This window comes from Onychomys torridus, chromosome 7, assembly GCF_903995425.1.
Source record: "Onychomys torridus chromosome 7, mOncTor1.1, whole genome shotgun sequence".
In the NCBI taxonomy this organism is placed as follows: Eukaryota; Metazoa; Chordata; class Mammalia; order Rodentia; family Cricetidae; genus Onychomys; species Onychomys torridus.
The window spans coordinates 63,629,081-63,773,259 of record NC_050449.1 but is presented as its reverse complement, the minus strand read 5'-3'; the positions used below and the strand labels follow the sequence as shown (position 1 = coordinate 63,773,259).

The following is a 144,179-nucleotide window of genomic DNA, read 5'->3' as shown; positions in this document are numbered from 1 at the left end:
GGTAAAGCGCTTGTCTGGCATGCATGAAAGCCAGGGTTTAATCCCCTGTATCACATAAACAAGGCACGGTGCCCACATCTGTAATCTCGGCACCCAAGAGGTGAAAGCAAGAAGATCAGAAGTTCAAGGGCATCTTCAGTTACAGGACTAGTTTAAGACCAGCCTGGGCTATATAAGACCCTGTCTTTAAAAAAAGAAAGTGGGGGTGCTAGCCCTACAGCTTTTGTAGAGGACCCATGTTTGACTCCCAGCATCCACATGGTGGCTAGCAACTGTCTGTAACTCTAATTCCAGGGGATCTGGGACCCTCTTTTGGCCACCATGGGTACCAGGTACACATGTGGTACACAGATACATACACAGGCAAAAGCACCCACACATATAAGATAAAAATAAATCAAACAAAGAAAAACATAGTCAAGTGACCCTGAAAACAACTGCATAATTTGGATATGGTGGTGCACTCCTGTAATCCCAGCACTTGGGAAGCTGAGGCAGAAGGAGTCCAAGTTCTGGACTAGCCTGGGTTACAAAGTAAAACCCTACAAGTGAATTAAAAGCCTGTGCATGTTCTGTTCTTTCCTTAAAGTCCCTCTCCTAGCAGCTGCCCAATGTCTGTTCTCCCTCACCCAGATTGCTCCATAGCCTTTAGAGCCTTACCTTCTCCCAACCCCATCCAGCACATACAACCCAGCATAAATGTCAAGTCGACACCCAAATTGTAATCTAACTGTCTTAGGTTTCTAATGCTGTGATAAAATGCCACCAAGAACAAGTTAAGAGGGAAAAGGTTTCTTTCAGATCAGAGTTTGTAGTTCATCATCCAGGGAAGTCAGGGCAGGGACTTGTGGGCAGGAGCTGATGCAGAGGCCGTGGAGGAGTGATGTATACTGGCTTGCTCTCCATGCCTTGCTCATCCTGCTTTCTTATACAGTCTAGGACCATTTGCCCAGGGGTGGCATGGTAGTGAGCCAGGTTCTCCCACATCAATCATTAATCAGAAAATCACCCACACACTTGCCTCCTGCAGAGGCTGGAGGACCACCTACAAGTTCAAGGTCAGCCTGGCTACACGGCTACTCTTTCTCTCTTTCTCTCTCTCTGTGTATCTATATCTATATCTATCTATCTATATAAAATCAAGCTTAAAAAAAATCAATGTGAAACATGTTCCATCCTCCTACCTCAACAAAAAATGCCTTAGAACAACCTGGAAACCCAGGTGGGATTTATAATTCTTGATCTCCTTAGAGTTCCTTGCCAGAACATGGGGGTGAGAAATGATGGTAAGAAACAGTCTTGCACAGGAGAAGAAGTAAAAGGGTGGTGAAGAGTTTAGAAGTTCACTGATCATCCTCTCTCTACACCTATGGCTTATGTGTAGCCAGCCAGGCTTATTAGAGGAGAAGCCAGTGGTCAGCAGTTGGTCACGCTCAGCTGGTGTGGTAGACCAGAAGGCCTAATGGTTCAGTAGTAGATCTCAGAGCAGAGAAGGCTGAGATTACAGTGTAATAGAGGCTGGGAGGGAAAGAGTGTCCTGAAATCAGGGAAGGTGTCAAGACTTCTCTCCTGTCCTATCTGGGCTTCCAGGATCTGAAAGCCTTCCATGAGGATGGCACCATGTGGTTTCAGCCAGTGAAAATTGAAGTGGGTGATAAATACAGGTTCACACACATACCAGCAGCCTTATGTCAGGCTTCGTCTTCAAAAAAATGTTTTGTGGTGAGATGGTTGGAACAATGTCACAGGAAATTTGAAGCCTGACCTTTCCCAGGGGTCAGCTCCTCATCTCACTAAACAGAATGATAGGCCAGCCAAGGTTTAAGTTTAAAGTCATTAAGTTGATATTTGCTCTGCTACCTGTGTTTTCATCTCAGAAGACAGTAAGTAGGGATGCGATGGAGTTTGGGACAAGACACAGACATGCAAAGAAAGGTGAAGGGTGGAGGACAGGGAGAAGGAGAAATGAAAGATGATAACCTGGTCTTCTTCTTCTTTTTTTTCTCCTTTTTATTTATTATATTTGTGTTTTACTTTCAAACATTAGCCATGGGATCCCCTGTCCTCCCCACTCCTGCACCCACCCCCACTTCCCGCCAGCCCCTCCACTCCATTCCCATCTCCTCCAGGGCCAAGACTCCCCTGGGGATTCAATTCAACCTGGTGGATTCAGTACAGTCAAGTCTAGTCCCCTCCTTCCAGGCTGAGCAAAGTGTCCCTGTGTAAGCCCAAGGTTCCAAACAGCCAGCTCATGCACTAAGGACAGGTCCTGGTCCCACTGCCTGGATGCCTCCCAAACAGATCAAGCTACTCAATTGTCTCACTTATCCAGAGGGCCTGAACCAGTTGGGGGCTCCACAGCTTTTGGTTCATAATTCATGTGTTTCCATTAGTTTGGCTATTTGTCCCTGTGCTTTTCCAATCTTGGTCTCAACAATTCACACTCTTACATTCTCTCCTGGAGCTCCACCTGGGGCCTGGCCAAGGATCTCTGCATCCACTTCCATCAGTTATTGGATGAGAGTTCCAAGACGACTGTTAGGGTGTTTGGCCATCTGATCATCAGACTAGGTCAGATCAGGCTTTCTCTCGACCATTGCCAGCAGACTACAGAGGATATATCATTGTGGATTTCTGGGGACCTCTCGAGCACTCTTCCTATTCCTGGTCTCATGTGGTCTTCATTTATCATGGTCTGTTATTCCTCATTCTCCCTTTCTGTTCTTGATCCAGCTGGGATCTCCTGACCCACTAAGCTTTCTTTCCCTCAAATCTTGCCCTTCATTACTCCCACTGTCATCCAGGTTGTTCATGTAGATCTCATCCATTTCTCTGTCATTGGGTGATCCTTGGGTCTTTCCTAGGGTCCCATTTTCTAGGTAGCCCCCCTGGAGTTATGTAGCAGTCTAGTCATCTTTGTTTTACATCTAGTATCCTCCTATGAGTGAGTACATACCGTGTTTGTCCTTCTGAGTCTGGGTTACCTCACTCAGGATGATTTTTTCTAGATCCATCCATTTGCCTGCAAACCTCATGATGTCATTGTTTTTCTCTGCTGAGTAGTACTCCATTGTGTATATGTACCATATTTTCTTTATCCATTCTTCAGTTGAAGGGCATCTAGGTTGTTTCCAGGTTCTGGCTATTACAAACAAAGCTGATACGAACATACCTTAACAAATGCCCTTGTGGTATGATTGAGCATACCTTGGGTATATGCCCAAGAGTGCTATAGCTGGGTCTTGGGGGAGATGGATTCCCAATTTTCTAAGGAAGCACCATATTGATTTCCAAAGTGGCTGTACAAACTTGCATTCCCACCAGCAGTGGAGGATAGTTCCCCTTGCTCCACATCCTCTCCAGCATAAGCTATCTTCTGTGTTTATCTTAGTCATTCCGACAGGTGTAAGGTGGTATCTCAGAGTTGTTTTGATTTGCATTTCCCGGATAACTAGGGAAGTTGAGCAATTCCTTAAATGTCTTTCAGCCATTTGAACTTCCTCTGTGGAGAATTCTCTGTTTAGTTTTATAGCCCATTTCTTAATTGCACTGTTGGGCATTTTGATGTCTAATTTCTTAAGTACTTTATATATTCTGGATATCAGCCCTCTGTCAGGTGTGGGGTTGGTGAAGACCTTTTCCCATTCTGTAGGCTGTTGCTTTGTCTTGTTGACCATGTCCTTTGCTCTACAAAAGCTTCTCAGTTTCAACAGGTCCCATTGATTGATTGTTTCTCTCAGTGTCTGTGCTACTGGTGTTATATTTAGAAAGTGATTTCTGGTGCCACTGCATTCAAGAGTACTTCCTACTTTCTCTACTATCAGGTTCAGAGTAGCTGGACTTATGTTGAGGTCTTTGATCCACTTGGATTTAAGTTTTGTGCATGGTGACAGACATGGATCTATTTGCAGCCTTCTACACATTGACATCCAGTTATGCCAGCACCATTTGTTGAAGATGCTTTCTTTTTTCCGTTGAACATTTTTGGCTTCTTTGTCAAAAATTATATGTTCATAGGTGTGCGGGTTAATGTCAGGGTCTTCAATTCGATTCCATTGGTCCACATGTTGGTTTTTATGACAGTACCAAGCTGTTTTTATTACAGTAGCTCTACAGTAGAGCTTGAGGTCGGGGATTGTGATGCCTCCAGAGGTTGTTTTATTGTACAGGATTCTTTTGGCTATCCTGGGTTTTTTGTTTTTCCATATGAAGTTGAGTATTATTCTTTCCAGATCTGTGAAGAATTGTGTTGGTAATTTGATGGGAACTGCGTTGAATCTGTAGATTGCTTTTGGTAAGATCACCATTTTTACTATGTTAATCCTGCCAGATAAACCATTTAAATAGTCCAATAACCCCTAAGGAAATAGAATCAGTCATTAAAAGTCTCCCAACCAAAAAAAGCCCTGGTCCTGATGGTTTCACTGCAGAATTCTACCAGATCTTCAAAGAAGACTTAATACCAATACTCTTTAAATTGTTCCACACAATAGAAGAAGAAGGCATATTACCAAACTCCTTCTATGAGGCTACAATTACCCTGATTCCCAAACCAAACAAAGATGCAACAAAGAAAGAGAACTACAGACCGATCTCCCTCATGAACACTGATGCAAAAATACTCAATAAAATTCTGGCGAACAGACTCCAAGAACACATCAAAACAATTATTCACCATGATCAAGTAGGCTTCATCCCAGGGATGCAAGGGTGGTTCAACATACGAAAGTCCATCAATGTAATACACCATATAAACAAACTCAAGGAAAAAAACCACATGATCATCTCACTAGATGCAGAAAAGGCATTTGATAAAATCCAACACCCCTTCATGATAAAGGTCTTGGAGTGATCAGGAATACAGGGAACATACCTAAACATAATAAAGGCAATCTACAGCAAGCCAACAGCCAACATCAAATTAAATGGAGAGAAACTCAAAGCAATACCACTAAAATCAGGAACAAGGCAAGGCTGTCCCCTTTCCCCCTACTTATTCAATATAGTTCTTGAAGTCCTAGCCAGAGCTATAAGACAACATAAAGAGATTAAAGGGGATACAAATTGGAAAGGAAGAAGTCAAGCTCTCCCTATTTGCAGATGACATGTTAGTATACATGAGTGACCCCAAAAATTCAACCAAGGAACTGATACAGCTAATAAAAACCTTCAGCAACATTGCAGGATACAAGATCAACTCAAAAAAATCAGTAGCCCTTCTATATACAGTAGACAAACAGGCTGAGAAGGAAATCAGAGAAACATCACCCTTTACAATAGCCACAAATGTTATAAAATACCTCGGGGTTACTCTAACTAAGCATGTGAAGGACCTATATGACAAGAACTTTAAGTCCCTGAAAAAAAGAAATTGAAGAAGATGTCAGAAAATGGAAAGATCTCCCATGCTCATGGATAACCTGGTCTTCTTACTGGAGTCTGGCCTCCAAGATTCACTTTGCTTCAGTTCCCTCCAGAAGTGACTCACAGGAGAAGACCAGGCTACTCTTGAATTCTTGAATTCACTATGTATCTGAGGCTAGCCTTGAACTCCCAGTTCTCCCTCATCCACCGCCCAAGTTGTGGGATTGCAGGAGGGCAACAACATGCACAAATTTTTAAGAATATATTTTATTTTTATTCATCTGTGTGTGTGTGTGTGTGTGTGTGTGTGTGTGTGCTTAAAGAGGCCAGAGGAAGGTGTCAGATCCCCTGGAGCTAGAGTTACAGAAAGCTCATAGCTGCCTGATGTGGGTGCTGGGAACTGAACTCAGGTCCTCTGGCAGAACAGTACTCATCCTTAACTACTGAACTCCCTCTCTAGCCCCCAATATGTGCAATTTTTATGTTTCACTTAAACGTAAGAAGAGGAGGAAAAAGAAGAAAGAGGAGGAGGAGGAGGAGGAGGAGGAGGAGGAGAAGGAGGAGAAGGAGGAGAAGGAGGAGAAGGAGGAGAAGGAGAAGAAGGAGGAGAAGGAGGAGAAGGAGGAGAAGCAGCAGCAGCAATCAGGAGCCTCTGTCCCAGTACAATAAACTGTTTCCATTCGTGGGACTTTGGCGATTTCCTTCCAGTCATACGAATGCCATATCAGAATACTTATTTTGACTACCCATCAAGAAGACTAGCTCTCGACAGGAGATAATAACACCCACTTATTCAGCCTTGCCTAGTTGCTAAGCATTGTATTATATGTACGTCATCTCCTTTCTTCCTCACCATATCCCTGATAACTCTTTGTCCTGCTTCAATGAAAAACTGAGGAATAGAAGCCTTATAAATGTTAGGTTGTGTCCCCTAGTCACATACCTGGTACGTTGGAAGAGCTGGCATAATGGGGATGAAGATGGAGATCACGTCAGTGATGATGAAGACCGCTAATACTAGTCAGGAATATATTATGTCTAGTCTCCTGGGGATGCTATGTTCACTATTTTGGCTCAAAACTCTCATTAAAGATGATTTAAAGTGGTGTATCTGGGTAGAAGAACAAGTGTTTAGTGAAAGTGCCTGGTTTCAACCCCCAGCACTAAACAAACAAACAAATAAGGGCTGGGCAGATGGCTCAGTTGGTAAAGCCCTTACCTCACAAACATGAGGACCTGACTTCAGTCCTCAGAACCAATATGAAAAGTCAGGTATGGACCAGGAGTGGTGGCACACATCATCAATGCCAGCACTCAAGAGGCAGAGGCAGGAAGATCTCTGTAACTTCAAGGCCAGCCTGGTTTGCATAGTGAGTTCCAAGACAGGTAGGGCTCTGTAGTGAGACCCTGGTCTCAAAATAAATAAATAAATAAACAAGCAAAAAGTATCTTAAGTAAAATTTTTACAAAGTCATACATGGAGACACACACTTGAAATCTCAGTGGTGGCAAAATGGGGGGTGGAGACAGGGGGGTCCCTGGAGTTCATGGGAATCTGAAAAATGGTACCCAAGATTGTCCTTAGATCTCCACACATCCACACATTTATACATACAAGTGCACCTACCTGAACATAATAATAGATAAATAGATAAATAGATAAATAGATAAATAGATAAATAGATAGATAGATAGATAGATAGATAGATAGATAGATAGATTTATTTGATGGATGGATGGATGGATGGATGGATGGATGGATGGATGGATGGATGGATGGGTGGGTGGGTGGATGGATGGATGGATGGATGGGTGGATGGATGGATGGATGGGTGGATAGGTGGGTGGGTGGATGGGTGGGTGGGTGGATGGGTGGATGGGTGGGTGGGTGGAGAGGAGAAACATTCATTATTGGTTCCCAACTCCAAGTATTGACTCTACCATTAGTCAATATTGTGTCTGGTCCCTTACTCTGTCTTCTGAGTTCCAGAACCCCACTCCCTTCCTCCTATTGTGGGTTATTGAACCATTTATAGTCTCTCCGGTTCCTGAAACATTAACTTTAAAAATAACTTTGCCAGTTCATGGAGTTATGCCTCGCATAGCCTTGAACAGCCCGTTTCAGGTCAACCAGGGTCCCCACTTTGAATCCAGCAGACTTAATATTTCAACTTTGAAAAAAAACATGTTTTCATGGTTTTTTCGGACAGCACCTCCTTATGTCACCTGGGTTGGTCTCAAGATGATCAAGAGTGTGTTAGCATACGCAGCATAGATAAGCAATACATTGCTTAGGGATGCAGTGCTGATATGAAGGCTGGAAAACAGCCTTGTGTGGTGATATTTTGTTTGTGAACTAACAAATAAAGCTTGTCTGAAGATCAGAGTGCGGAGCTAAACCACTACTTAGCCATAGAGCCCAGGCAGTGGTGGCATACACCTTTAATCCCAGCACTCAAGAAGCAGAGGCAGACAGATCTCTGTGAGTTCAAGGCCACCCTAGGCTACACAAGATTGATCAGTCTAAAAGAGAAACAGAGCCAGGCAGTGGTGGCACATACCTTTGATCCCAGCACTAGGAAGGTGGAGACAGGAAGTGATATGGCTGGGCAGTGACAGGAATATAAGGCAGGAGGAAACAGGAGCTCTGTCTCTTTCAGGCTGAGGAGTTGGCGAGGTAGGAGGTGGTGGCTGTGGCTAGCTCTGCTTCCATGATCTTTCAGCATTTATCTTGATATCTGACTCTGGGTTTTTATTAAGACCAATTAGGATTCATGCTACAGCCTCGGAAAAGCTATCTCAATTCTATCTATAGGGAACACTTGGCTGTCACCAATTACAGGAGACTCCTGGCCAGTCAAAGGCAAACCTGACCTCAAATCAATATGGCAGAACTGGCTGTTGTCATGTGGTACAAACACCTCCGATTCTCTTTAGGAGGTGGAGTTCCTCACTTCACTACAATGCAAGTTCAAGATTAGAAAGAGAAATGGTGAATTAAGACAAACCTCCGCCATCACACTTTCTCCTTACAGCTTCTGCAATATAATTTCTCCCAAAGTCCCAAGAAATGGACTAAAACTTTGCACCTCTCTTAAAGCTTGCTATCAACTCTTGATGTCTCCCAGAAAAACAAAAACATTTAGTCAACTGAGTTAGTCAACTTCTCAACACACACACACACACACACACACACACACACACACACACACACACAGCGCCTGGGAAAAGGACTGAGGCTAAAGCTCCATGGCAGAGGGTTTGTATAGAAAGGGGGGGAGGGTAGTGCTGAATCACCAGCCATGAAACAAAATCAAACAAAAAGTAAGAAGTGTTTCTTTTGCTGGTGGGTTCAGAGACTGCAGGCCATGACTGTCAGTCCTGCTTCAGGCCACGCTGCATGGTTCATCATTTTAAGAACATGTCATGCAGGCTGAGAACATAGCTCAATTGTGAGAGTGATTGTCTATCGTATATGAGGGCCTCAGTTTCGTCCCCAGCACTGCATAAATGGGCATTGTAGTACAAACCTGTAATCCCAGCACCTAGGAAGTCGAGGAAGTTCAAGGTCATCCTCAGCAGCATAGGAAGTTTGAGGCTAGCCTGGGCTATGTGAGACCATGTCAAAGACAAAAATAAAACAAGTAGTGATTACCTCATGGTGGCCAGGAATTGAAAGAGAGACACACACAAAGAAGGGGCAGGGGGGTCCCAGTGTTCTCATCCAAGGCATACCTCCAATAGCCCAGCTCCCTTCCCTTAGGCCCTCTTCCAGCACCATAAGCAGACCAGCAAGCCTTCAGCATCTGGGTCTTCAGAGCTATTCCAGACCCACACTGCAACACACCGCATTTTTCTCATTGTCTTCAAAATGTAAGTCTGTTTCCTGGGAGTGTCCCATGGCTTCATGCCCACATGAAGGGTCTCTCTCTACTCCTACAGAAGATATACAGGAGGGGTGGGGCAAGGAGGTAGAGGACGGTCATATTAAAGAGTGCACTCAAGAGTTGTGGGTGTGGCACAGTTGGGAGTGCTTGACACATATATACACATCAAACAAACAAAATGAGCTGTCATAGCTGCAAGATCCACCAATTTAAGAACAAAACTCCAGCATGATTGGGGTTTCAACTCTAAAGACAATCAGATCTTTCCAGACATTTGCTAATGTTTGATTATCAATTATTTCTGATACCTATGACATTGTTTAGGTCCTATGTTTCTGATCCCCTGCCATTGTCACTTTTGTGCATATTGTTTTTGAGGCATTATTAATCACAGATACAACAATTAAAGCAGAAGCTGTCGCAAGGCTGTGAAACACCATCACACGGAATTTGACCCCTGATAGGCTCCAGGGGAAGAAATGAACTAATTAGCTCTGACTCACTGCTGGTTTCTGTGGAAAGGCACATCATTGAAACTCATTAACGCTGCTTCCAGTGAAGCAACCCACTGGATATGCTCACTCCTCTGAGCCCGCAGAAACTCAGGCTGACAATCTGTCCCAGACAGCTAATGATGGAGATACACATGCTGGGATCTTGGGCTTTTCCAGATTGCTTTTGATACCCCAAATGCCAAACCATCAGACTTTTTAAAATTTTATTTTATTTTTATTTTTTTTATCATCCAAATACAGCAACATAAGGCTGGAAGTGTAGATGGGGGATGGCAGTTAAGACATGTATGGTGTGTGCCTCTTTGTCTTGCTGCTTGCTGTGGGCTTGTTGGCATCGTTAACTGACCCTTCAATCAGAGACAAATTGCACTAGAGGGGAAGTGGGTGCAGTCTTAACTACCCATGGCACCAGCAGACACTGTAAACCCAGGCTGGGGAGTGTTACTTGTAGCTAACTGTGGCTTTCTGGTCCCTTCCTGAGCACTTGTAGGAGTCACTGGTGTTGCAGGGACATCTTTGGAACCATCTGCATTGAGAGAAGAGCTCATATTCTGGCAGAGCAGATTTTATGTCACGTGCATAGGTAATTGGCAATGCAGGATGCGTTTTATGAAAATAACACATGGCAGGGATTGGGATGTATTCAGTTGGTAGAGTGCATGTCTAGCATGCACAAGACCTTGGGTTTAGTCCTCAGTACCACAGAAGCCTCAGGTGACAGTAAATACCTGAAATCCCAACACTTGGGAGTTGGAGGCAGGAGGATCAGAAGTCCAGGGTCTGTGATGCAAGATGAAGGCTTTCCCACAAGCCACAAGGCATCCTCCCTGCTGGTGAATCCCAGGTATCTTTTGATCTCAGCCCCAGCTGCCCTCTCAGAGGTTTCCCCTAAACTTCCAGGATTCTGTTAATCCTCCTTGAACCTGGCTTGTGTTTCTTCCCTTTAATGCATATGTTGATTTATGGTTTTCCAGGTTCTTTGGTTAACACCTTTCTTAGTTAGAAAAGTAACTAATTGCTTCCAGTCAAAGGACTGTAAAGTTTTATGTAAGAACAGAAACTTCCTCTTTGCATATTTAGAGGGGACGTCATCTTTTCTGGTGTACACAGATAAGAGGACTATTTTAAATCAGGGTCCTAAAATAATTCATTTTTTTTTCAGGTGTATTAAGTCCCTGGAATCTGCAGGAAGGTGTTCAATTCCCAGTTGTCTTATCTGGCAAGACACGGGAGTGTGGGTCTTCTGAGATTAAAATGAAAGGGACCTGTCTCATGTGTGGGGATGTCAGGTAGGAGCTGACACACAGAGGGGCCTTTGAGGGGCCGGAGAAATGGCTCAGTGGTAGCTGTTCTTCCAGAGGACCATGGTTCAATTCCCAGCACCCACATGGCAGCTCACAACCACTTGTAACTCCAGTTCCAGGGCCTCTGAACCTTCCTCTGGCCTTTTTGGGCACCAGAAACACGTGGTGCATAGGCATGCCTGCAAGCAAGATATCCATACATGAAACAAAAATACGTTTTTTTTTAAAGGCTTGTGAGTCACCTGACTTGTTATCTCACTCATCATTCCTCTCTGACACCGTGAGAAGATGAAGTGTTCCGTGTCCTCTCTGACACCGTGAGAAGATGAAGTGTTCCGTGCTGGGTAGAAATGATGACGCTGGGTTAGTTACTAAATACAGAGGTTTTGAAGAAGAGAATGGAAGTAAACCCTTCCCCACTCCGTTGTCCTCAGCTCCTCTTCTCTCCGTGGGCAGCCTTCCTAAGACCTTGTTGGAGATGCAGGCACAAACATACTGGATTGGAGAAAACAGGAAAAGGATATTAAGATAATACTATCACCCCTTCACCCCCAAATTAGGATACCTTTCCCATATCCACAGTTGTTCATTGACACCTAGGAGAGCAATTCGGATTATTACTTCCTATCAATACAGAACAAAGGTACCATTATAAAAATAAGAATCCTACACCTCACCCCCCCACACACACCCACACACCCTGAGCCACACTATGGCAGTAAACATGACCGTGAGCCTGAGTAGACTTCAAAGACTTCTGCTAAAAAACTACCCTGTTCTCTGAGGCGGTGAATCATGGAGAGGACAGAGTGGAAGTCTGGGGTTTTAGCTGAGGCTTTGAGATAGAACTCAAACATATCACACCCCCTTTGACGGGTGACACCCTCAGGTACTTGCACGCATGCACACAGCCACATACAGATTTTGCTTAGGAAAGTCTTCTACCATTGAAGTCACAAAAACATTCTATTTTCTTCTGTTAGTTTTTACTTTATCTTTTGCATAAGGTCTTTTGGTCATGTATCCATTCAAAGAAAAGATCGGGCTGGGCTGAAACTCACACAGAGATTCATCTGCCTCTGCTTCACAAGTGCTTGGATCAAGAACTGGACCCACCGTGCCTGGCAAGTTGGGTTTTGTTTGGTTGGTTTTTGTTTTGTTTTGTTTTCTTTCCATCTATCTATCTATCTATCTTTCTTTCTTTCTTTCTTTCTTTTTTCTGAGACAGGGTTTCTCTGTGTAGCTTTGCGCCTGTCCTGGAACTCACTTGGTAGCCCAGGCTGGCCTCGAACTCACAGAGATCCACCTGCCTCTGCCTCCCAGTGCTGGGACTAAAGTCGTGCACCACCACCACTGCCCGGCCTGTTTTTTGTTTCAAACCAAATGAGGGTTTCATGCTGGCTTCCTCAAACTTGACATATGACTAAAGATGAACTCCCAATTCTCTTGCTTCCACCTCTCCGTACCATTGTTTCTGTCTTAAATGGTTGAACAGAACCCCAGTGTCTTACTACAGCCCTCAAAGACCAACACGAAGTCCAGATACCAGCTTCTCGGCCTTACCGAGTAGAGGAGCAAAGGGTGCTGATGCTGGGTTGACTCTCCCTGGAGTAAAGAGGTTCCTTCCAGCAGCTTCCTGGGACCATGCAACCTGTCCTCTCCTTCCAGGGTAGACTGCATGAGTCACTAACAACCATAGGGATGACTGGTTCAGGCCTCCCGAACAAGCTAGGCCCTGCTCCACAGCCTCAGTGTGCCAATCAAAAAGACAGTAAGAATCAGGAAGGCAGAATTATTTGTTCAGTGTGGCCACACCAGGAGGAAGAAGAAGAGATCTAGTGATACCCCTCCCCCAACCCCCCTCAGCGGCCTGGATTTCAACAGAGAACAGGAGGTGTCCATAACTAAGCCATGCCCAGTCAAGGAAGGTGTGGTCTCCCCCATGGACAAGCCATCACAGCTTTGGTTTCAGTCTCTCCTAGAAGATAGTCGGAAAACATGGAGGAACTTCCTGTACTCTCTTCATGGGGGACAAGTTCCTCCTCTGGCTGGACAAGCCTTTTCCTCTTCCTGTCATGAGACTCCTGTTGGGGAGGGTGATAATAATTCCTTGGGGACCATTCAATAGTCTGATAGCTAAAGGGAGGGTCCAAGTGTATCCATTTAGAACATCTTCACTCTCGAGGAGGTTGGAGGTGAGCTTCTCCTCAGTCTCCTTTAGAAGTTCTCCTAACTATTCAGAGATTTCTAGCCCTCCTGTTAAATTGTAGAATTAACCTGCACAAACATTTTGCTGGCCCATGCACTGAGGTGCCTACCCATAATTCCAGCCCTTGGAGGTAGAGGCAGCAGGACCAGAAGTTCCAAGATTATCGTGGGCTATGAGTAGTGAGTTCTAGGCCAGCCTGTGTTACAGGGAAGTCACATCTTCAAAAATTAAAATGACTGGGGGGGAGAGGGAGAACTCGCTAAAAATTTGAAATTTCACTTACATATATAATTTTCAGGTATAAAATGTTAGAATTCTGGGACTCAGGCTATGCCCACCTGGTTCTTCTATAAAAGAACACTCCTAACCCTCCTTCTTGGGACTCCTCGGGTGCTGGGATCCTGGAGAAGGGCAGGAGCCATTCCCACTTCCCCAGGGAAGTTACTGTGTCCCCTCTCACTTCCCCACTTCCTCAGAGTCCCACATTCCTTCCTTCCTTCCAGGCAATGCAAGATGCCCCCTCCCCTGCCATTCTCTGGGAGCAAGAGACAGTTCTGAGGACAGGAAACCTCCTCCTCGCTCTGAAACCTATCAAAAGGGACCCTGACTCTGCCTCATGGGCACAGCACAAACTCTCCACTGGGCTCCTGCCATGGAGTTGTCTGTGTGTCTGTCCGTAGCATTGACAAGTCTTACTAAATCTCTATTACCCCTAAGTGCGATGGGCCTGAGGCCCCCTCTTAAGCTCCAAACCATCAGGAACAATTCTGTTGATTAACACCTCTAAGCACCACACTTGGCTGGTATTTCTAAATGTTTTTCATAATATATTCTTTGTTAGGTAAAACTTGAGCTATTGTGGTTCTTGCTTGCATGTGAGTTGAATTTTAATTTTTGCTCATGTACAGGATCACTCCTGATTTATGGTAGTTCTAGCTCATTTAGTTTATGAGTCTATAATTTCTCTGTTAGAGCCACTTAATCTTTGTCTCATGCTCCCTAAGAGAGCTCCGAGAGCTCCTGGGCTTCCAGACAGTTCTATTTGTTTAGACACACATCTTGCTATTATGAATCGTGCTCCTTTTCACAATTCACATATTGAAGCCCTAATGACCTGGGTGTCAGTCTTTAGAGATGGGGCCCTGAAAGCGGGGGTGGGGGTGTCCAGGTTAGGTGAGGGGGCTCAGGATGGGATGTCCATGGTAGAACACTTGCCTAACCTGCACAAAGGCCTGGGTGTCAGGCTAGGTCAGAAACAAGACTGGCTTGTGTCTTTCCAGCATGTCAGAATCACTAAATAACGATAAACTCACAAGGTATGTCGTTTCTGCGGGCAGCAGTTTGTCAAGAAGCCCTGATGCCATAAATAGCTGGCCGAGGCAGCAGGCTCTTCTATTCCAATCTTAACTAGCGATATTAACTGTCAGAGGACACTTTGTACTTCACACAGTAAAACAGAATGGCCACAGTGGGCAAAAGGGGGCCACAGTGGAGTTCAAGGAGTCTCAAAGAGACCCACTGAGAGCCAGAGAGGGAAGAGAACAGGATGTCAACCGAGTCTCTGCAGGGGTACAGAAAAATGAATCTAAGGCTTCTGCTTCAGCGGCTGCTGCATCAGGTGGCTGGATGAGAGCTGAGCGGAGCCTCAGAAGTGTGAGGTGTGGGGCCACAGAGGGCACGATCTGGATAATGTGCAGATGGAGGTAGTTCAGGGAAGTGGAGTCAACAGTGAGGGGCTAAACTGAAAACCTTGAGAGAGTTCCTTGTCCCTTGATACATACACTGGGTGGCCAGGACAGGTCAGTGAGGGGTTGATCCCAGGGTTCTGTGTCCTCTTTATGGGGTCCAGGTGAGGGAATTAGGCCCTTTTCTTTCCTCAATCTGGTGTTTGGTAAGTTCTTGGGCCTATTTTTCCTACTATGATTGTTATACTTTTTTTTTTTTTTTTGGTTTTTTGAGACATGGTTTCTCTTGGTAACAGTCCTGGCTGTCCCAGAACTTGCTTTGTAGGCCAGGTTGGCTTTGAACTCACAGAGATCAGCTGCCTCTGCCTCCCAAGTGCTGGAATTAAAGGAGTGAGCCACCATCACCCGGCCGATTTTAATAATCTTATTCAGTTCCAATTTATTGTGTGTATACATATATATTTTTTCATCTCTGCCTGTCATAACTACCAATATTAACTGTCAGAGCACATAGTATACTTCATACAGTAAAATATGTCTGTGGCTACAAAGGATGAAAGAGGCTATATCAGAGTTCAAGGAGTTTCAAAGAGGTTACTTGGGGAGAAATTTATATATGCATTTGTTCTTTAGACAGGGTTTTGTGTATCCCAGGCTGGGCTCTGTAGATGAATTTCTAAATGGTCTTATTAAATAAAAAACACAGAGCCAATAAATATAGGTGTGAAAGCCTTAGAGAGATCAGGGAAATAGGGAGAGCCACCCACCTTACCTCACCAACTCTGCAGCTTCCAAATGCGAGCTACTTCCTGTCTACCCATGTCTATATGCCTTGCTGTTCTGCCCTCTCATTGGCTCTTAGCCCAGCTACCTCACTTCCTTGTCACTGCCTATCTGTACAGACCTCCAAGTCTCCATGGTTGGTACTGGGATTAAAAGCATGTATCATCACACTTATCTCTGTTCCCTAGTGTGGCCTTGAACACACACACACACACACACACACACACACACAGGCCCAGCCTGGTAAGTGATCGGATTAAGGGTGTGTGCTGCCTGACTTTGTTTACTTAAAATGGCTGGCCTGTTCCCCCTGATCTCCAGGCAAGCTTTGTTTATCAAAGCAGAAATAAAATATTACTACAGGGCTCAAATTGGCTATGTAGTTTAGGATGATCTTGAACTTGTACTTCTCCTGTCCCTGCCTCTTGAGTGCAGGAATAACCAGCCTAAGTCACTACTCCAGTATTTGCCATGCTGGGTATCGAACCCAGGGTTTGGGGCATGCTAGGCAGGCACTCTACCTACTGAGCCACATCCTCAGCCCTCAGCCCTTCCCTCCAAATCTCCCTTTTTCTCTTTGACTCTTACCATTTTCTTCTGTGTTTTCAAATGTTACCTATGAGAGTTGATGGGGATTGCAATGTCTCTGAAGGGCTTCCATAGGCAGGCAGACCCCTAACTGTCAGGGTCGGGTATAGGAGAAGTCTCTGAGAGCAGGGCCTAAACAGAAAAAAAACTATCTGAAGGAAAGGTCTCCTCAGACCAGCAGTACCACGGGAAGACCTGGCCCTGACTTCCTGCTTCTCAGACAAGGTCCAAGAGCATCTCAGGTAAGATGTTCACGCCTGTGTTCCCAGTAACAGTCAAATGAGAGAGTTCCTGCATCCAAAAGTGTCTTCTCCACAATGGCTGGAATAATTTACACATCGGGTCACTGGCTTCTCTGCTCATCACTCTACTAATGGCTCTCAGTAGTGGTACCCAGGATGAAGTCAGTGTGTTTCCTAAGGCCAATACCAAAGTCTGGTTCCGACTACTGAAGCATCCATCACCTGCCTCCTTTGCACTCTGCTCCGGAGATGCTGGTTTCTTCTGCTCTTTGAACACAGAGCAACACCTGGCCCAGGCTCTTTGGACATCCATTCCCTTTCTACCAAGAACTCCCCCTTCCAAATCTTTGCTCATTTTCAATTTTTCTGTTTTTATTATATTAAATACATATAATATATGTAAATATATACTAATAGTTATATATACCTATATATAAATAGATACCAATGAGTTTTATATGCATATATAAATATAAACATATACTAATCGGTTATATAATATATAAATACATACTAATGTGTTATATATAATATATAATATGTACTAATGGGTAACATTTGTACATATAAATATATATTGATGAGTTGAGATATATATGTAAACATAGACTAGTGAGTTATATATAAAATATAACTAAATATTTATACTAATAGGTCATATACAAATATATACTAATGGGTCATGTAATATATATATAAATATATACTAATGGGTTTCATTATGACATTTCATCCATATATATGATGTATTTTGATCATCATCAGCCCTATGACCTCTTCTTTTGCCCCTCTGTGGTGGTCTGAATAAGAAATGCCCCTTATAGGCTCACCTGCATGAACACTTTGTTCTGCATTGGTGGCACTATTTGTTGAGACTCTGGAACTTGATTGCTACCCTACCTCTCCTGCCATTATGGATGCTCCCTCTGGAACTGTGAGCTCAAGTAACTCTTCCTTTTATGAGTTGCTCCTGGTCATGACATTTTATCACAGTAGCGGAAAAATAGCTAATACAGCCTCTCACTCCTGGATCCCGTTCCTCTTCCCAACCAGTCCCTCTTCTCCTTCCATGCTGGGGTTCTTTAGTGTCTGTGACCCAGTGAATTGTCTGTATCTTCCTCTAGACTATGGAGTCTGTGAGGGTCAGGACCTCTTTCAGGATAGCCTGGTCACACAGCAGGAGCTGGGTGAATATAAATGGGATAAATTGAATGTTCAGTCTGACCACCCAAAGACAAAGCGGGAACAAGGCCCTGGGACGGCTCTAGGCTTCTTCTCTCCAGAATCCTGCTACTTCTCTTGTCCATCCTTGCTTGCTAATAACTTCAGAAAACAGCGTCCTTTGCACATAGCAGTTAGCAAATCTTCCCACAGGCCTTGGGACCAGGCCCCTTCCTCTGTCATGGCTTCTACCTGTGATGAGTAATTTTGGTCATCAACTTGACTACATTTGGAATCAACTAAAACCGAAGCTCAACTGTGAGGGATTTTCTTGACTGGATCATTTGAGATGGGGAGACCCACCCTAAATCTGGGCCACCCCTTCTAGAAAAGGACATGGAAACAGGAAGCTTTTGGTGGTTTTTTTTTTTTTTTTTTTTTTTTTTTGCCTGCTTCACTCTTGATGGCAACTTTACCTCTCTTGCTGCTGAGACATTCCTTTGATGGTATTAGAACCTGCTTCTTTAGGACTCCAACAGAGACTGAAGACCAGCAGCTCTCTAGGAATCCTCTGGGACTCCAAGATAAGATTAGGATGACTGAGACATACATGGACTGAACAAGTATGGGATCCTTGCCCTTTCCATCAGGAGACAGCCATTGTTGGACTAGCTGGACCACAGCCTGTAAGCCACGCTAATAAACTCCATTCCATATGTATATGCACACATACGTACATACACACACGTATGAATACACACACACACACACACACACACACACACACACACACACACATATATATATATATATATATATATATATATATATATATATATATTTATTCTGTCAGTTCTGTTCCATTAGAGAACTCTAACACAATACAGTTTCCTTCTCAGAGGCAGCCTTGACTTTCCTCTGGGCATCATGGACCCAGGCATACATTCAGTTGTCTAGATCATGTCTACCCTGGTGATTAATATAGATTGTTAATTTGGCACATCTAGGATCACCTAGGAGACAAACCTGTCTTTGAAGGCGTTACTGAAGAGGGCTGACTCACCTTAATCTAAATGTGGGGGGCACCATCTCATGGGTTCTAAACTGAATATAGAGGCCAAAGCACTCTGATCCCCAGCGTTCATTTCTCTGCTTTCTACGGCAGATACAAAGTGACTGTGTCACACTGGCTACCACGCCTTCGCTGTCATGATGGACTGGACAGTGTGAGCAGAAACCCTTCCTTCCTCAGGGTGCTTTTGACAAGCATTTGTCACCGCAGTGGTAAGAGTAACTAATCCATCTAGCTATCCTTTTTTAAAAACTGGTTTGCATGTACAAATGTATGTGTACCACATGTGTGTCTGGTGCCTGAAGAAGAGATCAGAAGAGGACATCAGATCCCCTTGAACTGGAGTCACATGATTGAGAGCCACCATGTGGGTGCTGGAACCCAAACCCGGGTCCTCTGCAAAAGCGGCAAGCAATCTTGAGTCATCTCTCCAGCCCTCTGATTCATCTACCTCTGGCTGTCCTCTAGGGGCAGGCATACTGGGACAGTTCCTTAGTGGCCACAAGCTCCTGCCACTCCACAAACTGCTCCTAGCAGATGACTCAGAAGGAGAGGCTATAGTCAAGGACCTTTGGAGATAGGAACTGTGAAACCACCAAGCATGAAGGCATTGGAGAGCCAGAACGTTCCTCCCAAGTCAAGAAATAGTTGGCTCCCCATCTCTTAGATTCTTATGTCAAGGATAAAATAAAGATAATTTAAGAAGTACTGGGGGGCTGGAGAGGTGGCTCAGCAGTTAAGAGCAGTTGTGTCTCCTGCAGAGGACTGGTATGCACACAGTGGTTCACAACACTCTGTAATTCCAGTCCCAGGGGATCTGGTGCCCCCTTCTGGCCTCCACAGGCACTTCATGCACATGGTGCACAAACACGCTTGCTGGGAAAACACTCATACACATACAATTGAAAATTTAAAAAAAAAAAAGGAAAAATAAAGAAACAGCAATAGCTTTATCAGTCATGATGGTGTGCTAAGTGGTGCTTTCTTGAAGGTGCTTCATTTTAGCTGCTTGTTAGCATCACCTGCTGAAGAGGTGAGGAAACTGAGTTTTTTGGCTTTTTTTTTTTCTTTATAATTCATTGTGCCAGTGGTGCCGTCAGATTTATACCATAGATAGTAATCTCTATTTGGCATACTGATTTAATTCACTTACCCACACTAACTTAAAAAGAAAAAAAGCAGCCTTTATATAGAAAGTCACCCATTGTACACGCACAATTGAATGGTTTCAGAAAACTTAACGGAGTGGTAAAGCTATCCCCAGCAATCCAGTTTTAGAGCGTTTCCACTACCTCAAAATGTTCCCTCACACCCATTTTTGGTTAGTCCCTACTCCTACCCCGGCCCCAGGCAAGCACTGATCTATTTTCTGTCACTGTAAATTAGCTTTTCCAGACACTTTACAGAAAAGAAGCCAGGCTGTATCATCTTTCACTTTACTACAGAAATTCCATTTGTTTTCTGAGGCCTGTGTGGTTCAGTTCTCAACCTGCCGCTCAGAGGCGTGCCATTGGAAGCTCGGAACGTGGTCCCCTCTCCTTCTGCAGAAGGCTTCTGAGGACACCATCCTAGGCACTGTGTAGTAGTGGAGAATCTCGAATCATCACACATACCGATTTTTCTGTTCATTTAGTTCACAAACCATATGGAACAGTCTATCTTAATCCACTGGCTTCTCCTCCAAATGGCTCCCTTTCTGCCTTGGTGGAGCAGGCTTGCAATCCCAGCACTCAGAGGTTGGAAGCAGGAGGGTCTAGAATTTGAGGTCAGCCTGGACTGCATAGCAAGACCACACCTCCCCCAACACCAACATAAAATCAAATTTGAACTGCAAAGGGAAGTCCTAAAAATCTATTTTCAAAACGTAATACTAAGGTCCAAAGTGAAATGAGTCAGCCTGCTCCAGGCCAGTGAGAAAGCGCCTCCCTGAAGGAGAAAGCAAGGACAAGAAAATATGGGGTCAAGTCTGTTCCATTTCTGCTGCAGCACTACTCATGTGTGGCCTCCCAAAGCTTGAAAAACCATACTCTGGTCCCGGGTCCGGCTAATACTCACAATTTTTAAGAACTTCCTGTGTACCTCGGTTTCTCTGATTTACCACTCTCCTGCTGCCTTTTAATGCTTCTAGAACAGCTCTCTCAGATAGCAGGCTTGCTAGCTTCATTTTCCAGGGCATTAGTGGATTATAGATGAGGAACCACAGCACAAAGTTACACAGAGTACCATTTTGGGGTTATTGTTACTATAGACCTCTAAGTATATCTCTATTGCAGGTATTGAAAGTATTATTATTATTTGGTTTTTTGACAGGGTTTCTCTGTAGCTTTGGAGCCTGTTCTGAACTAGCTCTGTAGACTAGGCTGGCCTTGAACTCACAGAGATCCACCTGCCTCTGCCTCCCGAATGCTGGGATTACAGTCTCTGTAGCTTTGGAGCCTGTTCTGAACTAGCTCTGTAGACCAGGCTGGCCTTGAACTCACAGAGATCCACCTGCCTTTGCCTCCCGAGTGCTGGGATTACAGGCGTGTGCCACCACCGCCCAGCTCTAAAGTATTATTAAGGTGCAGAAATCACTAGTACACTCAGAAGTATATGGGCTGGAGTGTAGCTTAGTGGTGGAATGCTTGGTTAGTGTAATCCAACAGCGGGAAGGAAAAAGAGAGGGAGAGGAAGAGGGAGAGAGGACATTGTCAGAACTGGTACAGACAGACAGTACGGAAATCGGCATATATGCCATTATTATAGTGTATAAATTATTGGTCCACTGGTGATATCAATACTAATTTAGTATAAAAAATAGTACAGAAAAATTGTACCAGGGCTGGAAAGATGGCCCAGCAGGTAAAGGCGCTTGTTGCCAAGTCTGAAAATCTGAGTTATAATTCCAGGAACTAAGATGGTGTGAAAAAAAGAACTGACTCCTACAAGCTGTCCTCATGTGTACCACGGCACTCAGCCCACATGTGCTGGGCGCACATACACATACGCTCAAATAAATAAATAGGTATGAATCAAGTAATTAAACAACATTTTAGAGAAAGAAAAATAGTATAGGTACTGCCCCTGTTCCCTCTCCCTCCAGAAAACAGTCTTACAAACTTTGAGCTAATTTACCAGATATTCAAGAGTTAGGGCTGGATCAATGCCTCCGCAGGTAAAGACGTTGTCACCAAGCCTGAGGACCCAAGTTCAACCACTGGAACACATGGTGGAAGGAGAGAACCACCTCTCACATGTTGTCCTTTGACCTCTACACGTGCATGCAGGCATGTTCACATATACTGTTTTAAAATAAGTTTACAGCGTCAGCTGTGAAGTAGCTCCTTCCAATCATATAAAGTGAGTTGCTTGTTTATTTGTGACAGGATGTTAGTATGTAGCCCTGGCTGGCTTGGAACTCTCTGTGGAGACCAGGCTGGTTTCTGTCTCACAGAGACTACTCTGCCTCTTGAGTGTTGGGATTAAAGGCGTTGTTGGCCACTGCTGACGTCATACCCAGCATGAGTTACTTTTTAACCATGGAGGGACAAACTGAACCCTACTTGCCTCTATTAGGATTATGAGAAACAATTCAGTTCTGAAGGAACAAGTACTCCAGGTCCTTTCTGGTCATCCAGAGCCATGGTAAAAATGGATAACCCACCTGGGGAAAGTTTTCCTGCCGAAAGAGACCCTCTGAAAAGTTAGGAATGGTTGGAACAATATTGTATCTGGCCCAAACTCAACCAACATGTATTTCTACAGCAAAGATGTCTACATTAGGCTTTTCTTTTCTTGTTACTGTGATTAAAAAAGCTGACAAGCTGGGTGGTGGTGGCTCACGCCTTTAATCCTAGCACTCGGGAGGCAGGGCCAGGCAGATCTCTGTGAGTTCGAGGCCAGCCTGGTCTACAAAGCATAATCCAGGACAGGCACCAAAACTACAGAGAAATCCTGTTTCAATCTGCGCCCCGCCCCCCCTAAAAAAACCCACTACCACCACCAACAACAACAAAAACAAAAAACCACTGACAAATGAGGCAGATGGATCTCTGTGAGTCCTCTGTGAGGACAGTCTGGTCATCACAGCAACTTCCAGATCAGCCAGAGCTACACAGTGAGACCCTGTCTCAAAACCAAAAACAACAAAAATCAAATATCCTCCCCACTTCAATGATAAAAGCGACTTAGAGGAGAAAGGGCTTACCTTGGCTCACAGTTCAAAGGTCCAGTCCACCATGGCATGGAATTCTGGGTAGCGGGCAGGGTACAGTCCCTCACAGCATAGAAATCTGGGTAGCAGGCAGGGTACAGTCCCTCAGGGCATGAAGTCTGGGTAGAAGGAGATTGAAGCAGCTGGTCACATGGCGTCCATAGTCAAGAAGCAGAGAGTGATGAATATATGTTTAGCCTGTCTTTTCCACTTTATAAAATTCAAAGTCCTCTGCCCAGGCAATGGTCTCATTGATTAAGATGGGTCTTCCAGGCTTAATTAATGTAATCAAAATATCACCCACAGGCAAGCCCAGAGCCCCATCTCCCAGGTGGTTTTAGACTCTGCCAAGCTGACAGTGAACATTAACTATCATTACTCATTCAGCGTCGACAGTTACACTGAGTTATGTTAGCGTTGCTGTTGTTGATGGATCCAGCCATGAGCCCAAACTGCAGCCTCACAAGTCAGAAGGGCGAGCATGAATCGCCGAGAACGAATCGACGAACACAGGCTGGGTACTATTAGGAACAGCTGCTTGGGGAGGGATACAATAGAGGACGAGGCTTTCTATGTGAGTGTGGGAGCCTGGAGCTGCATTCCGGGAACTGGGAGAGGATCCTTCGCACCGGAAGCAGAAACAAAGGTATGTGGGGGCATCTTTCCTTTGATGGCACTAGAGGTGCAGATACCCATGGAGGCCAGAAGAGGGCACCAGATCCCTTACAGCTGGAGTTATAGGCAGTTTGGAGGCTCCACATGTGGGTTGCTGGGAATGGAATTCAGTCCTCTGAAAAAGTAGCAAGGACTTTTAACAGAGGAGTGGTCTTCCCGGTGCCTTCTATTGGCCTTAAATAAAGGACCCATATATTCTTAAAACTAGCCTTGAACTAGTCAAGAAAAGTCCTTCCTAAATCCCTTTGCAGAGGAAAATCAATCAAACATTTAAAAAAGGAAAGCCAGTGAAACACACTTACCCCATATCAGTGAGTTGTGGCTAGACCAGATGCAGATCAAGAAAACAGGAAGGAGCTCCATCCATTTGTGTCTGGGGAGCCACAGCCCTATGCAAGGCTGCTCAAGCAACACACCCAGGTTAGGCACCAGGCCAATGGTCCGGTGGGAAGTAGTAGCTGAGGCAAGATGAGAAGGCTTATCACTTGCTCATTTGAATAGCCATTGGGCTCTGGGCCAGGAGCTGTCGCAGACTGCCTGGTGACCCTAGGGCAATTAAGAAGGATGCATAGTGTCCTAGTGTTTCTGTTGCTGTGATAAAATCCTATGGGAAAAAGCACTTGGGGAGGAAAGGATTTATTTCATCTTGTAACTCTCAGGTCACGCTCCATCACTGAGGGAAGGCAGAGCAGGAACCTGGAGGCAGGAACTGAAGCAGAGGCCATGGAGAAGTGCTGCTTGCTGGCTTGAGTCTCATAGCTGCCTGCTTTCTTATACAACCCAGGACCGCCTGCTCAGGGGTAATACTGCCCACGGTGAGTTGGGCTCTCTCATATCAATCTTTAATTAAGAAAATGATCCCCAGAAATACCTATATGCCAGTGTCACGGAGGCATTTTCTCAATTGAGGTTCCCTCTTCCCAGATGACCCTAGCTTGAGTTGTGTTTGTTTGGCTGGAACCTCCAGCTCACTCCTGCTTGATCCAGAAAGCCCTAGTCCCCACCCCTCTCTTTCTCTCTCCAAATCCTGCCTTCTCGGAGAATCCCCAACAAAGGGAACGCATCAAAAAGCCCAGTTCTGTATTCTTGGTGGCTATGGAATCTCCTGCTCTGAAGTTGCCAATAACCAAGTCTCTGCCTAAAGCATTCAGCTTTTGACTGTGTTTAGGTGTAAACCCAGCTTGTGGCAGACACATCATCACCCCTCAGCTATAAGCTATATAAGCTTCCTGCTTTAGCTCAGGTGTGAGACTTTACTGGCCTCCATCTCTGGGACTGGAGAACTCACCTGGGAATTGCTTTGGTCAAACATACCTGTTATTTTGTTTTTTCAGTTCAACTTGATTTGGCTTACTGCATCAGCGGAGAAACCTATTATCCGACTACAGAAAACCTGTTATCTTGATCCTTCTCGACAGGTGGACCAGGTCCTCTAGCCACGTTAGGTGGGGGAGGGGCACTCCTCTCCCTTTATCTTCCTCTTCACCAGACTTGATCGGCTTTCAACTCTAGCGGTTTCCCAGCTTCTGCCTACAGAGGTACTGGGTACCTCTTTCCGGGTCCAGGACCCCTGGGATCCCCCGCCAAGCTGTGGCCACGCCAGGGCAAGCCTGATCCATTTCCAGAGCAGAAACATTCTCCGTTCTGGGGGACTTTTGTATTAGGAGACGTCCTTCCTAAAGGCTATCCCCACCCCACTGCTCCACCCCAGGCTGTCTTGGGGGGACGCCTTACCCTAGTCTTCCGTCTCGGGCACAGGCTTGGAAATGGGCAGCCCTGGGTCCAAACCCAATCCTCGGTCACCCCTGGGGTGTCTGCTGCAAAATGTATCCAAACTGGGGCTGCCTCACACCATATGCCCAAAACAAATGGTTTGCGCTCCCTCATGCAGGGTTTTTGTGCTCAGCACTCCTGCCCCTCGCTCTGGAGGCAGTGCTCAGTGACCTAGGTTTTATTGGCCGGGGTTGTGGCAGCTCCAGGGGCCTTTTCACCCAGGAAATGACCCCACCCTTGTACCTTAACTGGGCTGCCTGAGTCCCTGGCACCCCCCCCCACACACACACACACCTCTCTTCTTCCTCTTGTCTCTTCCCTGCTCTGTTTGTCTGTCTGCCTGTCTGTCTGCTCTTTCACTCTCCCCATCCTCCAGTAATCCTCTTGCACTCTTTCGTTCGCCATGTGTTCTCTTAGAGGCATACCTTGGAAGGACCTGCCAAAAGGTACCCACTTGGCCTTTTTAACTCACTAGCCTTTCCTGGCCTTTGATCTGGCCATGCAGGGATCCCACCTGCTCGATCCACCTGCAACAAGTCCTATCTCCCTATTTGTTTCTGTCTGCTTTTCCATGCTGGGATCCCACCCACCTACTCTACTCACCTTGATCCACCCTCCCCAGTGGGAGCCAAGGTCCTGGCTACCCACTTCATGGCTCAGTCATCACTAGATATTAGAAAGAAACTAAAAAAAGGCTGGGGATGGTCCCTGAACCCCCATACAGGAATTGATGAAAATGACTTGTAAGGTTGTTAATACCAGAGAAGAGGCAACCTGAATCTTCCTGGCAGGTTGGACTGCAACAGAAGGCTATGCTCCAAGTTCACACCTTGGCAGCTGCCCTGAGGCCATCGGTACTCCCGCAGAGGGAACAAGAGAAGTCCACAAAGCTCCATCCTGCCAGGGCCCAGCCAAAGTTAACTCTGCCAGGGGCCTGCCTCAAATGTGGCCAGGAAGGCCTCTAGTCCATTCCTCCTGCCAGATTTGTGCCAAGGCCAACCTTCAGGGGACCCTCCAGATATGCCAGCCCTTGCACCAGCTCCAAGGACACCAACCAGGCGAGGATTGGCACATTGACTTTACCCACATGCCCACTCATAAAAGGCTCCATTATCTCCTGACTCTTGTTGACATCTTTACAGGATGGACAGAGGCATTCCCCACCTCCAGGGAAGCAGCAGGTGTGGTGGCTCAGGTACTCCTTTGGGCACATTATCCCTTGATTTGGCATGCCACAGACCATCCAAATGGATAACGGCTCAGCTTTCACTTCCAGGGTCATGGAGCTCATGTCTGAAGGCCTCAACAACTCCATATCCCCTACCACCCACAATCTTTCAGAAAGGTTGATGGGTCCAATGGACTTGTCAAAGAACAATGCATCAAGCTCTCTATTGAACTCAGGATGTCTTGGACCTCCCTCTTCCCCATTGCCTTTACCTGCCTCCAGGCCACTGTTGGCCTACAGGCCTGAGCCCTTTTGAGCTCCTTTATGGGAGGCTGTACCTCTTCACCCACCACCTTCCAGCCCAAGCTCCTGGGACATCAGTGCTGGTGCCATCTCTCCAGGCTCAAACAGGTACCTACCCAGGATGAATGGTCTGTCCAGCAACCAAGACCCTCCACCCTCTGGTTTTCCAGAATGGCCCCATGAGGGGCCATGATGGTCAAGCCTATCTGCTCTTGTTTCTTGCTCGTTCACCTCTGTCTCTTTTGTCTTCTTGGCTGTATGTTTTCCCTCAAAATGTTCACACCTTTTAACCCAAAGCCAGAGCCTTTGCTATGACACCAAGGTGTAAGTCTATTCCAACTGTCTTACAGGACACCTGCATGTTCCTGGGGGGAAAGTGCTGCTACTGTATCGGCAAATCTGGTCTGGTGGAAACTAATATTGAGTCATTGCACAAATTGTCTGAAGAACTCTGCCAATACAACCAGGGAACATCTTAATTCGGTTCTTTCTGGCAATCTTCACTCTTCCCATGACTAGCCCTGTTCATAGGGCCAGTGGTAATAATCTATCTTTTTCCCCTAGCAATTTGCCTTCTCCGCTTCCTCCAGGAACTGATTCATGAGGTCTCCAGCATGGCAGTTAACCAAATTCTTCTTCACCCATACCTCCTGTTGAGTATGCACCCACCAACTCCCAACCCCCCCCACATCCACATCGTCCCATGCCAACAAGAAGTAGCCAGATTTGAACCAGCACCTATATACCCCAAAAGGTCAGGATGTTCAGTTGGAACCACCAGCTCACTCCTGCTTGATCTAGAAAGCCCCATTCCTCTCTCTCTCTCTCTCTCTCTCTCTCTCTCTCTCTCTCTCTCTGTCTCCAAACCTTGCCCTCTCAGAGAATCCCCAACAAAGAAAAGGTACCAAAAAGTCCAGTTCCTCATTCTTGGCAGCTATGAAAGTTCCTCCCCTGAAGTTGCCAACAACCCAAGTCCCTGCCTAAATTGCTCAGCTTTTGACCATACTCAACACAAATCCAGCTTGTGGTGGACTCATCATTACCCCTCGCCTACAAGTTATATAAGCTTCCTGCTTTAATTTGGGCATGTGACTTCTCTGGCCTCCATCTCTGGGACTAGAGAGCTCATCTGGGAATTGCTTTGCTCAAATAAACCTGTTCTTTTACTATTTCAATTTGGCTTGATCTGGCTTACTGCATCGGCAGAGAAAATTATTACAGGAAACCTATTTGTGTTAACATAGAAACTGGCCAGCACACATAGTGCTCAGATGGGCAGGAGAAAACTCACTAAAGGGAGTGGTTGGGATATGGACTTAACTGATTGCTCACAAAGAGAAAGTGACCACCTCTTGTCAAAGCCTCAAAACTAAATCAAAACATCATTTAAAAAAAAAATCATGCCAGGTGGTGGTGGCAAATGCCTTTAATCTCAGCACTCAGGCGGCAGAGGCAGGTGGATCTCTGTGAGTTTGAGGCCAGCCTGGTCTACAGAGCAAGTTCCAGGACAGGCACCAAAGCTACACAGAGAAACCCTGTCTTAAAAAAACATTAAAAAAGAAAGAAAGAAATCTCGACAATATGGCTGCCTGAACAAGACCAGAACAATGACAACACCAGTTAACACTCAATGAAGATGGAGAATATTTCATGGGGGTCTGCTTCAAGGCAATTAATGACTGGGGAGAGAGGGAGAATTAGTCTTCCCCAGGGATGAGCCCCCTAATTGATTATCTAATACCAACCAGTTAGCCCTAAAACATATATACACAAACCACACTCAGGTGACTTAGCAGGTTGTATTTATATATTTATTTCTAACAATAATAATGAAAGAAAAAGAGGCCATGAATTGGAGGGAAGGAACTGGGAGGGATTGAAGAAGAGGAGATGGAGGGGGTGGGAAATGGTGTAATTATATTTCAATAAAAATAAAATAAATCTAAAAATTTTCGTCAGATGTTGTGACTTATACCTGTGATCCCATCACTCAGGAGAGTGAGTCTGAAGAAAGGAAGAGAGTCCAAGGTCAGTTTGGGCAATGTAGCAGAAGCCTAGTTCAAATGAAATACAACATTCTGTGAACAGAAATTAGCAGCACATTTCTTTCTTTTAGGTAAACCAAACCAGTGAAAACACAGAAGTGTCCCTACTGTACTCTGAAGTTGCAGACCCCCAAGGGATCCCCTGTGGCTTCTTTAACACAAAGCCTTTGTGAGCCCCTGAGAGCTGGCTGTCCCGATTGGCCACCAGAAGCTATTTACAGATTTTGGTAGTGCAGACATTCTTGAGAGGGTTCACACACTTAGAACAGATCTTCTAGAAACAGCCAATGTACCCAAGTTTAGCTTTTCTCTTTTAGTGTATGTGTGTGATGTACATGTATAAGAGTATGTGGAAGCATGCATCCATGCATGCACACTACCCATGCATGTACATGCAGAGAGAAGGATGTTAGGTGTCCCCCTATGGTTGGCTAATCAGCACGTCTTGGGGATCTGTCGCAACCCCTCAATCATGGGATCACAGACACAACTTTTTGTGAGTGCTGGGAATTGGAACTTCATTCAGCCTTTGTGTTTGTGGAGCACACACTTCTGCCCACTGAACCAGCCCCCAGCGCCTGGCTCATTCTTTGTTTGGTTGTTTTGTTTATGTTTTTGAGACAGGGTTTCGCTGTGTAGCTTTGGTGCCTGTCCTGGAACTCTCTTTGCAGACCAGGCTGGCTTCAAACTCACAGAGATCCACCTGTCTTTGCCTCCTGAGTACTGGGATTAAAGGTATGTGCCACCACTACCCAGCTTGTTATTTTAAAAATATTTATTTTATGTATATGTGTTTGCTCCTGAGTGAATGTTTACACAACATATGTGTTCATGCCGGAGGAAGTAGGAAGAGGCATTGGATCTCCAGGAACTTCAGTTCCTGATGTGAGCCTCCATGTGGGGTGTTCAGAACTGAACCCGGGTCCTCTGAAAGAGCAATAGATGCCCTTTACCCCAGAGTCATCCCTCTGGTCCTTGATTTCTTCTTTTTATCAGTTCTGGGCCTCGGCACGTGGAGTGGTGTCACCCACAGTTAGATTAGTATTCCCATCTCAGTGAACACAGTCTGGAACTCCTCACAGACACACCCAGTGGTGTCTCCTGGAGTCTGTCGGCTTGACAATCAATATTAAGCATAAAGGAAGCGTTGGTGAGGACATGCAGACAGAACCTGGGACAGAAAAGGAACAAAGGGCAGAGAGTCACAGCACCACTGTGGGCTACCAGGACTCAGTCCTGCACGGTGGTGGTGGTGGGAGGTGGCTATTCAGAAGCCTTTGTACCACAGCTTCACCATTGTCTCGCCCGCAGGGAGAGGAGACCGGCTTTTCATGTGGCTTGGATGAGGGATGATCAGTAGGCGTTGGTCTCCCCAGTTTTGACTCTGTGGCTCAGTCACAGTGTCAACAATCTCCTGTGGGCTGGAGTAAGCTCTCTGGCAGAGAAGCAGTGGGATCCACTGAGTGGAGCCTGAATATGGCAGAAACAGACTGTGGCAGAGAGGGAACACAGACATGAGCTGAGGGCATGCAGGGTGGGATAGCAATACTGGCTACAATCCCTCCTAAGAGCCCCTGCTAACATCTTATCCCTTCCCAACTCTCTCTAGACATCCTTCCTCCTCGCTGATAAATAGTGCTTCCTATGTACCAGGCAACAGGCACCTAGTAAACTTTTGAATCTGCGTTACAAAGCCAGTATCTGTTAGCTGTGATCCTTAGAGGACTTGGAATCATTCTCGAGCATATACAGTTGAGTTTGGAAATGTAGCTAAATTGGTACACTGCTTGCCTACCACACATAAAGTCCTGAATTTTACCCCTAGCATTGAATAAAACCTGGTGTGGGGGTGTATACTACCAAGCGCTTGGGAGACAGAAGCAGGAACAGGAAGATCAAAGTTCACTGCAGTCCTTGGCTACATAATCAATTTGAGGCTAACCTAGACTACATAAGATTCCATCAAAAAATAAATGAATGCCCAAACTGGGCTGTCTTAATATATCATTATGCTGGAAATGACATCTTTTGCAGCTATTTGAACCTGTGGTGAACATTTTTAGATGCTGACTTAAAAATATACCAAGGGGAACACAGCTTTTCAAAATTCATCCTTCGAATAAAGCACCCAAAGATTTTCTAAGCCACCATCCTAGACTTCTGCTCATCTTCACTGGGGATATGCCCAGGATGGATAATGAGGTTGATGGAGGCTGGGCAGGGTCGTGGTGAGATAGCTATAGCACGTCCGTGGTTTCTCTGCAAGGATCTTGGGAAATAAATTTTAAAAAGGAAAATCAAACTGAAGGATGCTATAGATAGAAAGTGAGTTCAGCTTCTGGAATATCCAGATGGATGTGCGCTGAGTATCCAGGCTGCGCTTGGCAGCACAAGTATACTGATTCAGTCCCTCTCAAGTCCGGATGCTGAGTCAGTGGCTCAGAGACATCCCACTCCATCATCCCCTATTATATTTGCTTGAGTTTCTTAATGTTGTCTCTTTAAATTCTTTTTTTTTTTCAAATAATGACAAAGGTAATTCTTTTTTAAGATTTATTTATTTATTTATATACAGAAGAGGGTGCCAGATCTCATTACAGATGGTTGTGAGCCACCATGTGGTTGCTGGGAATTGAACTCAGGACCTCTGAAAGAGCAGTCAGTGCTCTTAACCTCTGAGCCATCTCTCCAGGTCCTCTTTAAATTCTTAAGGATCAAAATTACTCTGTGGTCAGTATTAGCTCCCCAGCCCCCACCTCAAAGACTCAAAGACCCATTTTACCTCAAAGATATTCAGCAGGCCAACCGTGTTTTCTCTTCTATAGAATGCAATGAACATCATGACATAAACATCACTGTGTAAATACACTGGGGGCTCACGGTCAGTCATGAGGTCCCTCTAAGCCTGTACTGATAGATAGACCAACATTAAACAGTAACGATTGAAATCGAGAGGCTAAGAATGTAACTCAGTCGGTAGAGCATTTACCTAGCATGCCCAAGGCCCTGAACTAGAACCCTAGTATTGTGTAAGCTGGGCATGGTGGTTTGTGGGTGTGTGTGCATGTATATGGGGGGAATGTATGTGCATTTGTATATGGAGATTAGAGGCCAGCCTCAGATGTCATTCTTTGGTCACTATCTTTTTTTCTTTTTTTTGAGCCAAGGTCTCTCCCTGGAACTCAGTCTTACTGATTAGACTAGGCTGGCTAGCTAGGAAGCTTGAGTGATCTTGTTTCATGTCCTCAGTGCTGGGATTACAAGCACTCACCCATGCACCTAGCTTCTTACATGGGTGCTAGAGATTGAACTTGGGTTCTAAGTGGCAGGCACTTTCCCAACTGATCTGTTTCCCAGCTCTTCCCTCCTCTTCCTATGGGAGGCACACACATGCTCATTTCTGATCTTTTCCAGATCTCAAAGTATGGACTATGTAACTTACTGCTTTATTGTTCTTTCATTGATAGCCAGCAGTTTCTTGGCTTTGTGTCTATCCAAAAGAAACAGTGCTCACTAGCACTGGCTGCTCTTCCAGAGGTCGCTTTCTAGCACTCACCTGGAGTACCTCACAATCACCTGTAACTCTAGCGCTAGGGGATCTGATGCCCTCTTCTGGGCTCCTTGGGCGCCTGATTGCACATGCATATATATATGCACATAATTAAAACATAAAACTAAACATTAAAAACAACAAATAACACCGGGTGGTGGTGGCACATGCCTTTAATCCCAGCACTCGGGAGGCAGAGGCAGGCAGATCCTGTGAGTTCCAGGCTAGGCCAGCCTGGGTTACAGAGTGAGTTCCAGGAAAGGCGCAAAGCTACACAGAGAAAGCCTGTCTCAAAAAACCAAACCAAACCAAACCAAACCAAACCAAACCAAACCAAAACAAACCAAACCAAACCAAAACAAACCAAACCAAAACAAAACAAAACAAACAAAAAATAATAATATTCAAACAAGAAAACAAATCTCCACCAAGTGAAATGAGAGCCTGCTCACAGGTAGGGACCACACCACTTAAATATATTCTAAGTTTCATTATTTTATCTCCTCTATTCCCCCTCCCGCCCCCCACCTGCCCGCCCAGAGCTGGGCTCAGACAAAGTACTTTGTATTTGCTTGATTGATTCTTAGCCTACCTGAAATGATGGCCTAGAGAATCCATTGCAGGATAAAAATGGAGACTTGTTCCTTAGGGACTGCCCACTAAGAAGCAGAGCAAACATGCTCCTGCTGGGAAATTGAGATGCAAAAGGCAATACAAGCAGGAAAGCATTGCTTACCTGCAGATTTTATGCTGATTGGTGATTCCTGTAATGCCTTTATAAGTGTACGTGACAAGGACAAAGTTTTAGCTGCGGTGGCCAGAGGTGACCCTGCGTAGGTGGGAGACAGCCTTCTGAGGGGTTATTATGCTCTGGCCTCCCTCCTGCAGTTGTGAGAATTAACTTCATTGTCTATAGAATTGAACAACTCTTAACTCTCTTGGCTGAGGCAAGCAAAACAGCAAGTGATTATTCTGGGGGCTTTCTTAAATGAGGACAGATGAGTTTGATGCAAAAACCAAACAAACACATCTCATACTGAATAGCAATTACATGTTGCCGCATACAGAGTAAGAACCTGAAAGAAGTTTTTAGAGTTTTTTTTTTTTTTTTTAACTTTTTAGACGTCTACATTTTATTTTTGTCTACGTATATATATAAGTGGGTGCTCATGGAGGCCAGAAGAGGGCATCAGATTCCCTCAGAGCTGAAGTTACAGATGGCTATAAGTCATCAAACATAGGTGCTGGGAACCAAACTCAGGTCCTCAGCAAGAGCAAAACAATATGCTCTCTTACCCACTGAGCCATCTCTCCAGCCCTAAAATTTCCCTTTTGTTTTGTTTCTACATTTTTAAATCCTATTTCTTCCCAGTGCTTCATATGACTTATTGTACAGTAAAATTGCTAATTTCTTATAAATTTCAAACAGAATGTATCTTGTTAGGGTTTCTATTACTGTGAAGAAACACCATGACCATGGCAATTCTTATAAAGGAAAACATTTAATTTGGGTGGCTTAGATTTTCAGAGGTTCAGTTCATTATCATCAAGGTGGGACATGGTGGCATGCAGGCAGACATGATGCTGGAGAAGTATCTGAGAGTCCTACATCTTGCAGGCAACAGGAAGTGGTCCGAGACACTGGGCAATATCTTGGGCAAATATGAGTCCTTAAAGCCCACCTCCACTGTGACACACTTCCTCCAATAAGACCACATCTACTCCAATAAGGCCATACCTCCAATAATGCCACTTCCTTTGGGGGCCATTTTCTTTAAAACCACCACATTGTATGGTAAATTGACTATCTTCTATGACACAAAATTCTAGATGCTTTTCCATGAGTCTAAGAACCGGGGCTCCTAAATTAGAACCGTTGTTTCCCACAAAGAGGCCTCTGCTCTTCTACTTGGGGACAGGCTCTTACTACATTGCCTAACCTGCTCTACAACCCCTGGGCTCAAGCACTACTCCTGCCTCAGCCTTTCAAGCAGCTGGGATTGCAGGTATTTGTGGCCATACAATCAAAACCAAGGCTATTGAAGCCTGAGCTCTGCCAAGGTCCAGTGCCGTTTAATTCTCCAGGTCAGAACTAGTCAGATATTAATGTGTATATGAACAGGCATCACATATTACAATTCTGTAGACCGGATGGGATCAAGAAGGTGCATAAGCCTTAGATGGACAAGCTTTCAAGGCAGGTCAAGCTAGGGAAGACCAGACTGGAGAGGGTGTGTAGGAAGGCTGGCCACAGCTGCTTCCACTCTAGAGCAGAGCCTCCCCCCCCCACTTGTTCCCTCTCTTCTGAATTGGCAGTCTAGTCCCTGCTTATAACTGTGATTTTTGACCCTGACACCTTCCTGCCTGGATCTCGTATTTGGCTGAAAGCTAGAGTCTTTGGTCCTGTCCAAGGTGTTTTGCAGGGTTTTGTTTTGTTAAGACAGGGTTTCACTGTGCAGCTCAGACTGGCCCAGAGCTCTAACCCTCCTACCAGATACTCCTGAATGCTGGGATTATAGACATGTGCCACCATTTCCTGAGTCAACCTTGAGGTCGTCAAACTTTATTCTTGAAGACAGACTTTCTAAACCATCAAACCTACCTACCTATCTACCTATCTATCTATCTATCTATCTATCTATCTATCTATCTATCTATCTATCCATCCATCCATCCATCCATCCATCTATCATCTATCTACCTACAACATCTATCTTGATGTTGCTGACCAGAAAGAGAAAAGAAAGCTCAATGTGACCAAATATTCATAAGGAAAATACGGCAAATGCACACAGCTTGGCACATAACAGCTATTCAATCCATTTTGTTGTTGTTGTTGTAGTTGTTTTGATTTTTCAAGAGAGGGATTCTCTGAGATAGCTCTGGCTGCCTTGGAACTGTAGACTAGGCTGGCCTGGAACTCACAGAGATCTACCTGCCTTTGCTGGGATTAAAGGCATGCACAACCACTGTCTGGCATATTCAATGCATTCTTATTATTATGGCTTTTATTAAACTAAACCTACATTACATCAGTTTCATTGGCATTTAGTATGTTTACATCTCTATGTGGTTCTAAAACAATGCATATATATGTATTTAATTATTACATTTTGTTTATATCTACTTTTTTTTCTTTTTTTTCTGAGAGAGGATTTCTTTGTGTAACAGCCCTGGGTGTTCTCTGGAACTCACTTTGTAGACCAGGTTGACCTTGAGCTCACAGAAATCCACCTGCTTCTGCCTCCCAAGTGCTGGGATTAAAGGTATGCACTACCACTGCCCAGCTGTTTATATCTATTTATTGAAAGGGAGGGAGAGAGAGAATTTACACTTACAGTATATATAACTCAGGCCTGTCTGGAATTCAGTGTGTACTTGAACTTGTGACTCTATTGTCTCAGATTCTGGAATGCTGGAATTACAGGTAAGTACCCCTCAGCCTGGCTTCATCACCACAGAATTACTGGTCTTCTTTCAACTACATACACAGGCTTGCTGTCTTTCAATCTTTTCCTGGTTTTCTTTCTTCCTTCCTTCCTTCCTCCCTCCCTCCCTTCCTTTCATTCATTCTTCCTTCCTTCCTTTTTTCTTTTTCTTTTGTTTTTTCAAGACATGGTTTCTCTGTGTAGCCCTGGCTGTCCTGGAATTTACTCTGTAGACCAGGCTGGCCTTCAACTCACAGAGACCCACCTGCCTCTGCCTCCCGAGTGCTGGGATTAAATGCATGTGCCACCACCGCCTGGCCTTTTTCTGTTTTTTAATTATGTCTTTCCTTCTTTTCTTTTCCTAATTAGGGCTAGAGACTGAACCCAGGTCCATAAGCATGCGAAACATGCACTCTGTCACTGAGCTACACCCCAGTCCTTAGTTCACAGTTCCTGGCCTGACTGGTTCCCCTTTCTTTGCCACAGGGTTTGGTTCTAGGCCCCAGCTGTTTGCTCTCTGGCTTCAAGGTCTTCAACTGATAAGGCCACTGAATGGCTAGCTTCTGCTCACCTCTCTTCCAAGCCTGAGAGCCATCATCGCAGCTGCCTTCTCCAGGTTTCTTCCTGTCTGCCTAGGGAGGGTTGTGGTTAGTCTTGTCAACTTGATGGGAGTTAGAACTCTCAGATGTGTGTGAGGGTGTTTCCAGAAGGCTTGACTGAAGAGAGAAGGCTGGATGCGGGCTCTCTCCCATGGACTGGTGTCCCAGACTGAATAAAAAGTGAAAGTGAGTGGAGTGACAGCATCCACCACTTCTCTTTGCGTGCTGCCTGTGGATGCAATGTGACCAGTCGCCTCTTGTCGCCATGCCTTCCTTCCTGTCCAGGCTGCTTTTAAGTGTCAGCTTGACACAGTCATCTGAGAGGAGAAGGCTCGGTTGAGGAATTTCCTCCATCAGATTGTCTTGATTCTCAATTGATGAAGGAGGGTCTAGCCCTGCTGTGGGTGGTGCCATCCCCAGATAAGTGGTCCTAGGCTGTATAAGAAAGGTAACTAAGCATGAGCCTAGAGTGAGCCAGCAAGCAGCGTTCCTCCACATTTTCTGCTTCAAGCTCCTGCTCGAGTGCCTGTCTGATTGCCCTCAATGGATGGACTGTAAACTGGAAGTTGTAAGCCAAATAAACCCTCTCCTCACTGAGGTTGCTTTTGTGGGGTATTTTGACATAGTAACAACAAATTAAAAACCATATACCTAAAGTGTTGTGATAGTTAATGTTGTCAACTTGACAGGATCTGGAATTATGAGAGACAAGTCTCCAGGCACATCTTGAGGGATTACATAGCCTCTGGGTAGGTCTGTGAGGGTTATGATGATTGAGGTGGGAAGATACATCCTAAAAGTGGGCGGCGCCACTCCCTGGGCTTGGACGGAGTAAAGATGAAGAAGCAAGCTGACATAAATGCCCTCACTCTCCGCTGCTTCAGCTTCCCAGACATGACAGGTTATACACTCTCTTATTTATTTATTTATTTGGTTTTTCGAGACAGGGTTTCTCTGTGTAGCTTTGCGCCTTTCCTGGATCTCGCTCTGTAGACCAGGCTGGCCTTGAACCTACAAAGATCCACCTGCCTCTGCCTCCCAAATTCTGGGATTAAAGGCATGTGCCGCCACCACCCAGCTCAGGTTATACTCTTGAACTATGAACCAAAATAAATCCTTTCTTCCTGAAGGTGTTTTTGTTAGATGTATTTTTACAGCAACACATTAAGAAACTAAGACAATCATATACTCCACATGTTCAAAGCTGCTCTTCCCACAAAGTCCTCCACTTCATAAGTGACACTGTGATTTACCCAGGTGCTCATGTTAAAATAAGACACTTTTTCTCTCCCTAACACATCACGTTTGGTTATCTCGTCCTCTACATTAACTCTAGTCTCCTTCGACCTCCCCTGTAAATATAAGCTAAGCCATCATCACACCCCACAAAAGCAGCTTGAGACTCATTCACCTGTTCCAGGAATTCATTCTCCAAACAACCCCCAGAGTAAACTAGACACTCCCTAATAATGAGAGAGAGACTGAGTACCGTATATATTTGACCATAGTGAGGAGATTCAGTTCTGTCAGAAAGTTCTTAGATGGCTTAGTGATAGATACATAAAGGACTAAGTCGAGAGAGAGAGAGAGAGAGAGAGAGAGAGAGAGAGAGAGAGAGAAGAGTAGGTTGTGCTATATGGATGTGGGGTATACGTGTAGGTGTAGATGTATGCACGTATGGCATGTATGTGGAAGCCAAGGGATAACCTCACATATTTGTCCTCAGGAACCTTTCATTTGAGATAGGGTCCCTTATTGGACTGGAAGTGTACCAGGTAGGCCAGGCTAGCTGGCCAGTGAGCTTTCAGGATCCCACCCCCAATCCTCCCAGGGTCTCCACTTCCCATCTTCCCATCACTGGGTTACAAACCATGCCGCTATGCAGATTTCTATGTAGGTTCTAGATACAAACTCAGGTCTCCATGCTTTAGAAATAAGTGAATTACTGACTGAGCCATCTGCTTAGCCCCAGAGCAATTTTTAATGCCAAGAGTTTGAGAAAAAGATAGGCAATCATACTTGACTCAGCTGTGAACAATAGTCATGATATAAAAACAGTGCTGATAATTGGTTTAATCAAAAATCATTTGTCACTATGCTGAGAAGGCTAAGGAGAGGTGTATGGGCCGAAGGCAGGTTGAGCCTGGCAGACAGTGAGACTCTCACTTCATCTTCTCTGGTAGGAGACCCATAGGGATGTATAATCAGGAGAGATCAAGAAACATCAGTACCAGCATGTCTGGCTTTATAATTGAGTACATGTATTTCTTTGATGCAAGAAAAATGAAAAGAAACAACATTTAGAGTAATAAGGGGGACATCAGAGAGCATTTTAAAAGAAGATGCACTTAGTATTTGAAATTCCTGTTGTTAATCCAAGAACCCATCACTTTCTTTCTTCTTTGGATACAGTTTCTGCATCTCCGTATCTTGCTGACTCCAAATGTGCAGGCCACCGACCACACTTCCACTCGACAATGGCACTAGGAAACATGTTTTTAAAAGAAGAATTAAGGGGGCTAGAGAGATGGCTCAGAGGTTAAGAGCACCAACTGCTCTTCCAGAGGACCTGAGTTCAATTCCCAGCACCCACATGGTGGCTCACAACCATCTGTGATGAGATCTGGCGCCCTCTTCTGTATACTAAATAAATAAATAAATAAAAAGAAGAATTAAGACACTAATTTAAAAGCTAATTCTGTTCAAAAGTACATAAACTCATCAACTACAAAGCAAATCATTCCAAATATGTTTTTTTAACAACTTCCTGACAGTAAGAATGAAGATATAGTTTTACTGTTAGCTTTAGCTGATTAAAGATAGAAAAGCCTAGGTAAAACCGATTTTATTAATATAAAAATAATTTTCCAGATACAAAGAGCATTCACTTAAAGTCTTATTTTTTTCTGTCTATGGAACAATCACATGAATTTTATAGCAAGGAGAAAGACAAATGATTTCACTCTAGTTAGCTATTTACAATCACTGTGAATGTCAAAGACATCTTTTCTTTTCCCATAATTTTAGATGATTAAAATAATTATCCACTGAAGCACATTGCATGACTTATAATGTGGTAGATTCCAGAACTTCAAGTTGAAGACTGAGGTTCAAACCTTCAAACGCTCACTGACTCGGTAATCTTAAGCAGATCTTCCAGTCTGTTTGAGACTCAGTTTCCTCCTTAGGTAGAAGGAATACAGTAGTCACTCTGTAGCCTTCCTGTGGAGATTGCATTTGGGGTGTGCATGTGAAGGGTAGGGTATGGGCAAGAGCAGACCATAAGATTTAAAAAAAAAAAGATTATTACTATGATGTTTCAAAATTACATGTGTGTCTGGCAGGCAGAAGAGCTATGTGTACATGGGTGCAGTTGCCTGAAGAGGCCAGAAGAAGGCATCCTTTCCCCAGGGTTCAGTGTTACAGGTGGTTGTGAGCCTCCCCATGTGGGTGTTGCTAACCAAACTCTGGTCCTCTGCAAGAACAGTAAGTACTCTTAACTACTGAGCCATTTCTCCGGCCCTGACCATAATGTTTTTAATTGTATTGTTTGACTGATTGGTTGATTGTGTGTGTGTGTGTGTGTGTGTGTGTGTGTGTGTGTGTGTGTGTGAGAGAGAGAGAGAGAGAGAGAGAGAGAGAGAGAGAGAGAGAGAGAGAAGGAGTGTTGGGTTCTGGGACTTGAACTCAGATCACTAGACTTGGTGGTAAGAGTCTCTACTCTGTGAGCCATCTTGTCAACCATTCCCCTTCACCCACCTCACCGTTTTTTGTTGTGTGTTTTAAGACAGGGTCTTTTGTAGCCCAGGGCCTCAAACTCACAATGTAACCAGGGATGATCTTGAACTCCTCCTTTTCCTACCTGCACCTCCTGAGTGCTGGACTACAGGTGTAAACCACCAGGCTTGTCTTGAGGTTCCATCCTAAGGAGCGCGTGGTGGTGGTGGGGGGCACGGGGAGCATGCAAAGCAGTGTAAGGCAGTGATGGAGCTGCTGGTGCAGTCAGTGTGGATCATGGTGAGAGTTTAGAAAGGCCCTTTGGGGGCAGACTTGTCCCAAAGTGTGTCTGGTACCCAACTGACAGTCCAGATGTTGTAAAGTGAACTATGTGATGGTCTACACCCAAAATGAATGGAATTTGAGGCAGAATGGATGGAGCTCAGGGTTAAAAAAAAGATAGGGGGCTTGGTGACTTTTGAGTAGGGAGGAGTTTGTGTGGCAAGAGTTCAGAGTTCAGGAAGTTCAAGGGGCACTAGATAAATTTATTCATTTATTTGTTTGATGTAACTCAATCTGACTTCAAATTCATTATGTAGCCAAGGATGATCCTCCTGCCTCTAACTCCTAAGTGCTGAGATTACAGGAGTGCCCCACCATGCCTGGCTTACTAGGTAGATTTAGAGAGCAGAGAATGTTAGATTCTGAATGCTATAGTAGAGAATTTTGGAAGTTGGGTATTGCGGTGAATACCTGTAATCCCAGACGGCTATGGCAGGAGGCTACTGAAAGTTGGAGAGCAGTCGGGACCAGCCGACCTGTCGAACGCACCTCAATAGGGGAGTGAGCCTTAAGAAAGAGACAAGAGACAGTAGAATCGGGAGGGCTCTCAGTGAATACTGCAGCAGCCCTGAATTTCTCATAGCCTTTTCATACCCAAAGCAAAGGGTGGGGTGAGGTGGGGGGGGGGGGGGGGGGCTGGGGGGGGTGGAGACTTCCTTACCATAGTTGAAGAAACAAACAAGTGTAAACACCTCCTTAATTCTCAAAACATCTAGTAACCACGCCTTTGGCCAAAAAGCCTGTTATTCAGCCTTGAGGAGCAAAGACAAGCTTGAACTCACTGACCTTAAGTCAAGATGGAATCAAGCCACAAGCTAGAGTCACCTTGGGCTCCCACAAAGGGGTGCCTGAGTTTCATAGCGAGAAGACCCTGTCTCAAAAAGTTTTTATTAAAAAAAAAAAGGATTTTGATTTTGTTTGAGGTAAGAAACTGCAAACCAGTTTAAGCAGAGGCTTGGATTCTAAACTTACAGTGAATTACCAATAATTTTGTACATGTCACTGAGACCTCCATACAAGAATGGCTTGATTTTTAAGGACGAGAATCATCATATTCTGTCTTCTGGATAAACTAAAGCCATTGACTCTGGCTTAATTAGGCTTTCAATCTTCTGATTGGATTTGTAGTCAGAAAAAGCTACGTGCCCACTCTAGTGTAGGAGATTAGGGTGATGGTTTGATCAGGACCAGGCTTTCTTCTGATGCTGAGAAGTAGGTAGGCAAGACCTCAAAGGGCAGAGCCTGTGCCATGTGTGGGCACTGGGGAGCTATGTATTTTGTCTTGGCGATTATGAGAACAAGCCACACACCCAAAAGCAGAGAAAGGCAAATGATAATAATTGGCGAGAGCTACTGACTCCAGAGCCCCTGCTGGTTGCATGCATCCTCAGAGATGCCCACTGTGGGGAAGGGTGATGCTAGCTGGCAGTGGGAGCAGGGATGATGGGACAGAGGTGCTAACCCATCACCTTCTCAGCACCAAATGCACAGTAGCACCGAGCTCTTCCCTTTGCAGTGCTGGGAACTGAACTTGGAGCCATTTACATGCCAAATATATGTCCACCCCACCCCCCACCTTTTTGAGTCAGAAGCTCATAGGCTTCTATATCCTAGGTGATCTTGAAGTGTCCATGAGCTTCAGATTCCTCTGCCTCCACCTTCTAAGTGATTCTAATGAATCAGCACAGTTTATGCAGTGCTGAGGATAAACCCAGGGCTTTGTGTGCTCTCAGTAAGCAGTCTACCAACTGAGCTTCAACCCTAACATCCTCTGCACCCCTTTTGGGAGTAAGGTCTTGCTGTGTAGCCCAGACTAGCCTTATACTTGCAACCAAGTAACAAGCTTCCCTCCTAACCTCTCTGCTGGGGTTACAGGCATGTGCCACTGGGCCTAGCTTCCCTCTCCTTTTTCAAGGGCTTTGTTAGGTACTTAATTCAACAAAATCATGTAAGTGGGGCAGGAAGGACTGAGTTGATTTTTTTTTTAAAGGCAAGAATTGTTCTTGAGAAGAGAAGCTTTGGAAGAGAGCCAAAAGTGACCCTAGGGTACGTACGGAGAGCTGCACTTATGCCTGTCTTGGACATTGACTTTAGGGTGTGGCTGACAGCAGGCAGGTGGGCAAGTAAGGATAAGAAGAGTGAGTCAGGCAGACTCATGGCCAAACTCTATCTTCATATGACGGAAGGAATTGTTGCGTATCATAGTATTTGTTATATAGTCACTATGCAGACAAGGGCTGGGGAGAAAATGATCATCATGTTCTTACACTGGGCATGATAAGTAATAATGGATGTGTTTCTTTTCGTGACTCACTGCCTCTGATCTCCAGTAGGACCCTGTGAGGCAGGCACCACATTATCCTCTGTTTGAAGATGAGAACTTGGAGTCAAAGAGGGGCTAGTCAACTTGCTGCAGCACAGACAGATAGCTCGTGACACCTTCACAGCATGACTTCCCTCAGGGCAAAGAAGAAAATGTCATCTCAGAATTTATGTTTCCAAGGAGAAGAAAAAAAGCTCTTCCTGAGTCCACAGTGACCATAGCTTATTCTATGACTATATGGGGTTCAGTGCCTCCTGGAGATCCTACACCCATTGTTTGCCTGGGACACCTACATGGGCTCCTGAAGACAAGTTCAGTGAATTCAAATATTGGGCAAAGCAATTATAACTGAAAGTTATGTTTTTAAGAGTAACCCGTATACTATTGATTTTATTTTCTTTTTTGTGAGAGATCTGCATTGTCTTTTTTCTTTTGAGAGAAAGAGTCTCATGAGAGCCAGGCTGGTCTTGAACTCACTATGTATTTGAAGTTGACCTTGAACTTCTCATCTACCTGCCTCTACCTCCTAAGTGCTAGGTTAGCAGGTTTGTACCACTATGACTAACTTGTATTCTCTATTATGATTATCTATCTATCTATCTATCTATCTACCTATCTATCTATCTATCTATCTTTATAATTCTAATCTTCTGTCTCATCTATGATCTATCTTTATCTTTTTAATCTGTCTCATCTGTCTATCATTTATCTATCTCTATGGGTCTATCTATCTGTCTTCATCTATCTAATCTTCTATGTATCTGTCTCATATATCAACCTATCTATCGCAGTCTGTCTGTCAGTCCGTCTGTCTGTCTGTCTGTCTGTATCTATCTATCTATCTATCTATCTATCTATCTATCTATCTATCTATCATCTATAAGTTTATTTATTGTTGGAGATTATACCCATGGCTTTCACACATTAGGCAAGTGTTCTACTATTGAGTTACACACCAAGCTAGCCCTGTTAAGATTTTTATGAAGTTCCATATGCCTTTTGCTGGGCAGAATGCACATTTTTCATTTTTATTTCTTGAGAAAATTTCCCTTGTAGCCCAGGCTGACCTTGAGCTCCCTAGATAGCTGAGGATGACTTTAAACTCCTGATCCTGGTGCCTCTATTTTCCAGGGGCTGGAATGACAGGCATGAGGCACTAATCTCCACTCCTGCCATGCTAGAGATGGCTCTCCAGGCTTTGTGCCTGTTAGGGAGTACTCTACCAACTAAGTTACACCCTCAGCTCATCATTCCATTTTATTCTTGAGTAAATTATCTCTGAGTTCTCCTACCTATGAAGATGGATGTCCAACAGGAGTGATAAATGGTGTGAGACCTTGTCATCTAGACTGTGGAACCACAACCCATCCAAGAATACCTCAAGACTGGGCTGGACTAAGTGAGCACAGCACCAAGCTGTTAGAAGTAGGGGCTGTCCCTCAGATGCTTGTCTTCTGAAAGCTGTTGGAAAAAGGAAGAAAAGGTTTCCAAAAATCAATATACAATGGAAATTTCTATCATGTTCCCTTGTGGGAAACTGAATTTAGAATGAATTCATTTTGTTATGAACTTATTTTAGAATTTCTGGCCACAAATGCTTGTCGGAAAACATCTTTATCTCTGTAGCAAGTTATATTATGCTATCTTGAGTCTCAGTTGTGAGTTATTTAAACATACCCGAGGCTGAATTTGCCCTCTTTACACCAGCAATTATGTAAGTTAAGACATAAACACCCCAAAGAAGGATCTTCCCAATAGTTTATGCTTTTTTCTGGCTGTGTTGTGCTTAGTTGTTGCTTAAGAAATCCTCGTGAGAGCCAGGCGCTGGTGGCGCACGCCTTTAATCCCAGCACTTGGGAGGCAGAGCCAGGCGGATCTCTGTGAGTTCGAGGCCAGCCTGGGCTACCAAGTGAGTTCCAGGAAAGGCGCAAAGCTACACAGAGAAACCCTGTCTCGAAAAACCAAAAAAGAAAGGAAAAAAAAAACAAAAAACAAATCCTCGTGAAATGGCTAGGTAGCAATAAATGCATGCATAAAACATAATTTGAGAGATTTAGCTTACACATGAAGGGCAATTATTAGAAAAACAACTAGTCAATTACAGTATATTCAAATATATAAATATCCATTCTGTTTACATGTAAAAGAGGAAAATTGAACGTCCTTTGAGTTGTAGTTATCAAAAAGGAAAAATAGAAAAACCATAACATAAAGAATAACATGTGTTGGGTTAATTAGTTGTTAAGCCAAAGTTTTTAAGAGAATAATGTCCCAAAGTTTGGGGAGTGGGGTGTCTTGTAACTTCTGGAGTACTTCATTTTTTATTTTATTTCATTTTTTTTGGTGTGTGTGTGTGTGTGTGTGTGTGTGTGTGTGTGTGTGTGTGCACTTGAAAGTATGTGTAGGTCAGAGGACATCAACCTACTAGGTTTATTTTTCCCTTCTTTACACTGTGGAAATTACCTGAAGAGTGACCAGCAGGTTCAAGGAACATTGCAGAAGAGAGGCAGATGGGATGTAAGAGTTGTAGAGTGGGGAAGGGTACTATGAAGTGCATCCTCTGCATGGCATGGATGGGGGCACCTATAAACCACAGTAGCTAAGGTTACCTGCACAAGATCTGTGGGTCCAATTAACGCAATAGACGGCATTAATAAAAACGTGGGGCTGGAGAGATGGTTCAACAGTTAAGAGCAGTGACCACTCTTCTGGAGACCCAGGTTTGAGTCCCAGAACCCACATGGTGGTTCACAACCATCTGTAACTTCAGTTCCAGGTGACCTGACTCCTTTTTCTGACCTGTTTAGGGTGCCTGGCATGAATATGCTGCACACACATAGATGCAGGCAATACACCCATAGATATAAAATCATTAAAAACAAAACAGAAGAGGCTATGAAGGTTGGAAGTGCACATGTTGGGATTGAAGGGGTGTCTGGAAGGGGGGATGTGAGTGGAGAGAATAAGAGGCATTGTATATATTTACGAAATTGTCAAAGAATAAATAAAAGACTCAAGAGACTCAAAAAATAGTCAATGTTGGCCAGGCATGGTGGCACACACATGTAATCTCAGGAATCAAAAGGTTAAGGGAGGAATTTTGGGCAAGCCTGATGTCTTAGTTTGTTTTCTGCCGCTATGATAAACAGCATGACTAAAAGCAGCTTGAGGAAGAAAGATGGATGTATTTCAGCTTACAGTGGTAATCCATCATGAAGAGAAGTCAGGGCAGGAACCTGGAGGCAGGAACCTGGAGGCAGGAACCTGGAGGCAGGAACCTGGAGGCAGGAACTCAAGGCAGGAACCTGGAGGCAGGAACCTGGAGGCAGGAACTGAAACAGAGGCCACGGAGGAGTGCTGCTTACTGGCTTTTTCCCCAGGCCTTGCTCAGCTACTTATCTTATACAGCTCAGTACTGTTTGCTTAGGGGTGACACCACCCACAGAGGGCTGGGCCCTCCTCCATCAATCGTCAATCAGGAAAATGCCCCACAGATTTCCTACAGACCAGTCTATTAGACAAATCCCTCCTCCTAGGTGACTCTAGCTTTTGCCAAGTTGGCAAAAAATAAAAAATAAAAAAATAAAAAATCCAACCAGCACACCTGGTTTACATAGTGAGATACTATCTCAAAAAACACAGAAGAGTGACCAATGTCTTCCTTGCCTTTCTCCACTGCTGAGACTTCCTTAACTCCCAGGCATCTGACAAAGACTCATGAAGGTCACCTGAGAACCTTTTTTTCAGTGGCCTCTCTGACATGGTCCCAACCCCCACATCACTGTCTTTTCCTCACTGTTCCCTGTGGAAAACTTTTCTTCCTTGTTCCCACATGCAACCATTCCTAACAGGGCGATAGTTTGGCCCCTTGTTACTAGGGATAAGCAGCTTGTGACATGACCTAGAGCTCTGGATGCCTGAGGAGTTACACTGTTGGGAAAGTCTGGGATAAGACAAGCAGCAATCCTATATATCCATCTTTGAACTCATCCTGTTGTTTTGTCTCATCTGCTTTACAGTCGCCCGCCCTTCCCCCCTCCAGCTTTTTTTTTTAAACTCCAAGACAGGGTTTCCTCTGTGTGTAGCCCTGACTGTGCTGGAACTCACTCTATAGACCAAGCTGCCTCTGCCTCCCAAGTACTGGGAAGGAAGGCATGTGCCACCACCACCTGGCTCTGCTTTACATTCTTACAAATATCATTTTTAAATATATTTTCAAAATTTTTTGGTTTTTTTGAGACAGGGTTTCTCTGTGTAGGCTGGCCTCGAACTCACAGAGATCCACTTGCCTCTGCCTCCCAAGTACTGGGATTAAAGGTATGCACCACCACTGCCCGGCTAAAAATAGTTTTGAACATTTTTTTATTTATTATTTTTATGTGTATGGGTGTTTTAACCTACACATATGTCTGTGCACCACATGCATGCATGCCCACAGAGGCCAGAAGAGGGCATCCCTGGGACTGGAGTCACAGATGTGGGTGCTGGTAATTGAACTTGGATCCTTTGAAAGATCAGCCAGTGCTCTTAACTACTGAGCCATCTCTCCAGCTTCACTTCTGACCAACCTGGGCCATGAACGATTTTTAAAATTTCGTTTTATTAATGTGTGTGTGTTGTGTATGCATATATGTGTAGTCCCATATGTATGGACATATTGATGTCAAAGATTGACATTGGATGTCTTCCTTGATCACTCTCCACCTTATGTTTTGAGGCAGGGTCTCTCACTGATCCCAGAGCTTGCCGTCCTGGCTAGTCTAGCTGGTGGGCTTGCTTCTGGAATCCTCTGTCTCTTACCTCCTGAATGCTGGAATTACAGGCAACCACCATGACCACTCAGCTTTGTAAGAAGGTTCTAGGAGCCTGAATTCTGGTCCTCATACTTGCATGGCAAGCACTTTATACATTGAGCCATCTGCCCAGCCTGTTCTTCATCTTTGCTAGTTGTATCTGTTTGCTGGCAAGTTTGATATCTCCTGTTCATTATATCTTTTATATCAGTGTCAAGACACGACGTTAACTCAGTATAATGTTACTTTAAAAGCAAACTCCCTGAAATGCCTGGCCTCGAAGGATGGACAAATTATTTCTATTCTATGACTAGCTGGCAACTAATATTATAATACCAAGCTTGTAAGACTATTTTCCTTTTTATTGATCTTTAAAAATTCATTTATTTATCTATTTGTGTGTGGTGTGTGTGTGTGTGTGTGTGTGTGTGTGTGTGTGTGCGCGCGCGCGCGCGCGCGCGCACAAGTGTCAAGTTCAGAGAGCAGATTACAGGAGTCAGTTTTTTTCTCTATCATGTGGGTCCCAGGGATCCAGCTCGTGTCTCAGGCTTGGCTGCAAAAGCCTTTACCTGCTGAGCTTTCAGTGATAAAACCATTTTACAGTTGTAGTCCATCATGAAGGGAAGTCAAGTTGGGTTTTCTTTCCTTGATAAAATTATTCTTAGTAATAATCTCTGCTAGCATATAATAATTTGTGATCACTCATGGTTTGGTAATTAAAGTAACACAAGAAAAACTCCATTTCCTGTAATGAGTTACAAAAGAATCCATTTCCTTATAACAAGTTACAAAACTTCCAAATTTTCCAATTCTGGAAAATTGAGTACTTGATTGAAATTTACCTTACAGGTGTGTAAAAGGGTAGGAAGAAACTAGAGGGAGCTTAAATGGTTATGCGCTCACTTTTGACCCTTGAGGATTAAAAACAGATTTCCTGAGAGGAAAAAGGGTTTGGGGTGGGGAGAAGTGAGAAGTCACAGGACTGATTTGGGACCGCTTTGAAATCTTGAGACTGGTATTGCAGCATCAAGGTTTTTATTTTGTTTTGCTTAATTAAGTGAATCTTTTTTATTTGTTGTTTTCTTAGAGAAAGGCAAGCTCACTCTGCAACCCAGGCTACCCTGTCTAGGCTGGCCTTGAACTGTGGCAGCCCTCCTCCTTCAGCCTCATGACTGCTGGATTTACAAGCGTGGGTCGCCATGCCTCACAAATCACAAATGAATCCTTAAAAATTTGGTGCCTGTATGATTTTAAAAGAAGAAGAAGAAGAAGAAGAAGAAGAAGGAGGAGGAGGAGGAGGAGGAAGAGGAGGAGAAGAAGATGATGAAGAAGAAGGAGAAGAAGGAGAAGAAGAAGAAGAAGAAGAAGAAGAAGAAGAAGAAGAAGAAGAAGAAGAAGAAGAAGAAGGAGAAGGAGAAGGAGATGAAGAAGAAGATGAAGAAGGAGAAGAAGGAGAAGAAGAAGAAGAAGAAGAAGAAGAAGAAGAAGAAGAAGAAGAAGAAGAAGAAGAAGAAGAAGTAGTTAAGTAAGGGTTTGTGTGTGCTTCAGGCAAAACCCCCTCACCTCCCGGGTATTCCTTCTCCCGGAGTGTGTGGAGGATTCATGGTAAATAAAGTTATACTTTGAAGGCTGTCAGAAGGGACAACTACCAGTGCCTCATTCCCTCACCTTCCTAGGACCTTGAATCCTAGGTGTGGATGGGATGAAGCAGGATAGGGAGGGAGTGCAGTGGGAAGGAGGGAGGAGGAGGAACCAAAGACTGACAGGGCCAGACTGTCCAGTGTGTCTGGAAGGCAGCCTGTGGAAACAGGTATTTGAGCCATCTGTGGCCTCTCTGTGATGAGTGTCGGCACTTCATGGTAAGGGCTATGTTTTTCCAGACACTGTGGCAAGTCATATGTTTCATCCGTGTGTGTGTGTGTGTGTGTGTGTGTGTGTGTGTGTGTGTGTGTGCCAGAGGACAACCTCAAATGTCATTTTTCAGGCACTGTCCCTCTTTTGAGACAGGGTCTCTCATTGGCTTAGAATTCTCCAAGAAAGCTAGACTGAATGACCAATGAGCCCTGATCTACCTGACTATCTCTGCTTCCCCAGCTCTTGAGTTACAAGTGCACACCAAATTCCCATATCTGGCTTTACAATATTTATTTATTTTGTGCATGTGTGGAGCCTGCTTGAGGATATGTGCACTACATAAGTGTTGACTTTTTTTTTTTTTAAATGTGGATTCTGAGGATAGAACGCAGGTCCTCATGCCTGTAAGGCAAGTACTTTATCGACTGAGTTATCTCCTTATCCTCCTCAAATGTATCTTAAGTGGTGGAAATTCCCAGAAATCCTTCTGCCATAGGACTGAATCCAATACACATTTACTGACTGTGCATCAGGTGCTATGGAAAGAAAAATCATCACACTAAAGGAGCAATGTTAGGTCAGATCTCCCCGAGACAGTACTCAAAGCCATGACCCTCTTGGCCACCAGGTTCTTTTTACATGTGTCTAATTAGTGTGTTCTAGGCTGTAATGACCAGGAGAAGAGCAGAGTCCCCTCCCCTTCTTCTCCACCTTCATCTTCTCCATTTTGCCTTAGCGATAAAGGATAGTTAAGCACTTGGCAGACATTCAAGAAATACTGTTGGTTGAATGAATGCTATATTCATTAGCTGTGAGTCCGTGTGTGTGTGTGTGTGTGTGTGTGTGTGTGTGTGTGTGTGTGTGTGTTTTGGGGGAGTTATTACTCTACAGGCGAGGAAATTGCAGAACACCCAAGACCACACACACAGGATCGAGGATTCCAAGACTAGACCTATCCAAGCGGCTGCATAGCCCGAGTTCTTCCCAGCTTCCCCTGAATCGGGGGGGGGGGGGGGGGGGGGGGGCTGAGTGGGCTAGGGGGAGCCGCTAGACGGGAGCACCTGCACCGGGTAAGCTCGTGGCTCTACGTAAGAGCTATGAACCAGACGCAGTGAGGCGAGCAAAGGTAGGATCCCCGACTCCGCTTAAATCCCACCCACGGAGAGGAAGCATAATTGTGAGTGGATCCTGCTGAGAATCCAACACTGATGGGAAGGAGGGTAGAGACAGGACTCTCTGAGAGCTCGACAGAAGGTAGGAGGACTGGGATGAGAAGCGGTGTAGCTAGCATTCTTCCCGAGGTCCTGTCTCTTGGGCCGATATGCGGGAGGCACGGTGATTCCCTCATAGACACTGGAGGGTCGCCTGGAGGGTTCCATCACCTGTGCAGGTGGGGCGATGGAGGGAGCTGTTTACCAGACTGTGGTCTCACCCCTAACTTCTCCTTAGTTTGAGGTGGAGAGCGCAGATAACTATTTTGGTAGGAATCAGGCGTGGCACATAAAGGATGCTAGGATTCCAGGGAGGATGACGGATGACTTTGCGACCTGGAAGGCTGGGCTCTCACTCAAGCATCCTCTCTACACCTATCTCTGCCTCCAAGTCGACGCGCCCTACGACAAGACTGAGGTTCCTGTAAGCAAGTCCCCGCCCGCCGGCTCCCTGCTGCGGACTGGGTGGGGACCCGCGGCGCCGCGGAAAGGCTATTTTGGGTGTGGGAACGCGGCGGGAGGAGGGGCGCCGGCGGGCTGGGCGCGGGCGGGCGGGGAAAGCCTCCAGCTCGGGCTGCCACGGCAACCGCGTCCAGGCAACGCGCCCGGAAGCGGCTTTGGGCGGCGCGCGGCGGCTCGCGCCCTTCCCGGGTGGGGGAGCCGCGAACCCCCGGGCCGGGCCGCGCGCGCGCTGACTGGAGCGCGGGCCCGTAGCCGGGTTCGCCCCGCACAGCCCCGCGCTCGCGGCCACCGCACCCAGAGCGCCAGCGACGACATGGGCAGCCGCGGCGTGCCCGATCCGCGCGCGGGTGAGTCTCCAGGGGTGCCTCTCCTCCCCACGCGGCCGGGCATCCTCTGGATCCAAGCAGCGGTTGCTCCCGCAGGGACCGTCGATATGACCTTGGAGCAACCACTCGGTGGATAGGCATGGGATAGTGCTAGGGAGAAGAGGGTGAGGGGGGAAGCTGCGCGTGCCCCGTGTGACACTCTGGACGCGAGAGGGTTAACTGCATGCTGACGCGCAGGGCTGAAGTTGGGCACAGAGCGCAAGTGGCATTGCATCTTCGCGGGGGCTGCAAGCCAGCAGACAGCAGAGCCCCCCGAGGGACTGTTTGAGGCGAGCCAAGGGTGTGCAGAGTTTGCCAGGACTAGGACAAGTCTATCATCCCCAGTCCCAGCTGAGTGACCTTGGGTGGGTTAGCCACATTGCTCCCCCGCGGGTTCCCTGCTTCTCTTCAGTTGCAGCACAAGGCTGTTTTGCTGGTACTGTGAACTGAGGAAAGAAAGGCCCCTCTGGGTATGCAAGACTTAACCATGTTTATTCTGCAAGGGGTTTCCTAGGAGCTGGCTCCCAAAGTGGCAAGAGATGTTACCATTTTATGGAAGATTGTGGAGGGAACACTCTATGGTCCAGAGAGGCTCGTTAAAAGGCACAAATTAAAATTCCATCCTAACCCATTTCAGGCTCAAGCTACTGAATACTTCTTTCCTGTAGTTGATCTGATAGGAAACTTTGTGTCTGAACAGGTAAAATCAAAACCCAGTAGTGGCAGGCAGTGGCAAATTAAGTGAGTCATTTCTTCAATGTGCAGAAACTGTGTGTGTGTGTGTGTGTGTGTGTGTGTGTGTGTGTGTGTGTGTGTGAGACGCGCATGCGTGCACTCAGCTTAAAGTCTGTGTGTGCTGGTGTTAGAGATTATTTCACAGGAATAATGCCAGACTGGTTTGGTTCTGCAGAGGTAATCTCTTAGAAGCAGGGGCAAACATTTACATTTGCTCTTTAAAGGTTGTTAGTGGTGCTGGTGGGGCTGACAAGATGGCTCAGTGGGGTAGTGTTCTTGCCACCAAGCTTGGTGACCTGAGTTTGATCTCCAGAACTCACACTGTGAAAGGACAGAACCAAACAACCCCCACAAAGTTGTTCTCTGACCTCCACACCCACACAAGGCACACAAGCTAAACAACTAGGTGTAATGAAAATTAACGAATTAGGTTTCTGAGAGCAAATATGTTCTTTATTAAGAAATGTACATTGTATCTGCCTTGGTGTGTGTGTGTGTGTGTGTGTGTGTGTGTGTGTGTGTGTGTGTGTGGCGGTGACTTTTAGGCTGTGGTATTTCTTCTAATTTTAGAACTGGTTGGTGATAAAAATGACAAGGAGGCCGTTTTCCATATTTTCCATCCATAAACTTCTCTGTCCTCTAAGAGAGTGCAAGGGGTGCCCAGGATTCCTGTCACTGGACGGTTGAGATGTCTCTGACTTTGTTTCAAGGACACTCTTGATATTCATGGGAATCTGGCTTCCTCTGTGTAAAAAGGTAGGCTGGGAGGCCAAGTTTCCAGTTAATGAGTAAACTTCTGCCAACATGCCTACCCGAGGGCTTAGAAAGCTTAATGCGTTACCTATTAGAAATCTATCATACAAATACAAGAATCCTTGTTTGCCCAGGAATTCTGTCAATGAGCCTACAGCCCTTTAGTGAGCCACAGTCCTCGACCTTAAACCTCTGTCAGCCAAGGACTCATCCTCCTGCCTCTGTGGCTGCCAACCCATGTGACTCTGCTGCCACTCAGTGTCTCTCCCTTTCTGTGTCTTGCAGCCACACTCCTGTATTTTCATTTTTCTGTCTCTGAGCTCATCTCCTCTCTCTCCCTTCTACCAGAGTCTGAGCACACGACTTCCCCCAGAACACCCCTTTCTGGGGTCCACTCACAGAGCTAGGATGACCTTGTCCCGGCTCCTTAATGTCACCTCCCAGCCACTAACTCTAAGAATGTGGTACTGTCTTTTTTATTTTTATTTTATTTATTTATTTTTTATTATATTTGTGTTTTAATTTTACACATCAGCCATGGGTTTCCCTCTCCTCCTGTGGTGCTGTCTTTTTGGCCTCAAGTCTATCCTTGTGTTTCTGGCTTAGTCCTTCCCAAACCTGGTGGTTCTTCAGAACTGCCAGGCACATTTTGAAAAAGACAGGCTCCTTCAGACTCTCTCAAATGTCCAAATGGAGTCATTAGGATGGTTTAAGACCTTAAAACCCAAACCAGTCAACCAAACAGAACCCTTTCTGTAAAAATCAAGGCTTAGGTCAGCAAGTAAAGGCACCTACCTGTCTGTCACCAGGACTGACAACCTGACGTTACATTCTGACTTACATGTACGTGCTGAGACACACACAATTTAAAAAAAAAAGAACTTTTTCTTTTCTTTTTTGTCTGTTTGTTTTGCCTAAAAGGAGAAAAAAGAAGGGAGGAGGGAGAAATCAGCTGGTGTGATGCTCTCTCAGGCAGGGAAACCACTTCTCTTGAGGTTAGGAAGAAGCCATAAACACAGACCCCTGAGCACCTAGATTTGTTCTCTGCTCTGCTGGCCTTGCTGGTGACTTTGGGTTTACCTCAAGACTTGCCCCACTTAGTGTGACCTTGCCTCAGCCGGACCCCTTTGGCCCCACTCAGTGACCTTGCAGTGCTGAAGCCTTGACCCCTGTGGCTCAGCCTTGAACCCATGGCTCCACCTGCATTTTCCTTCTACCACTGATATTGCGGGTTTGCTGAGTCTGCAGTTTTCCACTTTTAGGCTCCAGGACTTGTGCTTCTTCCCACTTCACAGATTCTGCCCACCTGCTGTGCCCAGCTTCAACCATCACCCCGTCACCAAGGACTCCAACCCCTTCCTCCCCAGCAATGTAATGCTTCAGTCCATCTCCAGGGCTCCACATGTTTGGTCTTGACATGTTGACTTTGACTTTTTTTGAGTCAGGGTCTCACTATGTAGCCTGGAGCTCACTATGAAGATCAGGCTACCCACAGATTCAGAGATCTGCCTGCCTCTGCCTCCAGAGTGCCAGGATTAAGGGCGTGCACCACACTGTCAGCCTTGGACTCCTTGGATTCCAGTCTCTAAGCCCAAACCAGCCTCAGTGTCTGTGTTTTCTTCTCCCAGCCTGCCAAGTTATTCAGGAGAAAGTCCCAAAGACCTTTGGACGGGTTCCATTTTAAATTGATGGGGACTTTAATTTCACGAAGGCTTGCTTTTCTATGAGACACAAGAATTCTATTCTTCATGAACTCAGATGGCATCCACTTGGCTCTGTGCCACAGCCTTCTATCCCGTGAGCTCCAGGTTCCCTTTCAGAAAGTGGCCTTTGACAGATAAAATGGAGAGTGTCCACAATTTCCGTTACTGCCCTCCCCCAGTGTAAATCCCGCTGGACCGTCCTTTGCACCTCCAAGTATTTCCTTCTGTCTCCGTGTCCTTGTGTCTTTGGTGTGAAATCCAGGAACAGCTGTGTCTGTCCTAAGTCCAGCCTGAATGCATCCCACACTCCGCTCCCTCATACTGGTTTTGCCTGCCCCGTTGGGAATCTTGTCCCGTTTGTCACTCTCCTTTTGCCTGTTTTTGCTCCTTCCCTCCTCCGGCCAGATCTCTTTCCATCATAGAGTCAAGTCATCCTTCCTTTAAGAAGCGGTGTCAGAGTCTCCATTCTGTCCACCAGAACCTTCTCTAGTGAAGGAAGTGATGGCAGTCACCAGCCATATGTGGTTACGGAGCTCACAGAATGTGATTAGTTCAACCAGGGACCTGCATTTTTATTTATTTATTTATTTTTTATTTACTTATTTTTGAGACAAGGTCTTGCTGTTCAGCCAGGGCTGTGTTTGAACTCACAATCTTCCTGCCTCAGCCTCTTAAGGGATGAGATGTTCTACCATTCCTGGCTTGAACTGAGTTTTCAATGTATGTGGATTTTAAATGAACTTTAACTCGATTGAAATAGCCACAGGGAGCTGTTGGCTGGTGTGTGGGGAGGGCAGAGCCGGGGCTAAAGCTGGATCAGCTGCTCTGTTCCGCTCAGTGAGCTTTTCTCCTTTGACCGGGCACTTCCTTTATCTTTCTGTGGAAATTGCCTCCTCACAGGGCTCCCTAGAGGAGTCTTGGCTGCAGAACTGAGCCTTCCCTCTGCCCTTCTCCTTGATTGGTGCCCTGCTGCCCTCCTCCTGTGCCTCTCTCTTTCTGTCTTCATGCCCTGTCTCTGCAGGTTCCACTCATTCCTCATTTGGTGACTTTTCTTGCCGGCCCCTAGCTGTGGGGACTCTTCTGAACTTGGGTTGTTGTTTTTTTTTTCCCTCTTCCCTTCCTGGACTTCTCTTTTCTCGCTCCCAGCTTCAGTGCCAACTCAGAGCCCACCTTCCCGTGCCCCAGTGGGAGCGGATGCTCTCTCTCGGAGGCCAACACTTCTTATCCTTGTTTTGTGGATGAAGAGATTGAAGTAGAGGGACACAGGATAACTCAAGGCAGTTCTTAGGGACAGAGCTGAGACAGGGGCTCTGGACATCAGACTCAGCCAGCTCTCCCACCTCTGCTTGGCTCAGGTCCCTGACATGGCTATTTTATCACCCTGGCTTCCTTAACAATTTCCTTCCCCTTTAAAATTTTTTTTAATCTTAAACTGATTCAGATTTATGGAAATGCTTCAACAATAAACTGAAAAGTTCTGATCTCTCTTTTAGCTGCATTCTATAAATATTAACTTTTAACCACACTTGTTTTATCTTTCTGGCACTTTCTCCCACTCTCTCTTTGCATCTATTTGTGGATGTGTGTGTAGAGACACACACTTAGCTTGTAATTTCTCCTGCACTGTGTCAGAGCAACAAGGAGAAAATGTACCTGTGCTGTCCCAAATACTCAAGCATTTACTTCCTTCTTCTTTTCAAAGGACAGTTTCTTATACAGCAGTTGTCAAAATCAAGAAATTAAGTTTGAATCAGTGTTATTCTCTAATCTACAGATATTAGTCAGGCATCCTAATAGCATCTTTATACAGAAGAGGAGGAAGATCCTTTTAAAAGGCTTTGGTTTAGGGGTCAGGGTTTAAAACAATCCATTTTTGTAGTGTGTGTGTGTGTGTGTGTGTGTGTGTGTGTGTGTGTGTGCATGTGTGCACACGTGCGCACTTGCACGCATATGTGTGTGTACACAGATATTCATACATTCATATTCTTAAATACAACCTGCTCAGTCTATACACTGTTACTTGTATGTATATTTTTAGGGCTGACCCTTTGGTATTGGATAACCAGTTGGCGTGCTCTTCCCTGGGGAAGACTGTTTCTCCACTCTCGCATTCCTTAGTTGCCCATAGTTCTCTGCGTAGGGCTGAGGCCTCATTGGCTCCCCTGTCCACTTTAGCATCTCTGTTGTCGTTGTCCTTGTTCAGCTCATGTCTACACAGTCGTGTTGGTGAGACATTATTAGGAGGCAGACTCTCATGGCAGCCCCCAGAAGCTCTGTCTCTTACAATCTCCCTCTTGCTGAGCAGGCCACTTCTCTCTCTCCACCGTGTAGGGCCCAGGGATTGAACTCACGTTACCAGACTTCACAGCACGTGCCTTTACCTGCCCTCTCCCCCCCCTTTCAGATAAGATCTTATTCCCAGGCTGGTCTCCAAACTCACAGCTGTCCTCCTGCCGTCGCTTCTCACATGCTGGGATTATAGGAGTGAGCTGCCATGCCTGGCTCCCCGGGTTATTGTGTGGGTTTAGCTATCTGCCTCTCCTGCCCTCCCTTTCTTCTGAGAGGGTCCCCCAAGTAGCTTAGTTGACCTGGAACTTTTGATCGATCCACCTCTGGCTCAGTGACGTCTCTCTCTTGGTTTCTTTAGTCTGGGTCAGTTCCCCAGTTGTTTCGTCTTTTATGACCTTGACACTTACGAAGGGCCCAGTCTGGGTGTGTTGGAGCCCTATGATTGGGCCTGTAGTTATAGTTGAATTGGGGGTACTGTGTCCTGTCCCCAGGTCCACCCAGGGGGTTTCCTTCTCTCATCTTCCTCTCTGGAGTCAGCTCTTGAACCCCTGGGGCTGTGCTGACGCTGCCTGTGTCACAGTCCCAGGGATGGCTGTCTGTCACGCCCACGTGTGTTTCCTTCACAGCCTCCCTTATTTTGTCTGATCCTTCTGATCCCGGGTCTTTCCTGCTTGGTGCAGTGCAGTGTGGAGTGAAGGCCTCTGCACAGTGACCTCAGTGACCCCCCTCCTCTCACTAGCTGCTTTCCAGCAAGACCCCTTGGGTTTGCCCTTGGCTCCGAGTCACTGTTTCCTCCACTCAGCCCTCTCTGGATCTTGCCCCGGAGCTGCCTCAGTTCAACTACCTGGGACACCTCGCTCCAATGCCTGCTCCTCAAAGCCTGGTACACACTGCCCTGCCATCTGCCTGGTGGTCTAGCCTGGTTCCTGCTACTCATGTCGTGTTTCCCAGCCTCTTCACGCTTGCTGGAGGCTTGCTAGTGTTACTTCCTGTTGAATAGAAGGTCCTTGTAGCAGGAAGGCTCCAACTTGTTCAGCATTGTGGGGGCTCAGTGAATATTTGTTAACTGGACTTAAAGTATTTGTTCTTTCTTGCTTTTTCTGTGTGTGTGTGTGTGTGTGTGTGTGTGTGTGTGTGTGTGTGTGGTATGTGTGGGTGTGGTGTGGTGTGTGTAGGCCCAAGCCTGATGTAGGTAGACTCAGTTGCTTTTCCACCTAATTCATTGGGGAAGGGTCTCTCAATTGAACTCAGAGCTTGTTGATACGGCTAACCAGGTTGCTCTGGGGATCCCGTCTCTGCCTTTAGAGGTGGAATTAGAGTGGGCTGGCTTTTCTATGGGTTCTGGGAATCTGAGCTTTGGTCCTCAAGCTTGGGAGAGAAGGGCTTTAGCCACTCACTGCATTCTTTCCTTTCTCAGACTACAGGATTTGCTTCAGTTATTGAGCAAGCGAGTTCTCAGCCACTGAGGTGGTCTGCGGTGTGATTGGTCGATGTGAGACCTGTGTCCATCCCAAGAGTCAGGCGGGGTTTGACTCATATGGGATCCGTAACAAAATGGTGGATCGCTTGAATCAACCCTCTCTCTCTTCTTTCTTCTCTCCCTCCCTCTCTCTCCCCCTTACTCCCTCTCTCTGTGTATGATGGGATATGTGTTTGCATGCTTGTGGGTTGATGCACGTGGAGGTCAGCTTGTCACTGGTGTCTTGATGGTTCATCCCCTTAAAAGCTGAGGCAGCCTCTCGACTGAACCCAGAGCTCACTGATGGGCTGGTCTGGCTAACCAGCTTGCCCTGTGGATCTCCCGTCTCTGCTTCCCTGAGCACTGAGATTACAGGTGTGTTGCTGTGCCCACCTGACATTTACATGAGAGCTTGGAATCTGAACCCGGGTCCTCAGGCTTTATTTACTGAACCATCACCTTGATCCCTATTTTTCTCTCTTTCCCTCTTCCTGCTTCTTGAAAAGGGTTGCACATAGCCCAGGCTGGCTTCAAGGATGTCTGTCAACTTTCCACCCTCCAGCACCTGGGTGTTAGGGTCACAGTTGTGCAGGACCACACCTAGTTCTCTGTGACTCGGGGATGGAGTCCAGGGCTTAGTTCATGGGAGACAAGCACTCAACTGAGCCCCTTCCCCAGACCTTGAGAAGGTATCTCCATGCTGTAGGTGAAATAAATGTTTGCCCCTGATGACCTCATAGTTGGGGTATATGTTGAGACAGTGAGCATGTATGGTTGGGGAAAATGAGCAGAGAAACCTACCAGCATGTTCAAAATGGCCATGTGGTTCTTCACACTCCAAATGAGCAGCTGAATGTGAGAGAAGGGATTCTCTCCTGTTTCCTCCATGGAGACTGAGACACCTGTTCCCTTCATCGTCTCCTCTCTCTCTCTCTCTCTCTCTCTCTCTCTCTCTCTCTCTCTCTCAGCTCTTTGTCGTCTACCTCCTCCTCTTTCCAGTTATCATCCATCCCGTCTCCCTCCTTCCTTCACTATGTCTGCTAGTAACTTTCTGTCAATCATTTCTACTTCCTCCAGTCTCTATATGGATGGTTTTAGCTTTTGTCCTCTTGGATGGGGTTTTCTTTTTCTTAGGGGAAACTATCCAAGTTTAATGAAATGTTCAAACTCGCTGGCTTGGCTGGTCTAGACAACTGATCAAGTCTGTGTTCAGACAGTGCTTGGGGTGAGACAGTCACTGAGGGGTTCCTGCCACAGGCCTGTCTTCTCATAGAGATCTGGAGCTCTGAGCAGTCAGCTATTGCCCCCCCCAACACCGACCAAGAAGGGTGCCGATGCCCAGAGCCATCATGCACTCAGGGTGTCTCTGCCAGATCCCAGACTTAGATTCTAGCCAGGTCCAGCGACACAAGGTTTGGGGGATACCCAGCCTCCATGGGGGCTTCCTGAGGCTCAGGAGGTACCCTGAAGTTTCTGTTCATCAAGGCAGAGTGAGTGATGTCAGGGTGGACAGGAGGCAGAAAAGTGGGGCCCTTTTGCATGACTTTCTTCTTGATAGCATATAATAATTATACATAATATACATAATGCCAAGTTTTATTATGACATTTTCGTACATGTTCATAATGTATTTTGATCATATTCACCTACCCCATCATGCTATCGTTCCCTTCCCCCTTCCTGCTGATCTCCTTCCTCTTTCTAGTGAGACCCACTTCTGCATTCATGCCCCTCTTTCTTGTGTGTGTGTGTGCATGTGTGTAGTGTACATATATGTATGTGTGTGCATGTATACATGTATGTGTGTATCCTTATGGGTTTCACTAGGGTTGCTTACAGGAGTATGGATGGGTACCTTTCCAGGAATCTCCTTCCCCTGGCAACCACAGATCCTCGCAGAGGATCAGGGCATCCTGGGGCCTCCATGATAGGATGTTGATGGGCCTGACCTTGTGCGGGCACCCACAGCTGCTGTGAATGCAACCGACTTTGTCATGCCAGAGGTTGGTACTCCACATCCGTGCCCACTCATCTCCAGCTCTCGGGTGATGGTGTCTGAGTCTTGGAGGGGGTGAAACAGAACTGTCCCATTTGTGGTTGTGTATTTGGCCGTCATCTTGTCGTGGCATTGGACCAGTTATGAGTCTCTGCATTCACCACTGACCGCTGCAAAAGCAAGCGTCCGCAACCACAGCTGATGGCCACGCAGGCTAGCCTGATGGCTGGCTTTCATCTGTGCTCTCTCTCACTTCCCTTCCTCGGTTCCCGGGATCTTCGCGGCTCTCTAATATAAAACTAGACGATTCTGTGGAGGAAGGGGGGACTTGTTTGCTTTTTACTGTTGGGTGATTCTTTGTTGTTTCTTTTCCATGGCTCAGCAGTTAACTGATATGATCTTATCTTACTTTATTTTATGGTTCTGGGAATTGAACACAAAGCCTCAAGCATGCTAGGGAAGCAGACTACCACTGAGCACCCCCCACACCCCCACCCCCACATACACGCACACACCTCAAGCCCCTTTGATCTTTTAGAAATGTAGTTCTCGATGATTTGGGGGGAAAATGATATAGTGGCATATAGTTGTCTCTTTCTGTTACACCAGGAAAGCAACTGGGAATGTGTTGCCTGAGAAGCACCAGAGAGCTTGAATGAACACTTGGGTGTCTCCTGAAGCGACACCTAGCTTCTAGGGTGGTGCGCTTAGGAGGTGACTGGGTCCTGCAGGCTCCTCCCTCTGGATGTCTCTTCCCTGTTGACTGGTGGCCAGCTCCCAGCCCCTGATGGCTTGTGGCTGTGGCGATGACATCCTCTGTGGATGAAGCTGCTGCAGGAGGGAAGACAGGCTGAGATCCTGCTGCCGCCACCGCTGGAGTGTGGCTTAATAAAGAGCGTGTTTGTGTGGGAGAGAAAGTGTGGGGCTGCTTTTTGAATTATGGAATTCTTAAAATTGTTTAACTGGGAAGATGTTATTCAGAAACCCTTGGTGCCTTGAGCTTGTTTTGTTTTTTATTTATTTACTTTTTATTTCATATTGCTTTTCTCCCTGTTTTTTAATTATCCGTGGAAGGGCTTGAGAGCCCTCCCCTGCACTCTCTAAAGAGTTAGAGTGTTAATGTGCTGGGCTGCCATGTCACTCCAGATGGGAGGATCTCTGGGAAGGAGATTCCCGGGTAGGCAGAGAAGGTCAATGGTGTCCTGGGTACCGGGACAAGGGCACAGGCTGGGAGTTTCTTCCAAGCCAGCATCCTTAGCTTTTCAGTTAGAATGTCAAGCAGGGTAGAAGCCTACAGTCACAAACATACACACACACACCCAGCCTTCTGCCTGCAGGAGAACCAGAAGTCGTGCCTTCCCGCCTGCGGGTGAACCCTGCTGCAGCGCGGGTGTAGGTAGAGAGTTTATACCCGCTTTTAATAATATTTTTTCTGCTCTTGCTGTTGCACTTGGCAGATTCCTGTTTTAACATTTGGTAATGTGTCTTCGCTAATGCTAGAGAGAAAAGTCCCCAAATATAGTGGTTGGAAAAAGTAATAGTAAGACATTTCTTTGAGTGTGGCTGCACGCTTGCAGGAATGCACGAGTCTCCTGCAAGGTGACCTGAAGCTGCTGCCACACTCACGGTGGAGGGGCATCTTGAGTCAGCCACCGATATGTCACTGGGGTAGAGCACTGTCTTAGTTACTGTACTGTTGCTGTGAAGAGATACCATGACCAAGACAACTCTTTAAATAAAGGAAAGCATTCAATTAGAGGTTTGTTTACAGTTTCAGGGGCTTCATCTAGTATCATCATGGCAGAGAGCTTGGCAGCAGGTAGGTGTGGTGCTGGAGAAATAGCTAAGAGCTGCATCCTGATCTGTAGGCTGAGGGGTGGGGGCAGACAGACAGACAAAGAGACTGGACCTGCTTGGGCTTTTAAAACCTCAAAGCCTGGGGTTGGAGAGATGGCTCAGAGGTTGACACTGGCTGCTCTTCCAGAAGACCCAGGTTCAATTCCCAGCACCCACATGACAACTCACAACTGTCTGTAACTCCAGTTCCAGGGGAGCTGACATTCTCACACAGACATACGTGCAGGCAAAACGCTAATGCACATAAAAGTCACTTAAAAAAAAACAAACAAACCTCAAAGCCCATCCCCAGTGACATACTTCCTCCAATAAGGCCACACCTCCCAATTCACACTCCCTAGTGACTAAGCATGCAAACAAATGAGCCTATGGGGGCCATTCTTACGTAAACCACCATAAGCACCTCAATGATGAAAAAAGATGGGCTTTTCCCCATTAGAGAAAGGGAAAGGCTGATGAGTCTGTGAAGAGGAATGATGCCTGGCTTCCTAAGAGGTATGATTCCCATAGGGTATGGTCCTTGCTGCCCTAAAGCCCTTCATCCCCAAACAGCTCAAATAAGCAACAGAGACTTAAATAGCATTTCAAAATAGCTGATATTAATAGACCAGTAGAACAAAACCAATCTGTTTTCGCAGGGATTCTCCTCACAACACTGGCATCATTCTGAGCCCTGGTGAGCAGGCTAAGGCAGAACCACCAAACTGTTCCTTGCACTCTGGGGTTTGTTTGTGAACCCACATGACCTGACAGAGGCCAGCAACTCCCTGTGCTGGCTGAAGGCCAGGAAATGTGTTCAGCACTCTAGAACCCTTGAAAATGTATTTCTTTCCGATTTTAAAAATTTATTGCATGTGTATGATGTTTGGCCTGCGTGTGTGTATGTAATATGCATCATGTTCATGACCTAGTTGGTCAAAAAGTGTTGGATTCCCTGGAGCCGGAGTTATGGATGGTTTGGAGTTACTGTGTGGGTGCTGGGAACTGAAATCAGCCCTTCTACAAGAGCAGCGAATGCTCTTAACTGCTGAGCCTCTCTCCAGGCCTCCCCTTCATCCCTTTATTTGAGATAGGGTCCTGGGTAGCTTAGACTGGCTTTGAACTGACTGTGTAGTCAAGGATGACCTTGAACTCCTGATTTCCTTGCCTCCATTGCCTCAGTTCTGGGATTGTAAATGAACACTGCTACCCTGGGTTTATGCTGTGCTCTGGTGAGACCCAGAGCTTCTGCATGCTTAGCAAGCATTCCATCTACTGAGCTTCGTCCCCAGTCTTCTGAAACGCAATGTTATGCACCAAATGGAAATTACCCCTCACCTGTCTAGCTCGTTGTGAATGTAATAGAGTGAAGGGGGAAAAAACAAGCCTTGGCCAGTGGATTCAAAGCCATTTCACTGGAGATACTTGCCTGGGACCCTATAAGCCCATCACTAGCCCCTGGAAATGCTCTGGGTGGCTGTGCCTTAGAACTGCTATGTCTGTGCCATATGCTCAGGTCCCCATGGGCAGGTAATCCAGGCCACAATCATGGCTGTGACTGTGACAGAGGTACCAGGCTCAGGCCTCATAACATGCCTGCAGAGGAAGGAGAAGGTAAAGCCAACAGACAGCATGTGTGTTCAATGGAACCATAGACAGCATCCTTTGAACTCAGAACGAGGCTTGCTTCTCAGATTTACAGCTAAAAGTGAGCAGTTTCTACATTTGTTACTGCTTGTTGTTTTGTTGTTTTATTTGAGATGTACTTGCTCAAATTTCTGTAATTGTGAAAATAACACGCTTTTTAAAGTAGTTTGAAAATGAGAACAGAATAGAAATATGCTTAATGCTATTGGTTACATTTTGGCAGATTTCTATTGGGGGATCTATTAAGGCAACTCCACATAGTTAAAAGGGAGGTTTATTTTGGGGAGTAACTTACAACAAGTAAAGGGATAGGTTACAGGGTCCGGGAGAAGTGAAGTGCAGTCCAGCAGGGTTCTCTGGAGAACTCTGCAAGGTCTACATCCAACATCCAGGATTACCAGGAACCAAGAGACCAGCACATCCAGATCTCAGGTCTTAAGGGCTCCTGTCTCAACCCCACCTCAGGGGCAGGCCATGGGTAGGCGTGACAGTTACTGGAAGCCTCAATGGGGGTAGGTCAAAGCTGGAACAACTACCCACTACAGATCTCTTTCTACTGTTTTTAAAATTTACTATAGAACAGGGCAAGAGGGCATACACTGGTCATTCCAGCACTCAGTCAAGGCAGGAGGATTGAGATTTTGAGGCCACCCTGGGCTACATAGCAAATTCTTGGCTAGCCTGGACTAAATAGAGAGGTCCTATAGCAAATAAGATTTCTGTCAAAACACTTATAGTGGTCAAGCCTTTGTCCTGACCTTTCCAGGGGAGTGGAGGGGGGTTCTGAGTTTCTGGGGGTGATGTAGGATCCAGAAAGTGTCAAGGAGTAGGAAATGAATGTAAGTCATCTGCCATTGGCCAGGTATATACAGAGCAGCATGTTTGGGTGTGAGGACACACATGCTTCACAGACCATATACTCTCACTAGTTTTCCTGGGTGCACCTCACAACCAAAATGCCACCTTCATCCTTGAATATGCTGGGCCAGGATTTTTCTTTTTCAGGAATGGCTTACCAGTCTCCAAAGTTCTGATCCTAGGGTGGGCCAGGTAAGCTACCTATGAAGAAGGCCAGGACTGATTTCTTGTGCTCGCCTGTTGTCTGAGGCTTTTGGGGATTCATGGACAGCTATGGCTGTTGGTCATGGTCTTTCCTTGGTTGGTCTGGTCAAGCTGGATGTGTTGGCTTTGGAAACGAGGCATCCTGGCTTGGGTTGCACAGCCCTTCTTCTCTCACCAAAAGAGATAGTAGCCAGATCCTGACCATTCACACACCACAGAAGCAAATCCAGCGATCTGGCACAGGGGGAATAGTGTGGGGTGTGAAAGGTAAGAGAAGAGGAGGGATGTAGCATGTAAAAGTAGTCTCAAACTGGGACTGGGGGTGTAGCTCAGTTGGTGGAATGCTTGCCTGGAATACATAAAACCGTAAAGTGGATCCCCATGTTCTGTGTAAACCAGGCGTGGTGGTAAATATCTGTAATGTCAGCACTCAGAGGCAGAAGCAAGGAGAGCTGAAGTTCAAGGTCATGCTTGGCTATATAGTCAAGGCTGGTTTAGGCTACATGGAGCTGTCCCCCCCAAAAAGCAATAAAACGAAACTAAACAACAACAACAAAAACCCAAAGGAGCCTCAGGTCTGTTCAAGTCACGTGTGGAGAAAGGGGCCTGTGGGGTCAGGCAGGAGAGGGAAGGAGAGCAGGAAACTGTTGGCCTGTGCACACAGCAGGACAGAGCTTGCTCTTGCTCTTGGGCCTGCTGTCCCAGGCGTCTGTGCTAGGCCAGGTTAGGACAGCTTCTCACCATCAGGAGCTGAAGGACAAACAGGCATGGCATTGGGGTTGTGGTGGTAGCAAGAATGGAAAATTTGCAGAATCTTGAAAACCTGAAGTTCAGAGGTTTTATGGGATAGCTCAGTGATTAAGGCTATTTGTTTCCAAGCTGGGTAAAACCTCAACTCAAAGTAAAACACTAGCAAACCTCAGGGATTTATGATACAATCAGAATAGCACATGACCCTGACCTTCCTGATTACACTTTAGGCCCACTTGTCAGAGATCAGATCCCTAAACTAATGGGAGATGCTAACTTCGGGCAGATGCATTGGAGTTGACCATGGGAATATCTGGAAATGCCACCCAGGAAGGGATTTATTCTAGTGATTGATGATCAGCCTCTAATTCAGCCACAGCAGAGATCCCCTCCCACTATTGTGGCAAAGAGTCCTGGTGCCAACCAACCAGATGACTAAACAGATGAACAGACCCTTGCAGCAGCCACGGAAGGTCACCAACCCCAAGCATCTGTTGGTGTGTTTTGTGAACTCATACTAAAGGGAATTTAACATCATGGAGTCAGTGCTGGATGTGTTGAGGCTGAAAGAGCCTGTCTAGTAGTCAAGAGTGTATCCTCTCCTCATTCACTAAGTTTATCTGGTTGGGAATTGTGTAGCTCAGGAAGGTGGGTGGCATCAGCCTCAGTGAAGGGCATGGCCAAAGTCTACATTCGGCCATCGATTTGTACTGAATGGTACTGATGTTCAGTCCCAGTAAAGAACTCTACAATTTAAGATAATACCTTCATTGCTGGCAGTTCCGACTGGGGGTGCTGGACATGTATGGATGGTTCCTAATAGATGCCAAATGAGTTTTAAATTGAACTGTTTCATTAATGAAAATTCCACAAAAGTGCCATATAACCTTAAAAGTGTAAGCATTCTATGATTCCAAGTTTCCACATGGACTTGATCCTCTTTTGTCGAAATGGTGGAAATTCTTCTCTTTTACACCCAAGAACTCGTTGAACATCATAGCCTGTTTGACATAAGTTACTTTTCTCCTCCTTAAATGTAATTTGTTTAAAATTTGAAGTTCTTTGTCTGGGAAAGTGAAATGTTCACATTTTGAAAGTCTAAAAATAAAACACCGGAGAATTGATGCCAAAACAATGGTGTCAATCAGAAATGCTTTCTCAATCCAGCTTTGGAATGGGACTAATTACAGAATCAGCTTGTGGGTACCACGCACTCATTGTTTTAAGCCAGTTACCCACGGGCTTGTGAAACCTAAGTTCTAAAATCTTTTAAAAACTCCAGTTTTCTGATGAGTTGTGACAGCCAAATAGTGTGCATAGGTAAGATTTTGTATGAATGATTATCTTCCATAACAAAAATTTTTAATTAAGAGTGTCCATACCATTCCCTTAGTGGTTAGATAGGTTCCTTCAAATCAGCTTCTGTTAAACATGCATTGTTTTTATTTTCGATTCATCTGGAGACAAGTGTTCTCAGTTGCTCACCAAGATCAGATTTACTAAGGTAGCTTATTGAAGATTTCTACAGAGAAGTACAAGATTGAATAAATCTTTTAAGGAAATTGCTTGGGGGAGAACTGGGGGTGTCGCTGGGTGGCAGAGCAATCATCTAGCATGTGGTGAGGGCTGGGTTCTAGCACCCATATTTCAGGGGGTGAGGTGAGGGTCTTGCTTCTGGAAGAGTAGTTTTCAAGCTCAAGATGCAGATGGGAAATGAGGAAGCTTCTGGAACCTCCATTTGGTGGTCCTTGTTGCTCTGTCTGGTAGGGATTAGCAGCACTTGTTCCAGAAGCATTCAGGTTTTCAAGGCTCCTTCCCCTCCTTGGGAAGCACTTGCTGTTTTTTTTCACGTGTGAGGTCAAAAGCATTTCTGACTACAGCTGATTGGTGTAGCCACACAACTTAGGAGCCTCCTGGTATTTTAAACAATCAGAGTGTGAGGTCCTTTACGTCCTAGGTATAAACTGTTCAGTAATTTAGCCCTTATTTTTTTTTTTCCCAACAGATGTGAATTATTAAAAAGAAAATGGCCCAACAGGACACTGTATTTCCTTCTCTTGCCACCCAGGAAGGGTATACTATCTGGAAAATATGCATCTAAGGTATAAATTTTCTTTCCACCAGCCCCACAAGGGTTGCGAGAGGGGGTGAGGGTCATGATAGAGGAAGCCTGTGGCCATGATTGTAAAGGACATTTTGTTTAAGGACAAGAAAAACATTTTAGCATCCCTCTCATGCCTCCTGTGGACCACCCCATGACTCCAGAAGGCAGAGCTTTCACAGTGGCTCTGTGCTAGACTTGAACTTCCTGCCAACAGTAAAATGGAGCTTGAGGCAAATGTTCCCTTTGAAATCAGAAGTTGCTTATTGGATGCTTGTGGGGAAATACTGGCTCACAGAAATACATTGCATAGCCTGCATATCATAAGTCCTTTCTAAATGAGCTGTCATTTACAGAATGAGGTGATCTCACAGCAACCTCTGATGTTCCTGGCTCATCTTGAAGTATCATTTTGATTGCCCCCCAAATAAATAGACTTTAAAAAGGACCTCATTTTCAGATGGTCTTCTTATGGGTGGAACAAAACCATGGCACCTCAGGGGACATTCGAGCTCTCCAGAGTCCCTGGCCCTTCTGATTGCATCCTGTTTGATGTCTGTTCCTCATTTCTGAGATGGCCTGGCCCCTAGAGGCACTGGAGTTCATGATCACTGCTTTTGGTGAAGGGAGAGGGAGGCAGTAGGTCAACAGCCCACTTAATTCCATGGGCATAGTCACCTTAAAATCCTGTCTAGCTCCCAAAGAAAACTCTTTGGAGTAGAAATATTTCCTTTAATCACATTTGTTTATGGAGACAGACAATTTGTATTTCTTTCTGGCTGGAAAGATGACCTTTTCCTCACCGGCAGCTTGTAACAATGTGGCTCCTTCTGCAGGCGAGTGAGGACCATGCCCCGACACAGCCAGTCCCTGACCATGGCACCCTACTCTTCTGTGAGCCTGGTGGAGCAGCTGGAAGACAGGATCCTCTGTCATGAGAAGACCACAGCAGCACTGGTGGAGCACGCCTTCCGAATCAAAGACGACATCGTCAGCAGCTTGCAGAAGATGCAGAGTAAAGGAGGAGGTGACCGCTTAGCCCGGCTGTTCTTGGAAGAGCATATCAGGAATATAACTGCCATTGTGAAGCAATTGAATCGGGATATCGAGGTAAGGGGTGTGCAAGCCAGTGGGTCATTTTCATCTCCCTAGACCTGGTCCATGTCAGGTTGCCCAAGTCTGAGTCCCAGCTGTCAAGTAGTCATGTGTGCATGCCGGTGTGTGTGTGTGTGTGTGTGTGTGTGTGTGTGTGTGTGTGTGTGTGTGTACTCACCCACTCATGCATGAACAGAGGTTGACTTTGGTATCTTCCTCTAGCCTTCTCCACCTGTCCTGGTTTTATTTCTGTGGCTATGATAAAATACCCAACAAAAAGCAACTTAGGAGACATAGGGTTTATTAATTAATTTATTTTTATTTTATGTGCATTGGTGGTTTGCCAACATGTATGTCTGTATTGAGAGTATCCTCCGGAACTAGAGTTACAAACAGTTGTCAGCTGTCATGTGGGTGCTGAGAATTGAACCCAGGTCCTCTGGAAGAGCAGCCAGTGCTCTAAACTGCTGTGCTATCTCTCCAGCCCCCAAAGGGTTTATTTTAGTTTACAATTCCAGGTTACAGTCCGTCATTGTGGGGAAGGTAAGGTAGGAACTCCAAGTAGCCAAACACATCACATCCAGCTGCGAGTGAAGAGAAATGAGCTCCTGAATGCAGCTTGCTTGCCTGCCAGTCAGCTGGATTTCTCCACTATTTCACAACCACCCACAGTGGACTGGCTCCTTCCCACCTCAATTAACTTAAGACACCATCCCCACGCAGGCATGCCCACAGGCCAATCCAGTGAAGACAGTCCCTCACAGAGACTCTCTTCTTGTGTGATTCTAGACTGTGCCAAATAGACAATTAAACTATCACACTGACTTAGTTTTTTGAGACAGGGTCCCTTACTGATCCTGGAACTGGCCTTTTTGGCTAGATTGGCTGGCCAGCAAGCCTAGAAATCAGCCTGTCTCTGTCACCCAGCTCTGGGGTTATAGGTACATACCACCGTCCTAGGCACTTAACATGGGTGCTGGGGACCCATAAGTTCAGCAGTTTGCATAAAACCCACTTTACCAACTGAATCATCTCTCCAGCCCTTCTCCCCTTTTGTGACATGCACTCACAGTGTGACCCAGCCTGGCCTTGAACTTGCAATGTGTAGCAGTCCTCCTACCTCTGCCTCCCAAATGCCAGAACTTCAGGCACTTGGCACCAGATCTGAGCTGTCTGTCCCGTCTATTATTATTAGATATTTCTAGAACAGGATCTTATGTAGCCCAGGCTGGCCTTGAACTTTATGTAACCAAAACTTCTTATACTCCTGTTTCTACCTGTTAAGTGCTGGGGATTACAGGTGTGTATTACCATACATGGTTTCATGGCATTCTGGGAGACCCAAACTAGGCTTTTGTGTACACTAGGAAGGTATTCCATCAACTGAGATACATCCCAGCCCGAGGCTTACTTTAGGAAAAGGTCTCATATGTCTCAGGCTGACCTCAGACTTACAATGTAGCCAAGGTTGTCCTTGAACTCCTGATATTCCTGCTTCCAAATTCTGGGATTAAGAATGTATCCCACAGGGCTAGAGAGATGGCTCAGCAGTTAAGAGCACTTGATGCTCTTGCAGAGGACCCTGGTTTGGTTCCCAGCATCCAAATGCCGCTCATAACCATCAGTTAGTACTAGTTTCAGGGGATCTGGTGCCCTCTTCTGGCCTTCTCAGATATCAGGCACACATGGTGCACATTCATGCAAAACACTCAGACACATAAAATACAAATAAAAATAAATAAATCTTCTTTGGAAAAAAATGCTTTGTCTTAGCTCTTCTTTTTGCTTTTTCAAAATCTACAGTTTATTTGTGTGTGTGTGTGTGTGTGTGTGTGTGTGCACATATGTGGGTCCGTGTACCATGGTGCACATATAGAGGTCAGAGAGCACTCGCAAGAGTCAATTCTGTCCTTCCCCCTTGTGAGTCCTGGGGATTGAACTCGTCATCAACCTCAGCAGCAAGCACTTTACCTGCGGAGCCATCTCTCCAGCCCTGCCTTGTCTATTCTTCAGAATCACCAAGGAAACGGCTTGCAGGAACATCCGAGTTATGTTCAAGTCGCTGCAGTGTTTGATGGCAATTACTGTCCACGCTCTTTGTGTTTATTTTAAATTTACCTTGCTGATGATCAGATCCTTTTGTTTTGTTTGGATCTCAGTGGAGATGGAGAACCAGACAAAAAGTTTTCCTATAAACCTTCGTGCCTTTGAAGACGGTTATTACCTCAGTTACTGGGTCAGCCCTGGTTGCTCCAGATGAAATGTTTCTAGGCTGAAATGATTACACAGTGCGTGTTGTATTATTCAGGCAGTTTAAGCGTTTGAATGGCTTCTCACACTCCTCTTTATTTGTTCTGACAAGGCTGATATTGTCTATTCTTGGAATTTGTAAGTTTATTTCTAATTTTGAATAACCACAGGGACCATGCAATTTAGTTCAGAAAGCTTAAGACCCACCAGGCACAGCCTGGGCTTCTATCTCCAAACAAGGTCAGTATTGTTCACATGCAATTTTCAGCAATATGAACAAAAGGTTGGTAGCTGACAAGGAAACCTTTGTTTCCTATTGGGCGTTGTGTTTCAATCATGCTTCCCTAGGCAGGCTTGTATTTTTGTTTATTTGTTTGGAGGTAAGATCTCATGGAGCCTAGGCTGGCCTTGAAGTTCCTAGTAGCCTAGGACTGACCTTCTGCTTCTGCCTACTGAGCCCTGGGGTTACAGGTGTGTACTACCACACCCAGTTTTTGTAGCACAGATTGAGCCCAGGGCTTCATGCATGCTAAATCAGCATGCTACCAACTGAAGTACATCTTCCAGACCCTGAATTGATGTGGTTTTTTAAAAATAGCTTTATTGAAGTATAATTAAATATCGCCAAAAAATCCACGGATCAGTATATAACTAAGTGAGTTTTAGTAAATTTATAAAATTGTGCAACCATTAACACTGTCTCATTTTAGGACATTGCCATTGTCCCACCCAAAATTCATAGGAACTCAACTCCCACCCTAACATCAAGCAATCCTTCATGTATGTACTGTAGACAACATCTCATGTTTCCCAGGCTGGCTGCAAACTCATTATGTAGCAGAGAGATACCCACAGTGCTTTGCACATGCAAGGCTGGTACTCTTCCCTGATGAGCTGCTTGCCCACATGTGAATGTCAGTGAGGTCTGCCTTTCCTTTTTCTTCTTTTTGTGCTTCATGCTTTCCATGCTGTGGCCTAAAAACTGTTTGATTACTAAGCCAAGGTTGCAGAGGCTTTTTTCAGGGAGTTTTCTGCCAAACTTTTAGTTTTCCTATTTGATTTTGTGACCCGCTCTGAGTTAGCTTTGGTAAATGGGGGGTGAGGTGAGGTAAGGCATTCACCGACTAGAACAGACCGTGAGCTTCTCAAGTAAAAGCTTGTCCGATTCATCTTTCCATTGTTCGAGCGAGCACAGTGTTTGAAGGCAGGTGGGGAGGCTGTTGGTGCCCATTTGTGCTGCTGTGATAAAATGCTGGAGAGTGGTTGCTTTCTAAAGACCAGGAATGTATTTAATGTGGGTGTGCATTTGTGGTAATGTGTTTGTGTGGAGATGGGTGTGAGTGCATGTGGGGGCCTGAAGACAACCTCAGATGTCATTCCAGTCTTCCCTTAAGCTCTGTCCCTCTTTGTTTCTTTGAGACAGGGTCTCTTACTGACTTGGATCCCCCCAGGTAAGGTGGCAGGACGGCCAGTGAGTCCAAGGACTCTTCCCACCATCCCCCCAACGCTGGGATTATGGCTACTCACTACCATGCACAGATTTATTATATAGGTTCCGGGGACCAGCTCCAAGTCCTCATGCTTCAAACAAATACTTCAGTGACTGAGCCATCCCCTAGTTTCCCTGGGTCCTTTTAGAAGGTCTAGGATCTATTCATAAAGGTGCTGTCACTGTGACTCAGTCACCTTCCAATAGTCTCACCTACCACTGCCACAGTGAGGATTGTGTGTCAGCATGGATTTGGGAGGGGACACTCTTCTCTAACCCAGAACAAAGCTTGTGAAGTGAATAGATGCTCAGTTTAGAGTGAAGACGGCTGTGGGGGTGCTGGGACTGCAAGGTGCCTCCTCCTCAGGTGAGCCCTAACAGTGACCCCCATTCTGAGACTGAAAACAATCCTACTCCCCAATGCACTCCTTCCCTTTTCCAGTTTGCCCCTGGGGAGCTCTTCTAGAACCCCGAACTTGTCTGTTGGTCTATTTGTATTGAAGACAGTCTCTTATATCCCCAGCTAGCCTTGAGGTAGCTATATAGCAGAGAATGTCCTTGAACTTTTAATCCTCTGGCCTCCACCTCCCAAGTGCTGGCTACCCAATTCAGAGGGTAACATTTCAGAGTTAGCTTTATAAATTCAGGGTCTTCAGAGCTGGGGATGTAACTATCGGTAGAGAGCCAGCCTAGCATGAGGGAAGCCCAGGGTTTGATCTCAAGCACAACAGAAACTACAGTCCCAGCACCTGAGAAGTAAAAACAGGAAAACCAGGAGTTCTAGGTCATCCTTGACTATATAGGAAAAGTTCAAGGTTGGCCCTGGCTACATGAGACCCTGTCTCAAAAAAAAAAAATAGTTTTTGAACAGTTTATAATGTGGTGAGTTTGAAATCACAGTTTTATCATTCTACACTATCTGGAACACATTTTATGTAATGATGTGTCTTGCCTCATCCAGAAAGCACTCTTTTCAATTTCCACGCATTTCTAGAGTATACAAATTTTGCAAATGAAAAGATGATTTCTGTTGCAGAGGTGGAAAACTGAATAAAATCTAATTTGGGCAGGAAATTTACTTTGGGTATCTGAATGTTTACTTTCTTGTCACTGGTAATAATTATGCATCATGTCGAAGTACCCGGCATGGAAGTTTTAGAAACTTAAGATTCCACTGCAGAATGCCAATTCTATGGATCTGTAGATATTTTTAACCTAAGCGTGTCTGCCCAGACACATCTAAAAAGTAGAAGCTTGATGAGGCATTCAAATTGCTTCACTGTTGCCAAATTTCCTCAAAGGAAAATCACAGCAGTATTAGTCAATTGGGGCTGCTGTGACAAATATCCACAGGTTATGTGGCTCAGATAGCAGAGATTTATTTCCTGCCGTACTAGAAGTTCAAGGTTCAAAGCCCCGCTTCCTAGTGTCAAGGGAAATGGCAGAAGCAAGCTCCTTTCTTTCCTTCTTTCTTTCTTTCTTTCTTTCTTTCTTTCTTTCTTTCTCTCTCTCTCTCTCTCTCTCTCTCTCTCTCTCTCTCTCTCTCTCTCTCTCTCTCTCTCTCTCTCTCTCTCTCTCCCTCCCTCCCTCCCTCCCTCCCTTCCTTCTTTCCTTCCTTCCTTCCTTTCTTTTTTGGTTTTTTGAGACAGGGTTTCTCTGTGTAGCTTTGTGCCTTTCCTGGAACTCACTTGGTAGACCAGGCTGGCCTTGAACTCACAGAGATCCACCTGGCTCTGCCTCTCGAGTGCTGGGATCAAAGGTGTGCGCCACCACTGCCCAGCACTCTTTTCTTTTATTGTTTATTGTTTATTTTTTTAAGTCAGGAATCATGTAGTCCATGCTGGTCTAAAACTTGGTATCTAGCCAATGATGACTTGAGCTCCTGATCCTCCTGGATCCTCCTCCTGAGTCCTGGGACAACAGGTGTGCCTCACCATGCCCCGTGTGTGCAGTGCTAGGGAACAAGCTAATGTTTCATGTATGCTAGACCAGCACTTTACTGAGCTACGTCCCCAGCCGACTGGTTGTCATTATGTTAGTACAGGGTTCATATGGAGCCCAGGTGTCCCTAGGAATCCTATCCATTAGGCTTCTTATCCCTATAATCTGATTGTATTCCCAAGACCTCCTCCTAACGTTGGAAGTTAGGATTTCAGCATATGTGTTTTAGGAGGACACCATGATGGAGAATTAAAAACTTTAAAGTCTTAAAAGGAACTCTTTGCTTATTAGCAGTGTAAAATTGGGAGAGTAGGATGGCTAGAAAGATGACTCAGTACTTAAGAGCACTTGATACTCCCTCATGAGGATCGGAGTTTGAATCCCAGCACCCACATCTAATGGCTTACAACTGCCTGTAATTCCAGCTCCTGGGCACTTGCACACATGTATGCATGCGCGCACACACACTCACACACAAATAATAAAAATAATTTTTTAAAGTTATTATTATACAGATGAGAGTGGTAAAAATGATGATAGTTACATATATAAAATGGAGACATTAATATATTCAGATTGTATTCAAATACAATGTTTGTATTATATTTGTGTATTTGTGTCAGAGGTCTAGATTCTTACTGAGTTTCTTCTGTAAATTGCTTGGCTTTTTGTTATTTTTTCATTAGTGTTTTATACTTGTTTTACAGTTCACTCTAAACTTTTACTGGGTACTGTTTTGTTAAGAAGCGTGACCGTAGGTAGTTTTTTTTTTTTTTTTTTTTTAAATAATGTAAAACTGAGTGACAGGTAATAACCTGGCTTACTGTGCACCCATCACCACAAGTGGGGTGAGAGGTTTGGCTCCTGGACTTCATGTATTTATCTGACGAGGGAATTCCAGCCTGCAGCTTCAAGAGCTGATCTAGTCTAATCCCTGTTAGGGGGATTTTGGGGTTGGTTATCACACCCCCACAAAAAAAGTCAGAAGTGGAGGACCCTGAGGACTGAATCTAGGTCCTGGCACATGCTAGGCAAGTGCTCTGCCACTGGGCCGTGTTCTCTGCCCTCCAAATTCATGTTGTTGCTATGTTTTTTTTTGTTTTGTTTTGTTTTTTTAAACATGTATAGGTGTTTCACCTGCGTGTGTGGTGCCCACAGAGGCCAAAAGATCTGGCATCAGATCCCAGGTAACTGGAGTAACCAGATGGTTGTGAGCCTCCGTGTGGGTTCTGGGAACGGAACCCTCCACTGGAAGAGCAGCCAGTGCTCTTAACCACTGAGCCATCTCTCCAGCCCCCAAATTCATGTAGCTTTTACTGTACCCAATAGACTTGACTTACTCAGAGGAGAGAAACAAAATTGAGTATCCATTAGCCATTCATCCTGTTGACACAGCATTTTGAGTACAAATTAATTTTTAACATTTTATATTTTTAGAGAATTTTAGACATATTTACATATTATTTCTACCCCACTCTCTCCCTTCAACTCCTCCTATGTCACACCTCACTCCCTCTCAACTTCGTGACTTTTTCTTCAATTATTATTGCTACATATATATGTGTGTATATATATATACACATGTATAAATATGACCTGCTGAGCCCATTTAGTGTTGCACAAATTAATTTTTTAAATAGTGTATGGTTTCTAATTTGTCATATATGGTTTTTAATTTTTATTACATTTATTTTGTTTATTTTTATTATGCACATATGTGGAGGTCAGAAGACAACTTTCAGGAGTCTGTTCTTTCCTTCTATCATGAAGGTTTTGGGAATCAAATGTAGATCATTAGGCTTGGTGGCAAGCATTTTTACTCACCAAACTATCTCCCTTCCCCTACTATAGATGCAATAATAATATGTAATAATATGTGTATTGAGACAGCATTTTATATAGCCCAGGCTAGCCTTGAACTCCCTAATAAACCAAGAATAACCAGGATCTTCTAGTTTTCCTATAGCCAGCTTCAGACTACTGGCATTACAGGTAGGTGTCAACAAACTTTGTTTCTGTAGTGGTAGGGATTGAACCCAGGACTGTATGCATATTAGGCGAGCATTCTTACCAACTGACCTACATCCCAACCCCTGCCTCCAATACATTTTAGTTTGTCTGAGTTCATCTTCGGGGTCCTGCTTACCAATGGGACTATAATAATCCATGCCTTCCACCTGGAAGACCAGGCCTGAACCATAGATTGAGGAGCTACATTCATTGATAATGAATGTAGGGTGAGGCAGGAGTTATTCTGGTGACAGGAGCTAGCATATTTACCTAGAGATAGAAGGTTTGGCCTTAGCCCTACACCACACTCCAGTGGGCACGTGGGCGGTGAAGGCTAAGTAACCATAGTAACACTACCTTATATCAGTGAACGTAAGACAATGGGATAGAGAGTGGCTATAGGGCTGTTTAGAAAAGATGGCTACAGGTCAAGGGCAACTGAAGACGGCCGAGGACAGCCAAGCTGGGATGGAGGAGGTGCCCAGGTGGCCTGTGCCAGAGGCAGGAAGGGGTAGAGTGAGGACCATCGAGCAGCCTGGAGGGTCATGAGGTGAAGGAAGAGGCCACTCCGAAGCCTTGAAGAGCAGGTTTGGGGTTTGGCTGTAGAAGCCATTATCTAGGGCTTTTGAGATGGCTTGGAGGGTATGGGTATTACTAGTCTGGCCTGGTGATCTGAATTTGGTCCCCTGAATCCACAGGGTGGAAAGAGAGAGCCCATGCCTGAACCTTGTCCTCTGACCTCCCTAAGTTTACCATGATGGGCACACCCATATACATACATACATGTATGTATGTATGTATGTATGTATGTATGTATGTATATTCTTTTTTAAAGCCATCATGTAGAGGTTTTTGTTTTGTTTTGGGTTGCTTTGTTTGTTTGTTAGTTTTTGAGTTGAGTATCTTTTTATGTAGTCCAGGCTGGTCTGGAACTCACAATTCCACCCCAACTCCTGAGTAGCTAGGATTATAGCTGTCTTCATTATCTTTGAAAGCTATAACAGTTCGTTCATATTCACGGTGCTGAGGACACATTAGGAGATAATAAAACAGATAGACACCCCCCCACCCCACCCCTGTGGAGCTTACAGACTGTGAAAGAAAAGGTTCAGGACCAAGATGGGAAGCAAAGGGCCTTGGGATGCAGCTCAGAGGTAGAGTGCTTGCTTAGCTTGCCCCGAATCCTAGGTCTGACCTCCCCAAACTGCATCAGCAAACAAGACCAGAAGCACGGAGGCAGGTTAGCAGCTCCCGGACAAGTGGGGCGCTTACAGTGGCAGTTCAGGGGTGGGGGAGCCGCTCAGACACGGGGAGTAGTGGGTAGATTTGGAGTTATTCTGAAATTAGGGTTGACAGAACTTTCTGCATGCTGGAGGGAGAGACTTCTGTTTGGGATTTGGCAGTGTCCATGACGACACTAAATCCCAGGTGGAACGAAATGCCAGAAAATCAATTCCACACACAAAGCTGGACCGGGAGAGCTTTAAGCCTCTGCTTGGATGAAGAGCCAGGCAGGGAGGCCCCACTTGATGAAGCGATGCCTTGTGTGGTGGGGCCTCTCTCCATTGCATGTTCATTTTTAAACCCCTTTCCATCTAAGAAGAGGTAGAGATGGAGACTCATAGAGAACTCTCCTGGAAGTTCCTAGGCAAGTTTGAGGGCTTGGATGTCACCGTGTGTACATGAACACCATTACATGATGCCTCCCACAGAGTCTACACTCTATGCTGGCTTTGGGGTGGGGAGCTTCTTCCATGAGAAGCATGTCTTGGGAGAAAAAAGGTATGTGACTTTTTCAAGACGGCTGCCCTCTTCTCTCTTGGAGTGGGTGGCATCTTTGTCTGAAGGACTTGGCCATATACTTGACCACCCTGTGGTCTTTGCTGTGTCTCCTAAGAGCATGTCTGGTAATCTGCACAGACTAAAGACAGTTTCTCAAACTGACAATGAAGGACAATTCATGTCTTGCCAAAGGCCAGCAGCATTCTAAAGTAAAAGCTCCAAGATGGCAGATCAGGGCACATTTCTGACATTACTGGGTTTCTACAGTTTTGCTCCAGAATTTCTTTAAACAATAAACCCCCTAGTGATTTCCGTCTTCATGTGACCTTTTAGTAATGTGAATATTGAGTAAAGCTCAAACTTTTTTTCTGTAGTCTTCAAAGCATTGCTAATGAGATGCCTCATTCATCTGCATAAGAACTCTAAAAGTTAAATGAGCTTTTTTATTTCTAAGCTGTAAAAGAAAAAGCTACATACTTTTTTTTTCTGATTATAAACATAATGTGGGAAATACAAGAAAGAGGAATCTACTCTCCTCTCAAACTAGATATAATAAGGAGGATGTTAACATTCCCCTACTTGACAAGGTTCTTAGCATACAGCGCGAACCAACCTGTGTGTTTATTTTATACCTGTTCTTGTTCAATATCGAACCCTACATGTTCCCTGCCTGTTGCTCTTTTTTTTTTTTTTTTTTTTTTTTTTTTTGAGACAGGGTTTCTTTGTGTATCCCTGGCTCTTCTGGAACTGGCTTCGTAGACCAGACTGGGCTTGAACTCACAGAGATCCTCCTGTCTCTGCCTCCCCAGTGCTGGGTTTGTAGCTTGTGTGGACATGCCTGGTTGTTACATAGGTGCTGGGGATCGAGCTGGGGTTATTTTCCTTGTATGGCAAGTACTTTACCAACTGAGCCATAATTAACAAAGATGATTTTTGTTTTTGTTTTCAAGACAGGGTTTTTCTGTGTATAGTCCTGGGTGTCCTGGAACTAGCTTTGTAGACTGGGTTGGCCTCGAACTCTCAGAGTGCTGGGATTAAAGGGAAGTATCACCACTGTGCAGCCATTTTTTTTTTTAAGTGACTTTGGACTGGGTGTATAGGTAAGTGTTATACATAGGCTCTGTGTTCAGTCTCCAGTATAGCAAAACAAACAATAAAACACGGACTTCATGGGTTTTTTTTAGCTATACTCACAGCACAACAGAACAGAGAGCATCCAAAGTGTCCATTCAGCCCCTGCATTCATATCTAGCACCGTCCACACAGCTGCCCCCAAGCACACCCCCAAGAACCTTGAACTTCTGCTCTTCCTTCCTCCTCCTTCTCCAGATGCTGGAATTACAGAGGTGTGCTGCCGTGTCAGGTTGTAGATAGAAACCCAGCATGCCGCTGCCATTGGTGCCCAGATAGAGCTCAAGGCTTTGCACATGCTCTGCTGTGCAAGCACTCTAGCAACTGAACTACATCCCCAGCCCCCACTGCATGGTTTCTGTGTCTCTGCTCACTAGAAACGTTGACTGTGTTGATTATTTTAGGCACCTCTTTTGTGAATTCCTTTCCATTTTCTTTATCAAGGGATCGGAAAACCAAAGCAAAGCCTGGGTTTCTTAGCATCGAATGCAGTGGTACCTAGGAGAGGACTGTGTCCTTTTGCATTCACCTTCAGGCCCATTCCTTAGTTTCATCTTCCTGGGGACAGGACCTGGGACTCTGCATGTGGAATGGGTCTTCTGGGTGACATGTATGGGAAATACAAGATTTGAGCACCATGGCCTGTGTCTTAGTATTATCAACAAAAGTTTGAAGAAGCCCATACAGAAAGCATGCATGTTTCTTCTTATTTATTGCTTCTAATAGGTGCCACTTCCCAGAGAGAGAGAGAGAGAGAGAGAGAGAGAGAGAGAGAGAGAGAGAGAGCGCTCCACCAGCGCCTTTCATCAGTGGGAGAGTGCCAGAGATGAATTAGTCAGACCTGAAGTCTCCTTGCAGGAATGTGCTCAGATGAGTAACATTTTGTCATTCATAGGTGATTGTAGCTAGTTTGCATTCTTCTCCATAGAGCAGGTTCATTCATTCAAAAATCAAGAACCTTAGGGAATAACGGGTCTGGCAATTGCAAATTCCATTTTCAGTACTAATGAAATATGAGTGTCACCAAACTGAACAAAACCAGGGAAACAAGTCCCTGTATTGGCGCAGGAGGTCAGGGACACTGGTCACTCAGTGACTCCTCACCAGGCCCAGTCCTTGTACCCCCTTTTTTGGGCACCTGGACAGCACAGACGAGAGGGTCCAGCAGTGGCAGCCGAACCCCAGTCTGGGAAAGAGTGAGGCCTTCAGAGTTTGAGGGGGAGGCAGGCTCACCCGCCTCCCTCTACGTGGCTGTGACCAAGCCAGTCTCTTATCCTGTGAAGGAGGCAAGGAGGCACTGCAGAGGCCGACTTTCCCTTTCAGTCTTCGGCTAGGACCTGGCCCAAGTCCCTCACTGGCTGTACCCCCAGCCCACTGATGCTGCCACTACTGTCAGGAACACCCACCCAGGCACTCTAAGGAGCAGAGAAAGAAAAGCTCCATCTCATCCAAGGGCCAGAGGAAGAAAGCTGTGCCTTCCAACAAAGGGAACCAGTGGGCCAGGAATAAAAGAGCAATGTACACACTTCGGACCCCCGAGTGCAGTGTGAAACTGCTGCCTTGAACTTAAGGGTTTAGTGGGTCCCCAGAAAAAGTGGAAGAAACCTAGAGGGGACAGTTAAATTCATAGTGGAGCTGTCTAGAAGGGCAAGTTTGGTGCCACCAGGTGCCAAAACAGGGATGAGAGAGAGAAGAGGAAATATTAGTTACACAGGGAAATTATGTGTGAGTTGAAGAAAACAAAGTCTGAAGAGTTCCCCAAGCTCCAGGGTAAAATGGGTTTTTAGAAGCAGAGTGGGGCTGTAGATGCTGGAAAGATGGCCCTGTGGTCCAGCTTGATTCAGCTCCTAGCACCCACCTCCATCTGATCAAGCCACCTGTGACTCCAGTTCCAGAGCACCAGACACTCTAGTACGGATTTCGTGGGTGTTGCGGAATATTTGTTGAACTATGTAAAGATGTGTTGCTGTTTCACCTTGCCTGCCTAAGGCACCTGATTGGTCCAATAAAAAGCTGAATGGCCAATAGTGAGGGAGGAGGTATAGGTGGGCTTCTGGGCAAGGAGAGTAAGTAGAAGGAAGAATTTAGGCTCAGAGAAGAAAGAAAAGGATGACAGGGAGACACCAGGGGCCAGACAGACAGACACAGAGAAAGCAGGACATACAGAATGAGAGAAAGGAAAACAGCCCCGAGGCAAAACGTAGATGGATAGAAACATGCTAAAGGAAGTTAAAAGAGCTGGTGGGACAAGCCTAAGCTAAGGCCGAGCATTCATAATTAATAAGTCTCTTGTCTTTATTTGGGAGCTGGTTGGTGGCCCAAAGAAAATTCTGACTACATGTGGGCACCCACACACATGAGGCATAGGCTCCCACACATATACATAAATAAAAATTTAACAACCCAGTCATGTGCCACAAAGGAAAACCTAGCATATTGAAAATCTGAACTGTCTTACAGACTGTCTTAAGCCAGTGCAGTGAAACTCTTAGTAGTAAAGACAGAGCCAGCGAGACCATCAGCAGGAAAAGGCACTTGCTGCCACTCCTAAAGACATGGATTTGATCCCCGGCACACACGGTGGAGAGAGAATTGGCTCTGAAAGTCGTGTTCTGATCCATACCTCCCACTCATCACTAAATAAAATGTAATAAAAATTATAAACAACAACTTACACAAAATCTTAACAGCTTGAAATAAAGAAACAAAATTTAAATTATTTTTTAGTTCTAGTTTTTAAAACAAAATCTTGTGATGTAGCTGTGGCTAGCCTCAAACTCATAATCCTGCCTTAGCCTCCTGAGTATTAGGATTACTCACCTGCGCCACCTCACCAGCCCTCTAATTCTGAGTAATCCTTAGCCATTCAGATATCCTTAAATCAAAGAGAAATTCACAACTGAAATTAAAACCATGTAAAATAAATTAACAAGAGCTGGGAATAGGGGCATATGCCTCTAATTCCTGTAATGCGGAGGCTGAGGCAGGAGGTAGGCAAATTGGAGGCCAGCCTTGTTCACACATTGAGATACTGTCCCAAAAGACAAATAAATAAGTCCACACTCAGCTTAAGACATAACAGATATTGTACTGTAGCATGAATCTTATATTTTTGGTTGTGAGCCTAGCCTTTAATGGCTGAGCCATCTCTTCAGTCCTGTAGCATGAATCTTAAAAGTTCTTTTTAATGAAAACAAACCTGAAGCCAGTTATTGGGGTGAATGTTGGAAGATCAGAGAAGCAGAACAAGCCACAGCTATCTCACCTTGCCAGTTCCTTAGCTGATCCTGTTTCCTCAGATTGGAAGCTTCTGAGTCCTCATCCAGAATGGGTCTCAGCTGAACTGCTACTCAAAAGCCTAAAAGCTTAACCAGCCAAAAGCTTCTAGTTTCTGGTCCTCACGCCTTATATACCTTTCTGCTTTCTACCATCACTCCCTGGGATTAAAGGCTCACTTTCTGGGATTAAAGGCATGAGTCACCAGGCTTCGCTGTATCCTTGAACAGATGGATTCCTGCCTCTGGAATGCTAGGATTAAAGGCGTGTGCTACCACTGTCTATCCTCTATGTTTAATATTGTGGCTGTTCTGTCTCTGACCCCAAATAAGTTTATTAGGGTGCACAATATTTCAGGGAACACAATACCACCACATTGTACTGAAAATAAAAACCCCTTCCGTACTAAGGGGGGAAAGGAGCATAGTTTTATTAGTAAATTGGGGTCCCTTAGTTGGTAGTGGTAACCGAGGCCCCCTGGTTCTCTCTGATCATCTGTGTTTATCAGTTCACTGCTAAAAAGAGTGCCTGATCTTCACGGCAAGGTCTAAACCAGCCAGGACCTTGTTAGTTTTAAACAAACAAAACCTCCCTTATGAAAAAATGAATTAAGCACTCCCATACTTTCCCAAATTATGAAATATTTTATGGACATCTGTGAATTTGCTAGTGACCCCAAGTGACCTTTGTGTTGCCCAGGTTCTCCAGGAGCAGATCCGTGCCCGGGACAACATCAGCTATGGAACTAATTCTGCCTTAAAGACGCTGGAGATGCGCCAGCTCTCTGGCTTGGGGGATCTCCGAGGAAGAGTTGCAAGGTAGGTGTACCAGTTACTGCCCTCAGAGTGCCCCATGGACGCATCTTCGGGAAGCAGGGTTGTTTTGGATTACAGTTTGGGGGTTACAGTCCATCGGGTAGGGAACACGTCGGCAGGAGCATGAGGTGACTGGTCTCGTGGGGTCCACAGTCAAGAAGAATCAGAGGGAGATTGCTGCAGCAGCAGCAGCTAAGCCTGATTGTTCTCCTTTTTATTCAGTCTGGGACCCCAGCCCCTGAGAAGGTTCTGCCCACATTCAGGGTAGGTCTGCTCTCCTCCCTTACACCTCTCTGGAAACGCCCTCACAGCCTAGACCACAGGTGTGTCTCCTAGGTGACTCTGAATTCAGTCACGTTGTCCTTGACGATTACCCATCACAGCAGGTGTTCAAATGTTAGAGACTTTATCCCTGAAGAACAGTGTTTACTTGGCTCTGGGATCGTGCTTGCTGTAGATGTGTATTGACCTGAGTTACATACCAGCATACATACCAACTCCACAAAGTTGTCTTCACACACACACACACACACACACACACACACACACACACACGTGTACTGTGGCACATGCGTGGCAATCAGAGGATAATTGCAGAAGTTGATTCGGCCTTCTACCACACCTGTCCCGAGGAGCTCAGCTCATCAGGCTTGGCAGCACATGCTTTTACGGGTTGAACCACCTTCCTGGCCCTTACCCGGGACCTTGGTAGCCATGTCCACTGTTGCCACAGCCACTGATTTGGAATCTGTTTCTAATGAGATCCCTGGATTCTGGGCACACCGATGTTTAAAAACTGCCACAAGAGACTTTCCCTCCGGATGATGTTAAGCTGGCTGGGATGAAGTTGTCAGAACATGTATGGGCCTCTTCTGCCCTCTGCTGCTACTGAGAGCCAAGTGCAAGTATGCAGCTAATACTGGGAATCTGGAGCAAAGAAACATTTCCAGCCGGCTTGGGGTGACAATGAGCACAAGTGCGCTCGGGACCAGGCACCCACCAGGGCATCTTTAGAGCAGAGAGAACCATGTATTCTGTGTATATGTGTAGGCAGCTGTTGGTTAAAGATCCATTACCGGTTGGAGGAGGGTTGAGGGACGCAGTGACCACTCTACCTTGGCTCTTCGCTATTGTTCTTTTTGTTTGTCTTTATTTATTTATGTGCACATGTGTGCCTGAGTGTATACATGCACCACGTGCATGCGGGAGCCTGTGGATGTGGGGAGAAGACGTCGGAGCATCTGGAACTGGAGTTGCAGGAGGTTGTGAGCCACCATGTGAGTGCTGGGGACCGAACCCTGGTCCTCTGCAAGAGCAGTGAGTGCTCTTAACCACCTCTCCAGCCCCTTCGTTTTCTTTATTTGTAACTGAAAGGGAGTCTTGTTCTGTATCTCTAGCAGGCTTTGCATCAAGTTGTCCTGCCTTAGTCTCCTGAGTGCTGGGATTACAGGTGTGTCCCACCATGCCTGGCCCGGCTGTCTGTCTGTCGTTTGCTGTTCTCAGCAGGACGAACCCCACTCTAGTCTCCTCAGTCTGACTCTTGGTGGTGGACACCTCCTGATCTCCTCATCTCTCCCTATACTTGTCTTACAGCTTCAGACATGCCCCACCTTTGTTAATCTCCAAAGAAGTCAATTCTCCTGCTGCCAGCCCTTGGCATGTGTCCTTCTCCCAGAGTACCTTTCTACTTCCTCTTCTAACTCCTGGTCCAACTTTGACGAGTAGTGCGAATGTCTTGTCCTCCAAGGGTCTTTCCTGACACCCCCACTCAGCAGAGTACCCCCTCACATATGTTCCATCCAGTCACTCTGTTGTCTTCCTGTCTTAGAGCCAGGCTCTGTCATTCACTTCAGCAGTCAAGTGCCTGGAGCCTGTTGAAAACAGTAGGTACTCAACCAATGCATGTTTGGATGCATGACTGAGCTACAGTAATTGCCAGGGAAGGACTAAAAACTTGAAAACAAGGCTGAGTCCTCGTTTGTGGAGTTTGGTTTTTAAAAGACCCCCAAACTCAGAAAAGAGCCTGGGAAGGACTTGAGAGCTACAAGGTAGAGCAGGGACTCGGGGCCACTATATTTGTTAGAGAAACAGAACGAACAGTGTGTGTGTGTGCGTGTGCGTGTGCGTGTGTGTGTGATGATTAGATTGGTTTATACAGTGTAGGCTGTATAATGTGTCTCCATGCAGGAGGGACTGAGCACCTGGTAGTCACTTAGCCTGAGAGGCTGTGTGCCTCAGCACTCCCACCGTGGTGCTGAAAGCCTGGAGGGATCCCTGAGAGCCACTGGTCCCGGGTCCCTGTTGGAAACCTGAAGAAGCCTGAGTGTGATGTCAGTGGGGAAGGCAGCGGTGGCATCAGCTGCAGCAGCAAGAGGGCAGATGACCTTGTCAGTGAGACACAAAGGCAGTGAGGGGAAGGCACCTTTCATCGGGGCTGCCTCAGGGAGGTGCTGCCCACGTTTGGTGTGTGTGTGGGTCTTCTCACTTCTAACTGCCTGATCAGGTAAAATCTCTCCCAGGTGTGCCCAGTGGCAGGCTCCAGTCAAGATGAAACTGAAATTAACCAACACGCCACTGTGGGTGCAGGTGGAGATTGAGGGCGTGTGTGTGTGGGGGGGGGCATGCTACAAATGGTGGCCCCTGGCACTGCAGCCAACAGTGCAGACTGCTGTCATCTTCATGACATTGTATCTAGACCCAGCAGTCTCTTGAAATACCTTCAGGAATCTTCCATTCTGCCTCAGTGCCTCTTGGACGTCTCCACCGGACTTGCGCCTCCCTGTTAACAAACACCTTGATTCCAAACCCACCCCGAGTGTTTGTTGTGAGCGCCGGATGATTTGGGTTTGTTTGGTGGCTATATCTGCCTTCCTCTTGGGAAGCTAATAAGACCATTGAGATGAATTCATGTGAGATTAAAAAACAAAACAAAACAAAACACAAAAAACCCTCTTTGGCAAGATTTCGGCTTGCGCGCATCGATTACATAATAGTGTTGAAGATGTCTAGCTTTTAAAGTGATATCGCTAAATTACTAGGCTGGCATACAACCTCCCATTTGAATGTGCAGTTTTTATGGTTCTATTAGGAATACAGTCAACAGCAACACAGGCCCTTGTTCCTCACTGGTAGAGCTGGCTTAGGCAGGTTCTCCTTGAAGGTGAGGGATGTTCATCCCCCTCGGCAGAGTGAACCTCACATAGGATGTGGCCAGAGGTTTTCCCATTGCTTCCTGAAGAAAGTCTCACTTTTAACTCCCCAGTTCCTATTGGGATGTTGGGTGCTGTGTTTGGCACATTGCCTGCATTCCCCCAAAACTCAGTGACCACGTCCTCTTTCTTCTCTGATAGGGTGTGGGGTGTGCCCGGAGGCAGAGTGAGAGAGGGACATGTCCATATGCCACGGCGTGAGCTCCCAACACCCGGGAATTGGGAATTAGTGAGATAATACTGGGGCCTTCACAGCCGGCACAGCGGACCTGAGAGCACCCACTCTCTCCTCTCCCTCCTTCTCACTCTCTCCCTCTCCTTCCTTCTCTCCCTTTCCCTGTCTCTCTATTGTTCTTTATTTTATGGTATTTTTATATTTATGTTTATTTTATGACACATAATTTTCTGAGGTATAATGTTCAGATAAGTTTGTTTATATGTATAGACATTGCACTATATGTAGTTTACATATAAGCAACGGTGGGATGGAGTGACAGGAGAGATGGCTTAGCACTTCAGAGTGGATGCTGCTCTCCCAAAGGACCCCCAAGTTCGTGTCCCAGGATCCATGTCAGGTGGTTCACAACTGCCTGAAACTCCAGCTCCAGGGGACCTGACACTGTCTTCAAAGTCTGCAGGAAATGCACTCACATGGGCGTGTGCGCATGCACGCACGCACGCATGCACCCCCCCCCACACACACACACATACACACTTTAGAAATAAAACTTTAAAGCATACACTCCAGTGGGTTTGGGTATGCTCACTGTGCAGCCATCACAATTAATCCTAGATCATTGAACAGTTCATTCATTGGCAGTCACTCCCCTCTCCTCCCTTCACCCCTGTCCATGGCAACCAGAGCATTCTTTCCATCTCTAGGATTTGCCTCTCTGGATGTTTCCTGTAAGTGGAGTCATCCCTAACCCATGGTTCTTTAAGACCAGCTTCTTCCAGTTTGTGTAGTGTGTCGGTATATCATCGCTCTCTATGGCTAAGAGACACCACATTTTGTTTCTTTATAAATTGGGTGGATATGCTGTCTCTACTTTTTGTCTATTACAAATAACATGCTGGTAATATTTGTTTATGAGGCCTTGTATGTTTACACTTTTAAAAAGATTTATTTTATGTGTATGAGTATTTTGCTTGCATACATGTACATGTAGCATGTGTGTGCAGTGCCCATGGAGATCAGAAAAGGGTGTCAGGTCCCGGGAGCTGGTGTTAAAGGTGGTTGTACAGAGTCCCATGTGGGTACTGTGACCGGAACTCCAAGAGTTCTGACTGCTGATCCATTTCTCCAGCCCTGAGGCAGCCTTTTATACATAGTGTGTGTGTGTGTGTGTGTGTGTGTGTGTGTGTGTGTGTGTGTGTGCATGCTTAGTTATTTTTCAACATCATTGGTCAAAAGTCTATTCTGTCCCTCACCAGATTGTCTTGGCGCCATACTTGAAAATCATTTGAGGGTGGGGACACTTGAGTTCCTTCTTTCTCTCTTCCCCTCCCCCTCCCCACTTCTCTCACTCTCTATCACTGTGTGTGCACCAGAGGTTAAGCTCAGGCATTACTCTCTGGAGCCAACACTATTTTAAAAAGTGTGTGTGTGTGTGTGTGTGTGTGTGTGTGTGTGTGTGTGTGTGTGTGAGAGAGAGAGAGAGAGAGAGAGAGAGAGAGAGAGAGAGAGGGAACACTATTGTGGAGTCAATTCTCTTCTCGCACTGTGTGGGTTCTGAAGACTGAACTTAGATCCTCAGATTTGCACAGTAAGTATTTCACCCACTGTACCGTCCTGCACACGTAGTGTGTGTGCACAAGTGCATTTTCAGACACAGAGACATGCATGCACCATGGTGCCAGCGTGGAAGGCAGAGGACAACTACCGGGAGCTGGTTCTCTCCTCCACCTTGTGGGACCCGGGGATTGAATTCAGGTCCTTGGGCCTGGACACACATACCTCTAGCCTCTGAGCCATCTCAACCGACTGAGCCACTTTCAAACAGGACAAGAGGATAACTTGCTGGCCACGAGCTTACCAAGTAGGCTGGACTGGTAGCCAGTGAGCCCGAGAGGTCTACCTGTCTCTGCCTCCCCTTTACTGTTATTACAAGTACACACTGTCTCACCTGGCTTAAAATTTTTTTTATTATTTTTAATCATGTGTAGGTATGCATGTGAGTTCAGGTACCTGTTGAGGCCTGAGTATTGGATCCCCTGTAACTGGAGTTATAGGCTGTGGTGAGCTGCCTGACATGGATACTGGGGACTGCACTCTGGTCTTCTGCAAGAGCAGTATGTGCTCTTAACCACAGAGCCATCTCTCCAGCCCCACACCTGTTTTGTTTGTTTGTTCGTTTTACATGCATTCTGAGGATCAGACTGTTCCTCCTGCTTTATGGTCTGAGCCTTGTCCACAAGCCAGTAGCTCAGTTTCTGAGGAGGCCTTGCATCGCACAATGCATTTTATAGTACGAAATGGCAAGGCAGCTATTTCACGTGCTGTGGAACTTTAATGGTTGTGTGCTGTTTCCCCGGGTAGGTGCGATGCCAGCATAGCCAGACTCTCTGCAGAGCACAAGACGACCTTCGAGGGGCTCCAGCACTTGAACAAGGAACAGCAAGCAGCCAAGCTGATCCTGGAAACAAAAATCAAAGATGCAGAAGGACAGGTATGGTCGGGACAGACACCTCAGAGGCTGAGAGTTTGTTCTCAGCCAAGAGCAGCCAGCCTGAGCCCCAGTGTGGGTTTATGCAAATCCTCACCTCTTCCTGTCTTCCTTCTGTGTCTTGCTGGAGTGGGCCTCTGTGAATCTGGCAGCCAGATCACAGAGCGTTTTTTGGTACAGCGCCAATTTAAAGATTCCTCTCCTCTTATTCATAAAATAATTCATATGCCCCACAAGTTCTAAATTATATCCCCCAAACTACCTCTTGCTCAGGTGAGTGACCCAGTGTGGCTTTGCAAGTTGTCTATCTCAGTGTCAGATTCAGGAAATATGTTCTTTACTGACTGGGATGCATTGCATGTGGTGGGTGACTCGTCATGTGGTCTGTGTGTGGGCCCCAATTAGGCCAAAGCTAGAGAGAAAGCAAATGAGCTGGCAAAGGAATCTTGGGGTATTTCACCTTGAAATTCATCATTTATTTCACAAAGTGAAACTTTCAGCTTTTCACCAGTTTGGTGTGTGTGTGTGTGTGTGTGTGTGTGTGTGTGTGTGTGTGTGTGTACATGAGTACAGGTGCTCCCAGAGGCACGAGGACTTGGATTCCCCCTGGAGCTGGATTACAGTTGGCTGTAATGTAAGAAATGGGTCCTGGGGATTGAACTCTGAGGAATATGTGCTCTTAACTACCTACTGAGCCATCTCTCCAGCCCCTTAAAAAATGTTTTTCAAAAGCTGTACACTGTGGTATACCAAGAACTATGTAGTGGAGACAGGTAATCCCTAGAACTTATTGGCCAGCCATTCTAGCCAATAGGTGAGCTCCATATTCAGTGAGGGACCCTGCCTCAAAAAAATAAAGCAGAGAATGATTAAGAAAGACAAGTCATGTTGACCTCTGACTTCCATATATATTTGTGCACGCGTGCACACACACACACACACACACACACACACACACACACACTCACTCATGGAAACAGAGGTAGAAAGAGGAGGTGAACTCCTAAATGGACTTAGTAAAGTGATTCTCAATGCCACTGGCCAGAATGGAGCATATGCCATGTTTTCTGAAATGGCCCCTGAAGACATGATGTGAGATCTTTATAATCCAATCATCTTTTACAGATTTCTCAGCTTTTGAGCAGAGTAGACCTGTCCATTTCAGAGCAGAGCACCAAACTGAAGATGTCCCATAGAGACAGCAACCACCAGCTTCAGCTCCTGGACACCAAGTAAGTCGTCAGGTTGTAAAGGGTTTTCTCAAGTTCTTTCTGAGTTCACAGAATTCACATTTTCTCCGTCTTGCTTTTATTTTAAAACATAATGTCTAAATTTTGTTTGTTTTAGAGATTTATTTTTGTTTTTATTTATGTCTGTGTGGGTATGTGCACATGAGTGCAGTACCTACAGAGGCCAGAAGAGGGCATTGGATCCCCTGGAGCTGGAGTTGCAGGTGGTTGTGAGCAGCCGGATATGGGTGCTGAGAACTGAGCTCCTACTGTCTGGAAGAACAGCAGGTGCTCTTAACTGATGAGCCATCTCTTCTGCCCATCTTCTGGTTTTTATTTATCACACAGAGTGAAAACAATAATGAAAGCTAAAAGAAAAGGTTTCCATGTGGCACATTGTCACTTTTCCTTCACAATTATTGCTTCTAGTGGTTGAATGAATGATGGTCCATCTCTTCATTCAATGTATATGTGTGTGTGTGTGTGTGTGTGTGTGTGTGTGTGTGTGTGTGTGTGCAGGGGTGGGTAGAATGGGTGCATGAGTGTGTGGAGGTGAGGGTCAACATTGGGCATCCTCCTCTATCTCACTCCACCTTATTTTTTTGAGGCAGGGTCTCTCACTGGTTCTAGATTAACTGGCTAGTGAGACTCCTTTTTCCATCTCTCCAGTGCTAGGACTGTAGGTGCAAGCCATCATATCATGTCTAGCTTTTTACATGGATTCCTGGCATCCAAACTCTGGTCCTCATGTTTGTGCAGCAAGTACTTTACCCACGGAGTCAACTTCCCTGCCCCTAGTATGTACTTGTTAAGCACTTGCCTAGAGGCCATAAGAAAAAAAAATAGACCTTGTTCTTAATCCTGTAGTGTCTACAGTTTAGGGAGTTGATGGCCAGGTTTCAGATGAGTACTTAAGCAGGGTGCTCTGTATCATTTATTACTAATGGTGCTTCAGGGAATAGGTACATGGTTATGTTAAGTTAAATAATGGTTCCCCCAAATTCTCCATGTGAATATGTTTGTTAACTTTTAGGGAAAAGACCTTGGCGTATGTATTATATGATATTTTGTTTGTGTTCTGACAAATAAAGCTTGCCAGGAGATCAGAGGGTGGAGCTAGCCACTGGTTAACCATAGAGGCTGGGCAGTGGTGGCTCACACTTTTGATCCCAGCACTTGGGAGGCTCATGCTTTTAATCCCAGCTCTAGGGAGGTGGAGACAGAAATATTCGGTGAGTGGAGACAGGATCTTGGGCCCATTGAGACTGAGGATTCTTAGAGACAGGACCACCCATTTTGTCTGAGATTTCTTAGAGGTAAGAGGTCTCTAAGTGGCTGCTTTGCTTCTGACCTTCAGGCAAGCTTTATTTGTCAGAACACAAACAAAATATCATGCAACAGGTGTGACTAAGCATCTTCATCTGGAATGTAGTTCGGGAATAAAGTGCTTGCCTAGCATGAGTGAGGCCATAGGTTAGGGGGAAAATGCCTTTAAAAAAAATCTGCGTGTGCATACCATGGTATAGGTGTCAAAGTCAGACTATAACCTTGGGTGTTAGTTCTCACCTCTTTTGTTTGAGAGAAGGTCTGTGGTTGTTCATTGATATGTACTCCAGGCTAGATGACCTGGGAGCTTCTAGGGTTTCCTGCTCTGTTTCCCATCTTGTCATAGGAGTGCTGGAATTATAGGCCACCTCTGGCTTTACGTGGGTTCTGGGGATCAGGCCCTTTTGCTTGCACAGCAAGGGCTTTACCCACTGAACCCACTCCCTGGCCCCCTAAAGATGGTTTTAAAATGGGTGGGTCATCCCAGCAAGCCTGACGTCATCACTGGAGTCCTGAGAGGAAGGCACTGGCAAAGAATAGCCAATCCTGGCAATGCTAGCTTCTGGGGGAGTGGGACTGGGCTGCACACTTGGGTCTCCTAAGTCCTGGTGGTGGCCAGTGGCTCATCTGTACAGATTTAGCTATATTAGTTCAGCTACAGGATGGCTCTGTGGTCAGCGTTCCAGGACAGACAGGGCATCTCTGATCACCCAGTGGGAGCCTCTACAGCTCCAGGCCTTGATCTTCCCCAGCTGCTACAGAGGGAAAATCCAGGGTGACAGTTCTGTTTTGAAGGATGTGACCAGAGCCAAGTACTTCTGTCCTTTGTGCACTGTGTCATGTGACTTACTGGTACACTGCACTGTAACTGCTACTTTTCTTAAGTAATGAGGATGGCAGTTTGGCTCACAGTCTGAGGGGATACCATCCACCATGGTGATGAACATGTGGTAGCAGGAACATGAGGTGGCTAGTCTCATTGCATCCATAGTCAGAGGCCAAAAAGATGAGTGCTGGTTCTCAGTATACTTCCTCCTTCCCCTCTTTTTTTTTTTTTCAATATGGGTTCCCAGTCCATTAGGATGGTGTTTAACACATTCAGAGTGGATCCTCCCTCTTCATAAAATCCCTCTGGAAACACCCTCACACACAAGGTGTGTCTCCTAGATGATTTCAAATCTATTCAAGATGATACAGAAGATTAACCATCACATTCACCTAGCTGCAAGGGAAGCTAGTAAATGTGATCTCTGGCTAGGCAGCCATGTATCCCAGTGACATGTGAAGACTCCTTATATAAGAAAACAAAAAGTAGACATTTCAGGACAATTAGTGACTTTAATGGGTGTTCTTATCATTATTTAAATCACATATCTACATTTATTACACAGCTACATATATCTTTATATAGTCTATACTTTCATTACATGTTAATACAGATAAGAAGAAAGTGATTAAGGGAAGTATCATGCATTGATAGTTATTTTAAAGACTCTGGAAAGGATGGAATGTTGTAGGGGTACTTTCCACTTTTTTTTTTTTTTTTTTTTGAGACAAAATCTCAAGTTACCCGAGCTAGCCTTGAACTCACTATGACCTTTAACTTCTGATCCTCCTGGCTATACCTCCCAAGTGCTGGGATTTCAGGTATGTTCCTTTATGCTTAGTTTATTTCCTACTGGTTTAAGTTAGGCTATGTCTGTATGGGGAAAGAGCAATAGAAAACATGAGAGAGAAAGCAAGCCAGCCTCTAGTCCTGGGAGATACAAGGAGGGAGTGTGCAGGTAAAGAGAGGATTCTGAAAAGAGAGATGAAGGATGATATGTCCTCTGAGCAAGGAGGACCATGGACCCTTAGAACTGCAAAGGTTACTAGCCCCTGGCATCTCTGTGTTACTGTGGCACCTCTGTGCCCCAGCTGCCAGCTCCTATGGGAAGGAGCACCATCGGGTGAGTTCCTGTTGTATGTTTCCATCTTCTATCAGCTTCATGATGTGTGTGGTCCTCAGAGAAGGGAAGCATGCTGTTCTCATTGAATAGACATTGTTCAATGCTCCTTAAAACTGTCTTACATTCAACTTGTCTACATGCCTTTTCTTTCCTCTCTTTTGTTATTGTAGATTTAAAGGTACAGTCGAGGAGCTCAGCAACCAGATTTTATCTGCACGGAGCTGGCTGCAACAAGAACAAGAACGGATAGAGAAAGAGCTTTTACAGAAAATCGATCACCTCTCCTTGATTGTGAAGGAAAACAGTGTAGGTATTGATGTTTCTCAATAATAGATACTCAGTGGCGGCCTGCCATGTCTCACCAGGACCTAAGGACTTAGCTCTGGTTAATTTGGCACCACCCACAGCTGTCCAGGCATTCCTGCCTTTGAATCATTTCCATGTTCCTTTCCTCTCACCCTCCCCCTTCCCTGCTTCTTCCTCTCCCATTTCCCCAGTTCTTGTTCTTCCTTCCTTTGTTCTGGGTTCATTCAAGTCGTGACTTAAAAACCATTAACTGAACTGTTCAGTTTGTCCTTTGTTAACCAACCTAAATCAAAGCCCTCCCTGTCTTTATGAACAATATGAAGAACAGGGAATGGCCTGGAGCTGTAGAGGCTCCCACTGGGTGATCAGAGATGCCCTGTCTGTCCTGGAACGCTGACCACAGAGCCATCCTGTAGCTGAACTAATATAGCTAAATCTGTACAGATGAGCCACTGGCCACCACCAGGACTTAGGAGACCCAAGTGTGCAGCCCAGTCCCACTCCCCCAGAAGCTAGCATTGCCAGGATTGGCTATTCTTTGCCAGTGCCTTCCTCTCAGGACTCCAGTGATGACGTCAGGCTTGCTGGGATGACCCACCCATTTTAAAACCATCTTTAGGGGGCCAGGGAGTGGGTTCAGTGGGTAAAGCCCTTGCTGTGCAAGCAAAAGGGCCTGATCCCCAGAACCCACGTAAAGCCAGAGGTGGCCTATAATTCCAGCACTCCTATGACAAGATGGGAAACAGAGCAGGAAACCCTAGAAGCTCCCAGGTCATCTAGCCTGGAGTACATATCAATGAACAACCACAGACCTTCTCTCAAACAAAAGAGGTGAGAACTAACACCCAAGGTTATAGTCTGACTTTGACACCTATACCATGGTATGCACACGCAGATTTTTTTTAAAGGCATTTTCCCCCTAACCTATGGCCTCACTCATGCTAGGCAAGCACTTTATTCCCGAACTACATTCCAGATGAAGATGCTTAGTCACACCTGTTGCATGATATTTTGTTTGTGTTCTGACAAATAAAGCTTGCCTGAAGGTCAGAAGCAAAGCAGCCACTTAGAGACCTCTTACCTCTAAGAAATCTCAGACAAAATGGGTGGTCCTGTCTCTAAGAATCCTCAGTCTCAATGGGCCCAAGATCCTGTCTCCACTCACCGAATATTTCTGTCTCCACCTCCCTAGAGCTGGGATTAAAAGCATGAGCCTCCCAAGTGCTGGGATCAAAAGTGTGAGCCACCACTGCCCAGCCTCTATGGTTAACCAGTGGCTAGCTCCACCCTCTGATCTCCTGGCAAGCTTTATTTAGAAATGTGTGATAGACAACTGGGTTCTGGGGATCAAACCCAGGTTCTCATACCTGCTGTCTTAGTTTCTTTCCCTGTTGCTATGGGAAAATCCTCTGACGAAAGCAACTTAAGGGAGAAGGAGTTTATTCTGGTTCCCAGGTCAAGGGTACACTTTGTGATGGTGAGGGGGTCCATGTTGCATCCACTACAGGAAGCAGAGAGGGGTAAATATAGGCCACTGCTCAGCTCTCTTCCCACTCACACAATTCAGGGCCCCAGCCATGGAGTGATGCCGCCCACAGTCGTTGGGTCTTTCTACCTCCAGCAAACCAAAACAGCCCCCCACAGGCACACCCAGAGACTCCCAGTTGGTTCTAGATTCTGTTAAATTGACAATTAACACTAGCCATCAGATCTGCTAATCTTGAACCTTAGCACCCAGCCGTGTCCTCCATTCCCTGTTCTTCATATTGTTCATAAAGACAGGGAGGGCTTTGATTTAGGTTGGTTAACAAAGGACAAACTGAACAGTTCAGTTAATGGTTTTTAAGTCACGACTTGAATGAACCCAGTTGTCTATCACACATTTCTAAATAAAGCTGTCAGTCACCTACTTGATCCTGTTTTTCTGTTTTTACTTTTTGCTTTCATGTATTGTCCCTCCAGGCCACTCTAATGGACTGTAATAACAGTGTGCCTTCATTCTCCCAGGGAGACAGGGCAGAATCCATTTTTTTTTTTCCACCATCTACTTCTGCTTCCACCCCACCTCTCTCAAAGAGCTAAAGTTTGTAGAACTGCCAAAAACATATCTTCCAAAAGTCGTGAATTTATCACATTTAAAACCAGCAGGTTTGGGAACTGGTGCTAGGCAGGCAAATTGTGCTGGGTTTTCTTTTCTCGCCCAGCTTCCTCCCTGGGGTTTTGACTGAGCAGAAGTGGCTGGTGCGGTTTGCCCGGCCGGCGACTGCATGCTCCAGGTGCTGAGCCTCCTTGAGTTGTGGGCTCTGCATCCATGCCATCACAGGAGTGGTGTCATGTCACACCTGATGAGGGCTTGGATGCAGAGTTTCACCAAACACGGGGACAGTGGACCGCAAAGAAAAGGAAACACTCAGGATTCCCAGTCTTTCCTTGACCCTTCCCCCTACTTTTCTCAGACCTACTCAGTGTTGTGCCTTGACACATCCTGACGCATTTGTGGAGTTCGGAGTCTGTGGTTTACAGCTTGATTTTCACATTGGCTTAATTAAGCTAATGAACTCCAGGATAATGCTGGATTCACTAAGATGCCAACTTACTTTTCTCTCACATAAAACAAATCCAGGTGTGCATTTTTTTTTTTCAGGAGAAATATGAGGTGAGTGAGGCTTGTCAGTCTTCAGTGTCCCAGAATCCTTTTAGATTAGCTTTCTGCCAGGCTCAGAGAGTAGCCCTGGTCCCTTCATTCAGGATGGCTGAAAGAGCTCCAGCCATCCACTGAATGGTAGAAACAGAAGGGAAGGGGAAGAATTAAGGATACAGCAAGTGTTCTTTAACTTTTTCTGGAAGCAGTCACATTACTCTTCCTACACTCCCTGGCTAGATCATATGGCCACAGCAAACTCAGGAGACAGAAGAAAGTGTAGATTTTTACTCTGGGTGACCTTGGAGAATGGCTGCAGACTGAACAATAAGGAGCCATCGTGGTTCTGGTCCCTGCAGATGGTTAAGTGCTACGGCCCATGTGAGACAAGGCGTATGCTCCTCTTTGGCGATAACCAAGTGTAATTCTTATTATGGACCTCAGGGAGCCTGTGAAAGAGACATGGAGAAGAAGCTCAGCCAGATGTCGGCCAGGCTTGACAAAATCGAAGAGAGTCAGAAGAAGAACGTGGAAGGTCAGAGAACGAAGCCCGAAGAGGAGAAGGTGCATGGGCGGATCAGCAAACTGGAGTTACAGATGAACGAGGATATGAAGGAAATGAAAGCGGAGGTTAATGCCGGTACGCCAGCCCCGCACACAGTTTGTGCGGCGGCGTAGTTATCTAAAAAGCTAGTCCCCTGAGATTTCCCCCTGAAACTGAGAATGCGCTGGCTAGGAAACAAACCAGCAATGTCTTTAGTTGCTCTTCTGAGTATCTATGCAGTACTGACCAGAGATGCTCGCTAATTTATTTATGTACTTACCGTAGTGCTGGGAATTGAACTCAGCACCTCCCCGTTGCTAGGGCCTCAGTTGCAGGTCTATGAAGCATCTCCATGATACACAGGCAAACAAGATGCTTAACTTGCTAATGGTGGACCTTTTCTTTAGTGCCACCTGCTGATTTCTTCCTGTTCATGGCCGGCATCAATGTGCCTCTGAGGGATTTTTGAGGGCCACCTTTGCACTGCTGGCCATATGCACATGGCACATGAGTGTGGAGTCGGTTCTCTCCCACCTTTTAAACATTTTTTTCCTAATCAAAATTTCTTTTTAAAGATCTATTTTATTTTCTCTGTCTGTCTGTGTGTCTGCCTGTCTGTGGTGTGTGTGTGTGTGTGTGTGTGTACGTGCCCATGAAGGTCAGAAGGAGTATGTTAGCTCTCTACGAGAGGAGCAATAGGCATTTGTGAGCCACCTGATGTAGGTGTGGGGATCTGAACTCCAGCCCTCCAACAGAGCAGTAAAGTTCTCTTAACCACTGTCCTACTTAGGGTTTCTGTTGCTGTGATGAAACACCATGACCAAAACAACCTGAGAAGAAAAGGGTTTGTTTGGCTTACTCTTCCATATCACTGTGTATCATTGAATGAAAAATTGAATGTAGTCAGGACAGGAACCCAAGCAGGGCAGGAACCTAGAGGCAGGAACTGAGACAGGCTACAGGAGGAGTGCTGTTTACTGGCTTGCTCCTCATGGCTTCCTTAGCCTGCTTTCTTATAGAACCCTGGATCACCAGCCCAGAGGTGGCACCACCTGTAGTGGGCTGGGCCCTCCTCCCCTATCAATCACTGATTAAGGAAATGCTTGCCTACAGCCAAATGATATGGAGGCCTTTTCTCAGGTAAGGCCCCCTCCTCTCTGATGACTCTAGCTTGTGTCAAGTTGACATAAAACTAGTCAGCACAGCCACTGACACATCTCTTTGGCCCTCAAATGTGTTTTAAATTAATAAAAAATGTTTGTATATTTAAAGTTTATGTTTTGATATATGTAACAAAACGGCTATTGTGTTCACATAAGCTACCCATCATTTCACATGGGGGTTATATGTGTGTTGTGTGTGCTATATGTGTGTGTATGTATGTATATATATTTGTGTATATGTATTACATATGTGTGTGTATGTATATGTGTATGGTATGTGTGTGTATTTATGTGTACATATGTATGTGTATGGTGTGTGTGTGTATGCATGGTGTGTGTGTATGTGTATGGTGTATATGTGTGCATATGTATGTGTGTTCGTGTGTACCTTGAGTCAAACTTTCATCAAAAACCCCAAAGATAATATATTGAATTTTCCTCACGACGTGTATTAGATCTCTAGACTTGTTCATTTTATGTATTTTGCTGGTTTTTATCCTTTGATCTGAGTCTCTTTACTCCCCTGTCTGCCCACATTATGCCCCTGGTATCTGCCATTTTATTATGTGTTTATATGTTTATTTTTTCCTTTTGAATCATCATAGCCAGGGCTGGAGAGATGACTCAGCAGTTACATAGTAACCCTGTCTCAAAAAAAAAAGGAAAAAAAAAAAAGAAAAAGAAAGGCAGGCTGAGCGTGGTGGCATATTTCTTTAATCCCAGCACAGGCAGAAACAGAGGCAGCCTGGTCTACAAAGAGAGTTCCAGGACAGCCAGGGCAGTCTTGAAAACACACACACAAAAGGGAGAAGTGGGCACCCGAGTGAGGATCTCTTTTTGAGGTGGTGGTTTTCCCTCAGTGTGTGTCCAATTGTGGCACTGGGATTAAAGGCATGTGTGCTTCCCAGTACTGGGATTAAAGGCATATGCCACCACTGCTTGGCTGTTTCCAGTGTGGCCTTAAACTCACAGAGATCCAGATCTCTGCCACCAGAGTGATAGGATTAAGGGTGTGTGCCACCACTGTTTGACCTCTATGTCTAATCTAGTGGCTGGCTTTGTCCTCTGATCCTCAGGCAAGTTTATTAGCGCACACAATATATCACCACAGTCTTGTATATCTGGATCAATTCCTCTATGATGCTGTGTTGTTTCTGAGATGAAGTCTAGCTGGGAAGTGGTGTTGCATGACTTTAATCCCAACATGCAGGAGACTGAGGCAAGTGGATCTCTTTGAGTTCAAGTGGATCTCTTTGAGTTTGAGGGCCAGAGGGAGTTCCAGGACAGTCAGGGCCACACAGAGAAACCCTGTCTCAAAAAAAAAAAAAAGAAGGAAAGAGAGAGAGAGAGAGAGAGAGAGAGAGAGAGAGAGAGAAAGAAAAAAAGAAAGAAAAAAGAAAGAAAAAAAGGAAAGAAAAAGTCTAGCTGTGTAGAACATGTTGGTTTCAAACTCATAGTCTTCCAAGTACTGAAATGGAGGCATATGCCACCGTGCCTGGCTGAGCCCAGCATTTTTCTCAGGGAAGTCTGTCTCCTATCTAGGGCCCATGTTTAGGGTGACAGGCCCAAAGTATCCTCTTGGAGCACAGCAGTGTAGATGCCAGGTCCTGAAGTGAGTACCAGAGCCTCAGAAAAGCCTTCATTCATAACCCCAGAGATGATTGGAAACAAAACTCCAGTCTCTCAGAAGACCCTGGGGACACTGGAGCCAAAGCTCAGCCCCAGCACTGACCTGTGGGGCCACTGGGCCAGAAGACCTCACTTTAGAGTTCTGTCTGGTCCCTTAGGAGCTGGAGGCCTAAGTGCCTGGTGCTCTCTTGACCCACAGAGGCGCCTGGACCTAGTCTTTTTAGACTACAGGGCAGTGTTTTGCAGAAAGCTCCTCATTTGGGGGTTGATTGCTCCCTTATGATCTGACCTGGAACAGAGATGCAGCAGGAGAGATGGACTCCCTGCTCTGGCCATCTGATCCACAGGTACATGATATGATTCCTCAGTGATAGTGGCATGAGCTTTGATCACTTGCTTAAAGCAGCATCTGCCCCGTTTCTTGACTGCAATAGTCCCCTTGGTAACTCAAAAGCAGTTCTCATAGAGGCCCCCATCCCGGGTTGACCCCCAGAGTGTCAGCATTGGTCCGGAGCCAACCATTTCTGTCGCTGTAGAACCTGGCAGGGCACTGCTTGTAAACTGTTAACTCCTGTGACATTTGCCTTTTCCTCAAGGGTTTACAGCCATCTACGAAAGCATAGGATCCCTCAGGCAAGTGCTGGAGGCCAAGATGAAGCTGGACAGGGACCAGCTACAGAAGCAGATCCAGCAGATGCAGAAGCCAGAAACTTCCATGTGAAGAGGGCCTGGACAAGGACATGACAGGAGATGGCCTGTGGGGCTAAGAGCCAGACACCTGGGCAGCCGGATGACGGCTGCATTCTGGATCCCATCCAGGGTGTGCATGTGCCAAGAAATGTGTTCTCATGGGTCTAAACGTTTACCTTCGGTATTGAAACACCCTTGATTTAAAAATCTTAAATACAATTTTTACAACTTTATTTCCCTAGCTAAGTGCAGTTGAGCCCTATGCCCTTGGATTTTGAAAGGCTTTTATGAATGAAAATAATTTATTTTCAGTGCTTGATGCTCTAGCCAAGACGACTATTTTGGAAAAAAAAAAAAAAAAGCTGCCATGGTGATTTTTTAAAATTAAGAAATGAATGAATTGTTCCAGGTATGTACTGCTCCTCACCCTATATGAAGAGAATGTCCTGGTAGATTAGAGTTCAGCTTTTAGTCCACATCTGGATTGTATTACTGTTGTCTATGCATTTTTTAAAACGTTATTTTCTTGTAAATCACCTGTCTTTTGTAGAGAGAAGAGATTTAACACTGGAGAAAAAAAAAACTTGCCATTTATATAATGAGAATAGTTTTTTAAAATTGATAACTGCCATAGATTACAAATTAAGTGGAAACTTACAACATTTATCTAGATCCCACAAGGCACAATATTTATATTCACCTAGAGGTACCAGATTTTAATATTTAAAGCTATTTTTGGAACCATTCACAGCCAGTATAGCCGATAGCCATATATTTAAGAATGAGATGGTGGCTAAGTAGTCTGTTTTTCCACACAGTTAATTGTTCATCAATTGTAATGAATGTGAGAATTTTTCAGACTTTACACTTTACCTAAACGGTCCCCAAATGGACATTAAGTGCTAGGATTTATAGACATTTGTTGTAACTGTCTGTTTGTGCCTTGGTTTTTATCATGTCGCTGTACTGTCCCTTGTTTAAAAAAAAAAAAATTACCAACAAAACAGAAAGTGTGGTAAACACATCAGGGTTGTGATAGAAGACTGGGATCCTATGTACTTTTTAATCGTCCTAACAGTTTTATCACTGTCTTGATGGGCTGCCTTTGGCATCGTTCATGGAGTAGCTACACACACTTCTGTATGGACAAACAGATGTGATATGTATCATACCATGATATGATGCTACCGTATCATACCAGACGTGTGCCGGCACCTTGTAGATGTTTTATTTTCAGTCACCATGTTTGAGTTGTTGAAGACTTGAGCCTGTGGTGTTTGCTCGCCTGTGAGTGTGTCATAGCTGACAGAAGACACTCGTGTTAAAGTGTGAGGGCACCCTAAGAGAGAGAGCGAGAGAGCAGGAGCATTTAAAAGTTCCCAGAACAATACCTTGTCTTTTCCTCTCCTCTCTCGTTTGCAAGGACTCAGGAAAATAAAACTCATTTTCTATTTCTAGAATAAATCACAGTGAGATTCTAACTGGCTCTTACTGTTGACCCTTGTAAGGTATGCTGCTGAAGTCCCTAATATTCCATTCACTCTTGGGAGCTTGACCACTTTATTTTCATTTGGACTCATGAGAGGTTATGTGATGAATGCGTATCCATGCATTTCTTCATTTCCCCGCAAATCTTTCCATCTCCGGATAGGAAGATCTTTCCACCTAGGAGAGTCACTGGTGTTCAGAAAGTGCTTTCCTTGTGCTAGGCTAGCCATGTTTCTTGGAGTGATTAAGCACAAGCCTCGAGACGGGGCCATGCCCCCTCCCTGCATCTCTCCTCTGGGGGCTCTAAGGGAGGAGGATGAGCACAGATGACACCTGGGAAGAGGGGGACAGCAGCCGACTCTGGCCTAGCAGGTGGTGTCAGCAGGTGATACAGCTGCTGGTGGAAATCGCCTAGGTGCTCAAGATGTTGCCTAGTCCCTGCCAAGGAACTGGGGCAGGGCCTCTCCACCCTGGCTGCTTGGGGTCATTCCTGGAGTTTAAGGAGCTGCTGATGCTGAACAACCTCCAGATCAGTTACATCAGAGCATCTGGGAGGCAGTCACCAGCATCAGTATGGGTCACATGCCTAACTCCGCCCCCAACCCCAGTGTTTCCGTGCAGCTGGGAGGCCAGCCAGCCAGCGAAGACAATGGAGTACTCTTCTCGCCAAAGTTTAAAGGAGAATCAGCTATCTTGTCTTTTCCTTTACCAGAGATTTGCAATAAAAAGAATAAAATTTCCAAATATGTGTGGTATGAGACTCTTAAATGGGAAGCGTTTTGTAGTGTGGGGTGAAAAGTTTGACAGGCCAGCCGCCTCAGGAAAGGTACCACTTTGCTTTCTTGAGAAATCTGATGCTGGAGTCTCAGCAGGCCTTACAGGGCCATTGCAGACTGTGTCGCCCACGGGGAACCAGGGTGTCAGGTCCCTGCTGCACCTGGAGTCACACCATTGAGGAGTTCCTGGCTGTGTGCCACGGACCTGTGCTGAGACTTTTTAAAAATATTTTTTAACCCCATGTGTGCACATGAGCATCAGCCCTAGGCTGTCAGAAGAGGGCATCGGATCATTTGGAGCTGGAGTTACAGATGGTTGTGAGCCACCTGACATGGGTGCTGGGAACTAACCTCATGTTCTCGGGAAGAGCAACTGGTGATCTTAGCTGCTGTGCCGAGATTCTTGTGTGTGCTCACTCATCTGTTTAATGGTATCTAGTTACGTGCTATCTGTCCCCCATTTTACAGAGAAAATTGAGTCACAGAAAAATGAAGTGACATGCCTCAAATCCTGCAGCTCTTAAGTAGGGGGAGCCCTGATTCTGGTAGGCACCTGGATTATACATCCTGGCCTCCTCATCTGACAAGCCATCACTTACAGCCTGACTGACCATCCTGTCTCTTTACTTTTTTTTTTTTTTTTTTTTTTTCTGGAGCTGAGGACCGAACCCAGGGCCTTGAGCTTGAACTTGACCTTGAACTTCTGATTCTCCTGCCCCTACCTCTCAAGGGCTGGGATTAGAAAGTCGAGCCACCATGCCCAGACTTACCTTACTTTTTATGATATTCTTGTTTATTATTTGTGTGGGTATATACGAGTACATGTGTGTATCTGTGCGTGGGTGCAATGGTACACATGTAGAGGTCAGAGAAAATCTGTGGGAGTCTGTTTTCTCCTTCCACTATGTGTGCTTTGTATACACTGATGATGTTACCACTCCATGGTATGGGGAAGGGGAAGGTTTCATTGTAGACATGAGAGAACAGCCAGAGGCATCTGGAAGAGTCCAGGGTAGAGAGAGAAAGAAAATGAACCTGGCTAGCAGACTGGACATGGCCAGGGCTAACTGTGAGAGCAAGGGATAGAGAAGAGAGACAGAAACAGAGACAGACAGAGAGAGAGACAGACAGAAAGAGAGAATATAGAATAGTGGGATTATAAGGAGAAGGCTGGAGGGAGGTAGCAGAGGAGGTGAGAAGAGCTGGGATGTAGCATGAACTTTGAAAGGTATAACAGGTATTAAGATACTGCAGGAGCCTGGAAGCCAGCGTGACTTTTGATATGCTACTAAGCACCCTGGGAGTAGCCATATGTCTCTTGCACCAGAGATGAGGAAGTGACTTCTTTTGGTAGAGAGGAAGAGGCTTCACAAGTTCCTGAGGAATGCTGGCTTTTATTTATCTGTCAGAAATCCACCTATAGTGCAGGTCGAGCCCATTTCTGGATATTTGGACAGCCGTTTGGAGTTTGGAATCAGAGTTTCCTTTGGACCTGACAGATTTGAGGGCTCAAACTCAGGTCAGAGGGTTTTGCTGTAAGGCCTTTACTTGCCGAGGCGTCTCACTGGCCCTAAATTCACTAACTTCTGTATATCAATAATGAAGTCATTAAAAGGGAAGTCAAGCTGGGTGGTAAAGGCACATGCCTTTAATCCCAGCACTTGGGAGACACAGGAGGATCTCTGAGTTCAAGGCCAGCCTGGTCAACAGAGTGAGTTCCAGGACTGTCAGGGATCCACAGAGAAACCCTGTCTTGAAAACAACAAAACAAAAACAAAAGTCAGGAAGACATTCTCATTTGTAACAATCTCAAAGTAACAGCAACAGCAAACCAACCCAAAACCTAGGAATAAGACTAACCAAGATGTTAAAGACCTCTACACTTTAACTAGTACTAGAAGGTATAAAGACCTCTCTTGTTCATGGATTGGCAGAATTAAAATTGTGAAAGAAGTCATATTAGAAAACAACTTATTGATCCAATGCATTTTCCATCAAAATTCCCGTGTCATTCTTCACAGAAATAGAAAATAATTATAAAATCCACAGGGAAGTACAAATGACCCTGAACTGCAAAGGCAACCTTGACCTGTAAGAGCAATGCGGTGATAAAACGTGACCATAAACACTGCAGGGAGGGAAGGGTTTATTTCAGTTTACAGCTCGCAGGTCATTCATGCTCCATTGCTAAGGGAAAACAAGATCGGAACTGAAGCAGAGACCACCATGCACTGCTTATGAGCTTGCTTCCTGTATTTGGCTCACCCTGCTTTCTTACCAACCTGGGACTGTGCCAGAGGTAGCACCATTCACTGTGAGCTGGACCCTCCCACGTGAATGATTAGTCAAGAAGATGCTCCACAGACTCCCTCACAGGACAGTCTGAGGAAGGCAATTCTTTAGTTGAGATTCTCTCTTCCCATATGACTCTGGTTTGTGTCAAGTTGTGAGAAACTAACCACCAGGAAGGAGATGTTTGCTACTAAGTCTGACGACCTGGGACCCACGTACTGGAAAGGCTGAACCTGACTCCTATAGGTTGTCCTCTGACCTTCACACTTGTGCAATTGCATGAGTGGTCACCAACAAATAAAATCATTATTTAAATTATGATTATTATATCTATATTATTATATTTATATAATATTAATTATAATGATCAATTATTTAAGGCTAGGTGCATGCTTTTAATCCCAGTACTCAGGAGGCAGAGGAGGGTGGATCTCTGAGTTTGAAATTTCAGGCCCAGGCAGAGTTACATGGTGAGACCTTGTCTAAAAAAAAATAAAAAACAAACAGACATAATTGACATATAATATTGTGTCAAGTTAAAAAGCTGCCCAACAAAGGAATCAATTACTGGAGTGAGGAGCCTGAAGAATAAGAAAGAATTCCTGTCAACTATTCATCTGATAGGAAATTAATATTTAGAATATAAAGAACTAAAAAATTTTAAATGCCCAAAGAACAAATAACCCAATCAGTCAAAAAATTCAATAGAATTTTCAAAAGAAGTACAAATAAATGGTTGCTAAAGCCATGAAAAATGTTCATGGCCACAATTAGCCACCAGAGAAATGCACATCACATGTACATTGAGATTCCATATTACCCCATGCAGAATAGCTGTTCTTAAGAAAACACAAAGGGCCCAAGACAATGGCTTAGTGGTGGAGAGTATTTAGCTGCTCTTCCAGAGGACCCAAGCTCAATTCCCAGCACCCTTATAAAAACCTCATAACTATCTATAACTCCAGTTCCAGGGAATCTGACACCTCTGCCCTCTGGGCACCTGCATTCAGGTGTGCACACATGTGCGTGTATGTATGTGTGTGTGCGTGCGTGTGCGCACATTCATGTGCACACATGATTTAAAAAATAATAAAAATAAATTAAAAAAACAGAAACCAAGCAATAGGCCAGACATGGCACCACAGGCAGGAGAATGGAAAGTTCAAGTCTGGCTTGTGCTATGCAGTGAAATTGTCTCAAAAGTCAAAACATCACAGGCAAACGCAAGCAAGAACAGGGTAAAAAGGAACCCTTGTGGGTGGAGAGATGGCTCACGGTTCAGAGCACTGGCTGTTCTTGCAGAGGACCCAGATTTGATTCCCAGCATCCATATGGTGGTAACTCCAGTCCCAGAGGATCCAACGCCCTCTTCTGGCCTCTGTGAGCACTGCACACAGATGCTACACAGAGATGCAGGCAAAATGTCTATACACATAAAAATAACAAACGTTCATAAGTCATTTTTAAGGGAACACATACCGTTATAGGAATGTAAACTAGCTCACCCACTCTGGAAATCAATATAAAAGTTGATAACTTCCATATGATCCAGCCATCCTACTTCGGGAAGCTGTCGAAGTCCACCCCAAACAGGAGTGCCTGCACTTCCGTGTTTATGATGGCACTGTGCACACCAGTGAGTCGTGGGATCAGCCTAGGTGCCCACCAATGTGTGAAGGAAGGGGGCATAATCTCCAACCACGACCAAGAGCGGAGCTACACCGTTTGCAGAGAGGTGACCCCGTTTATCGCTCTAAGTCAGACTCAGAAAGGCAAATATCACCTACTTTCTCTTTATATATAAAATGTAGAATTTTGTTTGAAAGGCACTAAAGTAGAAGGGAGACTATCTGGGGAGAAGAAGGCGCCAATGGGGTGAGTGGGAATTAGAGAGGACAATGGTGATGAATATAACTGAGTACATTCTATGTATGTATGAAAATCTTGTGATTGGTTTGTACAACTGATGGATAGTAATTTTAGATCATTAAACAGAGTCTGGGGAGGTGGCTCAGGGTGTAAAGGGCTTGCATCACAGTCATAAAAACCTGAGTTTGGATTCCCAGTCCCCATGGAAAAAGCCAGGCCTGGTGGCATGTGTCTGTCACCCCATCTCTGAGAGGGCAGACAGGCGGATCACAGGGAATCACAGGCCAGTCAGTCTGGTCAAAATTGAGAGACCTTATTCAGGAGAGATCCTGTCACAGAAAAATAAGGTGGAGACCAACAGAGGAGACCATCCTGAGATCAACCTCTGACCTCCATATGCACACACACAAGTGCACCTGCACACACATGTGCACACATGCACCACACACACACACACACACACACACACACACACACACACACACACACACTTGAACAAAATTTTCTTAGTAAATGCCTGGAGCTGATGGTTCGGCATCAAGAGACTTGCTGCTCTTTCAGAGGACCCAGGTTCAATTCCCAGCATCTCCATGGTGGCTCATAACCGACTGTAACTCTACTTGCTGTGGATCCGATGGCCGTCCAGGCACACATGTAGTACACAGATATGCCAGCAGACAAAACACCCATACACATAAAACAATTTTTTAAAATTTAAATAGTCTGTGTCATCTGAGGCCATTCTTCACACTCTGATGCAACAATTTATAAATACTGGATGTTTTATTTGTCATTTTTGGGAGGTTAATTTTTAATTTTAGGCATATTTTAACCAAGTGTTATTTAGCCTGATGACCGAGATCTCTGGCTCTCTCTCCTTTGCATTTTCCATTAAGTTCAGGGCTTCTCTCGCCCTACCTTAACCCTGCCCCTGCCTGGCTAGATGGAAATCTGGGACTAAATGCAGCAATCAATAAATATGATTAGCTTGTCTTAGGCATATCTGATCACTTTGGATGGTCTCTGGTCTGTTTTTATTCTTGTCATTCTTTGTTTACTTTGAAATTTTTGTGGACTCAGCTTTCCTTGAGACTCAGTTGAGCCACAAAGATCTGAAAGGACTGTGAAGCTTGAAGGAGAGAGAGAGAGAGAGGAGAGTCAGAGACAGAGAGAGAGACACAGAGAGAGACAGAGAGAGAGAGGAGAGAGGAAGGAGAGAGAGAGAGGGAGAGAGACAGAGACAGAGAGAGACACACACACACAGAGATACAGAAAGATACAGAGAGACAGAGAAAGAGAGGAGAGAGGAAGGAGAGAGAGACAGGGACAGAGACAGAGATACAGAGAGACAGAGAGAGAGATAGAGAGATAGAGGAAGGAGAGAAAGATATATATATAGAGACAGAGAGAGGGGAGAGAGAGAGAGAGAGAGAGAGAGAGAGAGAGAGAGAGAGAGAGAGAGAGAGAGAGAGAGAGAGAGAGATTTGTAAAGGTGTTTGCTGCCCCCACATGGCAAGAATGGGAACTGCTAAGGGATCTGCACTGGGAGAGACCAGAAGCAAGGCATTCGTTAATTCCTGCCTCAGTGAAGGGGCCTGGGAGAATCGCTGGGCTCAGCTCTTTCTGGAACAACAAACTAATGGTAGGGAAGATTTTCTAGAAGCTATACATGACAGTGCAGGAAGCCGGCGGTAGCTATAGTATGGACAGTACCAGCTCTGCAGATGAACAGTTCTCCTCACAGAGGTGTGAGTCTCCCAGGAGGTGGGGGGAACAGAAAACAAATAAGTGAGTGCCAGGCCCTGAAGGATGCAGTACGCTTTTTGCAAAAGGACCAGTGTCGGCACGGGACACCCCGATACCAAGTTCTAAGCACAAAGGAGATTTATTTGTCCCAGAGGGGACAAAGGGGAGGGAATAAGGGACAAAGACAGGAGACAGAGGATGAGGGAGAAGGGGAAGGGAACAAGGGAGAGGGGGAGGAATATTTGTCCTCGAGGGACAGAGGACTGACTGCCTCTGGATGGAGAGGAGACAGATGTGGTCCATAGGCAAACAGTTTATAAAGGGAAAAGGGAAACCCCATGATAGGGTGAGGGGTTTAATTTTGATCGGACAGGTTAATTATGGCAGCCAAAAGGGGCTTTTGATTACTGGGCTTCAATACTTTGATAGCTGGACCATGGCCGTCAACCTTAGGGGGAGGAAGTGGGCAAATCAGGTGGCCAGCTTTAGGAATGTGATCTAACAGTTCTTAGCAAGGAAGAGGGACTAGGGGAGAAGGGGGTGACCTGCCAGAGCCATGTTTTCCATGCTCTGGCTGGCTGGGGGGTGGTGGTGGTGGCTGGGAGCTTTGTGGGGGCAGGGTCTTGCTGCGTAAACCCAACCAACCCAATTTCATCCCTAGAACCCAAGTAAAAGGTAGAAGGCAAGAACCAACTCCACAAAGTTGTCATCTGACCTTCACACACACACACACACACACACACACACACACACACACACACACTATGGCACTCACACAATGGTAACAAATAAATAGACACAAAAGCTAGAGATTGAGACATAAGGAAGAGATTTTAAGGTGTGTATGGGGGTAATAGAACACATGGGACATAAAAGCAGAAGTGAGGACTATGGGGGGAAGAAGAGAATCGGTTGAGGGAGGTGAGGAGGGAGGGGGAGGTGAGTTGTAGAATGATTATAATAGCATAGATGCATGGACATGTCATAATGAAACCTACTATTTTGCATGCTAGCTGAAAATATTACAGTGTCTTAGTTACTTTATACACGACTGTGGCAACATGCCGGACAAAAGCCACTTAAGATAGGAAGGTTCATCTTGGCTCACAGCTCAAGCACAGCCAGTCCATAATGGTAGAGGCCATTGTGGCAGCAGAGGCTCGGCTGCTTGTCACAGTGTGTCGGCATTCAGGAGGACAGCAGGACAGATGCTAGTGCCTGGCTTATTTTCTCTGCTTTACTCAGTCCATGCCCCTGGCCCATGGAACTGTGTCACCTACACTTAGGATGTGTCTCCCCAATTCAACGTACTTCACCTAGAAACTCTCTCACACACAGGACCAGAGGTTTGTTGCCTAGCAGATAGTAATCTTATCAAGATGATCATCAGTATTAGCTGCCACAAGCTGGTAGGGAGAGAGGCAGGAAGGGAGGAAAAGGAGAAGTCATACACAAACCCTGGAAAGAAGATGAAGAGATGTGTCGGTGGTTAAGAGTGCTTGCTTCTCTTGTAGATGGCTCACATTTGGTTCCCAGCACCCACGTTAGCAGCTCACAACTGCTTGTAGTTCTACTTTCCAGGGGGTCCGATGCCCCCTCTGGCCTCCACAGGCACCTACATGCATGTTGTGCTCATACACATAAATAAACACACACACATAATTTTCTAAGTTTTTTGCCTCCGGGCTTTTCCCTTTTCTCACTTCTGCACTTCTTACTTTCATTCTTACGATGTGGCTGGCTGGGTGGCTGGGAGGCTGGGTGGCTGGGTGGCTGGGTGGCTGGGTGGCTGGGTGGCTGGGTGGCTGAGTGACTGCTCCCTAGCATCCTCTTCTTCTTGTTCTCTTGCTCTTTCTTTTTTCTCCCAGATTTCTCCTTCTATTTATTCTCTCTGCCTGCCAGCCTGCCTATCCTTTCTCCTGCCTCGCTATTGGCCGTTCAGCTCTTTATTAGACCATCAGGTGTTTTAGACAGGCAAAGTAATGCAGCTTCACAGAGTTAAACAAATGTAACATAAAAGAACGCAACACATCTTTGCATCATTAAACAAATGTTCCACAGTATAAACAAATGTAACACATCTTAAAATCATATTCTACAACAGTCTGGTGAGATGGCTTTGTGGGTAAATGTGTCTGCTGCCAAGCTTCACACCTGAGTTTGGTCCCCAGGACTCACATGGTGGAGGAAGTGAGCCAACTCTAGCCAACTACCCTCTAACATCTACATGTGCACCACTGTCATGGCACATGCAAGTCCACACATATGCACACAAAATAAATAAATGTCATTTAGGAGGCTGGAGAGATGGCTCAGCGATTGAGTATATACTGCTCTTGCAGAGGACTCAAGTCCAGCTCCCAGAACCCACATCAGGCAGTTCACAAATGCTGTTAACTCCAGCTACAGGAGATCCAGCACCCTGCCTTCTTCTGGCCTCTGTGAGAACCCGTATATACATGGCATACACTCAGACACATACACATAAGTAAAAATAAAATAAATTGGGGCTGGAGAGATGGCTCAGTGTCTCAGTGCACTTGCTGCTCTTGCAGAGGACCCTGGTTCAGCTCCTAGCACCCACATGGTGGCTCACAACCACCAGCAACTCAAGTTCCAGGGCATCCAATGCCCTCTTTTCACAAACTCTGAAGGCATTAGACATACACACGGCACACAGACACACATGCAGCCAAAAATACTCTCTCTCTCTCTTTTTTTTTTTTTGAGCTGAGGATCGAACCCAGGGCCTTATGCTTGCTAGGCAAGCACTCTACCACTGAGCTAAATCCCCAACCTTCAAAAATACTCTTATGGATAAAATAGAAAGGAATTCAATCCTTAAAAAAATTAAATGTGATTTAAGGAATAATGGGGAAAAAAAGAACAAAATGAACCAACTAATGCATTTTTTTTCCCCTTCAAGACAGGGTTCCTCTGTGTAGCTTTGCACCTTTCCTGGAACTCACTTGGTAGCCCAGGCTGGCCTCGAACTCACAAAGATCCTCCTGCCTCTGCCTCCCAAGTGCTAGGATTAAAGGCGTGCGCCACCACTGCCCGGCCACGCAATTTTTTTTACATAATTCTTCTGAAGAGTCTTATCTGGGGGTAAAAATCCCAAAAGGAAGGTAAGAATATGGGGACCACTAAATGAAGCCTTCCAACCCCTCCAAAGTGCTTTGGGGGCATTGCTCCTGTTTCATATATTATTTTGTGTGATGTGAAAAATATGTTTTTTTCAGATTTCAAAATCTAGAGAGTGTACATAGATTTATCTGATTTCCTAAGACCCAGGAACCAGCTGTTTTAGAAATGAAGCCCGAGCCACAGTGTTTACCACCAGATGGCAGAATAAGTTAAAGCTTCAAGAACCAATGGCCCTCCCTTCCCTCCTTCAGATGTTCTAAAGTTGATGATGCAGGTGTAAGACTTGGTAACTCACAAACCATCCCCCCCCCCCCCCCCCCCCGTCTCCCCCCTCTCCCCGGCCCTCCCCCTCCTGCTTCCCTCCCCGCCCCGCCCCCAGCCCAGAGCCCTTCTAACACCGCTGCGTTACTGGTTACTGTTCTTATTCTCAGATAGAGAGACGGTTTATCTGTTTCTAAAGTTTTATTACGTTTATTTGTTGGGGAAGGAGAGTGGCAGGTGATTGGAGATGAGCATACTGCAGCTCGTGTGGAATCAGAGGACAATTTTGGGGGTCTTTTCCCTCCTTGACCACATGGATCCGAACTTAGGAACTCAGATTTGGCGGCAAGTGCCTTTATGGGCTGAGCCATCTGGGTGGCCCCAACCTTCCTTATTTTAATTGACTGCCATCTGTGCATCAGATACTTAAAGTACTTTATCTCATTTCACGGCCCAGTGAGTAAGAAATTCCTGTCTCCATTTTACAACAGGAAATTTTACAAGGAGGTCTCTAGCTTAGTTCAAGGTACTTAGGCAGTGAAGAGGAGCTGAGCACCCACCTCTTGGACTTCAGGCTTTGTGGTTTCCTGCCTCAATCTGTGATGTTCTGGTATCTTCTAGCAAGACAGCCCTATGTTGGAGCCTTGTGCTGTGGTGCAGAACACACAGGTCTGCATTTCTTGGACTTTGAGAGCTACTGAAAGCAAGCAGGAGAATTCGAAACATCTGTGTGTGAAACTCTTGCCTTTTGATTCCAGATGGGCAGGGAGGCACACATGAAGTAACAGAAGAAAAACACAGTGATTGGCAGATTGGTGGCCGCATCTCCTGATGGCCGGAATGAATGGCCTTCTTCCATCTCTGTCTGCTAAACAGAGGGACTGAATCCTCACAAGACCTAATGTCATTACAATCTCACGAGCATTGTGGGGTTGATGTGCTCCCCTTTGTAGTCTTTTCTAGAGGTTCATGGGAAGAAATAACTGGAAAGGGAGAACTGGTCCACAATGATTTGGGAAGGAAAAGATAATCACTTATACCATGAACATATCATCCATTCATAAATATTCATAAAAACTTCTTTACAATCCACAATACAGAACTCACTGGACAACTTCTTGCCTTGGGACAGCCCACTCAATCTATCTTTAGAGTGGCTGTTTCGCTTAGCTTTGCTAAATAAACTTCTGCTTAAATGGAAACTATCTTTTGACTCGGTTCTTTCCTTCAGAAACACAGGAAGTGAGCCTTCTGGTATGGGTAAACGTGCTGGCTACCACACTTGCCTTCCTGAGTTTGATTCTCTGGACCACCACACAGTGGAGAGAACAGACTCTTTCAAGTTGTCCTTTGACCTCCATATGTGCTGAAGCTGCACGCGCGCACATGTGTGTACGTGTGTGTGTGTGTGTGTGTGTGTGTGTGTGTGTGTGTGTGTACACGTGAGCATGTGCGCATGCTCACGTGTACACACACACACACACACACGTGCACACACACACACACACACACGTGCGCACACACACACACACACACACACATTCTGTGATACTAGGAAAATGCCAAGGTCCTGGTTTCTGAGCTAGCAAGAACAACATAACTGTAGCTTCAAGGATGTTCATCTACAAAAGGCAGCACAGTTACCAAGATGCAGTAGCAGCCATCCTCAGTGGACCCACATCTAAGTCTGCCTGCTGGGTATCACTTCTAGCCTCTTCCGTTACTGCCTGTCTTGGCACGTGTGCTCTACTCTTCACTGTAAATGGTTGTAGTGTCTTGGTGCTTTTTGCAGAGCTTCTCAGGTGGTCTTTTATTTCCTCACTAAAATTGATAGTGAGATGGCCCCTCTTTCCGTCGTGAACTCCAAATCTTCAGGGACTAACTCCCTCTCAGAATGCAAACTATTATCTAGTGTCTATGTGGTGATTTGAATAGAAACAGCCCCCATAAGCTCATATTTTTGAATGCTTGGTCAATAGGGAATGGTGCTACTTGACAAATCAGGAGGTGTGGCCTCGTAGGAGTAGGTGTGGTCTAGTTGGAGAAAGTGTGTCACTGAGGGTGGGTTTCTGCGTGTTGGAAACCCAAGCCAGGCCTCCATGGCTCTCTCTTTGCCTGCTGCCTGCAGATCTGTTGTAGAATTCTCTGCTACCGTGTCTGCCTGCCTGCCACTATGCTCCCTTCTATGAGGGTAACGGACTAAACCTCTGAAACTGTAAGCAAGCCCCAATGAAATGTTTTCATTCAACAGTGGGATGAGAGCCGGGCGGTGGTGGTGCACGCCTTTAATCCCAGCACTCAGGAGGCAGAGGCAGGCGGATCTCTGTGAGTTCAAGGACAGCCTGGGCTACAGAATGAGTTCCAGGACAGGCTCCAAAGCTAGCTACACAGAGAGAAACCCTGTCTCGAAAAACCAAAACCAAAAACAAAAACAAACACAAACAAACAAACAAAAAACAGCCAACCAACCAACAAACAAAAACAATGGAATGAGATCCAGGACAGCCAGGGCTACACAGAGAAACCCTGCCTGGAAAAACAAAACAAAACAAATAAAAACAAAGCCTTTGTAAGTAAGCCCCAACTAAAAGGTTTCTTTTATTATGAGAGTTGCCATGGTCATGGTGTCTCTTCACAGCAATAGAACACTGAGTCAGTCTAGAAAGTGGGTGATGACTAATGGTAGCCAACCAACACTGTGAAAAAATGTTTACAGTAGTAGAAGAGAAGCTGAACACTTCCTGAGAGCCCAGACATAACTGTAAGGGCACATCCAGGGGTACCTGGGTGGATGGGTTCGGCTTAGACTTGGTTCTGCTGGCACATGTGGGGAAGAGGCCCAGGCGGTTAAGGGAACACTTGCTTCAGGGGCAGAGGGACAGAAACCCAGCACTAGAGCAGATGGTGATGGAGTGAGGGGCCGACAGTGACACTGGATTAGGGCTATGCCTGTGGAAAGTACCGCTTTCGGAGAGGACATCTCACTATTTGGCCCAGGCTGTTCTCAAGCTAAAAATCTTCCTGTCTCAGCCTCCTGAGTAAGTATTGAGATTAATAAATTCACTCTCACTTAGAGATGGCTACATAATATTCAATGCCAGCTACATGGTGTGTGTGGCAAACTGCAGCATCAGTCACAACATGTGTGACAATTTTTTTTTTTTTTTTGAGACAGTGTCTCACTCTGTAGCCCTGGCTGGCCTAGAACTCTCTACGTGGCCAAGCTGGCCTTGAACTTACAGAGCTCCACTTGCTTCTGCCTCCCCAGTTCTGGGATGAAAGGTACATGTTATTGGATCTCAGGATGTCCATTTGTCTAGAAATGAGCTCAAACTGGACTATGGGGTTTCTGATGGTTAGATAAAAGCCAGCATTCCACAGGACTTGTGAAACAGGTTCTCATCTTCCAAAGAGTCATTTCCCTTCCCTCTGGTGGAAGGGAAATTCTTCAGAATATTTGTTTAGCCATGCAAAGATGTGTTGCATTTGTTTATGTTGCAGAATATTTGTTTAACTATATAAAGATGTGTTGCATTTGTTTAATTATGTGAAGATCTGTTGCTGTTTTACCTTGCCTTCCTAAGACACCTGATTGGTCTAATAAAAAGCTGAACAACCAATAGCGAGGGAGGAGCTCCCAGGCATGGAAAGTAAGTAGGAGGAGGAATTTAGGCTTGGGGAAGAAAGAAAAGGAGACAACAGGGAGTTGCCAGGGGTCAGGCAGTCAGATGCAGAGGAAGCAGGAAAGTAGGACATACAGAATCAAAGAAAGGTAAAAAGCCCCGAGGTAAAATGTGGATGAATAGAAACAGGTTAAATCAATTTAAAATAACTGGCATGACAAGCCTAAGATAAGGCCAAGCATTCATAATTAATAAGTCTCCGTGTCTTTATTTGTAAGCTGGTTGGTGGCCCAAAGAAAATTCCAGCTACAGGGACATATGGCTACCTGTGGCACCTGTCAGCATATCAGAGCCTTTGCTGGCCTCAAGGCTCCCTCAGTATCACAAGTACCCATTATACATTTCAAAATCCATGCTACCATCCCGCCCTTCCCTACCCCCAGCTACTCATCCTTCTTATAATCCACATGATTTGTCCTCTTCAGACTCTCTATTACTACTCAGTTTTTAAAAAACACAGTAGTGTGTGTGTGTACCATTGTGCATGCATAGAAGGTAAAGGACAACTTTCAGGAGTCATTTCTCTCCTTCTACCATGTGGGTTCCAGGGATCAAGCTCAGGTGGTCAGGCTTGGCAACGAGCACCTTTATCATTGAGCCATCACGTCAGCTCAGAATAACATTTGTAACCATTGTTCTGTTTTGGCTGCCAAAGAAGCCAGCGATGGAGGCAGCCGCCGAGAACAAATGGGCCCTGAAACTGGCTGAGAAGCTTGAGGTAACTGAGCATGCCTCCCGTTGGTCTGAGCAGTGTTCTCAATGGTAAGGCCTGAACACTAAGCCTCTGAAGCAGAGTTCTCAGTTCTGGCTGACCCTGTAATCTCCCAAGGAAGCTCTAGAGTGGCTGGTGCTTCACTCATACCTTCTGATGGAATTGGTTTGGGGGTGCTGCTAGGGATGGTTCATATGACTCAGCTCCTTTTTATGTGTCTGAGTCTCTCCTATCTCCACCAATTAGTTCCCAACAACCCTTGTGTCCTGTATAGCCAGACCAGCATGCAGAAATCCTCTTTGTACCAATTCCTCCCTCTTCCAGCTATAGGAGACCTTGGGCACTCATGTTATCGCTACCCAAGAGAGGTTCTGTTTGCAAATGAAACACCCAGAAAAATGCTTCTCATCCATGAAGAAATGTCTGCTCTACTTGCATTTTTGAATCATAAGGCCCTTTTTAGACAATCTTATATTTTCTTTATTTACTGTAGAGAAACATTCAGAGGGGCTGAGAAAATAGCTCAGTGTATAAAGTGCTTGCCATGAAAACATGAGGACCCAAGTTCAATCCCTTGCACCTATGCAAAAAAAAAAAAAAATCCTGGTGTGGTGGTGTTTGCCTGTAATCACAACGATGGAGGGGAGATGGGAGGACTTGGGGCTCACCCACGGGGCTCACTATCCAACCAGCCTGACTGAACTGTCAAGCTCCTGAGTCAGTACAAGATTGTCTAAAAAATAAGGTGGTAGCCAGGCCATGTCTTTAATCTCAGCACTCAGGAGGCAATGGTAGGTGATCTCTGTGAGTTCAAGGCTAGCCTGGTCTATATATAGAGTTCCAGGAGAGCCTGGGCTACGTAGTGAAACCCTGTCTCAAAAACAAACAAACAAACAAACAAACAAACACACAAATAAATAAATAAACAAAAATAAAGGTGTAAAGTGAGTGTAAAGAAGATACCAAATGCCAACCTCTGACCTCTACACATATACACACACATGTATATAAACAATGCGTGTGTACTCACACACACAAGGGAAGATGTAGGGAATCATTTCCCCAAGTTCCAAGTTTCCAGGCACCTGGGCTTTCATGAGAACTTAGCTGGCTTAGATTCTGGAATGTTTTCTGTGGTCATCTGGGTGCTCACTCAGGCCTTGGTGGGGGTGTTTATGGGAGACAGCAGGGAAGGGAGCCAGTTGGGGAGAAATGGGCGGGGCACCTTAAGTCAGGGAAGGTTTCCTGGAACTTGCTCACAGACAAGAGGGCTCTGGCTTCCTCTGCCTGTCCCTGAAGAGGGGAGTCAGAGGAAAAGCATCGGGCTGTGCTGGAGAGAGCGGCGGGGTTCTGCTTGGGTCCTTGCCTCTGTCAGACAGAGGGAACTGACACACACTGAGTGACCCTAGCTGGTTCTCTTACCTTTATAATCTCATAGACCCCACACTACAGATGAGCGTGGTTCATAGAAACAGAGTAACTTCCCGGTTTGCCCATCCAGTGAGTGGCAGGGTGCAGGGGCGGGGTGGAGGGGACCTCTTTCTCCATCGGTGCCTTTTCAGCATCTTCGGCCACCTGTGGTGAGCATTTTCTAGCTACTAGAACACAGGGAGACGCTTACCTTTGGACCAAAGAGGAGAGTATTGTTCTCCAAGCCCTTACCTTGTTCAAAGCTCCTTGGCATGGAGTCGGCTTTTCTCGTAGTTGATTATTGTAATCCCAGGAAGCTGGTTATTGATTTCAGTTACTTCCCAATTGGTTTGCTGATGGTTTGTTTTGGAGGGCTCATGAGGAAGTAACTGCTCAGACCTATGTCCCACAGGCAACTGAGATAAACCGTTGTTATGCTGGCTCCTTGGATGCCTGCCTTAGGGCCACAGGTGCTTGCAGCCTGAGCAGAGAATGTTCTGCACTCTCTGCCTCACAGACCCATGCCTCTGCGCATTTGGTAGAGTGGGCTGAGGTAGACAGGAGATCTGGTGTCTCCTTGGTTGCTTCCTCAGCTTAGGCTCTTGGGGTCTCAGGTCTACCAGTTAAATCCCATGACTTTCCTGGAAATGGTGCCATACCCGGTGTTTGCCTGGGCGTACTGCTATCGAGTCTGCAGGAAGCCAGCCAGGTTGTGAGAAAATTCCTGAATAGTTCATTGTTTCCTTTTTTCCAAATAAGAGATTAATGACCATATTCTCTCTGTCTGTCTGTCTCTCTCCTTCTTCTCCTCTCCCCTCCATGGACCTCTGCCAACATATGCATCGCACCCCCCAAATCTGTTGAATGACTAGAGGGACGGAGGGTCCTCAGTGGTGGGGTGTCTTCACGGGCTAGTCATGTAGCATAATGTATGAAGTGGGTGGGGGTGGGCTGAGAATAGCAGAGGGTGGAGAGTTGAGGCATGCTCTTGCCTGCCAAGGGCATTCATTGACTTTGAAACAATAGCCATACAAATCAGAAAGTCTAGCTAAACAAAAGTCCTCTGTGGATTGCAAGCTTGGGTGTGTACTGTCAATAACTGGCCCAGTGGTGAGAGTTTGTGCTTTCCTTAGAGGGCACTATAGACATAGCTCTGTGAAACCCAAGGTTTTCTGAAGATGTCCATTCCTCTCTCCCTGAAACACACTTCTCAAGGTGGCACCAGGAAGAAATGCATTTCTCAGACAGATTTACTTATTTGTTATTTTTTTAAAAGATTTATTTTTTAAATCTTTTTAACTGTGTATATCTGTGTCTGTGTGTGCACACATGAGTGTGGGTCCTCTCAGGGATCAGAATAGAGGCACTGGATTCTCCTACAGCTGTAGCTGGGGGTGATTGTGAGCCACCTTATGTGGGTGCTGGGAATGGAACTCAGGTTAGCTCACGAAGAACAGTAAGAGTTCTTAACCACTGAGCTATTTGGCTAGAAGATTTAGAGCTGAATTTGTGGCTTTCTTGAAGGCCACTTGTGTGTGTGTGCATGCCTGTGTATGTGTGTGTATAGGCCAGAGGGTGATATCATGTGTTTTCCTCTATCACTCTCTACTGTATTTATGGTATGTATGTATGTATGTATGTATGTATGTATGTATGTATATATGTATATGTATGTATGTATGTATGTATGAATTTAGAGATAGAGTCTCACTATGTAGACCAAGCTGGCCTTGAACTTACAGAGATCTCATGCTTCTGCCTCCTGTGTGCTGGGATTAAAGGCCCGTGCCACCACCCCAGACTTTTACCTTATTTTTTTAGGTGAACCTGGAGCCCACTGATTTGCTAGACTAGTTAGTTAGTCAGTGAGCTCAGGCATCCACCTGTCTCTGTCTGCCATCTATGGATTGTGGATACATGTGGTTATGCCTGGTTTTTAAGTGGTTCCTGGGGACCTGAACTCAGGTCCTTATGATTGTGTAACAAGCACTGTATCCGCTGAGCCATATCTCCAGTCCCATCATCCTACTTTTAATTCTTGTTGCTATGTTGTGCTTGATGGGTATTTGAATGAAATCCCCATTTGAAGAGAGGCTTGGGTGTAAGGGTAGATAGATAAGGAGGAGCTGAATGAATACTGATTTGCCAAGACTTCAGAAGAAAGAAAAAAAATTTTTTTCAAATGAATACCCTTTGACTCAAAGGTGTTCCCTGTGATGGTCCCTGGAAACAGAATAGAGAGAAACATAAGTCGGTGAAAACCCTGTGGAGTCTAAGAGGGGAAGAGTTAGGGAGAGGTACAGAAGAGGCAGCGAGGAAGGTAGGGTTGTGAGGAGAAAAAAAGGAGGACATAACAACTTCCCAAAGCAAAATGAAGTCTTTATCATCTGAGAGCTGGACTCCACTTCTCCTGTAGAGGAGCCCAAGCAACGAAAACCCTTTTCCATGGTGACCCAGTAGCCCAAGGGTATTGTGTGCACAGCGGGCTGGAGGTAAGATAGCTTCTCTTATTTGATTGATGGGGAGTGTCTAATGGTCTTTTTCCTCATGATTCTCTACCCCACAGTGACCTATGCACTGTGTCATTCCAGTAAAGAAATGATCTGTCGATGATGGTACCTGATAGTGCATTCCCAGAAAATCCGTATCTAGTTAGAACATAGACATCAATCACATGTTCAGCCACAAGCTGTAAACTTGTCACTGTGACGCCAAGGGGGAGGGAGCAGTGACATTTGCAGAGGAAAGACAGTCATTGAGTCCCATCTGGCCCCATTGACACAGCAAATTCCCCAATATCTCCCCAGCCTCTGTGTTCTGCCCAAACATTTATCTGAGGCACAAGGTAAATGTTTAATCTCACTCATCTTGTCTATATATCTGTATTTATTTTAATGCCTCTATTGATTCCTTGCATGCTGGTTGCATGAGTATTTCTCCATCTTCCTCCTGGATGCTGACATTGGGGGCTGAGCCTCGACAGCTGCCAGCCCTTTTTGACAGGGTAGCTTTGTTGTGACTCAGGCCTGCCCATAAACTCTTGTCTGCTTTAGTGAATTATTCTATTACTTTTGTCTGTTGATTCTCTTCCTAAGTTCCTTAAGTAAACTTTTATACACCCTGCCCCCTCCCAAACTCCTCCAATTTTGAAAACATCCTTCTGAAACATGAAGGTCTACCTACATCTTGTCTTTTCTTTGTGCAGGTAGCTAGGTAAAGTTCTTCAACAAATTCCATCCCTTACTATCCACGAGGTCCTGTGGCCATAATTCAGTCAAGAAATGCTTATAAAACACCTACTGTGTGATACATTCTGCTCCAGGCACTTTGGATACATCAGTGAAAGAAAAATAGACCAACCTATTCATAATGGAAGGAGGCAGACAATAAACACAATGAATCAGCAAATTAACAGGGAAAAGGGGCTGATTATAAAGTGGGTGATTGGCCAGTGGAGATGCTGTGAAGACTGAGGAGAGAGCCATTTCCTTCACTGGAAAAGAGCATTTAGAGGCCAGTAAGATGTCTCAATGGGCTCTTGCTGTAGAGCTTGATGGCCTGAGCTCAATCCCTAGGTCCCACATAGTACATGTGAACTGACTCCCACGTGTGTGCACACACACACAGACACACAGACACACGCACACCGAGAGACAAAGATATAGACATATGGAGAAGAGAACACAGGTGAGTACAAAGGCTTTGAGAAAGGAGATGCTGGTATGGTAATGGCCAGGGGATCCATGACCAGAGATGAGGGGAGAGAGGTAGGAAAAGAAGAAATGGTCACAGATATGGTAGCGGGCAGACTACGTAAGCAATGACTTGCCAAACACAAGGCTTTGCCTGGGGCAGGAAACAATGGATGCTGATCAGTGGAAGAGAGATGAGATCTGATTGATATTTTATCTTGGTCTCTCTAGATGCTTTGTGGAGGATGACCAATGTCCAGGCTGAGGGCAGGACATCAAGTAAGTTGATGGCATATTCTCAGAGCATTGACAGTGGCTGGTGACTACAGAATCTTGAGTGTCAAGAAAAAGAATTTGGACTTGATTGAAAGCCATTGAGAAACTGTGGGGGTTAAGAATGGGGTTGGGGATTTATATAACCTGCCTGTTTTATGACCTTCGGTAATAGATCTGTGGTATTTGAGAATCTGCCTTCTGATAATATCTTAGGGATTAGAGAGATTACTTGGCAAGTAAAAGCACTTGAACAAACAGATAACATCTTAGAACATAATTGTTTTCAGGACTGTGTGAACCTCCTCTAGAACAACTCTCTCAGGTTCTTAAGGGAAGCAAGGCATACCATCGATGGCCTAGGTGGACCCCATAGGGATCAATCTTGGATCGATAAGAAAATCAGGGCAGATCATCAGTGGTTGTGGACAATGTCTGAGCCCATCTCTGACCTGGCCTCTGCCACACCAATGACTGCTTGAAAAACTGTCCCAGCTTAACTACCAACCCACTCAAGCTGGTGTCATGACAGTTTAGTTAAGGCCCTGAGCCAGGATTCTAACCTGTCTCCACCTGACTAAAGCCCCAGACCCTCCCAGACTGGCACTTTCTAGCTAGTGAAATGAAGATGCTAGACTAGAGCCATGGGTTTTCTCCACCCTGACTGAGTAATTTGAAAACTTTGTGCCTTGTAACTCATTCAACCCTTAACTGGTTGTGACTACAGCAGAAAGTTTATTTCCTATTATAGGCGAAGCAACCAGGGCCCAAACTTTGACACAGTGCTATTGTCATCTACAAAGTTTATACTCAAGAACTGTGATACAGAGTTAGAAGATGAAGAGGAGGAAGAAATAGAAAAAGAAGAAGCCAATGAGATTGTTCAACTGATAAAGTATGACAGGATTTGATACCCAGGACATGCAATATGGAAGGAGAGAATCTACTCCTCCATGTTGTCCTGTGATCTTTACATATGTGCTGTGATACATAAGTAAATTAATTAATAAATAATAAATAAAAGAAAATATAACAAAAATTAAAAAGAAATGGCCGAACAAACCAAACCCAAACCTCATAATGTTTGAGCAAGTTTACAGTTTTGCATTTTTGTTTTGTTTTGTTTTGTTTTGTTTGTTTTTGTTTTTTGAGACAGGGTTTCTCTGTGCAGCTTTGCACCTTTCCTGGAACTCGATTTGGAGACATGCTGGCCTTGAACTCACAGAGATCTGCCTGCCTCTGCCTCCTGAGTGCTGGGATTACAGGCATGCTCCGCTGCTGCCACTGCGGCTGCCACCGCCACCACCACCCGGCTTGCATTGGGTTTTATTCATAGCTATCCTTGACCTTTATGTGCCTCCAGACTGAAGATAGGATGTGCCTGGGTGTGACTTGGTTTATTCAATGAGTAAAAAGAACTCAGAGGGGCTGAGAGATGGCTTGGCAGTTAAGAGCACTTGTTGCAGGGGTGACTCACAGAGATTAGTAACTTCAGTTTCAGGGGATCTGATGCCCATTTCTGAACTCCCTGGGCACCAGGCATACATGTGCAAAACACTAATACACATAAAATAAAATAAATCTCAAAAAAGTTTAAGTAGAACTCAAAATTTTCAAAATTCTCTTTCCACTAATCATAGCATAGAGAGAAAGTTCTGTTTAAATATCTCTTTATTAACTCAGTTTCCTCCAAACAAGATACACCCATTTGACGGAATGTAGCAATGTGGGTTCAATAACAGAGAGGGGGGGGGGCTTTAAAAACAGACAGATAAAACCAACAAACTAACTTCATGGACCTTGCTTTATGGTCTCTATGTCTGACCTGATTTAAGTAGCTTTGTTTGTTACTCTGGCTACACCCATTAAATCAATGAAGAAATATATTCATAATGTAATCATAATCTTGCTTAAGCATATGGGTTTACAGTTGTAATATATTGTCATTGCATTTTATAGAAAAAGTAATTAATATTAAAGGTAATATTCTTGTAATGTAAGAATAAGTTGGGGGAGTCAGAGGTATCACTTAAATGTCCTTAAACTATCCTACAGAGTCACAACAACAAAGATAGCAAAATAACACAAAAGAGAGTACCAGAGCAAAAGTAGCCATGTTAACCAACAGAACGTGATAGAGGACCCAGAAGTAAACCCACAGAGCTAATTAGGATATCTAACTTTTGACAAAGATATCAAAACATATACTGAGGGGAAGAGATAACCTAGTCAACAAATAACATGGCAAAACTAACATCCATCTACATAAAAGTCAACTCAAATTGACTTAAAGACCTTAATTTAAAAATTTGAAATGTTAAAAATGTTAGAGGAAATGATAGGGACAATATTTTTTTTTTTTTACTAGAACCCCAGTTACATATGAAGTAGCCCTAAGAATTGACAATTGAGATTTCATGACATTAAAAAGCTTCTGAACAGCTTTAGAAATGATCAGCAGAATGAACCAACAGGTAACCAGATGATAGCAACAAAAATCTCTGCTAGATATACTTAGAAGAATGGGTTAATATAAAGAATATATAAAAAAAAAAAACTACACAGATTAAAATGTTAGCATTCAGACCCACTTCTTGGAATCCTGGCAAGTCCACTTTAAGAGAAAACTCCTCTCCCCCTCTTTCTCTCTGTTGCCATGAGGTGTGCACCTCTCCTCCCTCTCTCCCTCCCCTTTCTCCTCCACTTTCCTTTCTCCCTTGCCCCCAGTAAACTCCCCATGTGGATGGCATCTGCATAGTGTGAGTAACTTTCCATTGCTCCACACCTGAAGCCTGCCTCAGCATCTGCATGATGTGTATCCCTCATCTACCAGGGCACCTTGGCCCAACCCGCCAAGGCCTCCAGCGCACTGTATCACAACATAAACACCCTCAACTCCAACTGTCTATCCATAAATGGGCTAATGAACTGAACAGTTTTAAAAATACGAATGACCAATCACTAGTTTTTAAAGCATTTAATGTCCTTAGACATCACAGAAATACAAATTAAAACTGCTTTGAGATTCCAGCTCACTCCAGTCAGAAGAGCTGTCACCAACAAAATAAACAGTAAATCCTGGTGAGGAATTTGGGGAAGGCTGATCCATCATTCACTGTTGGTGGGAATGTGGATGGATATAGCCACCATAAAAAACATTGAGGAGGTTTCTAAAAATTTTTTTTTCTTTAAAAATAGAACTATTATATGTATGACCCCTTATACCACTCCTGGGCATATCCCCAAAGATTGTATACCTTACCACAGATATATTTGCACATCCGTGTTCATTACTGCTCTATTCTTACTAGTAAGGAAATGGAGTCACCCCAGTTGTGACCCAGCAGACAAGTGGGTCACGAAAATGTGGCATCAAGTAGATTGTGAAAATGTGATCCATAATCACAATGGGATGGCCTTCCATTACAAAGAAAGATGGCCAAGCGGTGGTGGCGCACGCCTTTAATCCCAGCACTCAGGGTGGCAGAGGCAGGCGGATCTTTGTGAGTTTGAGGCCAGCCTGGTCTACAGAGCGGGATCTAGGACAGGCTCCAAAATTACAGAGAAACCCTGTCTCAAAAAACCAAAAAAAAAAAAAAAAAAAAAGAAAGAAAGAAAGAAAGATGAACTTTGGAGGAATAGATGGAGCTGAAGAACATTACATAAAGCTAGTAGGTAACCCAGGCCTAGAAAGACAAATGCCACATTCTCATCCTCATATGTGGACCCTAGCTTCTGATTTTTATATAGTGTGTCTGTATGAGTGTGGGCAGAGGGTAGGAAACCATAAAGGGACCCTGAGAGGGGGAAGAGGCTGTACAAGGCGGGTGTGGGGATATCAAAGTGGAAGGGAATACTGGGAATGGAAGGGTCTAAAAGGGGATGGGTTGGGAGGTATGATGATCCAGCGACCAGGGAGAGGAAGAAGGGTGTGTGTGTGTGGAGGGGGGGGGACCAGACACACTGGGATACATGGAAACATTATAAGGAAACCTAATGCCTTGTATGCTGCCTTTCAACTTTTTCTTTCTAAACTTGATTTGTGATGTGGACCGAATGGCGACATCATTCTCCTTATCTCTGGCAAGAGAAACTTATGGTCCTTTTGTTAACAGATGACTGGTGCCTACAGTCAAGGTCAAGGCTAGCTTCCCCAATCCCTGATTTTAAGCCCCAGCTCACATGCCCCTTTCCTCCCTATTAATCCTATCCTATGTGCTGCTTGACCCTCAGGTTGTGTCAGTTCCCCCTCCAACACACATCCTCCCTGCCCTGCACCGACTCCACACATCCTCTTTGGGATCTGAGAATGTTTTGAGGTGTGTAGATACAATTTGTAGATATAAAAAGATGGCTTAAGGTATATGAAAAATGGTTCATATTTTTCTCTCACTATGAGACTTTAAAGGTTTCGAGTTTAACACTAATCAATAGAGTTCTGATAAGCTATCAGTCTAGCTCTGGCAAACACTAACTACTATTATCATAGTCATGAGCTCAAGATTTTAAGTTCTGTTTGGTTGTCCTCTAAGGATAGACTTAGAGATGCTTTTCATCAGAATAAAGACGTCTTTGTCCAATCTATATCTGTCTCTCTGGACAGAGTGTTAGTTATTTGGCGCTCTTACCCTGCGAGGAAACGTCCCAAAACACAACAAATCCACAGAAGAGTTTTTATTAAGATAGGATAGAAAGAGGCAGACGTGAACAGGCCTGTGGGAAATACACATGGTCAAGAGAAACTGGTGTAAAAATGCCGCTGGCTTTATAAAGGGTGGGCTGCACATGCGTACAGGAACTCATGTGGCTACTCCACGCATGCCTGTAGATTACATGGCTGCGTGCGCTTTACACAACCATGCAAAGCCACGGAGTCCTAGTCACGTGAGATGTTTTGACCGGGAAATGGCTATTTTGAACCAGAAATAACTAAGCGGAAGTGTCTAGGTCTGCTGGGCATGCCCAACTGTGTCAGCATGTTGTGACTTCATATCACAGAGGAAAAAATGTTCATGCTTTTTTACCCAAGGCTATAGCTTTTGCTAGGATTTGGACGCATGAAACTACTCCAGCTGCTTTAGAGACACCAGTTAACTGACTTTTCTACAATGTGAATTTCAATACAGATTACAAACAATGGTAATGCTATCGTATCTGAAACTTTTTGCCTCTTTCTGTGAACTTAAAAAGGGTTCTTGTAAGCTTCAGGGAACTGACTCGGATCCACTTCTCAAATGGATTCCAGGTAAGTACTGTCAGTCAATAGACTATTTCCCCACTTGCCTGTATCTGATGCAATGGAAATTCTTCCTTTTCCTGGTCCCAGCTACCAGGACTGTGGACCTGGATGTTTCAAATGTACACTTAAAAGAAAAAAAAATTAACTTTATGTTCTGCTCTTGTCTGTTCTAGCAGATTTCCAGTCAATTAAAGACAGCACACTGCTCCAACTGCTACCAACACTTTCCTAGCTCCAGAACTTTCCAGAGAGCCTGGACAAGTGAAACAGCTGCTCTTCCTGAACTTGGGTCCCCAACTATGATGCCCTAATATCAGTAGTGTGAAGGGGCTCCAAAATAGGACCACACAGCAGCCATGACAGGCTTAGGGGCCCAGACACAGTTTCTGTGACAGGCTTACTGGCAGGCAACACCCAGATCCAGGAAAAGCCTTAAGCTGACACCACCCAGGGATCCACCCAGGGGAGCGGAAGTACCTGACATCCCAAACATTCCAACCATTAGATAAGGTGGCCAGATGCCCACAAGTCTAGCACACACCTGGTTTTTTTTTTTTTTTTTTTTTTTTTTGTTGTTGTTTTACAGATACCCCTAGATAATTGTCAGCCAATCAGGGCCCTTGACCCTGGACATCCCCTCACCCCCCCAACCTCTATTATGATAAAAACTCTGGCCCGCCTGAGCTCAGAGCTCTCTGCTTTCACTGCTGTGTCAGACAGACAGAGGGACCAAGCTCTGGAGCTTGAAATAAAGGCTCTTTGCTTTTACATGAGGGATTTGGTCTCAGTGGTGGTCTTTTGGGGGTCCCCATGATCCGGACATAATAAAACCATTGTGTCCCCCTAATTATACCAAGAACAGGAAAGTTAGAGATTTAATAGACATACCTAATCCCAAGGACGAAATATCTGCAGTTCAGATCCAGAGCCTGAGGCCATTAAGGGCAAGAGTTAAGTTAGTAAGTGTAGAGAAATCAGGATGGTGCAGTATAATGGGAAAAGGTAAGACGTCAGGACCTCCCTTTGGGAGCATTAAGAGGGAACAGGCCCATAAAGTAAGACTAAGAAAGTGTAGTATACTGTCTGTTCCCCAGAAGTCCTTTTCCCAAGGCCAGGCATTTGGATAAGGGCCTCCATTCCCTCAGGGGTTCCTCAGGGGCTTGAGGAAAGTTCTTGTTTGATAAAGCAATCATTCTCCTTATCTCTGGCAAGAGAAACTTATGGTCCTTTTGTTAACAGATGACTGGTGCCTACAGTCAAGGTCAAGGCTAGCTTCCCCAATCCCTGATTTTAAGCCCCAGCTCACATGCCCCTTTCCTCCCTATTAATCCTATCCTATGTGCAATAAAAAGTGTAGTCTTTTTCCAATTAAACACTATTGGCAGCCATCCATCCTGATTCACCCTCAGATTGTGTCTGTGGTCCCCACTCCAGCTCCACACACCCTCTTTGGGACCTGAACACACACACACACACACACACACACACACACACACACACTCCAGCAGTTTTATCTAGTAGAGTTTCTTTTCCTGCATCTTATGAATTTTATGAATTTGATATTGAAATTTAGAACCATCTTAATCATTTCATTGCTGAGATTTCTTTTCTGGAATCCATTGCATTGAATCTATGCAGTCACTACTATGTGACGATGTTGTGGTCAAGGTGGTCAGTGACTAACAGCATTCAGGGCAATAGTCCATGTGATATTGCCTGGCGAGGTCTGGCCATTTGGTTTTTGTGAAGTGCCTTCAATGATCTCACGATGACAAATTGTCCTAACAACATTTCTAGGAATGTGTCAGTGTCATTTTGCTGTTATTGTTGTTCTGTTGAGGCAGAACATTTGTATCATATAGCCCAGACTGCCTTAAACTTAAAGCAATACTCCAGCCTCGGTTCCTGTATTACAGTCATGCATTACTTACCTGGTTTTGAAGTACTGTAGATAAAATCCAGGGCTCTGTGCAGACAAACACTCTACTAGTTGAGTGAGTGTTCAGTCTGTTTTGAACAATCTGTAGCTTGTACTTGTACCTGTATGTATTCCTGCACAGACGTATATGCTGGGAAACAGACATACACACGAAATTTTTAAAAATGTTACAAAACATATGTAAATCCCTATCACTTATTAACAAAACATAAAACCCACCTATCTTCCCATGCTTCCCTGCATTTCAGATGTGAACTGCTTTTCCCTGTCACATCCTCCTAGGCTTGACTGGTTGACACCTGGGAAATTAAGTCAAGACAGAAAGACAGGAAAATCAATGTGGGCACAAGAGAGGAAAGGAGCTTCTTACCCTGGAATCTGAGTAAAGCCTTTAACCAACAGAGAAACTGGAACTAGACTGCCAAGTGCATTATTATAATGGGATCTGTGCATTACCCTCAACTAAATGGGGGTCCAGAGTACTGCATTAATTTACAGTTGGTCCACACAATGAGCAAACATTAACACCTATGTAAACATACCAATGTTGTATATGTACAATGTACATTTGCACAATATCTTATCATACAAAATAAAAACTAAATTTAAAACTAGGGGAGGCAAGGTTTCTCAGCAGGTAAGGATGCTGGCCACCACAGAGCCTGACAACCTGAGTTTGATCCTTGGAACCCACATGGTAGAAGGGGAGAACCAACTCCAGCAAGCTGTCTGGTTCCTTCACCTGCATGTAATGTAAGCACACATCCTCTCGAAACAATGCACCTAGCAACCTCCGAACCTCTTTGATACCTGTGTGAATCAGGATACATGAACTGAATGCTAGGACAAATAGCATAAGTCATAATGAGATATTTTCTACTCAGGTTTATTCCCAACATATCCAGGTACGAAGAATAGAAGGACCAATCTGGCCTGAACTTATTTTGAGCGCAAGTGCCATGAAACAGTACTGGGTCCTCAAGTCACCTTTTAGGGAGAGCCCCCTACTTATCATTTATGCTCATATATGACTTGTGTTCATATAATTTTTTTGAGACAGGGTTTCTCTGTGTAGTCTTTGTAAGGGTTTTGTCCTTAATTACGTCATCATCCTGGGACAAGGGCCAGCCTAAAAAGCAGGCGGGCCCTCTGTGCCCCCCCCTTCTCTCTTCCCTCCGCATGGTCTCTCTGTCTCTCTTTCTCTCTCTCCCCCATCTCTCTCCCCCCTCTCTCTCCCTCTCTCCCAATAAAGCTCTAGAAAGGTAACCATGGCTCATGACTTTCCTCCAGCATGCTGCTCCACCAGCATGGCCATTGCATGCAGCGGCCAGCCACCAGCAGCGCCAATTTAACTAACAGTCTTGACTGTCCTGGAACTCATTCTGCAGACCAGGCTGGCCTTGAACTCAGAGATCCACCTGCCTCTGCCTCCTGAGTGCTGGGATCAAAGGTGTGCGCCACCATCCAGCACGGGAAGAGACATATGAACAGGGAAAAGTGAATAAATGACCTAATCCACACTATCCCCTTAATAACCAACTCCCTCGTTTCTTGAATCCCATAAAAGGAAGCCCTGAAACAATAATCAGGACTCTTAAGTACTCTCACTTAAGTGAGCAGCTGTCAGTCTTGACAACATACTCCTCTCTAACTTGCGTTAACGCTTTGCTTCAAATAAAGTAATCTTGCTTCTTCTACAAATCTGTGTAGTCCTGATTTTGGATTCCTTGGATAAGAGGCCAGGAGGGAACTTCAACTGAGAAAATGCCTCCATAAGATCCAGTTGTAGGATATTTTCCTACTTAATGATTGATTGGAGAGGGTCTAGTCCTGGCCTAGTGATCCTGGTGCTATAAGAAAGTAGGCTGAGCGAGCCATGGGGAGCAAGCCAGTAAGCAGCACCCCTCCATGGCCTCTACTTCAGTTCCTGTCTCCAGGTTCCTGCCTGGCTTCCTCCAGTAATGGATTACTATGAGGAAGTGTAAGCCAAATAAACCTATTCATCCCCAACTTGCTTTTGGGTCATGATGTTTCATCACAACAATAGTATCCTTAATCAGCACAGAACCCATATACATAAAAATAAAGTGTTTACTCATCCAATCTGAGAACATGAACTTGTCCTGAAACAAAGAGCAATGGGTGAGCCTGCTAAATAGGAATATCTGTGTGTTAGGTGGGTTCCAGGGATTCTGTTCTGGAGAGAAGTCCCATGGGTCAGTCTTCGGTTCTCCCCTTCATTCTGGGCTCTTTGGGAAAGGTCAGAGTACCTTTCAGAAGTGTTGAAGGAAGCTAATCAGAGGATGAAGATCATTAGTCAGCAGAGATGGGGCAGCTGCTATGCTTTTCTGTTTTAGGGTTATATATATAATTTTGAGAAACAATCTCTTACAGCCCCAGCTAGTCCTAGACTTGCTATGTAGCCAAGAGGGACCTTGAATTTCAGATCCTTCTTCTTCACTTACTTAGTGCTTGAGCTAACAGGTGTAATCATGGTAGTTTGCATGTAATCAGCAGGGGCCAGGGTGACAACAAAGGATATTGCTTTTCAATTGGTTGGTATTCATGCTTGGGTTGCTTCTCTCTCTCTCTCTCTCTCTCTCTCTCTCTCTCTCTCTCTCTCTCTCTCCATTTTTCTTTATTAAGAAATTTTCTACTCACTCCACAGATTCCCCCCTCTTCCCTCCCCCAGCCCTCTTTCCCAAGCCACCCCACATCCCCACATCCCCCAAATCAAGGTCTCCCATGCGGAGTCAGCAGAGCCCAGCACACTGAGCCTAGGCACGTCCAAGCCCCTTCCCACTGCACCAAGGCTGTGCAAGGTATCACACCACAGGCACTGCATTCCAGAGGCCTGCCCATAGACCAGGGACAGATCTCGATTTCCCTGCCTGGGTGTGCCCCAAACAGTTCGAGCCAAACAACAGTCTTCTGTATCTAGAGGGCCTAGTCCAGTCCCATGGGGGCTTCCACTAGTGTGGCTGGTCATCTCTGCACATCCTCCCATCATGATTTCGACATCTCTTGCCTACAGTATCTTTCCTCCCTCTCATCAATTGGATTCCTGGAGCTCAGCCTGGTGCCTGGCCATGGATCTCTGTATCTGCCTCCATCAGTCACTGGACAAAGGCTCTATGATGACAGCTAGGTTATTTGCTAGGCTGGTCACCAGATTGGGTTGCATCTAAGAGGGTTGCAGCCTCTGGTGATAATCCCTTCCCTCCAGCTGCAGTGACTTCCAGATGATTTAAAGAGTCCAATTAACAGTGTTGACATTGAATCCTTCCCTCTATGCCTGCTTGCTTTTTGTCTTGATCAATAGGAATGCCGAAATGGCAAGCCACAGAGGAAAGGATGCTGGTCTGTGTCATGGAGGAAGGTAGCTGGAATTTGTTCAATTTTGATAACACAGTGTGTTGAAGGACTTACCAGAAAGGATAATAAACACTTATCTAAAATATTAGACACTCTTATCTAATGTAAACCAGCAAATAGCAATAAAGTGTGCTCTTACCCTTCACTTGTAGTGCTTTCAACTAGCTCAAGGTCCATATGCCTGATGGTTAGTGGCTGTCATTTCCTGGAGACAGATGTTCTGTACTGCACCTGCCTATGTGCATATGCATGTGTATGCACACATACACACAATCTAGTATGTATAATAGCAAAATACCTCACTAGGATCAAAGACCACACCAAATCTTGGGACACATCTCTGTCAGAAGAACAAAGCATGGGTTTGATGGCCAGCACTGCATAAGGGGGTGTGGTACACATCCCTGAAATCCCAGCACTCAGGAGGTAAAGGCAGGAGGGTCAGAAGTTCAAGGTTATCCTTGGCTAGAGTGAGCTCAAGGCCAGCCTGAGCTGGAGACACTGAGTCACAAAACAAATAAAAGGAAACAAAACACACACACACACACACACACACACACACACACACACACACACACAACCAGAAAGACAGGAAAATCTCCAAGTTCTCAGACACTGACATTCTTCAAAATAACTGTAACAAATAAAAGGAATTAAGGGCAGCTGAGATGTTTCAGTGGGTAAAGCACTTGTTCACAAGCCTGGTGCGTTCCACCCCAGGAATCCAGAAAGGAGTAAACCAGCTCCTGCAAGTTGTCCATGGGGGGTAACGGGTAGAGCAAACCTCTACCATGAGAGGCTTACTTGCAGGCAACACCCTGATCCAGGAAAAGCCACAAGCTGACACCACCCAGGGATCCACCCAGGGATGGGCCAACATCTAAGGGGAAGAACCTGACATCCCAAACATTCCAAACGTCAGATAAGATTAGATGTCTCTAAGCCTAGCACATACCTATTTCTGCTTTTACAGATACTCCTAGACAAATGTCAGCCAATCAGGGTCCTGAATCCTGGAAATCCCCTCACCCCAACCTCTGTTATGATAAAAAAAAAACAACAACCCCACCTTGTCTGGGCTTGGCACTCTCTGCTCTCTCCACTGTGTCAGACAGACAGAGAGACCAAGCTCGAGCTTGAAATAAAGGCTCTTTGCTTTTACATATGGAATTTGGTCTCCGTGGTGGTTTTTTGGGGATCCCCATGATCTTGGCATTACAGTCCACTAACCCATCCTTACACACTCTGTGTCATAAGCATGCCCACCCCACCCCCAACAAATAAATAAGTGTAGGAAAGTTTTTAATGAAGAAATCAAGAATGGAATTAGAAGATAGAAAGTGAAGAAAAATGAGAACACAGAATATCAGTACTTCTGACTATATATAACTTTAGCATTTAGAGGAATATTCATGATGTTACACATCTATCTCAGAAAAGGATAAAGCTTCTAAATTACCATCTTTCTTGGGATTTCTATTGCTGAGACAAAACACCATGACCAAAAAGCAAGTTGGGGAAGAAAGGGTTTATTTGGCTTATACATCCATACCACCATTCATTACTGAGGCAAGTCAGGATAGGAACTCAAACAGGTCAGAAACCTGAAGGCAGGAGCTGATGCAGAGAACTGCTGCTTACAGGCTTGCTCCCTATGGCTTGCTCACCCTGCTTTCTTATACAACCCAGGACCACCAGCCCAGGGGTAGTACCACACACAAATGGTACCTCCCACATCATTCCCTGATTAAGAAAATGCCCCACAAGCTTGCCTACAGCTGGATCTTTTGGAGGCATTTTCTCAACCTTGGTTTCTTCCTCTCAGATAACTATAGTTTGTGTCAAGTTGACAAAACTAGCCAGCACAAGACTCCTTGTCAACTTGACACACAAACACATTGCTGATAAGTCATTCCTTTCTTGTTCATCCCCAAGACCACACATTAATAAAGACATCATAATATAAGACATTTACAAGCTTAAAAAGTCCCACAGTCTTAAAAATTCAAACACTGTAAAAGTTCTCTAAAAAATATCAATAACAATCCCCCCAAACACACATACACACACGCACACACCACGAACAACAACAACAACAATAACCCTGATACTATGGGCTAGCAAGAGGGCCAAACAGGGTAAAAGTACTTGCTGTTAAGTATAGTGACCTCAGTTGAATCCTTTGGTCTCATATGATGGACCCAGAGAACCACTTTTCATAGGTTGTCCCCTGAGTCTTCATACATGCATGGTGGCATATGTACACACACACTTCCCCACACACTCACAAATAAATAAAAGTAATAAAAAAACCTAACATTGCTTTACCTTTGGTGTATTACTCCACATTTTGCTTTTTATATAATTTAGGATAGTAGTATACTTCAAATAATTATCAGCTTCTAATTTGAGCACAAAAAGTAATTTCAGGACAACAACCACTGAGAGGCCATGAACAGTTGTTAGGCAAGCAGAGCATGTTCAACAGTTGAGCTGAAAGGAACACAAGTTCAGAGGCTGTAACTTTAGCTAGACGCACTTCCTGTGGTCATCACAAAGAAAACAGTCACAGGACACACAAAAGCAAACGAGAAAGGAATTGAAACGTTCCACTCCAAAAGAATTAATAAGAAGGAGTTAGTGTTGCCGGAAATAAAGCACAAAAGACTGACTTTAAGGCCTATCAAAAGCAAACAGCTACAAAAAACGGAAACTCTTTATCAGTAATTTTGTCAAATGTGAACAGCTTAAACTCTAACAAAAAATAGATTGACTCTACAGAGCGATTTCCAGGAGAGCCAAAGCTACTCAGAGAAACCTTGTCTTGAAAAACCAAAAATAAATAGATAGGTAGGTAGGTAGGTAGATAGATAGATAGATAGATAGATAGATAGATATGTATGTATGTATATATATATATATATATATATATATATATATATATATATGTATGTATGTATGTATGTATGTATGTATGTAGGTAGGTAGGTAGATATAGATAGATAGATAGATAGATAGATAGATAGATAGATAGATGGATGGATAAAAAAAGATCGAGTGACAAAATGTATAAAAATCTAATCTAGAGCTGTGGTGTAGAAAGCTGCAGGTTTGTACCACAAACAAAGATAAATCTCTCTCCTCTCTCTCTCTCTCTCTCTCTCTCTCTCTCTCTCTCTCTCTCTCACACACACACACACACACACACACACACACACACACACACTAAAATGAAAAGAACAAAAAACTGTCCAGGACTAGAGAAGTGATTCTGTGCTAAAAAGCACTTGTTGTTCTCGCAGAGGACCCAGGTTTGGTTCCCAGCATCCACAAGGACAGCTCACAACCATCTGTAACTTCAGGTCCGTGGATCTGATGTCTTATGGTCTATGACGGCATTAGCATATATATGTGCATACCCATGCCAAGACACATACACTTAAGTACAAATTTAAAAACTTTTTAAAAGTGCTGTTTTGTTTGTTTGTTTGGTTTGAGACAAGATGTCACTATGTAGCCTTGGCTGGCCTGGAACTTGGAATCCATCTACCTCTGTCTCCAGAGTACTGGGATTAAAGGTATGTGATACCACATCTGGCAAAAGTATCTTAATGATAGAAAAAAATCACCCAGTTTGCCAAGCATGGTAGCACACCCTCATAATTCCAGCATTTGAGAGGATTTAGGGAGAGGATCATTTGAGATCAATGTCCAAGGATGTAACAGGGCCCTAGACCTTAGCACAACTGACTCCATGATGTAAGTGCCATTTGGGCTGTAAAACTCAGCACACAGACAGCACCACCAGCCAAAACTGAAACAAAGGACTAATCCATCAACATTCATAGTTCTAGAAAAGTCTTTAAATGTACTAACCTTGCGTTTTGGCCTCTGTAGTTCTGCTTCTGGCTAACTGTTCTTGTTACCTGAAATATGTTGACCTGGAACATGGATTTGTTTGTTTGTTGTTTTTCTTTTTCTTTTTTGTTTGTTTGTTTGTTTTGTTTTTTGAGACAGGGTTTCTCTGTGTAGCTGCACCTTTCCTGGAACTTGCTTTGGAGACCAGGCTGGCCTCGAATTCACAGAGATCCGCCTGCCTCTGCCTCCGGAGTGCTGGGATTAAAGGCGTGTGCCACCACTGCTCAGCCAGAGCATAGATTTTGTGCTTTAAAGCTCCCCTGAGAAAGGCTCAGAGCTACACTGGGATCCTGAGCACCCATGGTAGTTGCTGGCTGACTAAGAAAGACTTTCTACTGGCTTCAATCCATGTCCAAGCAGTCTCTGGTGGCTCCCCACAACAAGACCATCCTAGGCAATATAGTGAGACCCCATCACAGACAAACTCCAACTATAAGAGACTCACTTCAGATCACAAACAAACAGAATGGAAAAAGATATTCCATGTAAATAGTAAGCAAAAGATATCAGGGATGACTATAATAATACCAGATAAAAGAGACCCTAGGGTTGGCAGAATGGCTTAATGGACAAGGGCACTTCCTGCCAAGCCTGAGGACCTGGGTTTGATCCCTGGGGCCCACATCATGGAAGGAGAAAATGAACTCCTGCAGGATACCCTCTGACCTCCATAAGTGTGTGCCATGTGATGACCACGTACACACAGATAAATGTCATGTTTACAAGGAAGATAGATCCTAAACAAAAGGAAGAGACTGTGTGACAAAGAGGGAAGATTCGACACAGCAAGATGTGTTGAATTACAGTTACAAGTAGCTACACACTCAGGACAGACCATGAGATACAGGAAATGAAACTGACGAGCTGAAGGAGAAAGGCAGGGCTACAGTGCGGGTGGCACACTTGAGTAGCTCCCTCCTCACCATGGAACGGACAGCAGAGAAAAGACAGGGTGGAGGCAGCATGGGAAGCTAAGCAGACCAAACTGACGTAAGTCTCTGGGCAGCAATCGCAGCACATGTATGTACTCTTCTAAGCCCTTGTGTGGCTTTTTTCCCCCTAGGATAGAACATATGTAAAGTCACAAACTAAATCAGAATTTGCTACAATGAAATTTTACTTGGCTTTATAGAGAAACTCTGATGCACCTTACAACATGAGTGAACCTCAAGAATGTTGTGCTAAGTTAAATAAACAACAATCAGAAAATGCCTGATTCTTCTTATACAAGAGAGCCCAGGTAGTCACAGCCAGAGAGACAGAGCAGTGTGGGGGCTACCAGGGACCAGAGAGGGGGAAAGAAAGAGGCGTTGCTTTTTACTGGGCATAGAACTTCAGGTTTTTATTTATTTTATTTTATTTTTTAAGATTTTTTAAAGAAAAACAAAAGACCCAGGATAGCTAAAAGAATCCTGTATGATAAAACAACCTCTGGAGGCATCACCATCCCTGACCTCAAGCTCTACAATAGAGCTACAGTAATAAAAACAGCCTGGTACTGGTATAAAAACCAACATACAGACCAATGGAATCTAATTGAAGACCCTGACATTAATCCACACACATATGAACACCTGATTTTTGATAAAGAAGCCAAAACTATACAATGGAAAAAAGAAAGTATCTTCAACAAATGGTGCTGGCATAACTGGATGTCAATATGTAAAAGATTACAAATAGATCCATATCTGTCACCATGCACAAAACTCAAGTCCAAGTGGATCAAAGACCTCAACATAAATCCTGTTACACTAAACTTAACAGGTGAGAAAGTAGGAAGTACTCTTGAACGCACTGGCACCGGAGATCACTTCCTAAATATAACACCAACAGCACAAACACTGAGCACATAATAAATGGGACCTCTTGAAACTGAGAAGCTTTTGCAGGGCAAAAGATATGGTCAACAAGACAAAAAGACAGCCTACAGAATGGAAAAAGATCTTCACCAACCCCACATCTGACAGAGAATTGATCTCCACGGTATATAAAGAACTCAAGAAATTAGACATCAAAATACTGAACAATCCAATTAAAAAATGGGCTAAAGAGCCAGGTGGTGGTGGTGCACGCCTTTAATCCCAGCACTCAGGAGGCAGAGCCAGGTAGATCTCTGTGAGTTTGAGGCCAACCTGGGCTACCAAGTGAGTTCCAGGAAAGGTGCAAAGCTACACAGAGAAACCCTGTCTCGAAAAACAAAACAAAACAAAAAGAAAAAAATGGGCTAAAGAGCTAAACAGAGAATTCACAAAACAAGAATCACAAATGGCTGAAAGACATTTAAAGAAATGCTCAACATCCTTAATCATCAGAGAAATGCAAATTAAAACGCCTCTGAGATACCACCTTACACCTGTCAGAATGGCTATGATCAAAAACACTGAGGACAGTCAATGCTGGAGAGGATGCAGAGCAAAGGGAACACTCCTGCACTGTTGGTGGGAATGCAAACTTGCATAACTACTGTGGAAGTCAGTATGGCGGTTTCTCATAAAGTTGGGAATCGAACTACCTCAAGACCCAGCCATACCACTCTTGGGCATATACCCAAAGAATGCTCAACCATACCACAAAGATACATGCTCAACTATGTTCATAGCAGCATTATTTGTAATAGCCCAAACCTGGAAACAACCTAGATGCCCATCAACTGAAGAATGGATTAAGAAAATATGGTACATATACACAATAGAATACTACTCAGCAGAGAAAAACAATGACAGCATGAAATTTGCAGGCAAATGGATGGAACTAGAAAAAAATCATCCTGAGCGAGATAACCCAAACCCAGAAGGACAAACATGGTATGTACTCACTCATAAGTGGATTCTAAATAGAAAGCAAAGAACAATCAGACTGCAACCCACAGAACCATAAAGCTATATATATGGCATGGAGGACCCTAAGATGACTGTTGCTTATAATAAGATTTGGTTTTACTCAATTACTGAGCAACCCTCAATGAAACATTACACTATTAAGGACAATGAATTCCTCATTGGGTTTCTGAGTGCTGAGTGCACCCTGTGGCTGCAGCTGAAGCCCAACATGGCAGAAACCTATTGGGCCTTCGTGAAAACCTCTCCCCTTCCAATGGCAAATGGGGATTGAAAGCCCAATAGGGCCAGCTTTGGCAAGCATTAACATAAGCCTAGGAACTGCAGCCATGTAGTTAGATTCTCCAGAAGGTAATGTGTGGTAACTGCTTTTTCAAGTATGTTTGAGAACGTGTCACCCAGACACCTAGGAGATTAAGGATAACACTGAAGATCACTGATCTCCATTTATTAACAGTAGCATGCCAGCTAAGCATTTTCATTCTCACAATCCTATTCAAGCAGGGGCAGTACCTACCTACTTCTCAGGAGTGGCACTGTGCAACATTTTTTTGCCTCCTGAATTCATTTAACCCCCGTTGAAGATACCTTAAATTTTGTGAGTCTGAATGTTGCCATTATGAGACCATTAGTTCTGCTCCTTGTGAGATACCTGTTTTTCCTTTATGGTTCTTAGTTGTTCTTTTGCAGAGCTGCCAGCTTAAGTCGTGCTGGGATCAAGAATAATGGGCCTCGGCAGTTCATGTTCCTGGAGGTGTGTCCATGCCAATGGATACCCACATGCTCCAGAAGAGAATTTGACATCACTGCTGCCATTGTTGCTGTTATAACAGTGACAACCACCACTACTATTGTTTCTGGGATCACCATTTCATAATTGGTTACTACAGCTAGCACAGTGGAGACCCTGGCAGCAAAAGTAGCTACCACAGTTAATTAATCTTTCATTCTATTGGGAATGACAAATTTAGGTCAATAGTTATATACATTTTGATTGGCTTTGAAAGTTATAAATCTACAAACTCAAGTTCCATTTGCTCTCGGGATACCTTCTTATAAGAACTCCAATTTGCAGTAAGGCTCATTAAGGAAGGAAATGGCTCAGTTGCCTTTAGCCTACTGGCTATGGGTGGGTTAAGACTTCTGTTGGTCTTTTCTGTGTCTAACACACAGATTGCAAGCCCAGTGCCACTTAGAGATCTTTGGCAACAGTTAACTCTGCAGCTCTCACATAACTGAGCCTGTATGATGAGTATTCAGAGACGGGTAAGATCTGGGGGGCACTCACCAACCTAAGACAGAATGCCTATGTGGCCTGGACAGGTGTCTCCATGATGGGTAAGGTGACCTGCTGATGTCCCATGCAACCTAAGTCAGAAGTTCATTTTTTAGTAACAGGAGGGGACCTATAGGGCCCTGGCTCCTGTTTTGGGTAACTGTTGCATTGCTTGCTGACCTTGACCATGATATCCTCCCTATGCTAATTCCCTGTGAGATTCCACCCTCCTGAATGCTTAAGGGAAGCTCCTTGTCTGTGTATCCAGCATATTGGGTGTTAACAGCTTACATGCAAGATTGTAAAACATCAGAAGCGGGGTTGGGGATTTAACTCAGTGGTAGAGTGCTGGCCTAGCAAGCGCAAGGCTTGGGGTTTGATCCTCAGCTCAAAAAAAAAAAATCAGAAGCAAACTTCTGCCCACTGGGGTTCTCCCATTGTACTGTAAGCCTGTATTTAAGACCTCCTCCCTCCTTCAATAAACGTCATTTGGCAAAAGAAGAAGAAGAAGAAGAAGAAGAAGAAGAAGAAGAAGAAGAAGAAGAAGAAGAAGAACAAGAACAAGAAGAACAAGAACAACAAGAACAAGAACAAGAAGAAGAAGAACAAGAACAAGAACAAGAACAAGAAGAACAAGAACAACAAGAAGAAGAAGAAGAAGAAGAAGAACAAGAACAAGAAGAACAAGAAGAACAAGAACAAGAAGAACAAGAAGAACAAGAAGAACAAGAAGAACAAGAACAAGAAGAACAAGAACAAGAACAAGAAGAAGAAGAAGAAGAAGAAGAACAAGAACAAGAAGAAGAAGAAGAACAAGAAGAACAAGAAGAACAAGAACAAGAAGAAGAACAAGAAGAACAAGAAGAAGAACAAGAAGAACAAGAAGAAGAACAAGAAGAACAAGAACAAGAACAAGAACAAGAGGGGGGTCAAGATCATGATGGGGAAATCCACAGAGACAACTGACCAGTACTAGTTGGAGCTCACTGACTCTGGACTGACAGCCTGGGAACCTGCATGGGACCGTCCTAGACCCACTGAATGTTGGTGACAGTTGTGTGGCTTGATCTGTTTGTGGGGTCCCTGGCAGCAGGACCAGGACTTATCCCAGGTGCGTGAACTGGCTTTTTGGAGCCCATTCCCTTGATGGGATACCTTGCTCAGCCTTGATACAATGGGGAGGGACTAGGCTCTCCTTCAACTTGGTATGCCAGACTTTGTTGACTGCCATGGGAGGCCTAACCCACTCTGAGTAGTGGATGGGGGTAGAGTGGGAGGGAGGTGAGGAGGCAGGAGAAGGGGAGGGAGGGGGGACTGGGGTTGGTATGTAAAATGAAAAAAAATTAATAAATAAATATATTTAATTTAAAAAAAGAAAAAAAGATTTATTTTATTTTTGATTGTGTGCTAATGCATTACGTGTGTGTGTATGTGTGTGTGCGCGCGTGCGCGCGCATGTGCACATACACACACGCATGTGTGCAGGTACCTATAGAGATCAAAAGGGAGCACCAGATGCCCTGGAACTGGAGTTACAGGTAGTTTTATGAGTCACCCAACATGGGTGCTGGGAACAGAATCAGTGTCCTCTGGAAGATCAGGAAGCTCTCTTTTTATTATTGGTGGTGGTGATGGTGGTGATTTTCAGGACAGGGGTTCTCTGTGTAGCCTTGGCTGTCCTGGAATTCACTCTGTAGACCAGGTTGGCCTCAAACTCAATGATCCACCTGCCTCTGCTTCCTGAGTGCTGGGATCAGAGACATGCGCCACCATACCTGTCTCAAGAAGTGCTCTTACCTGCTAATCCATCTCTCCAGTGTCAAACCTCAGTTTTATAGACTGGACAGAGTTATGGAGTTGGATCGTTAATATATTTAATACTATTGAACTTCACACTTAAAAATATTGTTGGAGATGTGCATGTACCTATAATCCCAGCACCCAGGAGCTGAGGCAGGAAGGTTGAGAGTTGGAGGGCAGCCTGGGCTCCAAAGTAAGACTCTCATAGCCTCACCACTTTCTGTCTTTTTGAGTGTCTCCCCCGCCCTTCCCTGCGTGCTGGGGCCAATATGGTAACCCTCCTTCCCCTGTCCCTTTCTGCTTTTGGTGGTCTGAAGGCCAACTCACAGCAGCCAGTCTCCCAGACAGACACACTAAGCATCTTGGTCCCTGGATCTCTGTCCTGGGCAGTCACCCAGCATGTCCAGAGACTGTGTGACTGACTCACCCAATCCTGGCCTCACTGTGGTCCGATCTCTACCCCACTTCAGCAACCAGGCACACAGGTCCCCTTGCAGAACCTGAATGACAAACCCTGGATTCTTTTCTCCAGCACTGACCCTTTGTGTCTCCTCTGCGGCCTCTTTCACGGTTCATCTCAGCCCGTGGTCCCCACCCTTCCTCATTCTCGCCACTTTCCTCATTCCTCTTTCTCACCTAGACTTTCTGCCTAACTATTTCTCAGTTCCCATAAATATTTTCTTGTCTTCTCACCTTTGACTTCGTTTTCCGCCTCACAAGCCTGCAGCCCCAGGTTAACCTCGCTGCCGAACTTCCTGCCCATGTCTGCGAGCAGCATTGGCGGAAGAGAACTAACAAGTAACAGGGCATATTGCGTGTCTTTATTATAGCTACGTGGCCTCCCGTCAACAGGAGCGACCTTGATAAAACCTGACAAGCCTTTTGTTTGTGTTTGTGCTTAGTTACTCCCTGTTTTATTTCCTTTCAGCCCATTCGAAGTGTATTTTGTATTATGACATGCACTGTAGGTATCCTTTTATTTATAGTCATTTAGTCCACAGCTGTTCAGTAAGTACCTTGATGGACAATACCACTATGTATAATTCAAAAACGATCTAATGGCCTCATAGATACTTTATTATTACTATTATTATTATTATTATTATTATTATTATTATTATTATAACTTAAGGAAGTTGGAAGCCATTCTTGAGGAGGAAACTGGTAACTCACAAGAGCTCAGTGACTCAACCGATTATGTCATTGCCCCAAGAAGTATTCAGGTAAGTGTTGAGCCTGGTCCCTTGGTGCCTGTGCCTGTGCCTCTGCTGAACAACGAAAGTGTACCCTCAAGTATGTCCATTGTGGGCAGGGCTGCTTCAGAAGTGGTGGCTCCTTCTTCCCTTGGGTTTGCTCCCCACTAA

General features: G+C 45.1%; 1 protein-coding gene across 2 annotated transcripts; it reads left to right on the top strand.

Annotated features, from left to right (window-relative positions):
• The first annotated feature begins 50,688 nt into the window (after positions 1 to 50,688).
• Positions 50,689 to 103,316, top strand: Fam81a (family with sequence similarity 81 member A). 2 transcript variants are annotated; one of them, XM_036193451.1, is made up of 9 exons: positions 50,689 to 50,826; positions 67,846 to 67,942; positions 68,778 to 69,051; positions 83,615 to 83,733; positions 89,479 to 89,608; positions 90,731 to 90,837; positions 94,280 to 94,415; positions 97,501 to 97,696; positions 100,989 to 103,316. In XM_036193451.1, exons 2-9 carry the CDS (start codon positions 67,932 to 67,934, stop codon positions 101,111 to 101,113), a joined length of 1,098 nt encoding a protein of 365 aa, XP_036049344.1. In that variant the 5' UTR covers positions 50,689 to 50,826; positions 67,846 to 67,931; the 3' UTR covers positions 101,114 to 103,316. The 2 variants fall into 2 exon arrangements, with proteins under 2 accessions (XP_036049344.1, XP_036049342.1); XM_036193449.1 differs by lacking the exon at positions 50,689 to 50,826 and adding an exon at positions 51,344 to 51,592.
• The last annotated feature ends 40,863 nt before the right edge of the window (positions 103,317 to 144,179 follow it).

What these genes read in the sequence shown, in the direction of transcription:
- Fam81a (XM_036193451.1), top strand. An exon ending in AATTGAATCGGGATATCGAG is followed by an intron (nt 69,052 to 83,614) that starts GTAAGGGGTGTG and finishes TGTGTTGCCCAG; the next exon opens with GTTCTCCAGGAGCAGATCCG. An exon ending in CTCCGAGGAAGAGTTGCAAG is followed by an intron (nt 83,734 to 89,478) that starts GTAGGTGTACCA and finishes TTCCCCGGGTAG; the next exon opens with GTGCGATGCCAGCATAGCCA.